The sequence below is a fragment of the Oryzias latipes genome, chromosome 9 (assembly GCF_002234675.1).
Source record: "Oryzias latipes chromosome 9, ASM223467v1".
NCBI classification, from domain to species: Eukaryota; Metazoa; Chordata; class Actinopteri; order Beloniformes; family Adrianichthyidae; genus Oryzias; species Oryzias latipes.
In genome coordinates this window covers 19,125,373-19,269,551 of record NC_019867.2, presented here as the reverse complement: position 1 = coordinate 19,269,551, position 144,179 = coordinate 19,125,373, and the positions used below count along the sequence as shown (strand labels likewise).

At 39.9% G+C, this 144,179-nt stretch overlaps 1 protein-coding gene and 1 long non-coding RNA gene across 11 annotated transcripts; both read right to left on the bottom strand.

Annotated features, from left to right (window-relative positions):
• Window positions 1-43,918: 43,918 nt before the first annotated feature.
• On the bottom strand, window positions 43,919-44,239 carry LOC110015632. The gene is made up of 2 exons (XR_002290875.1): window positions 44,195-44,239; window positions 43,919-44,110 (listed from the first exon to the last, which is right to left on the bottom strand). It is a non-coding gene; the product is annotated as an uncharacterized LOC110015632 (long non-coding RNA).
• A 35,994-nt stretch (window positions 44,240-80,233) lies between these two features.
• Window positions 80,234-139,083, bottom strand: pbx3 (PBX homeobox 3). 10 transcript variants are annotated; one of them, XM_023958622.1, is made up of 11 exons: window positions 137,605-139,083; window positions 137,126-137,205; window positions 93,247-93,488; window positions 92,102-92,292; window positions 90,980-91,115; window positions 90,127-90,156; window positions 85,947-86,112; window positions 85,290-85,367; window positions 84,777-84,889; window positions 83,906-83,995; window positions 80,234-81,689 (listed from the first exon to the last, which is right to left on the bottom strand). In XM_023958622.1, the coding sequence occupies exons 1-11, from the start codon at window positions 137,850-137,852 to the stop codon at window positions 81,597-81,599; spliced, it is 1,467 nt and encodes a 488-aa protein (XP_023814390.1). In that variant the 5' UTR covers window positions 137,853-139,083; the 3' UTR covers window positions 80,234-81,596. The 10 variants fall into 10 exon arrangements, with proteins under 10 accessions (XP_023814390.1, XP_011477714.3, XP_020561766.1 ...); XM_011479412.3 differs by having other exon boundaries at window positions 137,126-137,199; XM_020706107.2 differs by lacking the exon at window positions 84,777-84,889.
• Window positions 139,084-144,179: the final 5,096 nt, after the last annotated feature.

Sequence of the window (144,179 nt, the reverse complement as noted above, 5' to 3'; positions counted from 1 at the left end):
TATGAATGTCCATAGCAGTTTAATGTATCACGCATTAGTGTGGATCAGGAGCAGACACAAAAATGGCTTCTGAAAAAGATCCCATTTGTCAAATAGAAAAACGCAAGGCGGGCCACAATCCACTCTATTCTGATGAATCCGCAAATAGATCCATGTACGTCTTCGTTTTTCTCGTCTGAGCTGGCATCTGGCTCAAAACTGTACGGCTGGATAGCTCCAATATTGATCACCACTTTTGTTGTACCGGTAATGTTAGATTGGGGGTGTGAGCTAGCGGAAGAGCGTGTAAACAGAGAGCTTGCAGCACCAGGAAGGGGGGGAGGGGTTTTTAACAAAGTGAATTTCTAGTGAACTGGTTCTCCTGCTCTGCAAAAATTATGTCCTAGAAAAAAACACAGGTTTGTGAGTTTGGCTAAAAACTGCACAATCATAATTTAAATACCCTACAAACCCTTTTACAATTGGTCAAAAGATGACCTGAGTAGACCTCTACAGGTTGGTGATTATGCCAGATATATTTCTCATAAGGTAACTCACATAAATGACATGACATGAAGAATTTCCATAGCATAAATAAAAAACAGAATTATGTGTCAAAATTTCTAAACTTAGCCCTTGTTGTGTGTGGATACTTTTCAAACTGTGGTTTGCACTGCACTGTGCTGGACTCACTATTTTGATAGTGTTGCACAAGTAAACTGAGCAGATTGGGTAATAGGGAGGGGGGGCAAGGAAGTAAAGTTAGAGAAAACCAGTTTCTTAGCTTCAATGCAATAGTTATTAAATATATTAATAAATGTAATAAAAACAAAACAAAAAAACAAACAAAAAAACGGTGCACTTCACATAGTTAATAGCAATATAGATGACAAGAACCAAGAAAAGAAAATAGCCATTCTCTCCACTAAACCAATCAAAATAAAAATCACATAATAATAGCTCTGGAATAGGGTTACAGCATTCCAAAGTATGGTAATTGAATGTGCTTGCAAATTGCCTAAAACTCATCAACAAGAGCTTTTAATGAAATAACATCCTTAAATGAACACTGGGACAGACTGAAAAGTGAGCAATGGCTTTTCAGGCTAGTTTGAATTTTTAATTGCCTGTCGGGAGAATTTTAGATGAAGCTTGATTAGAAATAAATTGAAAATGTCTGCTGAATGCATCTACTGATAGACACAGTAAAAGAGATGAGCAAGAAAAGTACATTACCCAAAAAAAGCCCAGGAAGGCTTTGGAAGTTGATTGATTTACAAGCTTTTATTGTTTTTGTCCTGGTTTATATCATTTCTTAAGAACTCGTCTCTTTTTTCTCACATGCACACATTCACACTCAAAAAGTGTGAGCAGAAAATTTTACTCACCACATTGCACAGCCTTACTTGCAAATCAAAACTATCCATGCATCCATTTTCTGAACCTGTTTTATCCCTTAAAGCTTAAGGGGTCATGGGATTGCTGGAACCTAACCCGAACACTGTTGGGCGAAGGCAGGGTACACCCTAGACAGGTCGCCAGTCTGTTGCAGGGCCACAGTCACACCCCCATGCTCATACACATTCACACCTCGGAATAACTTAGAGTCATCAATTCACCTTTGAAGCGTGTTTTTGGACCGTGGGAGGAAGCCGGAGTCCCCGAAGAAAACCAACACATGCGCCGGGAGAACATGAAAAACATAGAACCTTGGATAGGGCAATGATAATGAAAAGAAAGTAGGGAGACTTAGACCTGGATATGCACACCTTTGTTAACCACTGACCATAGACGAGAACTGAACTGAGGACCGGACTGAACTGAGTGATTTCTCCACCTCGCGTTCCAAATAGGTAGTACCCGCTGCATCCGATGAGACAAAATTCCAAAGACTTCTATTGAGAAATAAACAGCAATCACTCAATCATTATATTTGTCAGAATGACTGTTGTTGCTCTGATACCCTTTTTATAACATTATCACACTAACCTTAACTTTTTCATTCTATTTTTCTAAAGTGCAAGTTATTCAAGATATAAACTGACCAATTAGATGCCTTATAAAAGATAATGGTCTCCTGTTTAAACATTTGATCGATAGATTCACCTGAACCCACTCTGGTAGGGGTGTGGCCTTCCAACAAGTTCACTCCTGATTGGCGAGAGTGGTTCCCATTGAAACGTTGTCTCAGACTGACTTGGATCAACCACTGGTTGCTGACATTGAATGATTCCCATATGGCAGTGTCCGTATCTAAAAAAAAAAAGGTAACGTGACACTCACTCAGTCAAGTTCTCATATATGGTCAATGGATTCACCCTCGATTAAACCCTATCTTTTAATTTAAGCGGGTGGAAATAATTAATTTTATCTTTTCAAAGTCTGGTTATTGTTCCTAAAAATCCTGAAGCTCCCCAAAACATAGTCTCATCTTTCAGTCCTAAAAGGTATCAAATAAAGATATACACACCCAACCACACACACAGACACAAATGAGTATGACATTTCTTGTTCGATTTTTAAAGCGTTTCATAGATTCTGAAGAGCAATGTTACTTTTCTAAAGCTTTTAGCCTCAGAAGCAGATTTAAAGCCAGTGTGTGGGTGCTTAAATGTGCAAAGTAGCCCCCTGTGCCTATATGTCTGGTGCTGTTGTTATCTGATGATTTTACGGGACAGTAATGGCAGTTTCTCTTGCCCTCTTCTGTACATATGTCTCGCTCATGCAGGTTTCTGACCTTTGACTCATCATTCTGATTTATCATGCACGTCTTCAGTCCTTGTTACTCCCTGGTCGCCCCTAATACCCAATTAAACTTAAAGGTCTGCAAGATGAGTCAGACTGGGGAAAATGATCTCCAGTCATGTTATATGCTCCTCCATTTCACATTTATTCAGGACTTTTATTTAATCAGGACATATTGTAGGGTATCTGCATGCACTTCATTTGTAATTTGAGTTATTTAAATGCAGTTTTGATTATATGTACAGTTAGTTATACTTGTGGTAAAATATTGTTAAGGAAATCAATAGTTCTTTTAAAGAGATGTTCCTATAACAAAACGAGTAAATAGAATGTCTAACTGACACATAATGTCACTCAAACTTGAGTCAGTAAGAGAGTTTGCAAAATAATGACCCAGTCATGGAAGAACGTTGGCTGTTGAACAGGCAGGTCTAATTTGGAGGACTTCATTGCTGACACAGTGACTGCAAGTTCCAAAGCTTTAATTCCAAAACAAGCTCAAATAATCACCATAACAGCATCAAGTTTGGCAGCCGCTATAAAATGTTTTTGTTGACATGCAGTTTTTTTTTTCTACTAACATAGCACTGTTCATTATGACCAAGTGTGTACACAGCAGCCTCCTTTTGTCTAAGAACATTGTTCTGGATATTTTGTCAACTGTTCAAATGTTCATCTGTAACCCTGTAGGACTCATCAGAGCAGCTTAGATTCCTAGAAAATTTTGAAGAAAATGTATGAAAGTGCAGACTTTTTCTTGGAGACTATCCCAGTATGCCAAGACTAAATGAATTATTGTTTGTATTATCATGAAATCCTACATGCTAGCTAAGATTTATAGCTTTCAAAATAAAGTTTTTGCTTTTAGCACTGAATACAGTTAAGCTTTTACTATTTTTCATTAAAGTCAACTCTTAGTCAATCCCCCTATGGAAATGACAATTTTTTTTCCAAGTTTTGAGTGACAGACTCCATTAACCATGAAGTTTTCAACATGCAACAATTCTTTATTAAAGATTACTGTGAACATTGTACTGTTCAACATTGTTTCTATTGGGGTCTACAAAATGTCAATATATCAGTTAAGTTCTGTGTTTTTGACATTTTTAAATTTAGCTTTCTTGGTTTTCTTGTCTTTATCCACGGCTTGTGCTCCATTGTGTTTATGTCTACAGATTTTGTTTACCTCCCCTTTCACTGTCACAATCGGTTTTAGTTTTCAATTATCACATCTGTCTCCATTTTAGGTAACTAACCCTCAGTAGACTATGTTAAAGTTTTCTGTTGTGCACTGCTCGGTCCTCTTGACCTCCATCCTTTTTACTCAGCATTTTGTTTTTGCTGTTTTGTTTGTTATGTTTTTGGTACAAGATTTGTTTTATTTTCATGTTCTTTGTACACATAATAAGGTTGTACTAATTCAATCATACGTTTCCACCCAGCCTTTCTTGTCCTTGACCTTGATTGATTTTAAAGTTCTTTTTTTGGTTTACAAATGTTTTTATGGTCTCGGGCCTTCATATTTATCTGACATGATTTTAAAGTATGAGCCCTCGCTGACCCTGAGGTCCTCTGATACAAGCCTTTTGGTTATTCCAAAAGTTAGAACAAAAACATATGGCGAGGCCTCATTCAGTTTTTACGGACCCCACCTGTGGAACAGCCTCCCAGAGAGCCTCAGGGCCGCAGAGACTGTTCATGTTTTTAAAGGAAGGCTTAAGACCTACCTTTTTAATTTAGCTTTTAGCAGAATTTTAAGATTTTTTTTTGATATTTTAATTATTATTTATTTATTTATTTATTTATTTATTTATTTATTTATTTATTTACTAATTTTATATGTGTATGTAAATACATTTATTTATTTATTTATTTATTATATTAATTTCTAAGTCGCTCTTACCATATTATATGCCTATTAAGGTTTATGTAATTATTTGTTTTTTGTTTATGTTTTATATATTTTATTTTATTTTATTCCTTTTACATTTTATTACACTCCAGTGTTTTCCTCTGAGGGATCCTCCATATCTGTGACTGACCCTTCTCAGTAAGCGGGGTCGCTGCAGTGGGATCTCCTGGGTCTGACTCTTTTGATCGGATCTGGGGGGTTCTGTTGTAGTGTTCTCCGTGAACTTGGGTTGGGGGGTCGCTGATGTGAACATGTCCCCAAAATATCGTTTCCCTACTTCAGGACAAAGCCAGGTCTCTACATTCTATCATTTTATCACTTTTTTATTTATTTATTTTTGATATGTGTGTGTGTGTATGTGTTTGTGTGTTTGCAGGGGGGGGGGGGGGGGGGTTGTCGCATGGTTTGCCTTGTCATCTTGTTTTTAAATTTTATTGTATTTTATGTACAGCACTTTGAGTGACATATGTTGTTGAAAAAGTGCCATATAAATAAAGGTTGATTTGATTTGATTTGATTTGACTAGCAATCAGTGTTTTTTAAATTTTTTTATCAATAATAGGTTTAAAACTTAAAGGTATTCAGCTAGAGGAACTGTCAGATACTTTAAAATTACATAGGTTTTACACATTATTATTAAGTACGTTTTATACATTAACTAGTTTTGGAATACACAGATGGCACATGAACAATGATTTCTGACTACCGGTATACACATATATATATATATATATATATATATATATATATATATATATATATATATATATATATATATATATATATATATATATATATACATGTAAAATGCACAAAGTTGTCAGTTTGATTTATTTCTAATATTCATAACTGTTTTTAGGCAGTAAAACACTGACTACACACTTTATAGGCTACTGTTTTCTCAAACAGACATTAACATTTTATTGGAGTTTGGCAAGCTAGCCGCAATGCATAGGAGACACGGGAGATTGATAGAAGAGGTCTTCAGCCAATCAGGGCGCAGAACTAAAAGCATGCAAAAACTGCACCAAAACAACTGTTCAACAGCAAGACCACAACAGGTGAACCCTGATGCAATTTGAGAGAAATCCAAAATGTTTAGTGAGTATCAATGAATCACAGCAATACTAACGAAAGGAGAAACTAACAACTAGCTTAGGCTTGGTAAATTCTTAAAATCAAACACATGGCGTTGCTCAACTACAAAAAGATCAATTGACTTCAAAACAGATTTTCATTTAAACTTCACTTCACTAGATGCACTCGCATAAAGTAATCATGAAAATACTACTTTTTAATCTATGATTCAGAATTCACAATTTTTTGCAATGACTGTTTTCTATAACGAATTAACAGTGAGGGACTGGATCTAGATAAAATAACTATCTCCATATAACCAAGGCCGTCAGGAGGTCGGCACACTGAAGAGAAAGCGCAAAGGGCTGTGTGAAATAAAGGACATGGGGGACGAGAGCGCCACTTGTCTGACCAGACGCAAAAATACAGTTACACAGTTAAAATACAAATACACATGAAAGGAAGATACAGAAAAAACTCTCAACAACAGATGTATCAAAAATTATTTGTAACAACCATCTTTTATAAGAGATGCATAGACGGTAAAATAAAAATCTATTTCTTACTCAAACCTTAAAATGACCATTGCATGTACAGAGATTGCGCCAGCTATTCAGGGGGTAAAAAAAAGAAAGAACCAAAGGTCCATTGTTGAATTGTTTCATATATCATTGACTAGACAAAATAAAAAAGCCATAACACTGGGTCAGGAGAACACAGGGTACGGGTACTGACATTCTATCACAGCAGACACATATTGACTGGCGCTCTGAAAGTAGTCACTCACTCATCAGTGTGAGGCAGGCTGATTGAGTTGCCAGCAGCCACTAAATAAGGCCTCCATCCGCTGTGGGTTGAAACGAACCGCAATCTTTTCAGACCTTGTTGCAGCCAAGACACCAAGTGAATGTGTGTGTCTGTGTGGGAGAAAGCAAAACAAGAAAGCAAAAAAAAAATAAAAAGGGAGAGTTTAAAAACCCAGGAGGACTTCAAATAATACTGTTAAAATAAAAAGACAGAACACTGAAAAGAGCCATGAAACCAAAAGAAAAAAGACTCAGGATTTCACACAGTCTTTGTCATCCCCATTGTGTTCTGTGCTCTTTGTTATCTTAAAGATTGGTTTTGAACTGCTCCGCTCCCGCATCAAACCATATAAAGAATCAAGACTACAATCAGTCTTTCTGAAAGCGACGTCTAAGCAGGCTGTCATGTGTCTTCTTTTTGCCCTCATTTTTAACCAGAGCTCTCTTTTAGCATTTCAGAAACAGAAAGCGTGCACTTAATTATCGCTAATGAAAGCCCGTTTGAGCCGAGGAAGAGCAGTGTACATTAGGAGAGGGAGAGAGAGTCAAGCGGCTTGAACCGGAGGGTTCCACGCACAATTTGTCTGAACCTGGGTCCTCCTCACTCTCTGCATGCTAATTTACCTTGGGGCTGCACCGCCTGTTTTTAAATATCGTTAATTGACTTAAGAGCTCATCAGCGTGCTTCGTCTTCATTAGGTTAATGAAAAGGCCCAGTGTTTATTTTTTGTAACAGATTGTGGCAATGACATAATCTAATTGGTTACTTCCACTTCCTGAAGGATTGAGTCCTTCTGATGTGAGCTGCTGGAGTCGTTCAGATGTTCTATGTTTTTGAAAGTCTGTCTCTGACAAAGCAGAGATGGGGGAGGAATTACAATAAACACATTGTGCCCTTGGCATGAGGCTGTGCTGCCCCTCCCTAAACCAGCAGTTGGAACTAATAAGGAGAGGATGGTTTCTTTGGTTTGATGTGTGAAGTAAAAGAAAAAAAAGGAAACTTTTTTAAACCATTTCACATTCCAAGTGATGTAAGAAAATGCACCTGCTATCTGGAAGTGTCCATGTATTTCAACTAGATTCCATGTTAGAATCACTGACTGTACATGAGAACTGGACAGAGTGAGGGACCTCACCCATAGAAAATGGCTTATTTCCAGTGCTGACCAAATAAAATTAATCAAGTCGCCATTTTTTTTCCACATGCAAACGTTACCGTGTTGGGATCACAACTTGTCAGTAAGCATTAATTGGTCTGAGTTGGTCTGAGTCATCATTTCTATGGCAACCACTTTCTCCAATCAAGAGTGAGCGTGTTGGAAGTCCACACCCCTACATTTAAATTTAGAGAATCTGTTGCTTAAATGTTTCAACCGTTCGACATAAGACCACCTACTTTACTTACTTCCGCAGAGCATGTGATCTTAGTTATTCATCTACCTTCTTGGTAAAAAACAAAAAACATAAATAGAGATAAGTAAAAAAATTATTGCAATTTTAATGATTATAATTCTAAATACACCTACAAGATAGATATACACCAACACAGACACAAATCGAGATGATTTCGGTGTTCATGATGGCAAAGCTGCATTGCTCAGCGGCATAAAGGATCTACTTAATTATCAAAGTAGAAGACTGCAAGCAGTTTCTAACTTATATAATGCAATACATCATAATTAGTGGAGGAAGGCTACAGGTGAACCTGTAAGTGGGTTATAGATGAGACTTGGACAGCGAGAGATTAAATCTGGAAATTGAAAACCAGTTCATGGTTAAGTAAAGGAGCACTTTTTTTGTGTTACTGTGCCTGAACGTGCAGATTACAGGATGATACTATGACTTCTAAACTGATCTTATCATTTTTTAGAAAAACTCTTTCACTTCTGTGCCACAGAGAAGGGCTGCGCCCCCCTGCACAATTTCAACAGAAAAACACAGCTGCTCTTGTCAATCAAAGCAGTCCCACTAGAAGTACCACACTGTTTCAAAAAGGCTTGCCGGCAGTGACAGTCTGATAGATGAAGTTCACACACACAAACTGGGCTTAGTAATGTCTCGGGATAATCTGGATTCTGAAAAAAAAAAAGACATTAAATTTAGTAACCCAGCATAATGCATGGACATAGATTTATTTAAATTCTAACCATATGGTGAAGACGTTTTACAGAAAAGAATGAAAGAAAATCCGACCCAGATTACAAATGCCGCTGCACCGTCACCTACCGATTTTGCTAATAAACTTGTATTTAGGTCGCTGTGCTGTGGCATTTTGGGATATGTAACCAAGATTTAAACGCAAGTTCTTGAACGCCCATGGGACGAGCAGGGAGGGGCATCTTCTTCTATTGCTACTCTTTACTAGCGCATGTCCGCAAACCTACACTTCAAAGAGGTTTGGTGCGAAAAGTTGACGCGGTGTAAATCTTGTGAATCTACAAGGGCTGTCACAAAATTTCAAACTTAAGCAATGTTCACGCCACTCTCGGCAAACGCACATTAAGGCGACCACTTCCAATGAAAATGTGTGTACACGCGCCTTTCAGGATTCCACGTTGAATACTCCAGCGTTAACGAGTAGCTATGGAAGTTTTTGTGACATTTTTTGGGCTCTATGTACAAAACGCGTGTCTACTGAACACATGTTGCCACGTAAACCATATAAAACTTTGACCAGTCAGGGTTAGGATTTGGTTTATCTGGTGAACCCAGATACGTGTATGTTTTTCAAATATAGATGTACAAATGTCATTCTGCTGGCATGACTGTAATCCACGTCTGCCATTGTAAGGACGCAAGCAATGAACCAAATTTATTAGCGGCCAAATGTTTAGATGAATTTTGCTCTCTTTTACCCTCTTCTGGTCAAGAAGAGTATAGCATTTTCTAATCTAAACAAATTTTATTTTCTGTTATGTTTTTGTTTTTTTTATCATATGAACTAAAGGGATTTAACCTGTTTATTAAGGCTTCCCAAAAAGATATCCTATACTAAAAGTTTGATCAATTAAAAGGATTGCATTTTTCTGAACTGGACCATTCTAAAAATGTTTTCTGGAAAACATAAAAATAAAATAAGAATATTTCAACTAAACTTTGCTCCATAAAACAAATGTAAAACTCACATACATCTAATTAATTCTAAAAGATGAAATAAAAAAAAAAAGTAAACATGATATTTATGTGAAAGCATAAAAAATTATTTTTCACTTAAAAAATAGTTTTTTTTCTTTTCTTTATGAGACTAGAAGTATGCTTTAACCCACAAAACACTGTGGAATGGCCCTTTTTTTGTTTTACCTAGCAAAGCTAAAATCTAACTCAATCACACAAAAAGTCTTTTTTCTTTTTAACCGTATGCTGTTGTTATAGTTCGCAATAAGAAAAAAATAATAAGAACTGATTTACAACAGCACATAAACGCCACCGAGGCTAATCCAGGAGCTGGAGTGAGGCTGCAAGTACGCACCATGACCACAGTGGCCGCTGTTGTGCAAGAATTTGAATTGTGCCCCTTGTACGTCAAATCAAATCAAATGCAACTTATTTAAAAACAATTTTCATACAAACTGCTTTACAAAATAAAAATAAAATAAAAAATCTTTCTAACATAAAAACCAAAAGCAAAAGAAGTACCTCTATGAAAAAAAATGAAATTCACATTTCTTATAGAAGGGATTATGAATAGAAAAATATTTTAAAAAGTATTTCATGAAATGTTTTTTAATAAAAACATGGCTAGGTTTAACTCCATTTCACGATAGGTAACCTTCATACTCAAAAAAATAACCCTTATTGGTGTCAGACATGCCTTTTATGTTGTCTGTCTATGTGATGGTTATTTAATTCTGCCTATAAAAAATCATATATCTATTTTTATTGGATATGATTTATAAATAATAACTATAACGGCATTTCTTTTTATACTGTGAGGCATTTAAAGCAAGTTAGATAAACTGGTTTCCATGAATATGTTTGTGAAATAAAGCACAAAACTTCCATGTTTTCTGTACAAAATGACAAATAGGCAGTGACGTGAGGTCAGATGAGGCAATTGAGGCTGTGCCTCAACTGTCATTGTGATAAAATAGAAAAAAACGTACATTAAGTAAATATTAGTTTCCACTGATCCGTGTTAAAGATACATTTTCAGTTGACTCGACACGTATTCCACAATTTTTTAGGTTAAAATCGCCAAATATGAGTGTTGCGCGAACACATACGGAGCGGAAATTCTCGGTGAGGCTCTGGAATGCTTCGCCTCATGTCTAACAGCAGGGCTCAATTTTTAACACTGACGTGCCATTACAGCGTTGACTGTAAGTGCCAAGAAAAGGCTGCTGGTGAGGCGAGCCTCGCCAGCAGGGGCAGACATGAGCTGACAGCTGCTTTGCTATGGAAACAGAACAGACCTGACGTCTTCCTAAACTTTTGTTTATCAACATAGAATAATCTTCAAAACTTCAGAATAATCTTTAAAACTTTAGAATAATCTTTTTGGAAGACTATTTACTTTGATGTTTCATGTCAAAGTCAAAGAATTTTCAAAGACACTGCAGGGAGTTGAACCCCGTCTAGCTGAAGCCAGAGTACCATCTACCAGTGCCTTTTGTTTTTTTGACTGAACATGGAAGGCAAAGCAAAACCTGCAGTCCAACCAGTAAGCAACTTTATATGATCGAAAACATTTGCAATAATTGTTAGTCTATTAACTTTAAAAACTATCACACATTACCTGTTTTCGTATCACATGCTTGTTAAAATACTTATAAAACAAATCTACAGTGTTTTTACATCTTACAAAAAAAATCTATTCAAATAGTTCATGGAGTGGATTATGGGACACATACAAATGCATTGTTTTTAAAGTTGGGTTTATTGAAATTATGGGAACTAGTGAAACTGTAAACGGCACTTATCGTGTATAAAGCCAGTAGCAACTTACTTCCAATAAACATACAGCAAATGTTCAGAGACGGAAGTTTTGATCCAAGAAACCAACTGAATTTCAAAAAGCAATGCATTTGTACTAAAAAACAAAATGTGTTTATCAAATTGTGGTGTGGATTTATGGAACGGATTGGATGAAGGTTTAAAACAAAGCAAAAATGTACATATATTAAAAAAACCTAAAAGAATTCACTAATAGAACTTTATAAAGCCAGATATGATTAATAAAACAAAAAAATTTCCCTTTTGCACAGTTGGCATGCAGAAGGTAATGTGAATGTTCTGTACATATCTGTAAATAGAAATACGCGCATCATCAGGTGTGTAAAATAGTGGTAGGATCAAACAAGATTTCTCTTCAACCCACTCCTTTTTAAGCACACTGTATTGCTTTCTATGTCTATTTTAAACTACTGTGTTTACTTTTTCATTTTGAAAAAGTAACCGTTTGAAATAAAGAAACTGAAACTGAAAATACAGTAAAAGAAACCAAAGATTTTGCAAAAAAATGAACATTTAAAAACACAAAAGACAGCTCATAAATTGAGTGTGGGGGGGAACCAGAGTCCCTGGTGAAAACCTCCTTAAGTTTTTTTTTCTTTTTCTTTTTCTCCAAAGTAAAAGTTTTACAGAAAAGAATAAAAGAAAACCTAAAATTTACAAAGCATGGGGGGTAACCAGAGTACCTGGAGAAAACCCCAAAGTCCTTTTTTTTTCTCTCAAAGTAAAGGTTTTACAGAAAAGAATAAAAGAAAGCCCAAGAATTTACCATGCATGGGGGGTAACCAGAGTACCTGGAGAAAATCCCCAAAGTTCTTTTTTTTTCTCAAAGTAAAGGTTTTACTGAAAAGAATAAAAGAAAATCTAAGAATTTACAAAGCATGGGGGTAACCAGAGTCCCTGGAGAAAACCCCCCTATGTTTGTTTTTTTTTCCAAAGTAAAAGTTTTCCAGAAAAGAATAAAAGAAAACCTAACATTTACAAAGCATGGGGGTAACCCTTCTATGTTTTTTTTTTTCAAAGTAAAGGTTTTACAGAAAAGAATAAAAGAAAACCTAAGAATTTACAAAGCATGGGGGGTAACCAGAGTCCCTGGAGAAAACCCCGCTATGTTTTTTTTTTTTCCAAAGTAAAAGTTTTCCAGAAAAGAATAAAAGAAAACCTAAAATTTACAAAGCATAAGGGGGTAACCCCTCTATGTTTTTTCTTCAAAGTAAAGGTTTTAAAGAAAAGAATAAAAGAAAACCTAAGAATTTACAAAGCATGGGGGGTAACCAGAGTACCTGGAGAAAACCCCAAAAGTTGTTTTTTTTTTCTCTCAAAGTAGAGGTTTTACAGAAAAGAATAAAAGAAAGCCTAAGAATTTACCATGCATGGGGGGTAACCAGAGTACCTGGAGAAAACCCCCAAAGTTCTTTTTTTTTTTTAAAGTAAAGGTTTTACAGAAAAGAATAAAAGAAAACCTAAGAATTTACAAAGCATGGGGGTAACCAAAGTCCCTGGAAAAAAAAAAAAAAAACAGTTATTTTTCTTTTCAAAGTAAAGGTTTTACTGAAAAGAATAAAAGAAAATCTAAGAATGTACAAAGCATGGGGGTAACCAGAGTCCCTGTAGAAAACCCCCTAAAGTTCTTTTTTTTTTTCCAAAGTAAAAGTTTTTCCAGAAAAGAATAAAAGAAAACCTAAAATTTACAAAGCATGGGGGGTAACCCCTCTATGTTTTTTTTTTTTTTTTTCAAAGCAAAGGTTTTACAGAAAAGAATAAAAGAAAACCTAAGAATTTACAAAGCATGGGGGGTAACCAGAGTACCTGGAGAAAACCCCCAAAGTTCTTTTTTTTTTTCAAAGTAAAGGTTTTACAGAAAAGAATAAAAGAAAACCTAAGAATTTACAAAGCATGGGGGGTAACCAGAATACCTGGAGAAAACCCCCAAAGTTCTTTTTTTTTTATCAAAGTAAAGGTTTTACTGAAAAGAATAAAAGAAAACCTAAGAATTTACAAAGCATGTGGGGCAACCAGAGTACCTGGATAAAACCCTCAAAGTTTTTTTTTTTTTTTTTTGAAAGTAAAAGTTTTACAGAAAATCAGGATTTACAAATGTACAAAGTGTGTGTCTAGGGGGAGGGCAGAGTTCATGAAGACCCCCCCCCCCCCAAAAAAAAAAAAACGTTTTTTTTTTTTCATTAATAAAATATTTACACAAAACAATATGATAAATTTAAAATTAAAAATTTACAAAGTATGTGTGTAGGGGAAAACTCCCATTTTTTATTTTCACACAAGATAAAAATTTCATAGAAAAGAATAAAAAAAATGTTATGAACCTATAAACTTAAACTAACTATTTCTTTATATATATATATATATATATATATATATATATATATATATATACAAAAAGACACTTAAGTCACTTCCAGAATCTCCATTAAACTAAAGTGCTACAAGAAAACCCAAACATTGTGAACCTAAAGTATAGGTCTTTTATAATCCAAACACACATGTCCTCACGATAAAGAAATAATAACCCACAGGAAAAAAAATCAGATTACATTAGCTCATCATCTAATCTCCTGTGATCATTTGGTTCACCCAATTTAGAAAATTGCTCTCACTAAAATCATCAAGAAAAGAAGTGATCCAGTCTGGTTGTTCTTCTGGGAGTAATGTCTTGATGGCAGTCCAAATGTTATTTAAAAATACCTGACTCCCTCTTTTGGTTAAATTCACTCCATCAGGTAGATAGATGTTCTGTTCAGCTGGAACCAAATTTTCATGTTCAACCACCACATCAAACAGGTCAGTATACCCCTTGATAATTTTGTTGACAGATGTCCGGAGTTTATTCATTCGAGCAGGATTTCCAAATCTCCAATGTCTTCTTGGGATGATGAGGGATAAAGCTACATTCATTTGAGGATACTTTTCTTTTAGAACCCTCAGGTCTTCTGCCATCTGACTTGCAAACACCGTTGGAGGAATTGTTCCTAATTCCTCACCTTCAGTATGAATGACCAAAACTTCAGGGGGAACACTTTCCTTTGAGATTGTTTGATGGACTGCTTTAACAATGTCCTTCCAGCCCGAGTGTTTACTTCCAATCCACTTAACATTGGAGTTGGAATGAAGGCTCTTTCCAAAGGACTCATCAACCGCTGCCTGCTTTGCATTAGAAATGTATTGTGAGCCAACGATCCAGACATCCGGTGCTCCTATTAAATGATGTGTTTTGGTTGTTGGTGAGCTGTCCGGTGTAATGCTACATGTGTCCTCTTCCATCTCCTCAGGTTGGATCACAGTTTCTGGTGAACTGGCAAAAGGTTTTTTAAAACCCAGTTCATCCTCAGAGACATTTTCATAAATTAGCTTTATCTTTTTTACTGGGGAAGGGGGTTCCTCTGAACTTATTTTTCTCTTCAGTAAAGGCTTTATGTTGTTAGGCCAGTGTTCATCCTCGGGTGGTGACTGTGCATTTTCTGTAATGTATTTCAGACAAATCTTTCTTATTATCTTTGGTGCTGGTACGTAGCTTTCTGAGTCTGTTTCTGAAATGTGTTTCCTTTTCAGATTACACTTTTTGTGCTTTGGCAAGGATGTCTCCATTTCCAGCTGTCTCACTGTTGCAGACATTCCATTGACAAACTCTTTTGAAGGGGTTTCTTTCTCAGGTGTTGGTACCTGCACCTTTGGAAGGACGTGTGGGACTGATGTTGACTGAGGTTGGCCTCTTGAAAAGGTCGAGTTGAGAATTTGCTCAAGCGTGTCATAGATAGAGCTAACAAACATTTCAAATCCTTCTATGGTGAAATGTATTCCGTTCGATTCAAACAGATGGCTGAATGGTATCAGTCTTGGATGCTCTATCACAAAGCCGTTGAATAATTTGACGCTGGATTTAATTTTTTTGTTGATCATGATCCTGTCCTTATTTATTTTCTCTGTTCCCCGTGTTGATGTTGGAGTTATGAAGGAATACCCAATTTTCATTGTGGGAAAATTGTCATGCAGCCATTTCAAGTCCTTCACCATTTTACAGAGAAGATCAGACACATTTGTGTTCCCCAAGTCGTTGCTGCCAACATGGAGAATTAAAATGTCTGGTAAACTCCTTTGTTCGGAAACCTCACTTTTGAAATGATTGAAGACATCCCTCCAGTGCATGTTGACTTTTCCAATCCAACTTATTTTTGAATCGAGTCCAAAGTTTTCTCCGTAGCATTCTTTTGCTGTATTTTGTGCTCCCTTGATGTAATATTCTGATCCCATGATCCAGACTATAGGCACTATTCTTTCTTTACCAGAATGGCACGGTGTGTCTTTCTCTTTTATCTTTTCTGATGAAGACAGATTTTGCTGGCCAGTAAAACTGGTAACATTTCCTACAGAGCTTCTTGGGAGATCCATGTTACCTGCTACAAATGGATGTTGAAGCACCTGATCAAGAGGAATACGGTTTGCAGGATCCAATAACTGCATTCTCTTGAACAGATCAATAAATTGTTCCAGCTCCATCTGTTTGGTCTCTGAACAGATTCCCGACTTCTGTTGGTGTTTTCTGAAGTCATCTGCTGAAACAAACCTGGCATCTTTAAGGCTCCTGTTTGTAACTTCTTTTGGTGTCCTCAGAAGCCACTGCTTTTTCAAGGTTTTGAAGTAAAAATCTTTGGTTTTGGATCCAGCATTTAAGAGATGGTCTGGAAAGCGGCCATGAGTTTTTGTTATGTTCCTGATCATCTCAAAATCACTATTGGCAGTGTAGAAAGGAGACCCAAGGAACATCTCAGCAACAATGCAAGCAAGGGACCAGACATGGGATTTTTCAGTGGTCTGTGAACCAAGAAGTGTCTCTGGGGCCATGTACCACCTGGAATGTTGGCATGAATCCAGAGGAAGATTCTCAACTTCACTAAATTTAGTGGAAATGACCTGTTGTCTCTGGTTTCTTTTAACAACCAACTGAATTCGTTCAGGCGTCAGAATTCCATCAGCGTATTGAGGGTTCTGAAAAGCAGTTGCCACTCGACGCAGAATGGATCTGATCCGATTCAGTTTAAAACAAGAAACTTCTTTGGTGTGAAGAAGTTTCCAAAGGGAACATTTTTCTGGTTGGTCTTTTTCAATCCAATCCATTTTAGTTGAAATTTGATGAAAGGTAAAAACTGTCTGCTTGGTAAAAATCCTCTGGATCTTGAATTGAGTTTTTGAAAACGTAAAACTTTCAAAAGTGATCACTCTTTACTAAGAAAGACCAGAATAAACACTAACCTGACTCCTATTTATAGATTTTGGTCTGATGATGTAATCTGTGGTTAGCTCTTGTATGATGACATCAAATGACATCAAATGATGTCATGCTGATATCATATTGATGTAATCAGCATGATATCATATGATATCATCCTGGTATATCAGCATGATATATCAGGATGACATATCATATGATGTCATCATAAAAGAGCTAATCATGTAACCACAGATTACATCATCAAACCAAAATCGTAATTGTGGAAGCCGGAATTCCCCCAACGCCATACGGGAACAGGCAGGGAACAACCGCCCCCCGGGCGACCAAGACCGCCACCCAGGCCAGGGCCAGCAGGACCGCCGCGAGGCCCCCAGAGCCAGAGAGCAGGGAGGCGCGGAGGGAAAGAGAGCGCCGCCCCAGCCCAGCCAGGAAAGCAGCCCCCCCGCCGCGCCGGAAGAGCCCAACGCAGGGCCCCACCGGAGAGGGACGCCCACAGCCCCAGACGAGCACCCCACCACCACCCAGGAGTTCCGGGCATCCCCCCGCCCCGACCCCAGGTACGAGCCAGGACCCCCCAAGGGAGACCCGCTCCGCACTCCAGGCAGCCACCCACCCGGCCCACGGTTGGTCCAGGTAGGAGCAAGGCAGGGGCCCGCCGCCCCCGCCCAGGAGGGGGGAACCCCGGGGAAAAAAGGGCGGCCCACAAGGGGTGTTATAAATATAGCCCGACCAGGCTCGGCCATGTTGGAAATTTGGCGGGGCCCAGCGCCCAGGGGCAAGGACCAGGACCCACCCCCCAGGGACACGAACACCCCCGGCTCAGGTGTAATATGAACCCCCCCACCGTGCGGAGAGAGCACCGCCGAACCCAGGGAGCCGGCACCCAAGGGACACGGCCGCCATCGCCAAGGGGCCCGCACCCCCCACCAGGGAAGGGGTAGGGGACAGATGGACCCAGGTCCCACCTTCCTTGTAAAATGTGTGTGCGTGTATGGGTGTTTGAGAGGGTGTTTGTGTGCATGTGTGTGTTTTTATGTTTGAATGTATATATTGAAGGGGGAGGGGTGTGTGTACTAAGGGGGGTGCAGTTAAAATTGGCGAGTAGGGCACTAAGGGGACATCTCCTGATTACTCACAGTGATGTCCCCTCACCCTCCACACCAAGGGGCCCTAAATGTCTAAGGTGCGGTTGAAATTGGCGGGTAGGGTGCCAGGAGGACATCTGCTGCTTGCTTGCAGTGATGTCCAAGCACCCCCCCTACCAAGGACCCTACATGTCTAAGGTGCAAATAAAACCGAAAGAGGGGGGGCCCACTCCATACGGCAACCATAGGAGGGGGGCCACTGCCAAGTAGCCCCCCCCCAAGGCGCATCGCAGGCTAGACCCCCCACCCCCTCACCCTAATATGAGGTTATATGAGGAAGGGGGTAAGTTGGGGACAGCTGGTAGACTGTCCCCCGGTGGTCAAACAGCCGTCCCCCAGCCCCCCCCCAGCAAAGGGGCCAGGGCCACCCAGCCCAGGGGCCCCACCCCCGGAGGCGCCGACACCCCCAGGTCCGGCTGCCGCTGCTGCTGCGGCGGGGGTCTGGGTGTGGGGGTGGCTGGGCGCTTCTCCTCCTTCTTTTCACATTCCACCATCCATTTTAGAAGAACATAAACACTCACCTGAGCACAGGTGTTAGCTCACCTTTGCACTAATAGTTTGCATGATTGAATGAATGAAAGATTTCACACTAGTTGGTTTAAAGGCATAGGTATGCGTTCGTAAACACTATCTGTTTGGTGTACATGTTGACATGTGGACATTCTTGCAGCTAGCAGGTGTGTTGATAATATTTGAGTGTGTGTGAACAGGCCCCGCCCTTTTTGTACTACATTTGAACCGTACCATAATGATTAACAACCAGGAAACTTGTTGCTTTATGCTGCTTCATGGTCTTACCCCCCTTCCCCTCCTATTATCACCCTCTTACCCCCCCATCTCTCTAACGTCCCTCTCTCTTCTTCCCCTCTTTCCTTTTCCGTCCGGTCCAACACCAAAGATTTTCAAACATGATTGAAATTAATAAAGTTTGGCCTCAATTACAAAAGGGGTTTATTCAGACATACCTTTGGTTTGTCTGAAGATTAATAACCCCTCTTGTTAAAATAAAATATGTCCAACACAAGAGGCCCTCAGCTCTCATCTGTTTGCCTAGCTGTTGGACAGGACAAGTTTAAAAAAAAAAAAATAGAAAAATCGTAATTGTGGTTGGGATGGCCATGTCTTTCAATGCAACTTTTTTTTACTTTGTATTGGTCATGTCTTTTTGGGCTTATACCTTTCATTTGAGGGGTTTTTGAACCTTTTTGTGTATTTTTCATCATTTTTGCTATAACAATGTGGACGCTTTTGTGGTGATGTTGTGTGTGTGTGAGTGTATTTTTTGCTGTGCTACACATTTGTCATGTCGTTTTGGGCTTTTGACAACTTCTAAGATGTTTTTTTGGGTTTTTGAAGCGTTTTGATTGTTTGACTCTCGTGGCGAAAACAATATGGTCCTTGCAGTCAGTGACTGTCGCTGCGGGCCATAAAAATTAGGACATGTTAAAGAAGATTGTTTCTCTGTTTTTCATATGAGATGTGCAGATCAAATGTGTTGTTTTGTTTTGAGCACTTTTGGCTCATTTTGATGCCACCTCAAAAACATTTGCCTTCTTCTAACTTCTCGCCTTAGTTTATAACAGTGACACAAAGAAGATTCCCGTCTGTGCAGTTACAATTAAATCATTTTAAAAAGTGCTCTGCTATATTACATTACAAATTAATTATTAATGTTGTTCAAAAGAAATCCCTTGCCTTTCAATACTAGTCTTGTAAATTGCATTGTGTTACATCAGTAGAGTATTACTTTTGCATTATTGTGTATTATAGCAAAAATAGAAGAACAAAACTTCTGTAACATATGTACTGAAAGGTATTTCTCTTTTATGCAAACGGTGAAATACTTTAAAGAACCCCTATTTACATATTTGTTTTTAACATGTTCTTGTGGTATTTAGCTCTTAGCATTTGCCAATCAACAACAAGCAACAATTTTGTTAACAGCTTTTTTGATCCTTAAACGCCTCACAGTCTTTCCTTAAGACTTAATTTTGGGCAGTAAATCTGCTGCAAAACACAAGTTACTGGACAAGTAATGGGAAAACTCTAACTCAAAATTCATTAGTAATGCCTATTTAGTTACAGCAAAAAGGATCTGCTTTTTACAGTCTGTTCAGTTCATTTTTTTTAAATATATATGTATTCCTGTTTTTTTTTTAATGCATTCCTTTTTTATGTCATTTTTAGGAAAAGAGAAAGTGGCTTACTGGTAAAATGCAATGTTGTAAATATAGTTTGGGATTTTATCGAACAAAGTCAACTCAGGGAATCTTTACCCATAATGCAAAGCCAAAAGCAGCAGAAATAAGTGAATAGGTGTTGCTGCCGAAGCTGCAAAAATGCTTACAAAAATTGTCCTGATCTTCCTCTAGAGGACGGTAACATTTGAGGCCATCTTGTGAGGTTTGGTCCATAAAGTGTGACATGGTGGTAAAATAAATCTCTCCCTTGGCCCTGGAACTCCCCCTAGCTCTTTCCCCCCTCCCAGAGTCTGCGCCCCATGGTCATCAGAGGGCTGCAAAAGCTCATCAGTAAGAACTTGAGAATCCTCCTAGGAGCTGTTCTCAGGTCAGTTCAGCCTCTCCACTTCATAAACAGCTCCCATTGCAGTCAGGTTCATCAGTAACCCCTCTAACACCCCCCCACCTCCCCAACACCCCCAATCCCACTTGCTGTCTATCTGTGCTCTTCTTTTCTCTAACACCTAATAGCAGACGTTTCCAATAAATCATTTGACCCCTCCTCTTGCCTCTTGTCTGGAAACCCCTGTCTGTCCCCGACTTGGCCCAAGATGATGTGTTCTGCTGAAGTCACTTAAATAAAAAGATCGCAGAGGGAGACATAATGTGTTAAAGTAATAAGATGGTCTTGGGCAGGTCATGGCCCCTTTCCCTGCTCCAGTGCTCCTGTGGAGGCTCTTTGAGTTAATGGGCTGTGGTCAGTGCACTGGTGAGTCATAAAGGCTGCCCTCTGAAGCTACAGCCCTATTCAGAACAGAAGATCCTCCTAAAGCCACTAACTGGCCCATCTCGATAACAGCACACCCAGCACTATTTCCGCAGAGATTCTGACAGTCTCAGAACCCGTAAATCTCTTGTATTTATCATCTCGCATCGAAAGGAGGTGTAAGCCCCCGTCGACTGCCATCGTTACACAACTGTCCTTCAGCGTCAGCCCCAAGCAGGATCTCACTAATTGCTTTGAACATTAATTTGCAGCTCTTCTTAAATTTATACATTATGCTAACATGAGCTTCATCCAAGCCATGCATTTCACTTTCACAGATTTCTGCCTAACGATAATTATATTATAAATTCAATATTGCGATCTTGAAGCTGCAACAGATTATTTCATTCCTTTTCAGCAGCAGGTTATTTTTTGTGAAGGGTTATGTGGATTTTCTTGGACGCGTAGGCTTGCTGAATGAACAGAATGACCGTTAATGAATGTAGCTTAGGGGATTAATGAGAAGGAGCAGGGGACATGTCACGGAGAAGTGTGCGGGCATCATGACGACGACACCGCAGCCCCCGTCTTCCTTTCCACTTACAGTGATTACATGTGAGCCCTTGTCATGTGGTATAAGGGGTTTTACAAAATTGTATTAAATGCTTTGTTTGTGCATCACTGTTCCTCCTTCCCTATTAGTCCACCACTGTCTTTTTGGTGCCTGCCTTTAGGACGCTTCATTTGAGTCTCACTTTAAGTTTCATCATCAAGGCGCTAGCTTGCTACAACAAATTAAGCATTTTTTTGCTCATGCCAGATTAGTAAAACCTCTCATTTTTTCAGACTGCTAAATCATTTTGCTTGTGGTTGATTAATTTGGGAGGTTCCCCATCACAGAAAACAGCAATGAGCAAACAGCAGAATCTGACTTGATGCAGCTGCATTGAAACAACATAAAACTTTCAAGCTTGCACAGTGTAGTTTCTAAACTACTGCATCAGTTTGATTTAAAAAACAAGAAAGGTCAATTTATAATGGGATTAAAAGCCTAAATAGCTATGATTTAATGCTTCAATGTCCCTAAATATAATGTCTTGTAGTGTGTATCTAACTTCAATGCTTAAACTTTAAAGCTAAAAGTAAGATTTTTAAATATTTCTAACTTTTTCAGAAACACTCTGATCATTTTTAGACTTTTTTTTTAAAGTGTTCCCTGTCGTCTTTTACAAAATCAAAAAACCTGTGTTGTTTCTCTAGGACATAGTTACTGCAGCGCAGCAGGAGTTAATTAGAAATTTGCCCCAGAGCTGTAAACAGTTGCAACAAAAATGGCGAGCAATTTCAGAGCTATCCAGCCGTACAGTTTTAAGCTCAGACAAGGAAATCAAAGACATACATGGATCTAGTCTCCAGGTGGATTCTGAGCAGGGAGCCTGTAGCCTGAAATCTGATCTTTTTACAATTATATCTTTTCGTCTTCTCCTGATTTAAAATGATTTTAATAAAGACAAAACTCAGATATCCAATTATGAGCTTTATATTTATTATATAATTCCACCCTGCGACAGACTGGGGACCTGCCCAGGGTGTCCCCTTGCCCGCCCATAAGTGGCCGGGATAGGCTCCAGCAGCCCCGTGACCCCGAAAGGGAGAAAACAGAATAGAAAATGAATGAATGAATGTATATATATATATATATATATATATAGAGAGAGAGAGAGAGAGAGAGAGAGAGAGAGAGAGAGAGAGAGAGAGAGAGAGAGAGAGAGTGCACTATGTGGTCAGTAGTGAAGGAATTCGGACATAGCTGTGTCTTAAGAGGTTAAAGGTCAAACTCCATTTAAATCCGTCTGGCCTACAGAAAAAGTAGTCAAACCATATTTACACTAGTTGCTTTCTTTCTTTCTATACCTACAAATTAACTAAGGTACATATATATATATATATTTTTTTTTTCTGTTATAGAAGTGAAAAGGTTTAAGATGTAAATGTCAAAAGTTGGATCTAAAATCAGTGTTTTAAGTATAACTGAAACATAGATGAGTACAAGCTTATCTTTATATTTAAGCTAAATTGGGTATCAGGCTGGGATCCTGCCTGATTCAGAGGGACAAAAATAAAATTACAGCATCCGATTTTTAAGCTATAAAGCAAAATAGCAAATACTCTCTCTCGAAAGACAAAATTCAACTAAATCTACCTTAAATTCTGGACTGTACATGTTTTAATCCCTTCGACACATTACATAAAGTTAGCTTTGTAAAATTATTCATTTCTGACAAAAAAATTGATCGCTGAACCTATTGTCATCTTATTGGGACTAAATCCCATGAAAATCATGTTTAAGTTAAATTACAATCTATTTTTTCTGGTCAACAGCATAATTTCCCATATTTAAAAGCCCTTGTGTTTCCCATTTCTAAGCAAAGAAGAAAGAAGCTCAGAAAATGGAATCCCCCCCCCCCCCCCCCCCCATGTGTGGCTTTAATAACCTCCTGGAGTTGAAACAGACTTTCTGAGAGATATCCTTGAGCCTCACCTCCATCTCTCTAACAGGTCGCTCCGAGATCCCAGAGATAGTGAGCTATAGTTAAGGTTCAGATCCACTATCTGGACTTGAATGATAGAGGAAACCATGTGGAGACATGTTTATTGTCACCTAGATGGTCCACAATGCAGTGCCTCAGCCAGCCACATCAGATTCTAATATAATTCATTGGGTGGCACCTTTGTGGGGTGACTGATAAGGCCTTCACTTTGCTGTGCACTGGTCACTTGTCTCAAGGAGACGCCAAAGAAACTTCACTCTGTACAAATGGTGACCAAAAGATCTAATCCCACTAAGGGCTGCACTTAAGTGCTAAAACTTGTAGAAGGGTAACAGAGCTGGGAAAGGCCATTTATAATATGAGAATTTTCTCTTTAGTGTTTGGCTCCTTTGAAAAAAGCCTTATTTATTGCAAAAGAGTGGCATGGCTTTTGAGAAACAGTGAGGGTATTGTACAGTAGAGAGGCTGGAACAGACAGCACAAGCCCGCTTAGTGGGAGACATGAGGGGCTGTGGTCGTCTACATTCCAAATTAGGCCTCCAGAGGCTTTAGCCTTGGCGTGTCAAAACATTACGTCACCTTCAACCTTTAAGTTTGCCTGTCAACGAAAAAACTGGTAAAATATTGTTCTTTCGAAACGATTAAACGTGTGTGTTTAGTAACATTTTGATAACTAAGGACACCATCAAACCCACCTCCCAGCAAAATGGAACCAAATGTGCAGCTGTTGGACAGTGTGAAGTGCAATCACAGGACATCATGACTTCTCAAGTCTGGTTCCCATTAACCCAAGGATTTTTCACTTTCTCAAAAAATTCTTTGACAACCTAAATTTAAGTAACATCAAAATGGTATTTAGAAATCTGCAAGTTATTAGTGTCAAATTTCTTGAAACAAAGTTCTTTCTCCACATACCCATGGGAATGTTAAAAGCTGGTATGATGGGTCATCAGACTGCAAGTCATCAGCTCTAAGACTTTGTTTTTTTAAGTCCTCCAACAAAAAACTACAATGAGTCTGTGGTGCTCCCCTCCCATCAACCTTAGCATTTCAGCTGCGCTCCGCCCCTAAAGGGGGCAAGGTCTCCACTTAAACTACGTTTACACCGGCCTCGGCAACACATGATAAACCAATCCCTTAAAAACACTATGTAAACGCGTGTTTCAGACTTTCACGTTCAAAACTCTCATGTCTACGCATCGCTACCTAATTTCTAATGCTGTTTTCAGGCTCTACCTACAAAACATCTATGAACATTCATTGAACATCAAACTAGTTGAGCTTTGACCGATCAGAGACTCGGATTTGGTAGTGACATATGGAATAGAGCTGTGAAAGAAAGGGCCTGGAGCAAAATCACAAGATTTGTACTGCTTGGACATTTTGCACCAAGCCTCTCCCAACTGTGAGTGCATGCGCTAGTATTGGGTAGCAACAGTCCCGCACTTACCCGGTGTGTACATAACTGTATTGGTTGGCTTAAAAAAAACCTTTTGCCTTGTGTTGGTGACTTGTCTTACTCTTCAAAAATAGAAACAACTGTCTCTTCAAACAGACAGAAAGGCTGGAGAAAGTGACTACATTTAGAAAAATATGTGAATAAAACACACTCTTACCTATGCTCTCACTTTGTTACAAACACAGATTTCACAAAGACTAACAACATTTCTTCGTTTTATTGCTTTGCAAGCTCCTGACAAGGTAAAACACACCTGGTTATTTTGTGTAAAATAGGTTGAACTTACAAAACCTTTACAGCTAAACCGTATTAAAAGTTTTTTTTTACCGTACATATCTTTTAAGACAAAAAAAATGTAGCTGTCCTTCAGTGGCATGCGGTGAGGTTTTTGCATGGTGAGGCACTAACTCTCAGAGTCAGTTTTACTGACAAAAACGTAAAGTATTTGAGAATTACTGATTTTGTTTTATGACATATTAGTATTTTTTCAATTAACAAACCGGGTCCATATTGTAAAAAATATACAATGTTTAGTGAGTGGATTCATTTGGCTCCCAAAAAGCACCAACACGAATGCTACAGACTCGAACAGAGACACAAATCCACTAAAGATTTACACACACATACTTAAGGTTTTGATGGAAAGTTAAACTTTAAGACATTTTTGATGACATCCATTATATTTGTGCAAAGAGCAAAACACAAAAAGTAGACTGCTACTGAACTTTATTAGCAACCACCGAAGAACAAACGTGAGCTCATGAGTGCCCTCTTCACTGAGGCAGAGCTACTAGCTGCCTCACCTAAATGTCTTTTCAGTCTTGCCTTATGTTAGATTCAGCAATAAATAAACAATAGACAAATGTAAAATAAATGACAAATGAAATAGAAAATAGTAACATCTAATAAAAATGTCAATAATTTAAAAATCTATATTTTTAAGAAGCATTAAGTTATCAGCGCATGATAAATAAGCGATAAGGCACACATCCACCCAAGTTTGAATAGAATTGTGCAATCTGCTGTGAGGCAGAGCTCAGTGCTGCTTCACCTCACACCCTTTGCAATAGCTGAAGATGAATTACACATTATACAGGCATTTTGTGAGTAAAAATGCAGTTATTTTATTATTGCTATACGTGAAAGGTGAGTATGATGAAAGGTCACTCAACTGACCAGAGATCCATGCTATCCTATTTTGGACAAAATACATTTCTGCTGCATCTTAATGAATCTCTAACATACTCAAAGCAGCTATTCTGTGTTCTAAACTAGACCCTAAAGCCTGGTTGGCTCTTTCACTGCAAGAATTTTCATGAAACCATTGTTAAGTTAAGAGGAACGAAAACAAATGGGGTCAAAATTTATCTTCAGAACACATTAAACCTACACCTTGACCTTTAGAGGAAGCACATAGACAAAAAAGTCCATAATATGTTACATAATAACATTTCTGCAGTTTTGCAAGATCAAAGCTATCCGGTGTCCTCTTTGAAGGTGGAATATTTTGTAATAAGCGTAATATCTATGAGTCCTTAAGTCTGTCAATCATTTTAAACAGAATTATTGATTTTGACTAATATTCTGAGAATCTTTAAAAGCACAGCTTTTTAACATTTTTTGTTATGTTGTTTCTGCATTAACAAAATGCACTAAGTTGGAAATGAGAAATATGTATGATACAACGCAACAATCAATTTTTGTCATATCTTCTGTTGTGTTAAAGATGATAAAGATGAATTCATATTAGTACAACCTCATTTTTATTTCATGTTACAGCAAAGTTAATTTTGTTTTCTAAGATGATTCTTAAAATATATTTAATGTTAAACTGCTGCTTTTTAACATGCATCAAATTTGCAATGCAGCTTATTTTCAAAAATAAATAAAGATCTGTGTATGAATTTGTATGTAACTCTTAACTTTTCTGAAAGCAGGCAGTTTGTAATGATTATGCAATCCTGACTTTATTAGTTTGCTTCAGAAAAATATGTACACAAGTCTAGTATCATAAAGCAGGGTCCCTGTTGCTTCCATGTTCATGTGCCTTGTTGTGTATTGGCAGTAAGTGAGCCAAAAGAGCCAGAGCGGTAATAAGATGCCTTTAAACCAACAAAAAGTGTGCTCATGCAATACAAATTCAAAGGCCATTCATAAGTGGACTTCCACTTGGCTCAAGCAGCCGAGGCTTACATTTCAGAAAAGACCAATAGTTGGATTTCTGCCTATCGAAGCAGCATTTTTATTCGGATGGAAAATGAATCCTCAATGAACATGGCCAGATGCTTTATTGTGTATGCAGTGTGTGGCCAGGATCAAATTGGCAATCAATTATCCAATTAAGACTGACAGAAATGCACATCAGGAATTCCAGCCCATCAGTCCACGCTTCTGATTGAAACACGATTAGAGGGACTTAATTAAACCCTAGGTGCTGGGTGTTTAAACATCATTTGTGCAGCATCGGAGGGCTTCGAAAATAAAAATCCGGCCTCTGCTCTCTATGTTCCAGTTTTCGACCATGCTGCAAACCTCTAGAAAAAAACCTTTTATGCTTTATTTTTTTTCTGTGACCATGCTGGGTATTCAAAGAGGTGTACAGACCATGGATTGTTACATAAAAATAAATGCCCTTGGGAAAAAAGAGTGAGAGATAAATATATGTGAAAATTGCACAGTACAATGCAATAACAATAGCAGTCCTGATATTGTGGCACATTAGTATGAAACGCATTCTCACAGTTTAACAGGTTCTGAATAAGTCAGGGACATAGCATGGAGAGCCGTGTAAGTGTGACACGCAGAATGAAATGCAGCCTGCTTTGGAGAGTCTTAGGGGTATTTTCTTACTTGGTCAACCTTTCCTCCTCCTGTGGAGTCGTTCAGCAGCCGTATTGATTTCTGAGCTGTTTCTTCCTGCTATGTCAGGCAGTGTGAGATGGAAGGCCCTGCATTTTAATATTGGGTTGTGAATTAATCATTGTTCCTGATAGCAAAACTCTGCTTTATCCCTGTAGAAGAACACCTTATCACAGCAAATAGGATTCAAAGGGAGAGGAGCTGTATAATCCACAGCTAATTGGATGAAATGGCTGCGCTCTCCCGCTCCGTTCAGGGGCTTGTGTCCATGTAGCCCCCTCCACAGGGATCTCAGAGCCACCGAAGAGGTTATTACAGTTTGTCCTAAGGGAGTATTAATACCTTAGCCCTTGTTCAGACATGCAAATAATCAAAACCAAGGTCTAGCTAATTAACAACTTAGCAACAGTAAAGATAAAGAGGCTCAATAATAAGCGAGGGGAAATGTACCACCTAGCAATTTAAACGACACAAAACTTAACAAAAAGGGGGTTAAACTACTTATATGTTTATGCATAAAGTTTGAAGGGTTCGGTTTGGCTCGGACAACTACAAAGTCATATTCAAAATAAAAACCTTTTAAAGAAACATTTAATGACAAATGCTATTAAAGTCAGCTAAAAAAAAAAGGCAAAGCAAGAATCGGTGAAAACTAGGGTTGTAAAGGTTCATTTTAACAACAATTCAATCTAGGATTGATAATCAAAGTGTTTCCACACATTGGACTGGAATGATGGATTGTTCGTTTTTTGCTGCCATCTTATATGTTGTCCACCTGGTTGTTTTTACCTTATAGTAAAATAAAACTAAAGTGTATTTTCCAAAATCAATTTGACTATTTAAACTATTTAATTTATTTTTTATTTTTAGCCTAATAACTCCATAAAGTAGTGCTGTATATAACATATATATGGTTGTAAAATGCTGTAGCAATTTTCTTCTAAACTAATCAGTGTATTGACTGAAAGTTGGGATAAAAATGTAATTTATTTGTAAAATAAGTTACATAAAATGTGGCATTTCTATGTGTTAGTGCTCATCTATTTGAAAAATAATGTCAGGGCACTTGAGGTGAGGTCCAAACTACATCATCATACTTGTTAAAAGAGACATTTACAGCATTTTTTTTCAAGATATTGTAAAGCATTAAGCTTCAGGTTGGGGTTGGTCTTGAGTTCCAAAGCCATAAAAAAACAAATAAAAAATCTTAAAATATCAAACACACAAATAGAAAATAATTTTAAAGTGTATTAAATAACAACCAGAACACAATGCCTCAAAAGTGGTTGCAAAAAAATTGAGAAATTGGGCTCAACGTGTTTTGAACTCGATAAAATTCATTTTAAGCACTTTTAAAAAATGAAAAAGGCAACAAAGAAAAAAAAAAAAAATATATATATATATATATATATATATGTATGTGTGTGTGTGTGTGTGTGTGTGTGTGTGTGTGTGTGTGTGTGTGTGTGTGTGTGAAAAGGATCTAACTAACCATCACAAGTCTAACAAAAAAGCTTCAGGTGTTTGAAAAATAAATAATAATTCATGACGGGCTCTGAAAAAAAACTTGTTTAAAAAAAGAACCTAAAAGAGGTCACTGACTCTGCTAACCTGATTTCATCAGGCAGCTCCTTCCAGAGTTCAGGGGCTTTGACAGCAAACTCTCTGTTGTTTCTGGTCTTCAGTCGCACCTCTGAAACAAAAATAAAAAATAAAAAAAAAGGTTCTCTGCCTCAGTCACCTATACAGACTCCCACTGAACTAAAATGTTATATAAGGAGAGGTAAGAGACAATGGAAACTTGGAAAAAAAATATTTAAAATTGTGCAAAAAGTATCACAGAAGCTAAGTGATTGATGCTCCTCTCTTGGAATTTTTGTATAACTTATACACTCATTTTTAAATGAGATGTGAAGCTGCTGCAAGGTCTTATGAAAAACAGGTGAAAGTTGGGGGAAAAGTGTCTTACTTTAAAGGAAAATATTTTCAAATATAAATACAGTAAGGAAAATGTATAAAGCAGTAAGGCCACAAAAATAATTTGCAAAATTAAAGTTCATAATCCATTGAATTTGCAAGATAGTATTTAAAATTACATGCGCTTTAATGCTCAGATTCAAGAAGAATCTTTCCTTCAGTGTCTGTGAACGCAGCATCTGTAGGCTGTGGCTTCATAATAAACAACAAAAAAATAGAACATGTTTCGGGGCATCTCAATTCGTAAAATGTTAATCCAGTTTTAGCAAGGTTGCATGGTCAAGGTTGCCAAATTACCAGCAAGCACTAATCACCCTGCCCGGGAGCAACTTTGGCTCAGAAGCAAAGACTGTGGAACATTGCTCCCAGTGTTTGCAGACATGCCTCAACACTCCCATCAGTCGCTTTTGCTCTGTATGAAATGGTGATTTACAACATTCACTTTACATCTGCCAATACTAAACAACTTTTCTTTAAATATACAATCTTACTACTCCAAAGGCTGCGAGTCTCCCTTGTGAGGACGTCTGAAATACCTCAAGCTTATATATCAGACTTAGGCAAACATGGAGGCTGCTGACCTTTAGAAATTACAATGTTCTCATCAAGAGAGCATCAGCATCCATTAATACAGAAACATTTCAGACCGGGAAAATATGCACACATGGGTTACTTTGTTTGGACTCTTTAAATTGACCATAAAAACAAACTTGTAAAAATGAGATCAGCCAGAATAAAACAGAAGAAACAATTGACATTTGAAAACAAAGACAATGACTGAACATTTTTTGGTAAACACATAACCTAATTCGTTGCCATGCAATATAATCTGGCTTTTGTTATCAATAACACCATGCATAAAAAATATTGAAAGTATAGATTGAGATAAATTAAATAGAATGTGTTTGATGCATGTGCTAAGAATAGAAGCAAAGTCCATTCATAATAAATGTAAGATAGCAAAAAAATTTGAAAAAGTCATTAAAGATTATTCAAAACTTTTATGTTAAGTTTTATAATAGGAGTTTCTATTTAAGATGGTCCCACACTTCCCCTCAAGCCCTGCCATAGTTGGTGTAGAATAAGCATAAATGACATTACAAAACAAAAGACCTGTGAATATTGTTGGTTTAAGACCAACGTTTGACCAATTTGCCCAAGCTGCTAGGTCCATATTGTGCTCTTTTGATTTTTTTACTTGGACATATTTTACTGCAACAACAGGGGGTTCTGGATCTTCTGATACACAAGGTGTATATTTGTACAAACCCCTTTTGTAATTTAAGCTAAACTTTATTTATATTGATTACTTTTGTATCTGTTTTTTTTTTCTTCAAGAAGAAGAAAGAAGGGAGGGATATTGGAGACAGGGGGTAAGGGCACAGAAGAATTGGGTAAAAGGGGAGTAAAGGAAGTCTGGAGGATGATTATAGAAGTGGGGTGGTAGAATCATTAAGCAACAAGATGCTGGAGGATCATCATCACTACTGTTTGATGTAAATGTTAGTAAAAAGGGGCGGGGCCTGTCCACACACATACTCAAGTGTTACAAACATAACTGTTGGCCCCAAAAATCTTCACATACAATCCTGTCAACATGTACTCAACACAACTACAGTTCACTCGCACATATGCAAACAAAACAACACTTGTAAAGCATTTCATTCTGTCAAACTTGTGCAAAGGTGAGCTGACACCTGTGCTCAGGTGGCTGTTTATGTTCTGCTGAGGTGGATGATGGAAAAGAATTATGTTCTAACGTGTGTGCTGTAACTGACTAAAAAGCTATTGGATAATTGCAAACAGCTTTAAAGGCAAACACGTGAAAAAAAAAATTATTAATTTTTTAAATGCAAACAACTTAAAAAAATACATATTTACTACCCTTAAAAAGTTCATTCTCAACTCCACTTTTGATGAAACTTACATATTTCCACAAGATTGAGGTTAGTCCAAAGCTGATTTGAGGAGGACACAGGATGGAGAAGTTAACTTTATCTAAAGATTACTTCAATTTAAAGAATGGACTTGTTTCTTTCAACATAGACTTGATATTAAATCCAATGGTCATCTTTTCATCATATTGCTTTTATTGGCTAACATTTGAAGCAGACATAAACAATTAAAATGAAAGCTTAAACTCTATACCCAGTAAAACAAAACTTTCAAGGTTTTTAGTTGTCACTTTATGAGACGTCTCATTTACAGACAAATATTATTCAGATCCTAATGTTGTGCTTAGTGGTGTACCTTTTGATGCTTTATTTCTAGTATAATTATGGAGGGTTAATGAAAGTATAACATAAAATATGGTATATCAAGTATTGGAGTCTAATCATTCTTTTTAATAGCTTTGTAGCGGCCAGAAAATCAAGTATTCATGAAGATTGAGGAAGATGATCCAGTGAACTTCAATTTAATTGGTGCAAATTAAAACAATCCATCTTTTGCAGCTGTCTATCTATCTGCTATCACCACTTCATTGCTCGTCTTGCACCTTGATTACAATTATCTTTTAATAGCAAAACTTGTCAGCAGTTTCTCTACCTTCTGATTTACGTCCCAGCCCAAGACAGCGTTGTTCCACTCGTATAATTCATGTTTGAGTCTAATGCAGAGGATGCCTCTGTTGGGCAGATGCAAGATGTATTGACACCATCACCTCATGTGTGCTGCATGCTATGACATATGGTAAACTGTCTCACTGTTATAAAAGCTGCAATCCTTCCTGCATTCATACAGCAAGGCATGCCCGCATGCCTCCAGTTTGGTCTCGGTAGACTGTCCTTGGAGTGAAGCGCATCAATTGACTGCAAAATAAATGCATATGCTAACACTATTTTTTTGCAGTGTCCGGTAATGGTTCCAGGCAATTAGATGAAAAGATGACAGTCTGACTTTAATTTGGGACAAAGTGATTCCTCCCTTCCCTCGTCTGTCCTCCCCTGCCTCTCGCCTGATCTGCTGACGTAAGGCGTTTCCGGGTGTGCATTCCTCTAGTCTTGTTTTATCATAAAATAGGATCTTGCCATTTCCCTGCAATAACTTAAGGTTGAAATGTTCGTCATAAATGACTTTAGGTTTCTTGGGGAAACGCCAGTAATGATCTTGAATGGATAAAGTCAGTGACTGATGAGGCAAGCAGAATCTTCAGCCAAGTCAACAATGAAGAATATAACCATTTGATGTTTCAGGAACCTCAACATCAAATCCCTCACCAGATGAGGATTAAGGTTAAAGACATGCATGCCAAATGCACCCTTTTTTTTTAAACAAAATCTTCCCTCTTTTTTTTTCTACCTCAGCCGAATACTGCCTTCACACTGGACGCAGTTTTTTGCCTCATTGCTACATTATGGAAGACATGAACAATGGTGAGAGATCAGGTTTGTTTATTTATGTGACCTCGACAAAGTCGCTGGCAAGCACATCTCCATGCCTGGGTTCATGAGATCCTTCAAAGATGCTTCCAGTACGGTTAGCTTCACCATCTACTGCAGGAGAAGCACCTGAATGGCTTTCAGTGCTAGTTCTGTCTCACTGTGGCCCAGTCAACTTGTTTTCCCCTATTGGTCCGTAAAAGGAAAAAAATAAAAACAAGAAATTGACCTTTTTGTTATAGCCTCCATTCAAAAAGGAAAAACGTTACAAAGTTTGGGAGGAGAATGCTCAGATCCTTCTCTATGTTGGTTCACATCAAAAACACATCACTACCAAAACTGACTTCCTGATTGGTTGATGTGATGGAAATTCTTGTCCAAAGTTCTGATGCCAAAAATTTGCTTCTGCTAGAGAGTGGCTCCATGCCCAATGCTCGAAACACACTTTAAGACCTTTCATCACATCTGTACATAAACTCAACATTAAAACTAGGCGCTCCATACCGCGTGAGTTGTGTTCAGTGTCAACGCAGCTTTGGTGCTCAGTTGCAAAATCTCACCGTACATAATAACTTGGGTAACACTAAATGACACTAAATCAGACTTTTAAAAACTCTGTTATAGCTTTTTCGGTTTGATTATGTTAAAAAAAGGTTTTGAAACTGCACACTATATGTCTATGCACCACTCAGTTCCTACCTGTTCTTCTCTGCTGTTTTCAAAGTACTAACAACACTGAAGCGACACAATGCACTATTCTAAGCATTATTTTGCAGGGCTAAACTTTATTTTTTTATTAAACATCAAGAACGAATAATTTAATGTTAAAGTTAATTTTGTTCTTGTAAAACAAATTGCATGAACATATGAGGATGCTGGTCACATATATTTATGGTTCCTGAAATGGCTGGAGATGAAGCCACTTGTGGGATCAAAGCAAATAAAATAATAAAAAAAGCCCAGAAAATGCTGCAGGATGCTCTGAGCATGAGTGTAATTTAAAGTACTCAGATGTTGCTACAATCAAATTGTTTCAACTTCCCAAAAGTTACCCTTAGTCTGTTTTACATAATCTATATCCCATTTCTAAGTGTCAGCAGCAGACTCATTGTTATAACAATAAAATAAATCCAAGCAAAGTTTTCCGCATTTAAATTGGCTGGACATGGCAATAAATGAGGCATTCATGAACAATTACCAAGCAGAGATGGAGAAAAAAACAGAGCAAACACAAAATTTCATATCACAATATGTCATCAATGAGAGAAAACCCTTTCCACTCCAACGTTTTATAGCCAATAATTATTCACTTACGAGGGGTAATAGATGCATTATGCGGGCAGAATTTCCCATAAACAAGACAATTAAAATTGTGCTTTTGGGAACTTAAACTGAATGCTTAAAGGGGTTGTGGGTGGAATACTAAACATCTTCTTTTTTTTTCTAGTTACTCCAAGTTTGCTTGAAAAAAGAAAGAAAATATATCTGTGCTTTAGGGAATTGTTCAGCCATTTCCTCTATGCCCCAAATAAACTTGGATGTTCTTCATCCATCAGGTGACTACATGGAGAGCTGACCTGTCATAAATTCACTCTGTGAGGATGATGACAGGGCCAGAGCCAATCCTCATGAAAGAAAAGTAGGGGGAAAAAAATGGCACCAGGTTCCCATCCCCCACAATGCCTGAGCCCCCTTCCAACCCCAGCTCACCTCTTAACCTCACCGACGAAGCACCTTCGCTCCTTATCTCCCCTCCTATCTCTTCGTCCATGCACCCACCATGCTTTCTCCCTCTCTCTACCCCTTTTCTCTCCATGGGTAAGCAGGTAATCATGAGCTGTCACAGAAAGGTGACCCATTAATGTGATGGATACGGTGTGAAAAACAAATGGTGTGAAACGTGTGCATTGCTGTCCTTACTGCACCTTGGCCTTTTGTTCTGTCATATCAATATCCACACAGGGCCTCATTACACCGCTGCACTACACAATGAGTGGAGCGCCAGGGTCAAGACTGCGCCACGCTCCCTTTGACTGGCTCCGACTGGGCTTTTCAGCTCAACCTCACCCCAGAGGACTCCCAGGTAAACAGGAAGAGGGGCAGAGACAGCACACATCACCCAAGACCAAATAAGCAACCCCCAACAGTTCTGTGTCCATTAGTGGTAAAACCTTTTTTTTTTTTTTTTAGGGGGAAATTTGGGCTAAATTTTTAACCTAAACTTCTTACTTAACAATAGCTCTGAACATTGTTTTGATGGGTCCTAAAAGCTACTAGCTATTCCTAAGTCTGCAAGGTCAAAAACGTATCTTTATTGAACACATGTTGGGGCTGTCAGTGTCTCACTGAGGCTTTTTTTTCTGTCCTGCAAATGTTCAGATTCCCTGGCTATAGATCACATTTTCCCCCAGACATAGCAGCTCACATAGAGATAATTGATACTCTACATTGCCAGACTGTGTGTGAACAGCAGTAAAAGAATCAATAAGAAGGACTTATATGAATGTGTATGGACTTCAAAATGGCTTCGGGCATACTGTAAGATGGGCACTTAGACTTTCAAAGAGCCATACAGTCAGTCAAGGTCAGGAGGGGAAGCAGCCAGATGCTATCAGGGTCCAGTGCTAACCATGCACTGTCCATTACACTTCACTACTGTATGCTGAAGCAATTATCGAAGACAGGGGCTAATTCTTCTGCCAGGACCTGTGATCGACCATGTCACAGCTAATCAACAATTAAGAAATATCATAGATTACTATCAGTTGTGTGCAGATTTCAGGCTTACCGACCCTGAAGAATTGTATTTGAAGCTGAAAGAAAATCAGAACTTTATGATCCTTGCAAATCTTGTCATTAAAGACCAGATTCACTTCATTTATTTAAATGGAAAAAAAAAAAACTTGAATACCTAATTCAGCTGCTCAATATGCGTCTTTCACTGGAGCTTCAGGGTTCACATCCACACTGGATTTCCCATGCAGTCATCATCTTCTGGACACCTCAAATGAAACACTGGAGGCTCTATTAAGGACAGTGGTTATGGGCCACTGACTAATCTACTATGACAAACTGGAGGTGTCCTCTTATTTCCAGACTCAGTGATGAATTGAGGGGCTGTGGTCCCCCATGCTGTCACATCAGAGGAGCCGAAACAGATTGAGAGAGTGAAAAGAACAGATTGATGTTCAGGGCTTTTCCCCTCTGCACTTAAACCTACAAATTCAGCCATCTCGCTCTTCTCATGTTTGTTCAGCATTTTACATAAAAGCTTAGGAAACCATTGTGTATTTACTTTGCTTCAGGAGAAAAAAATTGTTTCAGATCATCTGTTTACAATTTTTTTGAAGCTTTTGAAACATAAAATCCAAACGTATGTTGCACCCCTCACCTCCACCAGGCTAAAGAAACTTTATAGTAACCATTTCTAAGGCAGAAAAAATGAAAATGTATTTTAATCTTAACAAAATTAGTTGTTTTCTCCAACAGCTCCATTAGATTGTGTAATGTCTTTTTATTCATTTTTCAGATTAAAATATTCAGCACAAAAAAATGTTAAGGTGTTCCCCTTAAAAACAAGAAGAATTTATGAACATGGGTGATCTTTGTTAATTGCTATACAAACATGTTTTTTAAAAATGACAGCACTCTATATGTTGCTGCAGTTGTTTATGCACTCCTGTCACCCCAACACTAGCCCACAACACACAGAAGGCTTCAGCCACCCCCCACTCTCATTGCGATGACCGCATCCCCACTCTAATGCACCTGTACGTGTGTGAAGGACATCCCGACCGGCAGGGCTATCACAGACACAATCTCACAGCACTTTAATAACTTTGAGAGCGGTCAGCACCCTGTGCTTTAATAACACTCCCTGTCAGCTCACCCCACACTGCGCAAAATTGTCTCGTTGGAATTCTTTATGTTGGAGGCCAAAGATGCTGGTGATGGGGATGGAATATAGCCACACTCAAGCCACTTCTGGCTCTAAATGGCTTTCCAAGCGTACGTTTTTATCTTGGGTTCAAAGCAAAAACCAGAGAGGACGAGCTTTTCTATTGTGGCGAAGCAACACGCTTCAGAAACTGTTGGTTTTGAATGACAGGCATCTGTTTTTTTTTCTGTGGCATTTAGTTTGGAAAAGTTCATTGACTTACAAGAAACAGTTGACATCTATTCTTGACTCAAGCCTAGCAGTGGCATCTTTGTTAAATTCCCAGAGGTCGCCATGTTGGGCCAGCAAGAATCTGCTGTTGTGTCCTTGGGCAAGACACTTCACCCTCCCCGGCTCTAGTATGGCTCAGCTGGTGTGTGAATACGTATGAATGTCTCAGTGTTGGTCAGAGGGGTCGTAGAAAATGTGAGGGCAATCCAATCCATTATTATTATTATTAATATTAATAATAATAATCTAAGGGCAGCACAAAACAGTCCTTTTGGTCATATTTCCAATCCTCTGGATGCTTGTTCTAATGATGCTGTGTGACTACATTGCTCTGATGGCACTTGGAGCCAGACATAAAGTTCTCACATATGGGAACAATGTAGGTCATGTGATGAAACTTACAAAACTCATCAATTTAAATCACCTTCTGCCGTATTTTCGGAGTATAAGTTACACTTTTTGCATAGTTTGGCCAGGGGTGTAACTTATACTAAGTATCAACTTATGTGTGATTTTTACAAAATAAATATAGGTTCATATATTTATCATTTTTGCACCAACAATCGGTTGCCCTTTAGCTGTTGTTTCCCACTAACAACCGCTAAAGGGCACTGTAGGTGTCAGTCTGATCATTAGGTAGGTTCAAAAACAAACATGGAGGAGAATTTGATCATTCTCCTGAACTTTATAATTTTTTTTCCTATTTTCATCAAGACATTAATATTCTTGTTTTGATTTTTTCCCTTTCTCTGACTGAAGGAGGACAGCAAGTCATTAAACTGGGTCACAGAGAGACGTAAGTACTGCTGAAAGCGCCGTCATTCAAGCACAGCTCCTGCAGTAGATGGTAAACCTCAACAAAGACAAAAAAAACTGAATGAGCTCACAATCCAGGCATGGATTCATGCTTATAAATGTTTTTGTAGAGCTTTTCAAAATAAATACATCACATTTCTCAATGTCATCCGTTATAAATTACATATACAGACAAAGCTTCTATGTAGCGAAGAGGAAAAAAAAAAAATTTAACGGTAGTTTCTCCCACTCACAGCGGAAGCGAATTGAAATCACATTCGATTTGAACACAGCATTATGAGTTGATGGAGTCGTTCAGAAGTGTTGCACTTCTCTCCCAAAAGTGAGTTTTATACTTAAGTGTGACTTATATGTGATTTTATCTTCTTTATTATGCATCTTTCTCTGCTTTTACTTATATTCCACAGCGGCTTACTGTCCAAAAACTAGTGTACACTTCTACACACTTATCTAATGTGTTTTGTCTTGAAATGATAGGTCAATATTGAGGTCAAAACAGCTCTTAGTAGTTTTTTTTTTTTCATGTTAATGTTTTTTATTTGTGCTTTAATATTTGTGAGGAGGTTTCTGTGTCCACACCTGTATTCAACATTTGCCTCATAAAGACATTTATAGCTTCATAAAAATAGGAAAACTGCTTTTACCTTAAGTAGTTACCTTTATGCATTATTTTTGTCCAAAAAAGATGTAGCAACAAAAAAATTGAAGATGCTCCTTGTTTGGAACCAAAATAAGCTTTTTAAAGTGACCAGAGCTGTACTGTTCTGTTTCATCCAAACCTTTTTCTCCACAGCCAACTTGTCTGAGGAGGATCTAACCATTGGCATGGTGTAATTCCCTGATGTAAACATCTAAGTCACAAAAATACAGGCCTCACTTTTAGCTAGTTTTAATCTCTTGAGTGAAACTAGAGATGATCTATCAAATATTTTACTTTATTTTTACTTCAGTCACAGTTTAAGACTTCAAAAAGATTTGGAGCTGCACCAAATGTTCATTCTTTACTTTAACTGTCATGGCGCTCAAGGCGTGAGAACCCAGATGCTGGAACCCAGAGGAAAGACAGGTGAGTATTTGGTGAGAAAGGATTTATTGATTCTCCAAAGCTGGTAGTAGTTGTGGATGAATGAAGTCCGGTCTTGACGGCGGCTGATGGCGTGGCTGGAGGGCTTAAAGCGGTGAGTGTGATCCGGGAGGTCTTCAGATGATCCCAAGAGCCACAGAGTGGAAGGCAGTGCTGACGTCACTCGTGAGATGTGGGTATCCTGAGACAAAGGAGCAAGAGTTAGTGCAAGGCTGGGAGCAAGGCATGAGCATGAGCGCTTAGACTGTGAACCAGGCTTAGTCACCATAATGGGCAACGAACTGGCGTCGAACTGATGAGTGAGGTCTCCTTTTAAGCAGCATGGCAGATGAGGTGAGTGAAGTCAGCTGGTGGCAATCAGGGAGCAGAGCAGGCAGGGCTGGAGGGGGAGGAGTCTGCCAGGCACCATGACAGTACCCCCCCCTCAACGACCGCCTCCAGGCGGTCCGGGGCGCCGATCCGGGTGCGAACGGAAAAAGTCAGAGATGAGGGTAGGGTCCAGAATCAAAGAACGGGAGACCCATGAGCGTTCTTCCGGACCATAACCCTCCCAGTCCACGAGGTATTGATGGCCACGACCCCGGCGACGGATGTCCAAAATCCGGCTGACGGTATAAGCCGGGGCGCCGTCGATGAGCCGGGCGGGCGGAGGGGAAGCGGACGGCGGGCACAGAGCGCTGTCCATCACAGGCTTTATTTGCGAGACATGGAACGAAGGATGAATTTTGAGGGCAGCTGGGAGTCGGAGGCGAACACAGGCGGGATTGATGATTTTGTCGATGGTGTATGGACCTATGAAACGGGGGGCAAGCTTGCGAGAAGTGGCATGAATGGGAATATTGCGAGAGGAGAGCCAGACCTTTTGCCCAGGATGATAGGTGGGTCCCTCCACCCGGTGACGGTTAGCTGAACGACAGTTGTTCTCCCTGGTACGTTGCAGTGCTGCCCTGGTACGATGCCATGTGTCCTGTCAGCGGCTGAGGTGTTCTTGCACCGAGGGAACAGCGAGATCCAGCTCGTGTGAAGGGAACAGAGGTGGTGCGTAGCCTAGAGCAGCCTCGAACGGGGACAATCCTGTAGCAGAGGATGGGTGAGTGTTGTGGGCGTATTCTGCCCAAACGAGGTACCTGGACCAGTCGGATGAGTTCTGGTCGGCGACACAACGGAGCATGGTTTCAAGTTCTTGATTTGCCCTCTCTGCTTGGCCATTCGATTGAGGATGGTACCCAGATGTGAGGCTTATGGTGGCTCCCAGAGCACCACAGAAGGTCTTCCACACCTGGGAGATAAACTGAGGGCCCCGGTCAGAGATGATATCAGCCGGGATCCCGTGGTGACGGAACACGTGCTGGGTGAGGATCTCTGTGGTTTCTGTGGCTTAGGGTAACTGTGGGAGCGGAATGAAGTGGACAAATTTAGAGAATCGATCGATGACTGTGAGAATGACAGTGTTACCCAGTGAAGGTGGGAGACCAGTGACAAAGTCCAGAGCAATGTGGGACCAAGGGCGGCAGGGAATGGACGGAGGATGCAGAAGGCCAGAAGGAGGTGAGTTCGAGGACTTTGAGCGTGCGCAGGTGGTGCAGGCGGCAACGTACTCCTTCACGTCCTTCCTCATAGTAGGCCAAAAGAACCGCCGACGGAGGAGGTTGATGGTCCTGGTGACTCCTCCGTGGCAGGCAATGCGTGAGGCATGGGCCCATGTGATAGCGTCGGACCTGAGAGACCGGGGAACATAAAGAGTGCCGTCAGGGGGAACCGGGTGACCAGGATCCTCACCTTGTGCCTGGAGGACTTTATTTTCGATATCCCAGGTGAGGCTTCCAATGATGCAGGTGGGAGGTATGATGGTGGCCATAGTGTTATCCTGGTCGTCAGAAGAGCTGTATTTCCGGGAAAGGGCGTCCGGCTTGATATTGCGGCTTCCAGGTCTGTATGTTATAGTGAAGTTGAACCGGTCAAAAAATAGACACCAGCGGGCCTGACGAGAATTTAAACGCTTGGCGGAACGGAGGTATGAGAGGTTCTTGTGATCAGTCCAGACAATGAATGGGTGGACCGCACCCTCCAGCCAATGACGCCACTCTTCGAGTGCTAACTTAATAGCCAGGAGTTCACGGTTGCCCACGTCGTAGTTGCGCTCCGTGGGAGTAAGTTTCTTGGAGTAGTAGGCGCAGGGCTTGAGCTTGCCAGATGTCTCCTCACGTTGGGACAGGACGGCCCCTACGCCAGAGTCGGAGGCGTCAACTTCGACTACAAATTGTCTGGTGGGATCGGGCTGAATCAGGATGGGAGCGGAGACAAAGAGACTTTTGAGGGTGTCGAAGGCTTTTTGAGCAGAGGAATCCCAATGATAAGCCCGAGCAATGGAGGTGAGTTTAGTCAGGGGGGCGGCAATGGCACTGTAATTACGGATGAACCGCCTGTAAAAATTGGCGAACCCCAAAAACTGTTGGAGTTTCTTTCGGGAGTTAGGGGGTTCCCATTTGGAGACAGCTTCGATCTTTACCGGGTCAGGACGGATGCTGCCTGCCTCAAATATATAACCCAAGAAGGGGATTACTGTGGCATGGAATTGACATTTCTCTGCTTTGACGAAGAGATGATTCTCAGATAAACGTTGTAGAACCTGCCGAACATGTTCAGGATGTTGCTCAGGGTTTTTGGAGTAGATAAGGATATCGTCGAGGTATACAAAAACAAACCGGTTGATGAAGTCCCGAAGAACGTCATTAACGAGACGTTGAAAGACGGCAGGAGCGTTGGTCAACCCAAATGGCATAACCAGATATTCATAGTGGCCAAGAGGGGTATTGAAGGCAGTTTTCCACTCGTCACCTTCCTTAACTCGAACGAGGTGGTAAGCGTTGCGCAGATCAAGTTTAGAGAAGATGCGAGCTTCCTGAATGGAATCAAAAACAGAACTAATCAGAGGGAGAGAGTATTTATCCTTAACAGTGATCTGATTAAGTTCTCTATAGTCAATGCAGGGTCTGAGGGTTTTATCCTTCTTCTCGACGAAGAAAAACCCCGCCCCGACTGGTGAGGACGAGGGACGGATGTGTCCAGAAGAAAGCGCCTCCTGGATGTAACTCTCCATAGCTACTTTCTCAGGACCGGAAAGATTAAACAGTCTGCCTTTAGGGAGAGGTGCACCATCGAGTAGCGTGATGGAACAATCGTAAGGCCGGTGCGGGGGTAAGGTGCCGGCCTTAGTTTTGCTAAAGACAGCGCGGAGGTCGTGATAACAACTAGGTACTTTAGAGAGATCAATTTCTTCCGGGGAGCTAGACGGGGAAGAGCTGACAGGCGGAATAGCAGATTGCAGGCAGTTAGCGAGACAAAACTCGCTCCAACCAGTGATACGACGACGCACCCAATCAAACTGTGGGTTGTGACGTTGGAGCCAGGAAAACCCCAGCACCACAGGATTTTGGGGGGTACGAGTAACGAAGAACCGGGTGAATTCCCTATGATTTCCGGAAGAAACCAGTAGAATAGGTTTGGTGCTATGCGTAATGATAGAAAGCTGCTGACCTCCCAACCCAGCCGCTTTAACCGGCGAAGGAAGAAGTTCAGTGGGCAAAAACAGACGAGAAACAATACTATGGTCAATAAGGTTTTGTTCTGCACCAGAGTCAATTAAGGCGTGGAGGTCCAAAGTTTCAGAGGCATGACATAGCTTGACAGGGATTTGAAGAAAGTCTTTAGGGCATGACCTGAAGGTACCTGCCCGTGGCCTGTCTTCTAGCGGGGGGGTTTGTGAGTTTAAACGTAAACTGCACTGCTGTACCTGGTGTCCTGACTGTCCACAGTAAAAACACGCCCCCTCGGCCCGTCGGCGCCGTCTTTCCTCTGCAGAGAGCTTAGAATGGCCGATTTGCATTGGTTCGTCCAATTGGCTGTGGGGGGGTTCAGCTGGAATCACTGGTGGAACGTGTGATGTAGTACCTTGAACAGGAGTAGATGAGTTCTTGCGAGTAGGCGGAGGTCTCTCGTGTTGTCGCTCACGTAAACGTGTGTCTGAGCGAAGGGCAGCAGTGACGAGTTCCTCAAATGAATGGGTTTCCGGTTGTGAGCACAGGTGGTCTTTTATGGCTTCATTCAAAGATTGGTAGAAGACCCCTCGTAATGCTGGGTCTGTCCAGCCTGCCTCCACCGCCAGTATCCTAAAATCAATGACATGATCGCTGACTGATCGGTTATGCTGTTTGAGGGCGAGGAGCTTACGTGCGGCTTCCTCCTGTTTGCGAGGTTGGTCAAACACCAGCTTGAATTCCTCCAGGAAACGATCATAGGTTAGATGTGCGACAGGATGTATGGCCAGAAACGCCTGGGCCCACTGCAGAGCTTTGTTACGGAGAGCATTAATGATCAAGGTGATTTTGCCAAGATCGGAGTTATAATACCTTGGGGCTTGCTGAAACAGCAGGCGACACTGGAGAAGGAAACCCCCACAGGCTTCGACGTCACCGTAATATGGTTCGGGCTGTGGGCGGAAGTTTTCAGGCGAGGGAGCGGAGGCGGAATCAGCGACGACACCGGAAGCAGAGGGAGCTGCTGCGGGGGGAGCCATCTGACCTGAGAGATCCATTAGTGATTGCGTTAAGCCATCCAAACGCCGAAAAAGTTCCTGCTGGGCAGAAGCAACTTGCGACAAGGCATCGGTTTGGCAGCCCAGGGCGATACCCTGCTGATTGATGGCGTAGCGAAGTTCTTCTGGGTCAGCTGGGTCCGGAGTTTGGCCAGTTCGTTCTGTCATGGCGCTCAAGGCGTGAGAACCCAGATGCTGGAACCCAGAGGAAAGACAGGTGAGTATTTGGTGAGAAAGGATTTATTGATTCTCCAAAGCTGGTAGTAGTTGTGGATGAATGAGGTCCGGTCTTGACGGCGGCTGATGGCGTGGCTGGAGGGCTTAAAGCGGTGAGTGTGATCCGGGAGGTCTTCAGATGATCCCAAGAGCCACAGAGTGGAAGGCAGTGCTGACGTCACTCGTGAGATGTGGGTATCCTGAGACAAAGGAGCAAGAGTTAGTGCAAGGCTGGGAGCAAGGCATGAGCATGAGCGCTTAGACTGTGAACCAGGCTTAGTCACCATAATGGGCAACGAACTGGCGTCGAACTGATGAGTGAGGTCTCCTTTTAAGCAGCATGGCAGATGAGGTGAGTGAAGTCAGCTGGTGGCAATCAGGGAGCAGAGCAGGCAGGGCTGGAGGGGGAGGAGTTTGCCAGGCACCATGACATTAACTTTTTAATGTTTGGATTTTTGCTTGTTCAAGGGAAATTCTGTGCAATAAACACTGCAACACTGAAGATGGTGTATTACGGTCTCTTGTTTCGTACATTATCAAGCACATGAAGGGTAACTAAAGGAGCATTTATTAAACCTCTTTGTGTCTGCATCAAGAAAGTCAAACATTTCTCTTTCTTTTTGTGGATTCTAGATAAGCAATTGTCAGTACAGAGATTTAATCACATTATGTGCTCTATCTTCAGTTGATCTCTCACCCACTCGGTATGAAATCTTTTTTTTTTCTTCAGTAAGTTCTGGTAGCTGTGGTTCTTAGGCACTATTTTTAAACCCTTGTGCTATCCTAAGCACTTTAACATTGGTAGTGGGGTCATCTGGACCCCACAAGACAGTGTGGTATACCTTTTTTTTTCAATAATTTGTGACCTTCACTTGTGTCCATGGATTATATGAAATCCTCTTCACCTTTATCCACCTGTGTCATGGTAAGAATAACACGTCAATGTAAGGATCGGGTCATCTGGACCCCAGAGGACAGTCCAAGGGTTCAGAAAACAGTTCAGTCATGCTTTCGAATGAAAATATCATAGGAATTTTAAGTCAAAAGGTAAAGCCTTAAGCTATATCACACTGCCCTTGGTAACGCGCATTCAAGCATTTCCAACTAAAGGTATATGTAAATGCATGTAAACGTGTGTGAACGCGAGTTTTGAATGTGAAATCTCAAAATGTGGGTTAACACATAGCTACAAAGGTTTTAATTTGGCAATTGAACGTTTGCTGCCAGCAAAACTAGGTTGAACTTTTACCAAACAGGAACACGATGCTGCTGATGTTACTGACTTGATATGGCTCTTAAAGTTCAGATCAGAGTCCATGATTACCCTTAGCTTTCTGACTTGATTTGGAGACAGAGAGTGAAGAGGGTGCGGACCAAAGATGGACCAAAGGACAAGAAGGGAGGGGCTTCTTTTTCTTTGGTCCATCTTTAGTCCACACTCTCTTCACTCTCTAGCGTGTGACACCATGTTTTTACGTGTACGTCGCTTTAATCTTTATCCAGTGATAATAAATGTGGCTTCTTTTCATCTTACCAAAACTATCAAAACATGTAAAATGTGCTATTTATTTTATGTTTTCCATTCTCTTGGTTTATTTGCTTTGGCTGCTATTTGGCAGACTGCACTCAATTTTAGCTAATTACTACCTCCACAGGCGGCAGCTAAAATTGTAGTTTCTTTTGATTAAGTGCCATAATTTGATTAAATTGGGGGATATTTTTTTGTCTGTTTACTCTTGTCTTTGTTGAAGATGGCTACATGGTTTGCTGAAATGGAAATCAGCCAACAGTTGTTAAACTTTTTTACTCTAAAGCTGGAATGAGTCAGTGTAGCTTTCACACATTTTGATAACCTGAAGATAAAAATGGAATAAACATGGTTAATTTACTTTCTTAGTGATTGGTATCACTTCCCCTACGAGTGGATAAAGGCTGCATGCCCGCACAAAAAAGCAAGAGTGTAGATCCCTCTGTGAGCCACTGCAGCGGGGAAAAGTTCATTAGTCTTTTATGTACGGGCATGCTGCAGGAAACAGATCACAGCAAACACTACATAACACGTAAGGTAAAGTAAGGGGGAAGTAGATGAGATGCAGGCGTGTCATATGTATGGATGTACTGTATGTATTTTTTCTTTTTTTCAATCTTCCTAAATCCCACAGATTAAGTTCTGTTCACATAAGTGTGAGCCACCTGCATTCCCTGTACAAGTTTATTTATTTTTCGCCTGCAGGCTGCCTGTTTTACACTGTAATGACAGTTGAGGCTAAGGTTTTACGATCAGATAGTGTGCTGTAAGGGCATTGTCACTCGTACGTCATAAATGTTTGAAACTTACATTAGCCTCACAAATTCTTCACGATACCCTTACCACAATTATCCGTTTTCAATGAGCCTCGAGAGAACTGCAAGACACACCTGTGCTCCCTTCAAGATGCCACTGCTCTCTACGATCGTCCGCAGGCCCGGACAACCCAAAACGTGCAGCACATGCTTGTGACTATACCTTAAGTCGTGGCATCCAAAGCAGTCCAGGCTGTTAATATTTTTTTTCCTTAATTTGGCACTTTGCTGATATAACCAGAGTCAACCAATCACTGAATTTCAAGGTTTAATTCAGCTTCTCCTCACTGTCACTTGAGCTGTGTGAACTTGCACGGTGTAGCATCAGCATCATCTTATCATTAAGAAAATATTTGATTATCACTAGTGCAGGATCTCAGCTGGTTGCTTTGTAAATGCAAAATGTTTGTCTCCAGACTAATAAAGACCAAAATTCAAGCAGAGCATGTGCAGTGTGACGGTCCAGAGCTGCACACAGTGTACAGTGTTTCGGAGCTAAATGATGTGCTTGGGCTGTGCTTTTTTTGCGATGCGCCTCAGATTAGAGGTCTCTCCTGCAGCTGTGGTGCTGCGTTCCCGGTCATCACAGCCTAGCATCACTGATTAACATAATCAGCCGGCATTAGTTATTCATGTGATGTGCAAAAGTGCTTGGGGGTCAAATCTTTGCCCCGTCTAATAACCTATGTTAAATATTAAAGAAGTACATGGACTGCCTGATTTACATGCCTCTCATCCTTTCCTTTAGATGCACAAGTACTGAGAAAAAAAAGTCATTCTAGGCCTGTGGTCTATTATTTGTCAGTTGAATAAATGAACGTATGCTGAGACTGTAGTGCTTTGAACTTCAGAGTTCTACCATTACAATGTGGATCTAAAAGGAGTTCATATTTTAAGCATTCCTGTTTATGTAATCTGCATGTGATCAGCTCTTGTACAAACCAGCCAGTGGTAGCCACTGAATCACCCTTCCTGTGCCCAAAAGTGTGTGTGCGTAAACAGTATTAGAGACCACTTTTTTCCACTCGACTTCATCCGACTGCCAGACGAGAAAGACCCCACTGGGCATGCATGAACTGCTTTGCTGCATCTTTATGCCTCACATTTCTTGATTAGGAACAATGAGAGGAGCTAGCCAAGCGTTGAGCTGCAGGAGCCAAGCTTCGGTTGGAGAGGGAGACCCTATGGGCTGCAGAGATGGGGGCCAACTGTGAACCCCGAGGAAGTCATTAGGAGACTAGTGACCTCACTGGTGCAGAGCACCAAAAAAACCTGCCCCTTGGCATAAAGTCATACTTTGTATGTCAGCCCTCATCATAGTGACACAATGTAGACTCCAATAGTGTGAAAACTGTGTCGTACCTGGCAGCTGTACAGTAGTGCTCCCACATTTTTCTAAAACTTGCTGTGGCACTGTTGGCACAATTCTTTTTTTTTAGCAGACATAAAAAAAACTCTCCAAACTACTATAGCACCTTTATAACAACAATTTTCCATTTGAAATATATGTGTTTTTTATCACATTATTGACTGTTTATATAAATGAACGCCCATGCCTCTTTTACAAACATATAGCTTACTAAGTAAACTGCCAAATTATTTTGAACTATTTTTAACCTGGTAGACAGTTCTAGGCCTTCTAGCATGCACATTCTATTAACCCTTTAACACACACTCACACATATTACTCAAGTGTTACAGAGCAGTGGTTCTTGAATAGGGATATATGTACCTCGGGGTGTATTTTTTTGGAAAAAGAAAATGAGAAAAACCGTTGAAAAAGATTCATACACATTGGTATTAAACTAAATTTCAGAAGATTTTGCATTTAATTATGCATTACAGTAGGTATAAATCAGAATAGTCTGTTTTTTAATAGATAAAAACATGTTTGTCTTTTTCAAATTTATTTTCCGCATTAGAAGGTAGACGTTCTTTTTTTTTTTTAGCAATGTTGTTTTGAGTGTGTTTGGTATTTAACATAATATTTAACATATAACATATAACATATGTATATATATATATATATTGAAAGGGATAACCCAAATAAAGCTGTCCTTGTGCTAGTTAACATGGTTTTAGCTAATAAAATTGTCATGAAGGTACAATGTTTAAAAAAAAAGGTTAAGCACTTTCCTAGAGCACTATGGGAAGTACAGTTTGGCTAATCTTAGTAGTTAATGTTGCACTGGACCACACCTGATCGTAGAATAAGGCAATTAGAGTGGTCAAAAAAGTCACATGTTGATCACATTTAAACAGTTTTGTGAGTATTTCAATACAAAAGTAATGCATTACAGTAGTATACTGCTTTTTTTGTGGTAACACAGTGGTGTGAGGCATTGCTAAGGAATTTTGAGTAATATATTTTTGGTAACATTTGAATTACAACATATCAGGGATGTGCAGATGCCAGTTTGTGTGTGATTGTGTGGCCTTGCCACAGACTGGCGATCCATCCAGGGTGTACCTCGCCTTCGTTTAACCATAGCTAGGATAGGCTCCAGCAACCCTGTGACCACGAGATGGATTAAACAGGCTTGGAAGTCTTAAAACTTTTAGTTTAAATGAATAGCATATCGTCAAAATGTGTTGTTGAACTACTTTAAAAGTCTCCCAGTGACATGTTTTTCTAAAATAAATAACTTTCCGATGGTGTTTAAATAAAATCCCACAATCTAAATGTCTTGAAAAGCCATATTTCCTGTCCATCTGAAGTCTCTGTTTCCAGAATCTCCTCTACATGGGCATACATTACTTAAATCAAGTGTCCGCTCACACCGAAAGGAAATTTGCGCGTCAGATTTTGCTTACACCATCTTTATTATGAGTAAAAGTTTCTCCTTGACGCTTGTCCACAAGTGTGTTAACCCCACCACATGTGGGAGGAGCGTCTGTTGAAAATGTCAAATGTTTGAACATATAAACAGAAATAAATACATTTTTCATGTTTATACATTTTTTCTTGCGTTGTGTAAATCATTGATTTGAATTTTGGAAAATAATCAACAATAAATAAACAATCGTGTCATTACATGAAATTGTTTTCTACCAAAATTTATGGTTGTTTAAGAATTACGCAGTTCATACATAGTTTACGTAGTTCATACAGTTATTACATGCAATACACACACAATTGCACGAGCACTTGAACTGTTCGCGTCAGATCGATAAACACATGATTTGTACGTAGATCTAGGATTTGGGGTGCTGCAACCTGGCTACCAGTTATGTCACTTTGCAAACTAATAGAGGACACATTATTGTAGAATATTTTACTGTTTAATAGTTGCAATACATTAAAACCAATGTTCATAAAAATATTATTTGCTTACTATTTTTACTGGATGTTTAGACAATGATTAAATGCAGGGATCAGGAACCCCATAGCTTGCAAGCCTATTATAGTTTTTTTTGTGCTAGCATATAGCTTACCTAAAACCCTAAACTTTTTTATCTGTTATATGTTTCCAGGTATGGCGCCACTCCAGTTCAGAGAAATCTCTGAACTGGAGTGGCGCCATCACTATTGCATGTGATCCATGCAATAACTGTGTATAAACTATTTAAACTATGCATGTACTGCATAGTTCTCAACCGACCAAACATTTTGGTCAAATCCAATTTCACGTAAGTCGTGCATGTATCACCAAAGACGTGACACAGCCTTGACTGGTGCGGATTGGGGGAATCCGACTGTTTAATTCAAACAAAGCATTGCGAGGTTCCGCGGCGGGCGCTGATCATGGTGCTAAAGCAATGTGATTTCTGCTCATTGGTGATACATCTGTCAAAAAGAACCAAAATTGTTCTCACTTTTTCCACGGAAATACACGTTTGACTAGTTTTCATCTGTGGATAATACAGAAATTGTATATGCAGATTGTATGCACAGTGTGACACTGCCTTTAGTTTGGTAGGAATTGTCAAATTTACACTAATTTGTTTTAAGTCAAGTGCTAAGTTTTTGAGTATCTGTGACAAGCCACACATTTGGGTCTTCCATCATCTCCATCACCATTTAACACCGGAGCTTTAACTCCAGTGTTAACATTTTTTAAACTACCGAAACTCTTCAACGGTTGACGCAATTAATGTAATTCCTGTGGATTCCGAAGCGGAGAAAAGCAAGCTAGCGTTGATATGCAACACTTACAGTAGCGAAGTGATTATGCAATCAACGAAAATCAGCGGATTCTTTCAGATAGAAAAGCTGCTTTTCTTCGCTTAGGGATGTCGCCAGCGACATCCTAGTAGTGTAGTTAGTATCAGGTTGATACTAACTACAAGTACTTTACTTACACTGTTAAAGAAACAAATTCAAGCAATTGAGGAAAAATTATCATTTGAGGCAGTCTGTGAGCGATTTGAGTAACTAATGCTGCACTGAGCTGGCATTGCTATTCACCACAGTCTGTTAAATCTGGTGTAACACAGGAACAAGTGGAAATTTTGCATTTAAGAAAATGTTTTAACCAGAATAGTTCAATAAACTCAATGCAGAAACTTTTACATACCTTGGTGTTAAAGAAAGTCTTTGTCCCCAAGAGTTACATATTTTTCCAGCTACAGAAAGAAAATTCTAAACAAACAGCCATAAGACTGTGTGGTTCCTAACAGTGGCACACTGTTCCAAATTCAGGTTGGGCTTGGAATAACAATTTGCGCAGTAGAACCCAATGGAAGTACAATTTATCACCCATATTCCCTCACCCTGTAGAAAAAGAGAATGAAGCATGTAGACGAATGAACTGTTAGCTCTCCTTCAGGCTTCATTTTGTAATGATGGAAACACTCTAGATAGTTTTTTTTTTACTTTTTCTCTTTTTAATTTGATCCTTAAGAAAATAACAAACCTTCTCAGCCCTGCTCATTACTTGCATGGCTTTGGTGACCATTAAGAAATTAATATAACTTTGCTCATTTTGTGCAACTCAACGGCCTAGAGGCTGAAGGTCTGAGAAAAGGATTGCATTTCTAAATATAACAGTTCTCTCTCACCTGCATGCCTTCACATAAAAGAAATCATGGGATGGGTTAGTTTACAAGGCCATTCGATTGTAAATAGACTTTTCTGAAGAGCAATTGTTAAAACGTAAAGCCTAAATAAACCTAAATGAAATACCTTTTTCCATTTTCATATTACTTTTTCTTGCACAGATAATGTTGCTGTGGAAGACATTAAATGTATGTTAAACAGACTGAGCAGGGTTAATTAAGCTCTTATGTCAACACTCATCTAAACACAAGTAATCAAGATATGGCCATTAATGAACCTTCCACGTGTCAAGTTGCAAGTATACATGTGCGTAAAGGTGTATTTAGACTGGACACATTTGGTCTACTTAAAGTGAACCAGAGTTTGTTTCCCTTCCTTTACTATTACAAAAAGGGGTTATGAATCTTCAGATAGCCAGGGTGTAAATTTGTGTAACCCCATTTTTGTTTTTAACATTATTTTTTATTTATTTAGTACATTTTGTGTTTTAAGTATGAGCCCCGACCCCGGGGCCGGACCCAAGCAGCCCAAAGATCACGGTGCAACCACAGCTCCACCCCTACCTCCCTCTACACTGCACTACCCTCTACAGACCCCCCCCCCCCCCCCCTCCCCCAACACGTCCATCAACCCCCCCCGCTGCCCTTTCCAAACTGAAGAAGGGAGGGTGAGCCCCAGTGGGTACTGGCGAGGTGGCCCCCAGGTCTATCCCCGCCCCATGCACACTCACACACATTCTTCTGGTTGCCCCCCGCCCCCCATCGCTACACAGTACCCACTCCAGCCCACCGACCCCCTAGCATCGCAGGCCCCGGCCACCACCTCGGCTTGCAGGGTCCCCACACGCCAGGCCGCCCTGAGAGGACCAGGTGGGTGAAGACCGGCCGCCCGTCCCCAATCCCATCTGTGTATTGTGGTGTGAGTGTGCGGTGGGTGTGCTGCAGGTAAAATGGGAGGTCTCCAGTGGGGTGGCGGGCCCCACTGCAGTAAAACAGCAGAGCCCCCCCCCTACCCCAGGGTCTCTCTGTGTAAGGGGTGTGTTTGCTGCGACGTGTGGTGCCAACATGCAGTATGTGGTGTCTAAAGTGAGAGTTAAAATTGAGAGGTGGACCGGTGAGAGATAAGCCTGTATGTTTCACCGTGCCCCCCTCCACTAGACTATCCCCACAAGACCCTAGATGAATCAAGGTGTCTAATATGCAAGTAAAAGTGGAATGGAGGGCGGGTGCCGACGAGGCCCTATAGAGAGTCACCCCCGGTCAGCCCCCCAGCAAATCTCACCCTGCCAAGCCCTATGTGCATGTGTGCAGATTTTGTTTGGGTGGGATCGGGAAGGAGCATGCGGATGGGCACAACCAGGGGAAGAAGGCTCCCCCTGAGCGACCGGCCCCCCCAGCCAGCCGCATTAGGCGCCTCACCTCCCAGGGCGACCGGGAAACCAGAGGCCGGCCAGCAAGCTGCAGACAGAGACCAGGACAGCATAAATAAATAATAATAATGGTAAAATAAAATAAAAAAATAAATAAAAAGATTTAGAAAAATAAAGGTAAAGTAATTCAATAAAATGAAAATAATTTAAGCCTTTTGCCCAGAGAATCCCAAAAATAAGTGCAGGGGCGCCCGGCCCCCAGGCCCCAGAAGCCAAGCCGGCAAGCACCGCACGCCCTGCACCCAGAAGGCACCGACCTTGGAACCCCCGCCTCAATGCTAGCCCCCTGCAGAGTAGTAATCCTGGAAGTTAGGTAGGCCTAGACCTCCTCTGTCTTTAGAATTTTGAATAGTTTTCAGACTGATACTTGGTGGTTTACCTCTGCATAGGAGATGGGATATGAATGAGTCTAATGATTTAAATCACGTAATTGGAGGTTTGGAAAAGAAAACAGATAGTTAACTTTGGGAAGAATCATAATTTTTATGGTTGCAACTCGCCCTTTTAGGGAAACGAGTTTTCCAACTAGTGAGATCAGCCTCAATTGTTTTAAGGAGTTGGGTGTGGTTTAACTTGTATAGATCAGAAAGCCTAGAGGAAACATTTATACCTAAGTATTTTATGTTGCCTGTTTGTAATTTAATGGATGATGGGTTTAGAGAGTTATGATCAATTGGCAGAATTGTATTTTTAGACCAATTTATGGAGACCAATATTATATATGTTTTCCCAACATATATAATATTTTCTTAGTCTGAAGTACAACTAATGACTTGCTAAAAAAAACAAGCTGATTTGTTCTCTGATATTATAATTCTTATAGTTCATTGAGCTTATTGAGAAATATTTTTTCCAATGGTGCTTTAATTTTGACAAACTAAAACCATATGTTGTTTTTGCTGGATAAATGCACTTGAGGGCAAAGCAGTAAAGCTGAAAGGGGTTTGTCATAGTCTTCATCATTCACAGAAAAAGAAAAAAAAAAGGGAAAATATTTGAGTAAAGCCTCCTGAAATATCAATAGTCAGCATTTCTTGCAATCTGAATCCACAGATTGAAGCTAAAAGCCTGTCAATTCAAAAAACCCGGCAGTAAATGCACATTTGTTTGCCTGCTTCTTAATGTAACTATATATGGATGACGTAGAAGACTCAGATTTCATTCTCTCATACCAGCATATTTCTCAGAAGCTCTCTAAAGTGATTTTGCTGCATTAAATATGGTGAGATAAGAATCGTGCATTCAATAAACTTTCCCTCTACCTGGGTTTACAAGTGTGATTCTGCACACTCCATGCTTTTGTCAGCACCGGTGAAGAAATCTGTTTTGTGCAGTAATAGAAGACACAAGCGGCGAGTCTCACGGAGCATGTACAGCATCAATTCCCTCACTCCAAACACAAATGTGGTGGCAAGCTCCATGTATTTGGCAGAGACCAATGTCCAGTGGTTACTGGATGAATGGCCCTCAATATTACACTGAGTGAGTGCGCTCCCACATGGAGGCTGCACTGCTGTTTAAATCAAACGGGCGGTCACACTCGATGTGTACATCACCACTGAGGCATGGTGAGCAATGAGACGCCTGTACAAGGCCCCTGCCGGCCCATTGCAGGGCTGGACCGCTGAGGCCCCTGGGCTGCCTAATCAAATCTGAAACCATCACATTCACTAGACTCTCAAGCAGGGAAGCATGCATGCATGCATGCATGCAAAAAAGAAAAAAAAAGACATGAAAAAAGTCAATTTTATAATCCATCCCCTCCCCCACTGCTCTTAAGTACAAACATATAGCAAAGTAATGTAGTGTGTAAGTAATAGGAGTATATAATTGATTTTAATGATGAAAAGTAAGCAATCAAAAGTGACTTTTCATGAGTTTTTAAGAGATACAGAAGTTAACACAGTCTTTGCAAAGAAAAATAAAGGTTCTCTGTATCTATATCATCTGCCGTACACACCGCAATCTCCCCTCCAAGTCCCTAACTTTCCAGACCTATGAAATTGATGTGTTTATTTAGCGTGTCCAAGCTAAGGCAGAGCAGTAATGGCCTTGTCTAGGGGCTGAAGATGGAATCCCGTCGCTGCGCCATCGATGTAGGATAATGGTTTCCTTTGATGGAGATTTGGGCCATCTAAACATAATTAGGCAAGCGTGAACAATGATCTCCATGAAGTGCAGAGTACTAATTAAAACAGTTTGGCATAACAGCATTTCAAACATGACAATAAAAATAAAAAAAGAGGGCCCAAATAGATTGCACACTGCGGCAGCGGATCAAAGAAAAAAAGAAAAACAGCGTCAAAGTTTAAAGGAACTTGAAGAGAAGATAAAATGCTGCAACAAAATATACATAATGCCATTTTCTGGCACTTTGTCTCTGAGTTCTTTTTTTTAAATAAAGAATGAAAATAATTTAAATCAATGATACTAATGTTTAGAATTACTCAGAAAGATCATCTACAGGCACTTAGCAATTATGTTGGTGAGATGAAACCATTAGGTAGACAAGAATATATTTTTTTTTAAATCTCAGTTTTGCTGAGAAAATATCTTACATTTTTTTAAAAGTGAGCCAAAGTGAAAGTAGTCTACTAGTATGGCTTCCCCCACTGCATCCAGCCTCCTAATCCCCATGCGTTAGTGTTTACTTACCTGCAGTACATTAATATTTGCTGTCTAAAAGCGTGCAACACTCCGATGATGGGAGCAATAATAAAAAGATGTCTAACTGCTTCGGCCTGTGTGTGATTCACAGTGCCTGTTTGAGCGGCGGCTTGATTCCTAAATAAACTCAAGGCTGAAGAAGAATTGATTTGACTTAAGATGTGGCTCTATATCTCTTCTTTAAGTCCCTACAGCACTGTTTGCATTTTATTATACTCTGGCAGGGAAGAAATCTTTGCATCATTATAAAATATTCATACAGAGTCAAGGCTGTGTAAACGTTGGAAAACAGATTTTTTCTTTTTGTTTTTTATTACATTTTAAAAGTTTGCAATCTTATTACAAATATAGCTTACATTATTTAATGAAGTGTTCTTTTTTTTAAAGTCTTGAATAAATGGTGTGTATCTCGCTAATGGGCTGAAAGTGATTTAGTGTTCTGAGACGGCTTTTGTTACAACATCTTTCATTTGTTTTGCACATACAAAAGATTGATTTAAGATATGATCATGTTTCAATTACAGCCAGATCTTTTATTACTTGGCTGACAGTCTGGTCTGTGGTTCTGGTGCTAACTGGAACCTGACATGGATTGTTTATGTTTCCAAATTTCACACTATGCTTCCACCATGACTACTTTATGTTCCAAAATGTAGCTTTTTGCTTTTTATGCATTTTCTTTTACCTTGACATCCATTTTAAAAATGTAGAAGTAAAGTTAGCTAACTTCAAATATATACTTATTTGAATTAAAGTAAGTATTTAAAGATTTTTTTTGCATTGGTATGTAACTTCAAAACAGCTCATATGAAGTCATGTGCCAAAGTAGGAATCAATTTATACATTTTTAGTTCAATTGTGAACCATTGATACTATATTGTTTTAGTTTTTTGTTTTTTTTAAATTATTACTATACATATTTTACTTAGAATTTTAGTTTCAATAAACTATCATTTTACAGCAAAAAAAAAAAAGGAGCAATCAATCAACATTTTCCAATTGCATTTACATTCAACAGTGCCCCAAAACTGAAAAGAACCAAAACCATAAACATCAGTCTTTGATTAACCATTTGCAATTAGAATAACTTGTAAATCCTAATACATTGGTGGAAAAAACAAGGTATTTTCAAAGCTCCAGATTTTCAGTGAGTGACATTTTGCACTGAGCCAATCTTGGCCTTTTTAGAATGCCAGAAGGTGTCACTGTTCATGCAATGCTTTCACATGAAACGCTGGGGAAAAAAGAGCACATTCTTACTTTGAGAGAGCTGCATGCATCACTGCACAATAAGGCACCATTTGCATTTAAACTTATGAAACAAAATGTAAAAAAATATTACAGCTGAAAAATTGGTAATTTACTAAGCATCAAAAAGCAAACTTACAAAATCAAAATGTTCTTTTTCTCATTTTTAAATATGAATGTTAAGTGGAAAACCTCTGGCCATACACACAAAACAAAGACCCAAAGCAGAAAAAGCAAACACAGTGCAGTGACTGGAGGAGCTTGTCATAAGAGTAATACCCCTTGTTTGGTATCTTCCAAACTGACTCGATGACGAACATGTCTGTCAGCGCTGTGCCAATATGGTTTAGGGCCTCTCGTGATGGGGCACACACCCAATGACAGAAGCAGGTCATTTCCGCTCCCTGGCATCATAAATCCACCGTCTGGCCCCTGTCCGGCTGCTGATTCTGCAGAACGCCACCCACAGTGGACCTGTCGGAGCACCATGAGCTACAGTGCTGTCCCCATGGAGCACAAACACACACATAGACAGCAAACCTCACCTTCTGGGGAGGCGGCTGAGTTGCCACATCTCCTGATGGCTGACACACAAAAAAGAAATCTTGAAAATTGATCTTTATTATAAAAATATATAAATGTAATTTTATTACAAAAGCTTTTATTAAGATCACTTTTCCGTGGTGCTGAACTGGACAGCTCCTGTTCAGGTGTGCAGCAGAGACAGCCTCTAAAAATACAGTGTTTGTAAGGATGCAGCACTCGCATGTCAGCTTGGGGATGAGGGATACCGTGTGTAATATATTCATGTTTACTTAAATCAGGCTCAAGGTTAAAACAACACCTATTTCTCTTGGCATCACATCTTTTTGGCAGAACACAGAGTTTAGATGAGCCAAATATGACACCTCGACTCACTTTTGCACGAGAAATAAAGGATGAATGATAAATAAGTCTGCTATTTTGTAACCGTTCCTTACACCCCACCCTTGTGTTCTCCTCTTCTCCTAGACAGAAATGCAAATAGGTCATTGAGCTTCACCCCCTCTTCATCCTAACACGCAATGACAGTTTTCAAATTTGAAGCAGAAAGAAGGAAAAAAAAATAATAATAACAAACTTTCCCATTTAGCATGAAGCGGTGGTAATGTTTTCTTAGGTTAAGCTAGGAAATCAAAATTTATGCTTTAGGGAAGCCATGACCGCTTTCAGGAAGCCATGACCGGGGTTGAGCAGAATGCTTAATGCCATACATCTTCAAGGTTATCTTGGAAAACAGAGGCCTTTTGGAATCTGCTTCTGCTTTATTTTCTTGTATTCATGCATCAAGTCAGCTAAACGGATGAAGGTGACTCCCAACGTTTTCCCGTTCCTGCACCCTGACTGGTAGGTTGAACACCTTGCTACGTCTGCTTTGAATCCTTATTTCTCTTCTTTTTTTTCCCGTATGTGTGTGGTGGTGGTGGTGGGGGGGGGACTCCACGCTAAATCTCTTGCACTTTTTGTGTGTGGATTGGAACCAGACAGAGTTGCAGTGAGCCAGAGGCTAAAACAAAGCACTTAAATGTGGAAAGTGTCATTTTTATCCCCAAAGTCTCTGAATATTGAAATTAGGTCATCAGTGCAACAGAGGCCAATTTTCGCCCTCATATATCATGGCTGCCCTGCACCCGGGGTCTCATTACACCCTACGTGGTCAATAAGCCATTAACATGCAGACAATGCGTAATGTTTCCTCACACAGACGATGTATCTACTGTACAATAGAGGTCCGTCTTTGTGATTATTCATAAAGCTAAAAGTGGACAGACAGCAGCATCAGCGGAGGTGATGGGGGGAGGGGGTGCTGCTGGTGGTCAGATGGCATAAAAAAAAATAAAAAAATAAGGCTTTTGTTTGTGGACTCCTTTTCTTTTTCCGAAATATCACACTTTGCTAGTGTGATATTCATTTGTTGGAAGCTGTACTGCATAAACAAACAACGCCCAAGGCTACAACTGGCTGGTTAAACAACCACAGGCTGTTTTCTCTTTTCTCCACAACAGCACATTGTAAATCCCCTTATTTTTATTTTTATTTATTTTTTATTTTTTATTTTGGACCGCAACATCCTCGACTGTGTTTATTTAACAAACACCTTGACAATTTCCCACTAAAAAATTTACACCGTACTTGCATCTTACATGAGTTTCATGCTTATTTTATGACCAGCCTTTTATTAATTAAAACTCGCTAAAATAAAAAAAAAAGAGTAAAAAATAAAGCAGCTGAAGTAATAAGAATTGAACGCTTCACACCACACATGTTCGACAAGCCGCAGTGCTATAAACTCTCCTTTGTTTGCCATTTCTACATACCCAGCAATAAACAGAAGGCATCAACATTTCTCTAAACAGACCGTAGGCAGACTGAGGCTGCTGGCTGCCACCGCTCTAACAAATGTGGCAAATCATTGTCACGAGGCATGTTTCTTTCTTCTTTAACATGGTTACACGACTGTGCTGGGGCATTTATGGACCGCCTGATCTAGGGCTGGCAGATTAAAGCAAAATCAAACCAAACCTGTTTAAGTCTCCCCCCCATGATAAGTCTCTCAGTTTATTATACCTCAAAGGAAACCTCAAATATTTCATTAACAATAAAAAATCGCTCTATTTGATTTGCTCAGTCTATTTCCCTTTTTTTTTTTTTTTTTTACCATTTTTGTTTGTTTGTTTTCCTTCGAAGGAACCTTCTTCCTGCCTGTGAAAATGGGGTTTGTATTGATGAGCTGGACCCAATATTGATTTCCCATCATTCCTGGTGTGGACATTTTCTGGTCTATTATACTACAGTCGCAGCATATTCCCCCAGCAGCCGTAAAGTGGATATATGGACAACCTGACCTTGGCAATATGGAGATAATGAAATATCCTTAATGACCCTTCCTGAAAGATTTTACAGGCCGGACTATAGACTGCCAACCCATGTACAATAATAGTTTGCAGAGGAGTATTTTAGAGGCCCGACTAAATCTAGAGCTCTCTACACATATTGGGAGGACTGTTAACTTGTCTGTTTTACTAGGTTAATGTAACCATTAAGGCCACAGTTATATGAGAATAGCTAATACATGTGAGTGGTTTATACTTTAGGGCTTTGTCCACCATTGCTCTCTGACTCCTAGCCTTTATGAAGAGAAACTTGAGGGTTTTTTTCTGCAAATCACATCAAGCCATATTTACATGACAGAATTTAAACTGATATAGATATACCATGTTTTAGAGTATATGTCAAGATTTTTTGTATAGTTTGGCCACGGTGGGACTTATATGTGTTTTATTTTATTTTATTATTTTTTAATAAATAGCAACAACCACTAAATGGCACTTTACGTTTATGTATCAGTATTTGCTACTGACAGCAATGCAGATGAAGAAGCACCACTCAGTCTTATGCTACGTACAGACCGGGCATGTGATATGTGTTCAAGGATGGAGTATACGGGCATTCTTGAACTGGCTTGTCGCATACAGACTGTACCGGATACCAGCCCATGTACTTGCAGTTGGAAGAAGCTTGATGCAAAAAGGTCAAAGCTGTGCAAATCTCACAAATCTATTTTTCTTTCATAGCCTCATTTCGATATATCAAAGACTCCGTGTCATACAATTCCAGCCGGGCACAAACCGCAAATATTAATTTCTCCTTCATTATCAATTTTGAAATGGCTGGTACTACCATGTTTTGAAACGTTACACATTGTTCATTGAAAGTGGTCACTTAAATGCACGAGAATCCACGCCCAGTGTAAAGCTACGTTTTCACTGGGCTAGGCGGAATTGTTCCAAAGTGACACAGAGGATGAAGAATTCAACAGAGTTAGTGACTTGACTGATATAAAGAGTTTAGTTGACTTGTTAGTGTGTTATTTATGGCTAACAGAATAACTGTTCATGTGTTGTGCTAATACACTAGATTTCTCCTGTTTTATTGAGCTTAGATGGCATCAATGTGATACGGTAGTGAAGCGTGCATATATTCACTCCATTAATGTTATCTATTCTATTATGATTTGCCTTTCAAGATGAAATACTTTCCTTTTTTGTTAAATACATTTCTCCCAAAAGTGTAAATTACAAAGGATTTTTTTCTTTTTGATTGAGAATTTTTTGGCTGCAATCACTTGTACTTCTAAGTGACTTATAGTCTAAAAATTAAGGTTTAAAACTTGGACAAAGTTTGTTTTAGCTTTTTTAGAAATAAAAAAAAGAATTTTAAAACTCACATATTTAATTATTTGTTATCGTAGCTTTCGTGAAACGTTTCTATTTAACTAGATTTGAAAAATGTGATTTTACTTCTGATTGATAACTCAATTAAAAGTGCTTTATGAGTTGATAAACACAAAGAAATTGGCTTACGTCATGTGGTAATGAGATTAGTAATATGTCAACTCTTTATGAAGGATAACACAGTAAAGGTAGAGAAGGACGACAAACATTTCCCAAATTTCCATGAACGGTCCCAAACAACCAAGGCAGGCAGGAGGAAATGAAAGTCTGAACTCTTGCGCTACTGCAGATTATTCAGGTGTCAGAGTTGGTTTGGCAGCGGCAGGTGAAAAAGGGAGATCATTATTCACACGTCTCACTGACAGTTGTTTCAGAGATTCACGCCGATAGCAGCTGATAATCATCCCCAGAGCGAAGCAACAATGAACTTGCCCTACCACTCCACTGTCTTCAGAACACTTCAAACACACTGCACTTCAAACACAAAAGCAGCCATCTCCTTTGATGTCATTGTCAAAAAATGAGTTTTGTTCCATCGCATTTAAACTCCACCCACACCCCCCTTCCGTGGAAACCTAGACGGAGACGTGCGAGAAACAGATTTTGAACATGAAAAGAGCAGCTGTGTTGTCAGATACAGCCCTCCATCCTCAGGCTGCCACGCTTTTTGCCTCCCTCTTGCAGAATGGGAAGCTGAGCATTACCCCCCCTTTGTGGGTTCAGCCCCATGTTTCATAGCTGAAGCTAATGGAACCGGTAAAGAATTATCTTTTTTTTTTTTTTTGCCCTCTTCATATACAGTCATTTCAAAATACGATGGCGGGTCAAAAGTGTCACAAGTCTTTCCATGTCCAAACTCTTTGCACACTTCCTTTTACCAAGCAGGGCCTGCAGGTTGCAGTTATCCTGGCAGAGCATGTCTGCTCGTGATGAAATCACACTGCAGACACCACTGCTTCATAATGACTATAATTAAAGCAGATAAGCAACTAGTGCATGCAAAGGCTCAAAGGAGGGAAGGAATGGAGGGAGAGGAGAAGTAATTGAATCTTTTGGAGGCACATTCAGCTGAAAGGCATTGGCTGTGTGGGAGATGCTTTTCAGTGAATGGCATTTAGATTACAGAGGTGCCCTATTCACCATCACGGTCAATACCTCCTTCTTCACAATAGCACTCCGAGTCTCAGGAACACTGCTCTTAGAGGGAAATAGGTATCACGGCAGTCGTGTGGGGATTTTGAGAGCATCAAAGCTTCACTATGGATATTTTTTATGATTTAAAACAAGAAAAGGGATTATAGTGCACAGTCATCATTATTAAAGCTATGTTGATGCAAAACTAACAGAAAAAGTCTGCATACTGTTTGACTTGCTCACCTTAAAAATTAATTTAAGCAGCGCTCTTATCTGTTTTCCATCCAGCATCGACACATAGCAACACATTCCTGATATTATAGGGATCTCATATTGCCCCAGTGACACACCTCAAATGTATCTCAGATTAATGATATATCACGGCAAGGGATCTACAAAAACCATTAGTAAACCTGACACTTTGACGTCAGATTTTTAAAAATTTCCAAGTAATCTTTTTGATTTATGAAAGTGTGTCCAGGTTCATCGGGAGTGATTCCAGATTTATCACATCCTGGTTAGAATTATTAATGATTTTCAATTTGTAAATCTGATGCTGCCATGTTCGGAGCTGCTCCACAGAATCACCAAAGGCTGATATTGGAGTCCAGGGTTTGCTCCTGAAGCATGATTACTTTATCAAAATATTGCTACCTGTGACTTGCATTTCACTTATTTTCCACTCTTGCTGCACCTCTCCCATGGCTTTCATTTCTCTCCCCTCACGTATGAGTACCACACACATTTTTCAGAGCACGGCTCCGAAACGCCACGGCAGCCACGGCTTATGTCATTGCTTGGCTAATCTTCTGGAGTTAGACATTGCACTATTAGTTCCGAATTCCTGACACAGGAACTTTTAAAGGCCCACTGTGTCACCTTGTCAGATGGGATGTTCGGCACAGACGGCTGTACATTGCAATCTTTCTCTCTGTTGATGAGAAGCACAGTTCGTGATCATCATCACTTTCCAAAGATAGCAGGCTGTGTGTTGATGTCAAGGTTTGCTTTGCTGTCGCGTCGGCGAGCCCGTGTAACTCTTTTACTCCTACTTAGCGCTGGTAAACTCACAATGACTGGAATCCCCTCCTGGATGAGGGGCCCTTTGTGTGGCATATGCCCACTTAGACATGACTTAGACTGTCAGTTTGCAAGTAAGCACTAAGAGCCTGTAACAAGATGTCACCTTTTGCTGAAAGGTGCTCTTCAGCTGAAGTTGCTCGTCAGTTGAAGAAGTCTAGAGGACCTCACAGATTGCATTTCTTTGTAATGACCCTATTTAGGTCTCAACTCACACATTTTTACCAGCATTACTTGACTTTTGCTGCATTTACATGGGCGTGCTGATTATCAAGGGAATTAAGGTCCTCCTTTTGGAGAAATCCAGTCTTTTGTGACATCCACTGCTCTTTGCTGATCAAGCCAGCAGGAATGTGACAGTTTGTCTCCTTCACACTGGACAGAACAAAAAAACCGCTAACACCTACTGTCATTAGACTTTAGTCTTTTCTAGCAGGAGTGAGTCAAAGGTAATATTTTTTTGTTTACTTCAAAGCTGTTTTTTTTCAACAACACTACTTATAAGCATTTAGTCTTTTAACTTTCAGTTCAAAGAAATCTGTGAAGAACATAGATAAAGGAGCAGCCAAAAAAGCCCTTAGAAATGCTCATCATGGACAAAGTACATGCTATGTTCTTTTTAGTCCAAGCGTTATGTTTTACAATTTAATCCAGGATCCCAATTAATTCAGCATTACCTCGAAAGGAAAAAACATTGAAGAATATTCTTTTAGAGAATTGGAAATAAATGAAACTCGTGCTTGATAAATGTATTTTGCAGTTAAATGACTGCAATGACTTAATTGTTTGAAGTTTGATTAGTTTGAATAGAAAATTAGGCCTTTTGGGTTTATTTTTATCGTTCGAACCTGTAACCCTTGTGCTATCCTAGGCACTTTAACGTTGGGTGTTGGGTCATTTAGACCCACTAGACAGTGCACTGAACCTTTTTTCTTCAATGATTTGTGATCTTCACTGGTGTCCATGGATTACATGAAATCTTTCCACCTTTGTCCACCTTTGTCATGGTAAGGAGAACACGTGATTGTAAGGGTGGGGTCATCTAAGATAGCACAAGGGTTAAGTATACATGACTTGTGTTGGGGTAACATAAATTAAGGTAAAAGCTAACATGCCAACTCTTTATTGAAATTTCTTTAAAAATTTTTAAACAGATCTAACCTGACTCTGAACTAATAAAGTCCCACTCTGAGAATCCTTTGATTTAGTCAAATAGCAGTCCCAGTGGTCTTGAGCAAAAAAAATAAATAAATAAAACTGTGTTGTTTTTCTAGGACATAGTTTCTCCAAAGCGGCAGGAGTTAATTAGAAATTCATCTCTGAGTTGTGGACGGAACTGTTAGTGCGGTGTAAGCCCATCCCCACATCCCGTCACCTATCTGTTTAGACTCTCCTACTAGCTTACAGCCCCTCACATGCCCAACCTAACTCTGCAATATTGAAGCTATCTATACATGTGTACAGTTTGAGCCAGATGGAACTGTATTTTTTTTTTTGTTTCTTCCTGGTTTACTAGGGTTTTAATAAAGAAATATTCAGAAATGCAATTTTAAGCTTAATTTTCTTCATATATATCCTCCATTGTGAGAAGAATGCTACAAGAACATGTTAAAAACTCCAAAAACAACGTTTTTTTTTTTTCATTGGAGTGGGTGTTTTTATAGACAAGATGATGCCGGATGTGATGGACTTGTTTCCTCATTTTGCACAGCATCACCAAGCTTTTATTTTTAGACCAGCTGTGCAGTCCTGATTCTTAGAGGGGAGTCAAGAAATAGTAAACAAGTTCCACAGGCAGTCATGCCCATCAAAAAATTGAGTTAGTTCCTGGATGGAATCACAGTAATAAATACAGCCAGAAGTACTCCAAGGACGTTAACCCAATAGCAAAAAGCTCAAATATTTATTGATATTTAAAGGACTAGTTATGATTTCGGCTGGGAGTTGTATACTACCTGGTATACTGAATGAAAAAGAACAGTTCTTATCAAATGTTCTGGTTTTGTCTAAAACAGCACTTCCCTACTTACAGTAGTGACATGGGAAAACATCTCTGTAACTCGTTTCCGTGGCAATGCTAAATATAAACTCATGCCCAGCTGTTTAAGATCACCTTAAAGACTGGAAGCAGGAAGGAACAGCTGGCTAGGCTCTGAGGTAACAGAGAACAAGCCGATATAAGCACTTTCTTTGAAGCTCAACCTTTTTGTTACTTTTTTTTCATATTTAGAGCAGTGACTTTCTGAATCATAATGAGATGGTCCAGCAACCAGTGGCTGCTTCACGAATAGTCTGACATAATTTAAATTTTAATTCCTGAAAAGATAATAAAATCACAACTTTTTCAATTTAATTTTGTTTAATCAAAGTGGTATTGAGTTAACGTTCATGTCTCGCATAAAAGTGGGCATGATTACATTGTATAATGTAAAAGACTTCTGCTAACACTTTTCAAAAACTCTTTAATATTGCAATCTTCACATTATTCTCAACCTTTTACTAAACCTTAAATCACAATAGATGTTAGAAAGAGTGGAGACAAATCTAAGCTGTGCGAGGAAATAAAGTGTAGCTTTTGGAAAGAAAAAGTTGTAAAAATAAAATTTGTAATAGTCTGAAATTGTTGTTAGATTTGTATGTTTGTAGACATTTTTTATTCTTTAATTTATTCTGCTGACTGCCAAACCAACAATGAAAAGACAAATTTGAGATGATACCAGTTAGAAAAAGACACACACAAAACAATCAATGTAAACATTTGCTTTTAATTGACAAGAAAACAGATTTAAAGGATTATTATCTTAGAATGTTGTTATTAAAAGAAAGAAGCAAAACACAGACATTTGTATACTACAATATTAGTCATCTTATTACCTTGACTGTTCTGCTGCAGCCACAACATCTGCATGGAGACAGCTACATAAACACCTTTATGTACGGAATGTAAAAAGGTTTTTGCTCATTTTAGAGAACCATAGAGAAACTAAAATGAATGAATTGAGTTTCCCAAAGACTAAATCAATCATAAAGCTTTCATTGCTTTAGCTTGAATAATGTTTTTTGTGGACTGCACATACTAGGTGTAGTGGCTAGCACCCTCACCTCACAGCAAGAAGGCTCTGGTTCAAATCCTGATACTGGCATTCTTTAGAAGGTGGGTAAGGACAGATGGATGGATGGATGGATGGATGGATGGATGGATGGATGGATGGATGGATGGATGGATGGATGGATGGATGGATGGATGGATGGATGGATGGATGGATGGATGGATGGATGGATGGATGGATGGATGGATGGATGGATGGATGGATGGATGGATGGATGGATGGATACTAGACACTAGACAGTGCTCTGAACCTTTTTTCTTCAGTGATTTGTGATCTTCACTGGTGTCCATAGATTACAAGAAATCTTTCCACCTTTATCCACCTTTGTCATGGTAGGAATAACACGTCAATGTAAGGGTGGGGTCATCTAAGATAGCACAAGGGTTAATCCGTATGCAAGGCCAAGCTGAGCATCTCCAAAACACAAGAAACCAAAAACACAACAGTGACAAAATGCTTACATATTTACATCAGAATATGAAACATCTGTTTATTCATCATTGGCTATCTCCTATGAAACCAAAACTGATGTGATATAGGCTTCAGAAAGCACAAAATACCAGGCCTTTGCAAAACCTACCAGATGTCAGTTTATTTACTGGATAAAAAGGATATTTTACCCTCAGAAATAAATGACAGTGGGCTGTATTTGAGAGTGGCTCACTCATGCTGAGAAGATTTCAAAAAGTGAAAATAAATAAAGCATTACTTATTGAGGTAAGTGGGTTTTATGTTTGATTTCTTACTTTGCCTTTTAGTTTCTTTTGCAGCTGTTTGCCAGGTGGTGAGCCAGTTTGATACAGTGTTTATTGATTTTTGGTAAAGAGCCCAGGGGACTTTGTACATTGCTGTGGAAGTAATTAACAGAGATGGAGGGGTGGCAGCAAGAAGAATTTCAAGGAAAGTAACCATTGACTTTTCCTATCATCAATTCAAATGTTCATCGTGGCTGTTTACTTTTCTGACTTCTAAATGTCATTCAGAGTCCAGGCCAGAGTTTTTTGCACATTATGTGGGACGGTTGTTTGTGGTGAAATGCAGCAGGTTGTTTGTCTTTAAGAAAGATGAAATATCTGATTTTTTTTAAATACATTTTAACTAATTGTGCAACAATCAAACCCAAAAGGTTTGATTGGTGGAAAAACAGGGTTTGTTGATTCCATTTCCTATCATTAGATAATAGTCTTAATCAATGATATAAGGGTTTGATGTCCCCTCCTTTCTACTATAACTGCATTTTAGGGAGCAATTCTGTGATGCAAAAAAGTCAAGACATCCACAGGAGAGGAGTGAGAATGAGGGAAAAGGTGCAATATGAGTCTACTCTCTTAGAAAACAAAGCAACGCAATTATTTAGTTTTAAGATTTTCCCAGGAGAATCAACTTTTTATTCTGACAGCATTTTTAAAGTTATGTCACCCAATCGTTTATCCAAAACTTGGATTATGTTCGATGACAAAAGGTTAGGTAGGGCTTGCTTAGTCCTTAAATTGGAGACTCCCAGGTGCTGTAAGTTACTGTATCCACACGGGGGCACTTTCCAGTGTTTCATAGTGTGTGTAAATACAGAGGGTTGGGTCAGAAAGGGCATTTGCCCTAACACTGAAGTTAAGTCACATGTGTGGATGTCAGGGTGACTCCTGAAGGGAGCGCCAAAAAGGAAAAACAAGCAAGTAATCTATTTCAGAATAAAATCCTTACAACTCAAACCCATTATTTTTTTTGCATCTATTTGTATCTTTTGAAAATGTCAATGAATACAGGTTCAAGTAAAATGAAATGAGGCCCCAACATAAAAACAAAAAAAACTGTCATTTTGTAACACGTTTTTATTCCAAAACGATGTTGCTCTGTTAGACTGTGTGGAACAGAAACCATTTTTTGATAAATGTGTGTGGAAGGAGACAGCAAAACAAGAAATGTCAAGGACTTTATTTTATATTTTGGCTCAAAGGCAAGTGGGGAGTTTTGCAGACGTTGTAGGTGGGATCAGACTGTGAAAGTCGCTCTCCCTGTCTGTCAGCTTGTACAGTCCTGGAAAGCTTTGACAAAGGGAGCAGCAAGCTAACAGACTTGACAACAAGTGCCTGTGACAGCCATACAAATTAAGGATGACTTATGATGAAGCTTTGTGGTCTGAGAGGCACACCAGTAAGTAGCGGGACTTTGTTTGTGTCAGACTAGCAATGATGGTAATGAATTCCTGCGGTCGGCTTGGACTCTGTGCCAAGGTTTTGAAATTCGTGCACTGAGTTTCTTGCATGTAGATTCCAAACACACGGTGCATTCAATTATTGTTAAATCCCCCTTAAATGTATTTCTCTTGCTCCTTCATGTGCATCATTTCTTCGATTTTGTGTCCCTGTTGATTTTGCAAATAACTCACTATTTTTGGTTTTGCAGCCCTGACCACAATTTTCAAATCCATTTTCTGCTATAAGGTTCTCAGGCAACGGAGTCTGATCATTTTATCCATACAGTAAATGACCTTTTATTGAGAATGTCAATAGAAAGATCTGGTTACCTATGTTGAGGGAGAGGAAAGAACTTAATTGCTCCCAGTGAGTGCAGTCTGAGGACTTGATTAGACCTTGAACCACTTCTCATGTTTTTCATTTGTGTGGTGACGACCTTCCTGCTGCCTGAAATCAGCCCGGCTCATTCCATGTCCAGTGCTCTCTGGAGATTCATGCCCCGGTGGCTCCAACTGACTGCTGACTTCATTCTAGCAACTGAGGAAAATATATTAACTCTTTAAAAAGCATGGAGCTCATTATGCTCATTCTGAAAAATGTCTTATATTATCTCTTTCCTGACCTGCAGTTAGTACTCTACAATGCTGATGCAGAACATTGTCTCTTTATGGCTTAAACTATGAAAAAACCCTTTTTCTCAAATGTGGTTGTAATTTAAAACATCCATTTCGTGCGCTAATAAAAATCATATGTATTTCAGTTTTTTTTATTAAAATAAGTAGCATTTTTTTAGGCTCATAAGTGAATTTGAGTTGATGACAAGCAGAGGTTCTCTTATTCCTTTGAACCTCTTTCCCAACTAAAAGAAGGAAATTATGAATTGAGTATTCAACTGACCCACCTGCCATTAGCAAGATGAATTATTGTGGTTCAGGCTAGTGACAACAGTTACAGAGGGAAAATGATCCTGGTGCCTCGCAGACCTGGACTTCCAGACACCACCAGGAAGCAGACAGGGGCCGTTCGGACCCCAGGGACACAGACCGAGAGAGGGAGGCAGAAATAAACAAGATAAACACATTTTTCCAAAGCTGTGATTGTGTGGAAGAGTGATTGGGGTTTACTTTGTGTGCTATAAAATAAATTATGCAGCATGCTGCTGCACAGTGGCCACAGTTGTTCCATCGTTTCCTCTGCTCTCTGAGGTGGCCCTTAAAGCTTAATGTGAAGAAATGTGAAGAAGAAGAAAAAAAACTGAAGGGGTTTGTAACTGCCTGGGCACCTTTGCACTCAAGTTGTGCTTGAAAATAAGATCACAGCGATTCCTCCTGTTGCTTGATCTCAATCAGCCGTAATGGACAAAACATAAATAATATGCACATAAAGTCTTCTCTCCCTTCTACAAGGAAACCTGTTGGCGTTACAAACATGCTATTTCTCAAGGAAAACATTATGAAACACAGAGTCACATCATCGAAGTGATTCAGAAGTAGCCAAAATCACAAAACATGTGTCGCTTTTTTTGGCAGTTTCTGCAGAGCAGCAATAGATTGTTAAAAATTTGCCTTTGAGTCCAATGGCATGGAGCAACCCCGCCCCCCTTCCCCCCGCAGTTGCTGAGGGGGGAAGGGGGGACCCTGACACTGCCATTGTATTTTTTACATAACAAATGCAAACCGCAGTTTTTCCATCTGCTCCTGATTCAAAACAATTTAAAGACAAATATTCAGAAATGTAATTTTAAGCCTCATTTTCTTTATATATGTCCTCCATCATCGTCAGAAAAATGCTACAAGAACATGTTAAAAACACCAAAAACACAATTTTCATCAGAGTGGGTCTTAGAGACGTTGCAATTAAGAAAAGCAGACAGTAGGTGGAAGGGGGAAACAAAAAAAATATGATAAAAAGAAAAGATATCAGAACCCCTGGCCAAGCCTGTTTTGATGGAAAAGTTCAGTTGTAGTTTTGGTAAAATAGATGCTTCAGTGTATGAAAAAACTAACTGCTTTAATCAAATCTCAGAGAAAATGTGTGGGTTTATCCGGAAATTTCATTGTAGGTTCTGATTTGATGTGTATCTAGAGTAAAAAGCTGGGAAATTTATTTAGACAGAAAATAAGCTTTTATTAATTGTTAGTTATTTTACTGCAAGAACTGTTTTTGACAAATAAATAGGCTTTCTAATCCTAGAGTTCAATGTTTTTATAAAAAAACTGTTTTCAGTGTGGCTTTTTATAAATAAAGATAAACAAATCTTTTCCTTTCTTTTTAAATTAAAACCTAAAAATACAAACAAACAAAATGACTCAAGCATAAAAACTTGCTCTGAATACCTTAGAGGGAGGCAATTGATTCACACCTTCTTTTGTCACCTGCTTGATTAAAATAGTTCTGTTTTGTTTTATTTATCATCGCTGCTGATTTATGTTTGCCATGCAAGCAGTCACGAAAAAAATAGTGAGTTTTAACATTTAAATAAAAAGACAGCGAAATTAAAAAAAGAATGAAATGGAGTTTGTCTTTTCACTTACTGGAATTTTAATTTAGGTGTGTTTTATTTTATATGTTTCATAGTTAGAGAGATCCAAATGATATGACTCCCAGAAAAAAGAATCTACATTTCCTTCTGACAACAACACATAAATAGTTACTGGTTTCTCATATTTAAGGGCCAGAGATCTAGAATGACTAATAGGATATAAAACAATGACTTCATCCCAGTGGGCAGATTCTCTGAGACATGCACCAGTGAGGTCACTGGTTCAACATCCTCCGGGTTCAAAGCCAGCCTTCTTCTCTGCAGCTCCGGGTCTGTTACTGTATAAAACACTCAGTCAAAGCTTTCACTTTCATGTTGCTGAGTCAGCAGTTCTATGAAGTTGGAAAAACACAGCGGCATTTGTGCATTTGTGTGTGTTGCTCTGTATATTGAGCTCTAAATTGTGAGAGCAGACGATACAGAGCTGCCAAAGCACTCAGAGCTCCCCAAAACCATTTTTGCAGGATTGTGCATGTATGTTTACATCTGCATTGATTTTGCACCACATAGCAACTGCAATATTTCTATTATAATCTGTGATGCTGTCTATAGAACACATCAAAGCCGGTGATCCAAAAGATTTTTTATGGACATTTTAACACAAATGTTCTGGCAATTTACAAATATTTAGAAGTAACATATAATTATATATATTATATAATTATATATATTATATAATTGATCTATATTTGGGTATTAAAGGAAGTACTTATGAAAGAAGGTGTGAACTTTTACTGCTCTAAAGAAATGTTTGGATCGTTCAACCCATTTTGTAACATGTGGTGCATTTTAAAGGCCAAAAGAAATGTTGCCTTAAAATCCCGCTCTGATCATCTTTTTGTCTATTTTAAAAGGGTCCCAGTGTTTCTTTTTTGTTTTTCCATCTTTGTTAATTGAACATTTTCAATTAATAGACATTCCTTTACAAAGCATTTACAAATATGGATGAAGAAAACAATCAAAGAATGCCACCACCACCCCAAACCCCTTCAACCCTTTACCCCTCCCATTCTCCCAGTCTTTTTATTTTTATTTTTTATTTTGATCAGCCTAAACTGTTTTTAGCCAAAATCAAAAAACCTGTGTGCTTTTCTAGGTCATAGTTTTGGCAGAACACCAGGGCAGTTAGTGCAGAGTAAGCCCGTCCCCACTTCCCATTATCCATCTGTTTACGTGCTCTCCCAATAGCTTACAGCACCTCACAACCCCAACCTAACATTACTGGTGCAACTAAAATTGCGAGCAGCGTTGGAGCTATCCAGCTGAACAGTTTGGAGCCAGATGCCAGCTCAGAGGAGGAAAATGCAGACATACATGGATCTATTTGTCTGCAGGTGGATGAATCAGAATGGAGTGGAGCAGGCAGCTTGTGGCTTGCCAATTGTAGCATCTATGTCTCAACTATAAGTCTTTTAAATGATGTGAAGAAAGAAAAACTCAGAAAGGCAATGTTAAGTTGATTTTTTTTTATATATGTCCTCCACTATCAGAACATTCCTCCTCTGTGTTAAAAACATGACTTTCATCAGACTGGGTTTTTACCAAACCATTTGAATTGTGTTTGCTCTTTATCAGAGCATCAACAGATATCTCCATCAACACTTGACAGCTTGTCCAAGGTGAAGCCATCTTGAAATTTTCCTACATTTTGAAATAATTTTATAGCAAGCAAGTACAGATTTTGTAAACTTTATCATCAAAGTGACAATAGGATTTTGTATTTTTGGTCAAGCCAATAATGAGACTCACCATTGACTCTTCTTGGGATTAGTAATCATATCTCTGCCTGATGGTGTTTGCCAACTAAAGCTGCTGCTGTTGGACAAATATGTCCTCAGTAGAACCGCCTCACATCTGTATTGTTCTGCTCTGAATCATCGGTGGCCCAACGCTGTCTTGATAAATAGCTACTCCAGGCAAGTATGTTGTATGCTCTCTGACACTATAGGTCACATAACCTTGTTGTCGGGGCTAAGACTAATGCAATGTGAAGTGTCAAGTTATTATACTGAAACTAGACTGTGGAGCAAACCTGAGCCACTGAGGTGATAGCAAGTAGGTGAAACAAGGCAAGGTGAGTGTAAAAAGGTCATAAAAAGGAGGCAATACGGAGCAAATGAGAGGGTATGGATGTGAAAATATTCAACACTAAGTGGGTCTTGTTGGAAGTGAAGTGGGGCACTGAGGTTATTGCTAGTCAACGCAAATCATAATTGGCTGCACCTAGCTGAAGCGATGCAAAACACAATGCTGACTTGCCAGACGCACAACATGCGAGGGAGAGGATGTGTTTGTTTATTTCAGAAGAACTAAATAATGCAGTAATAATCCTCCTCACTATGTCTCCGGAGCAAATGCCTCAGCACCTGTCAAGAATTTGCAGCGCATTGTCTGTTGAGAGAGTTGCACGTAGAAAACATGGTATTATTACAAAGCCAAGTAAACTAAAGTAAGCATCTGCAGATGGCAAAAACAAGCCACAGCTGGTAATACAGTGTGAAACATAAGATATGAAATATAAATGTTGCAGCTAGGGACTGGGAACAAACTGCATCAGACCAAAAGCTAATGACTTCCCATTACAGTGTAGCCTATAGCCATGCTGCAACAGAGGATGGAATATATGCTGTTAAATTAGTTGTTATTTCTAGTAACCACCAGCATCAAAGTGGCTGGGTGTGCATTAAAGCTCTGAATTAATTTATGAAGTATGTAGTTCTAAGAATATGTCATTTTGTGTCCGTTAAGTAATTGCAATCTGCACAACCGCATTTTCGAAAGCTTTAAAAAAAAAACTAATAATTTTCAAAGGTGAATACAAGAATTATTAATTTCTAATGAAGTCTTGCAGCCTGTAGATGGTAGGTTGAAAGAGTAAAGGTGTTCCAATCCTTTTGTTAAAGGGCAGTCATTTTGGTTTTCTATGCTAAACCTCCTGCTGTTGCATATTTATTGTAGTTTTGTTTGTGTTGTTTGGATCCATATTTGTTGTGTTTCTGAGTAAGACTTTGGAACAGCTGATTTCACCCCCCTCTGGCATGACCCTCTATGACTTCACATCAAAAAAATCATATACATTGAAAATAATAAAATCAAGCAGACCACAAGGGGGCAGTACAGTGGGGGCAGTACAACATTGTTTATAGAAAGTTGCTCCTAGAATTTCTGGATTTATTGTGTAAGTGGTTATGAATTTTTAGCAGACAGCAATGGATGCAGTTTGTTTTTGACTGATGAAATGTGCTATGTATGTTTGTGTTTTGATTTTTTTGTGATGGTAAAATAGAAAACCAAATTGTATTAAGCCTGGACAAAATTCCGTCTGTGGTTTGCATGTGTTTTACAAACAATGTGTTTTTCAGACGTGAAACCTAATACTTAACCCTTGTGCTATCTGAGATGACCCCACCCTTACATTGACATTTTCTCCCTACCATGACAAAGGTGGATAAAGGTGGAAAGATTTCATGTAATCCATGGACACAAGTGAAGATCACAAATCATTGAAGAAAAAAGGTTCAGCGCACTGTCTAGTGGGTCTAGATCAGTGTTTTTCAACCAGTGTGCCGTGGGAGATGGTCAAGTGTGCCGTGAGAAATTGTCCTCATTAACTGATCTAAAAGCAATTACCATCTCCAGGAAATCAGTCTTTGTTCATCCAAACAGGCCCTGATAAAACACTGAGAAGTTAAGAATATGAAATATCATAAAATTATTTTTTCTTTGTGTTTATATGATTCTATTAAAGACATTTTGATAAGAATAACGGGATACCGCGATTTAGCTGCAGCTGTGTAAGGAAAAGTCCCGCCCCTTTAACTGTCTCCACCAATCATTCTTGAAGGCTTAATCACATGTCATCAGTCTGACCAATCAGAAGTGGTTAAAGTATTCACTTCCTTGTTTCGATTTAGCGCAAAAAAGTCTCTCTGTTCTAACAAAAATACCAGCTAAAGCTCGTCTATAGCGGTGTAGCTTTCCACAGAATCTGGTATCAGACTGGAACAAGTGAACAAAACCATGAAGCTCAAAGACGCTGGTCTTTCTGCGGTCGGCGGATTACGGGCACTACATCTCCCATGATGCAGTAAAGTGACTGTCTTAGCGCACAATGAGTCTCTCCTCTTAACGTCTTAAAACAACGAACACACATCAAACAGTTTTTGAATCTTTTGACTGAATTTTTAATACATCTTTTAGAAAAAACAGCTGCAGCTTCCAGCGTTTTCTGCAACTATTATCACAAAAATGCATGTGAGATTGCAGAGCGGCTGTAGATCAATACAGACTGAGCTTTTTCTTTTTTTTTTTAATTATCTATTTCTTTGGATGCTGGTGTGCCGCGGGATTTTTGTCAAGGTTAAAGTGTGCCGTGGCTCAAAAAAGGTTGAAAAACACTGGTCTAGATGACCCAACTCCCAATGTTAAAGTGCCTAGGACAGCACAAAGGTTAAGTACTTTTTTTTGTCTTTATGTCATTTAAACATTTAGTTGCATTAGTTTCATAGTGGAGGGCACTTTGGTTAAAGTGGAAAGACAAAAAACCCTAAAGTTTTTCATTCTAGTTGTAATCATGCTTTTAGTAAAAACGCCACCAAACACTTTTATGTGCCAGTTCCAGGTAATTGCATAGAGTTGTGTCAGAAATAGCATATGATGTAAAACCAAAGCTAAATGAATCATGCCATTCACAAAGAGAACTTTCAGACTGGATCAGTCGTAGCCCAGGTTAACCACCATCACCACCGGTACTGTTGACCTACAGTACCGGTGGTGATGGTGGTTTACAGCACCGGTACTGTTGACCTACAGGTTGGTGGAAGTTGGACCACCATTGGTGGAAGAAAGCGAGGAGAAGGGTATTTTTGTGGGCAGAGAGAGACAAGGAAAGGCAGGACCACAGGACTTAAAATAAAAAGTAGGCATAGACCATATATGGAGAATTGGACACAGCTGGGTGTGTCCTCACCCATGGAAAATGCCTTACCTGCTGCTCCAGCACGATGTAGCCAATTCAATTGTCAGTTTTTGAGCAAACCGGGTGCTGCCATCACATATTGGTCTGAGTCACGTTTTTAGGGCAGCAACTGTAACCAATCATAAGTAAGCTTGTTGGAAGTCCACACCCCTTCCTCTGAAAGCAGCTTAAGAGAGTCTGTCAATCAAACATTCCAGGTAGGAGTTAGCATTTTTGGTTAAATCTATTATGGCCTTGTATTTTTGTTGCGAAAAAGTATCAGTATGGATTATTGGTGTTGTCTTTATCACATGCAGTGCTTTGCAGATTTTTTGCTAAAACACACGTGCTATTTCAATAAAGAGAATTACACTAAATGTGGTATCTTTAAGTAATTGTGTTGATTATTGCTCCAACTTCAGGTTTTTTATTCAGCATTGTGTTTTTTACACAAATAGAGGTTTATTCGGATCCAACATTAAACATAGAACTATTGGTTTTTAAATGACTGTATTTTCCCTGCTCCACACTGTCTGCATATGAGAAAAAAGGCCTTTGATAATCTTTCTCAGCATGTTGCCATCATCTGTTTGAATCAAGTCATCTTCAGAAAAATAAAAACCTTGCAAAGGATATGTAGTAGACCTTTAATGTTTTGTAAAAGAGGACAACACAACACATCAGAGGCAACTTGTGACAAACAAGCTGTCACTTTACTTATCATTTTATACTATTTCTTTGTAAAGCTCACAAAAAATCTAAGCTTTTTATTTATTCAGTGACCCATTTATTCATAAAAAAAACAAATAGTTTTTGGTAGTTTTTTTGTTTTTGGATGTTTGGGATATATGTTTTGTCCAAGAAATGGAACACGCAAAACCCAAACCTGGAGGATATTTGGAAAGAATAGATAAATATTAAAATGAAGATCATAAAACACTTGAATGACAGGATTTGAAAAGATGATAAATTCTCATAGCATTCTTTTTTTCTTTTTTTTTTTACCAAACTTTGGTTCCACCATCCATGACTAACCTTTATTACTTCGTAATTTGTTTTAAATGGAGCTTTAAAACCTTTTCTTTTAATAGATTTTTTGGACAGGAATAAACTTTGTGAAAAGATTTTGGGTCCATCTTCTCCCTTTTGCTGCAGCATCAGTGTTTTCTCAAATGACAAAATAAAAAAAAAACTTGAAATCACATGACCTTTTTGAATGTTTTTTCCTTAAAATAAACTTAGTTTAGATTATTTCCAATGTATACACAATTAAATCCTTATTCCATGTTAATTCATAGCAATTTATTGAACATCTTGCTTTGAGCTGCATGAGAAGCGCTTTTTATAAATAAAGTTTAATGTGATCTCATTGTCATCCTATTTGTTTTTTTCAATTATTGAACTAAAAAACAAAAAATCATTTATCATCACATTTTTAATTGATATGTGGACTTTCGCTTCCAGCACAGATATATTTTTTCATTCCATAAACTTCATTGCATGCACAGGATGCATTAATGATGCAAAGATAACTGTCTCAGAGTCTCAGGAGACAGTTTTCATGGTAAAATAAAAAATAAAATCCAATTTCAGCACTTTTGCATCAAAATGCAATTCTTACATCCATGAAAGTGTCCCTATGAAAACTAAAAGCACTTTTCCTCCCATATGATTTCTCCAGATAACTGCCAGTCAACTGCCCTTAGCCCCCATTACCTCAGAAATAAGGCTGTTTGATTTTTTGAAGTCATCTTCCAGTACAAACCTCAATGATTGGTTTCACTGAAATTGAAAATGAGCTGATGAAGATGTAAAGAGAGTTAGGATCAAAAGTTAATTAACTCCAGTGTTTTAAACTTAAAGGGCACTCAGGCCTAATCTCTTAGGCAGTGCGGCTGAAGAGATCAGCGCAAAGTCTATGGTCCTTTATACCTCCACTCAGTAAATCACACAGCTCTACACGACTCTTATGTCTATGAGTGCACTTACCAAAGCATACTCCAACGGAGAGAAGTCATTATCCTAACGCCATGCTCAACGAGTGAACACACCTGTATTTATATGTAAATCCAAGAAAATTTTGTTCTATTTATCCTCTATTTTTAAAGACAGAAAAAAAGGATTTTAAATGTAACGATGAGATTAACAAGTAATGTAATCTTCATCTGCATCACTTTTTAACCCCTGTGCTATCTTAGATGACCCCACCCTTACATTGACATGTTCTCCCTACCATGAGAAAGGTGGATAATGCTGGAAAGATTTCATGTAATCCATGGACACTAGTGAGGTTCACAAATCATTGAAGAAAAAAGGTTCAGGGCACTGTCTAGTGGGTCTAGATGACCCAACTCCCAATGTTAAAGTGCCTATAGCACAAGGGTTACGAGAGTCAGTGTTATACACAACAAAAAAACGTTGATGCTTTCAAAAAGATCTGTTTTTTTTCCTTAAAGTACAAAAGATAATGTGTTGGCTAACTTTATTGATCCTACATTTGAATAAAATTGCTATATTTATTGCCAAAATGCACTTTAGGTGAACTCTAATGTAGATTTATGGATCAACTGTTTGGAAAAAAGTAACAAAATGATAAAGAAAAACTTTAAAAAATGAAAATGTGTTTGTTAAAGTCTTTCTTTTAATCTTCCCTTTTGCTGTATAATTTAATTAAGCATCAAAGGTTCATACTGTAGTAAAACGTGGACTTTCTCTGCCCTTCCCCTCCAAAATCCTGTTTGTTTTGTCTTATCGATTCATTTGCTCCATCCAAAAAGGAAAAAAAAAAACAGAGAAACTCACTGAAAATAAGCACAAGTAGTGTTTGTGTCATTTACAGTCCCGTTTACGCTTGAGAAACATAATTATGAAATATAGTTTGAACTTTATACCAATTCAATTTAAAAGCAGTGGGATGCAATAACAGCATTTTACAGTTTAATGTAAACAATCACTCCACTGAGATGCAGTATAACATGGGTGCATGAACAATGCACTAAGAGCAATAAATCAAACTCTGACAAAATTACATTTATTTTTAATCTAATATGAACTCTACCTTAATAATATAAATGATATCTTTCTCTAATTTAATTGGCACCAGCTTTGTGCACACTGCTAATATAATTCTGAATTTCCATATTTAATGATGCATGCTTTTCATGGTGAATTTTACTTAGAAAGTGTCGTCCCTAATGAACCATAGAAAAAGCTTTAATAGGTGTAATCTGGGAAAATATAACTTCTTTATTTTAAAGGTTTTGAAACCAATATTGCTGAGTGCTGTATTTAAAGTCTGCTAGTTTAAGTCTTGGGGAAGCAAATGTATTTATTAGCCAAGGTGGAATGAGCAAATAGATTGAAAACGGTAGAAGCAATGTGGTTTCTGTACTTTATTTCATAAGATTTATAAAGACAGTATTGTTTTATAGCTGTTAGAAAATTACCTGTGTGTTTAAAAAAGCAGCTAATTTGATTGAATTTGTTAAAAAATATAATCTCCTGTTAAGGTAACTCAAATGCTTAAAATTGCACACATTTTACAGATAAATGCTAAAATTTGTTTAATCTAAAGCGTTTAATTGATGAAAAAAAAGAAACCTCTTGGATATGCATTATGGAAGACAAGAGTTACCTGTTTTTATTCATTAATAATAATGAAAAAAACAAAATAAGAAATAAAGCGATTCAGCAAATTTGGATGTGTGTGTGTGTGTGTGTGTGTCAGGGTTCTGAAATTGGGATAAAGATATGATGTGTTCAATGAAGTTCTGCACTGGTTGAGTGGACAAATGTGCTCTCTGGGGAAACCTTCTGTGGATTACGCTTGAATTGAACCCTTTACTTCTGTCTTCTGTCGAAGCCCAACCACACGTGCGCGCATTCGTGCACGCGCACACTAGGCCCCTTTAAACCTGCTGATGGATGGCTGATTCACAAACACTGCATTTCATTGGAGTTTTACATTATTGAAAGTACAGGTTTACGACTGTGGGAGACGAACACTAGGCGGAAACTGAAGAGGAACATCAGGAATAAGGGAACTCTGCTGAGACAATGAGAATAAATGGATGTCAATTTCCATGTGGAATTGGTAACCAATGATCCATTAAGCCAGCCTTTCCACAACAGACAGATAAAATCGCTTGAATTAGAAGCGGCTGACATTTCATTTAATTGCACTAAGCATGTCAGCTTACAGCAGCAAACAAGATCCTCACTTTTCACCAAACCTTATAAAAAGCCACAGTAAATACATGATGAGTAAACAAGCCGGAAATTATTTCTGTTTACACAGACAAAGTTTTGTTGAGAGTGGAAAAAAAAGGGCAAAAGCACAAACTTCTATGTCATGAAAGCAAAAAGTTTATTCATGTTTGAAATTACACAACTACCACAAGGAAGACTTTTCTGTCCAGGGTGTAGTCTGGTTAGAAAGTAACACTAAACATCTTTAGTACATTAGAATCACTGCCACAAATCATTGGTCATGACGTTTCAGTTTCAGAATCACATACATTAGAAAAAAGAGAAAAGAAGTCTGGAACCCTGAAGACCAGAGCTGGAAATGTACAGTTGTGAATACTGAAACCTCTATGCATTATTTTTAGAATGATTTTTTTTTAATCCTTTTTGAAATGATTTAGTAACAAGATGAGCAACATTCAAAATGTTTTTTTTCCCTCTGTATTTACAACAGTTTTACTGTTTGGCATTTATCAACAATATTCATCACCAACCCCTCCCCCCCTTCAGTAAAAGCCACAGACCAACACCTTTAAACAACACCTTTAAAGCCCGATCCCCCCTGTCAATTTACCAAGGTACTGATATTGTGATCACTTTGCTATTTTTTTTTCATTTTTTTTTCATTTTTTTAATTTGAAGTTGCATCGTTGCAACTTAATTTTATTAAAAGATTAAAATATACATTAGATTACATAGAATGAATGAAGAATTTACAGTGTTTTTTGAGATGTGGCCAAAAAATAAGAAGAGAAAAACACCAAATCGGGGCCAACGAAACAGTGGCGGTGGTATAGTTTAGAGGTAGAAAGTGAGCACTCTAAGCTACAGAAATGTTGGAAATGACTGTTTTCTATAAATGAGGTAATGAAGCTGTTTATCGATTGGTAGGATGCATAATTACTCTTAAACTATATTATGTACAACTCCTCCTGTGTGCCATGACACAGTGATCAACTGTGGGGGGATTTCATTTCTGAACTTTAGGAGCAGAACAAAAAGTAAAACTAAAAAATTAGGGTGTAAACGCCAGAAAACTGCTGTCAAGAAAACAGAATTATTAAACTGGAGTCCTAATCAATATAATAAGAAAGTGACTTTTTAAAAGTCTCATAATGTCGTCTGTTCTTTTACATTAATTAAATCATCCTGAAAGTTTGAAGGCGTTTATATTTATACATGTCTATTTGTTCACCCCCCCACACAATAAACAAAGAAAAGCAAGGTGATTACACTTGATTTATGAAGACGGAAAGAAAACACTGAGCGATCAGAAAACACTTGGTGCTCTTAATGGAGGATGCCATTTGCGTGTGCGCCGAAGAGTCCCGGAAAAATTTCGGAGTACTTGAAAACCAATCCGTTTGGGGAAACCGGGTGTGTGTTTTGTATCCTCTGCCGTTGGTCAAGCCTGTTTGAAAAAGTCCATGGCCAGCTTGGGGCGAAGATGCTTTTATAGCGGATCAATTTGAGGTATCGGAATGCACACTTCCAGGTCCTTCTGTGGGAGATATTACAGAAGACGGAGTTGTTGCATCTTGCCATCCTCCATTAGCCTAGGACACAAATAGGAAAGGCTGAAATTACAGTCAGGTACTCTGAAATACTAGCTTGGCAAGTTCTAGGTTCTTCAAAAAAAATTAAAAATAAAACAAACGCAAATCTAAAGTCATTTATGCAGCACTAATTATGTCAAGTCCCATGTAACCACAGCAAACACAGTTGTCTAATGTGATTAGTTTGCATTGCAGCAACATCAGCAAAGAAACTAAAAAAAAAAAAGTTCCTGGACCAATGAGAGCAGTGTCCAAGCAGATTTCAGCAATGACCGACAGCTTGTCGCTACATATTCTCCTGTCAGTCAAGAAGTGGGAGGGCTCGGTGGGGAGAGCTGAGTGAAAGTGACAAGGCAGGGCCTCTCTGCGAGAGCCAGTCTTCGCCAGCCCGACTTCCTCTCTGCTCCAGGCGTGACCTAGCCTTTACTGGATCGCTCTACGTCACCAACAACAAAGCTAAAGGTTACTCTGAGTGAACAGCTGCATTGGGCAGTGCCTGCTGAAGAAATAAGAAAGCCTTGGTAACAATCATCATGCCTGCATCCCAACCATTTCAGTTATGGGGAATTTTCCTTTCGTGTGTTGCAGCTTTTCTGAGCTGCCTTACAGAGCTGATATGGAGGGCTGCACATGGAAGTTGAAAGCCCTGTGAAAGTGTCCAAGAGCTTAGAGCAGTAAAACTGCAACCAAACCCAAATCAATCCATAAGCATGAAGCATTGAAATATACCATTTACATAAAACAGCCTCATTCTGGTCCATAAAACAATATGTGGATGTTTCATCATTTTAAACAATGACTATGCTTGGATTTTACACAAAAAAGAAATATAGCTACAATACACAGGCAGCAGCTGGGATGGAGCAGAGACTGCTGTCGAATAGCATTTCGCTCTCATCCTCTGCCTCAGTCTTCATCCTCCCTCATCAACCAAATTAATCTTTACTGTGATAGCTTCAGATTATGTGCTGCTTTACAAAAAAAAGGCGCCGTATCAAACCTCATCAAGGAAGATGGAATTCATGTCTGGGAACGGCTGCAGGCAACCACGTGTTCACATTTTATCAAGGAGATAAGTCTGTGGAAAATTCTGTGAAGCATTTCAAAACAGCTGAAATGCAACAGATTCAGAAAAGGATGGGATCATTTTTTAATCTTATTTTTGGCTTCAGTCAATGAAACCTGGAGGTCTAACTCATTATTTTAACACCAGGTGATAAAGCAGTAACACATCAGCTGGTTTAGAAAAAAAAGAGGTTTTCTATTTAAATAAATTTTTGTTTACAAGATTAAAATTTAAGAATCAGCGTTTCTTCTTTGCTACTTTCTTGTCCCTTTGTGGCAGGAAAGAACTGTTGCTTTAGTTTAAAATGTAAAAATTAAAAATTTCCTTTACCACTTTTCATAATTCAAACACGATTGATGTGAAAGTATTCTTTTATGTTCAAGCACATTTAGTTTTCATATGGAAATCTGATCAAATAAACTACTATTGAATTACCTTATTTTCCACACGTTATGGCATACTTAAGTAGGGACCACTTTATAAAGATTCATTCTGTTTGTGTTTACTGATGTCAAACCATTTTGAAAGATACTCTGGTAAAATTTCTGTCTGTATTTCATTTGAGTTGCAACAAGGTTTTTAGTGTCATTGTGAATATGCAAATGTGGCTAACATGTAGCGGTGTACGTGTTAGCATAGTCACAGTCACATTAGTTTTAGCAGTATTAGTCTGTTTTTTTTACGTATGTTACTAATGAGGTTGGGAGTTTGTGTAATCACAGTCACGTTTGCTTTAGCGGTATCAATCTGTTTTTTTTTTATGGGTTGGAAACAAAATTGGGAGTTACAGGTATTTTGAATATGCTAACACTTCTAATTTAGCTATGTGTGGCATGTTTCAAACAAGTTCTTGAGTTACCGTAATAAAGCCTGACTGACTGACAGACTTATCGACGACTCTTTAGTCCTGCACAATGTGCGTTATATGTGACATAAGTTTGAAAATAGACCATTTTCAAATGTGTCAAATTGTTATACTAACAATAGAGTTTTGTGAGTCTAATTATCACCAAGTTATATATTTTGTAGTGACAACAACAAAAGGGTCTTTACATAATAAAGTGGGATTGTGTAGACCAGGCAAGCCAGTTCTCTGTCTACAGAACTGCAAACAGTATAAAAACGAAGAACTAGCAACAGCGGCACTCACGTTTAAGTTGTGTTGACTGTACATGGGGTTCCCACCCAGGGCATCATTGTATCCTGCCGTCTGACTGATAACATGGCGCAGGGTATCCACCTGAAGAAACAGACAAGGTAGATAAGCTGGTCAGCTGGGCGTCTCCTCCCAGTGGGCCAACACTAACTGCAAACATGCTCAAAGAAGCAGAATGTGGCAACTGGTTTGAAATCAAGAGACTCCTCAGACAACACAAAACTAGTTGATTGTATAACTAAAAAAAAAGCTCACTAGCGCCACAAGCATGCTAAAATATTATATATATTTAAAACAGGTATGGACTAATTAAGGAAAATGAAAAGAAACTGGACAGAAAAGATGGATGTACCAAGGATTCTACCTTCCTTTAAACAAGCAGAGATTTTTGGTAGCAATTTGCACAGATAGTGTTGATTGTGTAGCAGCGTTGAACTGAAAATGGGTAGACATTGACGACAATAACAGGATGAGACAATAATATTGAGTACAGAAAAGAGAGGGAACGAAAAAAACCAATACAAACCCAAGAGCCCAAGTCAAAGCCAAATGCATTCACAAGACGTTTAGAGCCAGGAAATTGCTTCGTGGCATGACACCAGTGGGGTGGGATCATATTTTGGATGCCAAAATATTCCATCCAGAGCGAAATAGTCAGCAAACACTTGAGTCAGTCGGATGTTATTGGAGGCCCTCGCTTGGTAATTTGAACTGCCCTTACAAGAGCAGCGTATCGTTCTTATTTTTTCTCTTTTTTTTGGCTTAATGTGCTTCAGACTGCACTGTGGATGGCTCAGTACACAGGCAAGACGAGGACAGCTCTCTTCACTGGTTGTCGGGAACTGTCCTCGTTTGTTGGTCCTACCTGTGACTGTACATTGGCTCCGACTTGTGCCCCTTGGTAAGAATCCCCATTCAGACTCTGCATGCTCAAGAACATGTCCCCCGAGTTTGGGAGGCTAAAAGAACCTGAAGAACCTGGAAAGGGAAGATGTAAGTAGCTAAATACATGAGAGGGCTATAAAGGGAAAGCACAGACATACACACCCACGCACAAGTAACGGTGACACACAGCACGCCAGAATCTGCCAAAACAGACCCATCTCAAGCAGACGAGTGCACATAAAAAAGGACTCCCATTGAGCAAGCAACTACAAGGATGAGGGAAAAGAAGCGAGGAGCCAAAACAGAGGAGGATGATGTGCGGATGAACGCAAATCAAATGAGAATCACATGACACAGGAGGACCAGTTCTACATGTGGTTGGTCGCCTGAGCTACCAAGAGTTCCACATCGCCTACTTCCAGTCTACAACTGGTGGGGAGGTATCACATGGCATATGACAAGGACAATAAGAAGCTTATGAAAAGACCAGTACCAGTAAACATGTTGCTTAAAAGAGTGTTTTTGCTCTCTGCAGAATCCAGCTGAAACTCTTCATCTTTCATCTGGAATCCTGGGTGCAAGAAAAAGGGACCACTTTGTAAGCTTACCACATCCCTATGCAGGTTAATCGAGTCCAATCCCTGCAACACATCACTTAAACCGGAAATAACATACCCTGTTAGGCTCTGTCTTTTCATGTCAGTTAAAATGAACTGCATATGTTTCCAAATACTGACATTACTCGAAGTAAAAAATGCTCCCAGCAATTACGTTTGACTTTATGAGAAAAAACACTGCATTACATTGGCACTGTGTCCCATTATATTACAGATGACAGGAAGTTGACACAAAGTCAGAGGAAAACAAATCCCATGGCATCATCCTGAACTCCTCTGCTTTTTTTTAACCCCCAAAATACATGTATTTTCAGTTCACAAGTCAGGAACGTCCTCTTTATGCATGATTTTGCTTAGCCTCAACTGTCTTATAAACAGGAGACACTGTGATCCCCAAGCTGGGAGAAGAGCCTGTCAGTCTTGCCAGTGTGAATGGTGCATGAGAGAGTGCGGCAGGCAGGCAGCAACGCTAAAAGTTGAAGTCGAGGGCAGATCTTTTATATATAGTTTTGTCTTTATGCAGGAGTGCCTACCAGAGTTAGGAGTGGTAGGTGAGTTGGCCTGGCTGTTCTGCACTGCAGCAGCTGCAGCGTGCGCTGCATTTACGGCAGTCTTGGCGGCATACAGGTTGGCTTCTTCTTGAAACTTGCCAATGTTTTTCTTGTATCGGATCCTTTTGTTGCCAAACCAGTTGGATACCTGGAAGGGAGAGCAGAGGGAGGAGGAGCAGAGGAGTCAGACGTCAAGCAGTCACTGCACCGTGCACTGAGAAGTTGGATTGTTTCAAGATGTCATGTTTGGGTCCATCAAGTACCAAATTCCCAGACCCTGCAGTAATGTCCGCCGGGTACACGAGCTAATTAAGCTGTAATCAGAAGCCACTTGTGTCTTCTCATGGATGGGAGCATGACATGCTCTCAGATCTGTCTCCTGACAAAACTAAAACACAAGAGGCTCCCACTGCAGAGACATTAAAGTCACTCGAAATATATTTCCCCCTCATATGGTTGGGTGTCAAAATTACAAATTTTGGCATTTCCCCTCAGTGAAAAACCTGAACATTTACAATATATTCCCTAAAGAATACTGACTGATTCCAGATCACTGACTCACAGAGATTGACACCTCATGCAAATACAGTTGCTTTAATAATAAATCTAGAAAAAAATGACTGGGAGCATGAGGAAAATATATCAAAATGTGACCGTTGGTAAAAAAATTGGTTACATTTTGCATTCAAATTCATGAAAAACCACTGTGCAGATTTGATAAACAGTCATGTCTGACTTGTTATTATTCAAGCATGCAGAAAAAGCTTATGATCAAACATACGGTCGCTCTCAGTTAATGGCAGTTTAATTCTGAAAATAATAAAAGATTAATAGAATTAAGAAACATTTGCGCGCATGCTTGACTGGTATCCCAGAACTCAGCTTCTGTTTACAATATTTAGAAGCAATTGTTAAAGATAAAGACCTGCAGCTGTGTTAGGCAGTTAGCAGATCACCCAACCTGTCAGCATTAACTGATACATCAAGAAAATCAACTTAGAGTCCATTTAAGTCTCTTTTTTATCAAACATTTCAAACAAAGAATGTAGAAATGCTTATTTTCTAAAATGATGAAACCTCTTTTTGCAACACCAAGATGTTGCATGAGCAGGGAATTGCATGTGTGAACGCTAGCTATGCAATAACACTGGAATAATAATGAGATAATGCCTGTTTTTAATGGTCCTATAAATTAGAATGTCTTGTCGCCATGCTGCAGCGACCCCCACCCCCACTCCCTCTTCCCCTCTCAGGCCCTGCAGCCCCCGGCTGGACCAGCCAAAGAGCAGCTGCCCCCTAATGACGCTTTATTTAATTTCCACCCGTGTGCTTAAATTTTAATATCCCCAGCAGCCCGCCAATGCTGCGGTGTAAAAACTGACTGGATTTGCAGGACATCAGATCATTTCTATCCTGCACGTCTCTAAGCTCTAAATCTTTAATATCTAGGCAATTAAAATTAATGACCATTCAGGCGAGGCCCACTGTTGGCAGGGTTTCCTTGACATCAATTGTTTGATGGGTTTACCTAGAGGTTAAACTAACAAGCAAGGTTTAATTGGAAGCAATGAAAGCCCTGGCCATCATCCTTTTTACTTAACCTGCTTATAGTGGATTGTAGGGCCAAACGCGGCGCAAATTCTCGCTCGTTTAGAAAGCTCACAATGTGCCCACAAACAAACCCCTGAAAATCAAATGTTTTCTACTGCTCATCAGTCAAGCTTAATTTGGCAAAATGTGTATACAGTGTACTAAACAGATCTACATTTGGGGAAATGAAGACTTTCTTATTGTTACAGAGTTTACTCCAGTTTACCACATACTGTTACTTTCAGCAGCAGCAGCTGAACGAAATTCCATAGTGCTGTAAAGAATGACCATTGATGTTGCCTGTTAGTATCTGTTTTAAAAAGTCAGAATTTTTCAAAAAAATGTCAGCAATTTTACAATGACAACATACCTAAAGTGCACTGTGTTACTTTAGGTATGTAATAGGAAGTAGAGTTGGCTTCAACTCTTGTTCGTGTTCTGTCTGTATTCCTTCCTCACACATTATTCTCACACCCACTGAGCTCTGGACTTGGAGATTCTAAGGTTCAGCTAAGTATTAAACAAATGCAAGGCACAGCATGGTGGGGAGCACAACCCAATCTACAGAATAATCCCCTTCCAACTCAGAGAGGCTCATGGATTCAATTGACTCCTATGTTTGGTGGGAGTGAGGATCTGAGACTGCGTTGGCTGACATCTGCTGTTTATAGCAGAATACTCATGCAGACTTGAAACTATCAATGTTGGTGATGTGAGAGGGGCAAGAAGGCCCCACTCAAAATATTATACTACAAGATCTGTCAGCCTATTTGGGCCAATGCAACTTTTAAGACCCACTCACATGTTCTTGTGGCATTTTTCTAATGATGGAGGATATATATAAAAGAAAATTGAGCTCAGAAATTCATTTCTGAGTATTTCATTATTCAATTTGTTCCAAATCAGGAGCAGATGAAAAATGCTGCTTGAAATAGAGCTTATTTGTAAAGTAGAAAACACACGCTGGACTGAGCCACTAGATCCCTGTTACCCTCTTCATAGGGGAGGGGAAGTGGGGGCGGCGGTGCTCTGCAGAAACTATTACGTAAACCTAGAGAATGACAAAAAAAAATTTTGTTTAGGCTAAAAACTATAATTAAAATGAAAAGACCACTGAGAACGCTTTTACAGGAGATCAAAAGATTAATGGACGGGACTTTAAAAAATGCATGGAACTGCTCCAGCTATTCTTGATTACTTACTAGGCTCAAATGTAAGTTTATATGTAAGTTTCTGTTTTCACTGAAACCCACTACAGTCATCTATTGTTATAGATGTGTTACAGTCATCATGGAACTAAAGAAGTACGACTGCTTCCTACACATAAAGCGAAATTCCGTTCATTCAAGATCAGGAAAGTATTAAAACATAATTTTAACAGATTTTGAAAGAATTCAAAAGAAATTGCTTACTAATAAAGTCTGAACCGCCGGAATCTGGATTAAGTTCCAAAAACGTGTGCATGACATGCCTTTCTAATGACTTCTGTAGAAAATGACGAATCATCAGCGGCGATGCACCGAGCACAGCTGCAGAGTGATATTAGCATACCATTCACAATGGATGGCATTCTTAATGAACTATGCATGCAATAAAGAAAGTGCAGCACCAGCATTTTAGGGAGGTTTGAACGATAACTTAGCCGGGCCCTCAGTGTGGCCACAGAGCTGAGAGGGTTAAAGTTGCACCTAGTGTTGTGTCAAACCTCTGACTCTGTTCATTAAAAACAAGCAAGTCAGTAGTAACGGCTTTGTCATCTAGACTTACGAAGAACCTCACTACTCAAAAGGGGAGGGGTTATGGTGCAAAGTGGGGGGGCAGCGGCCCCCAAAGCAAAAACTTTGGCCCCCCACTTGCCCTCTGATTTTTAAGCCAATATTAGTCTAATCACTGAGAAAGATTAAGAAATCATATTTACAAGCTTCTTTGAGGGTTGCAAAAGTAACAATTAAAATGAAAATAAAATCAAATTGACATTACATGTCCCCCCTTCCCACCCCTTTTTAAAATGTTCTAGCTCCGCCACAGCCACTAAAAACTATTTTCATATTTCATCTAACAGTTCTTTTTAAGGGAAAGTGTTTTTAAATTCTTGAGATGTGGGGATTTCCTAATAAAAAAACGTTGAAAATTCAGAAGGAAATTTTACATCATGAACCTGGTGCAAAGCAAAAATTGATCAAGAGAGGGGGGTAAATCACTCCGACTGAAGATTTGAATGACCACACAACAAAGTCAGAACAAAAGTAATAATGCAGTGGTCCAAAGTTCATATTACATGTAAGACATTTGTACATACATATGGTGATAACAAAAATATGAATCGATTGAAAATAGTCTGTGGTCTGATGTGACTTACAGGTGGGGATGTAAATGCAGAATATCATCATCCACACTTGTTTGTTTTAACAGTTAGTCCAAACTTTCAGTAGTGTACTATAACATTAGCATTGTTCCAGCAGTGTGAGGGAAGGAGGTTCTGTGCAGTGGAACACTGGAAGCCTAATACATACATGAACAAAGGAGGTACAAAGAAAATGAAAACAGTGGATCAGGAGAAGTTATGACATACCTGTGATACTGTGATGGTGCTTCCCACCCCCTGAAGGCAAAAAAGAATGGGCTTTTACAGTATCTGACTCTTCATGACTACACTCAATATACCCCCTCAAGACCCCCTCCCCACACAGACAAAACACTGCAGATTATTGTATAGACTCATGTTTCTTTGATATTGTGTCTCATGGGGACAACAGGGAAACAATAGAGTATAAAAATCTAGATAGTAGTCACAATCTTAGCAGAAAAGAGCACAGGATAATAACAGTTTGGATGTGGGGGTTAGGTGTGAGAGATATTGCCTTCAGGTTTACTCGAGAAGGAGGCTGTGATATTCGAAGTGGGAAAAATCTCATCTTTTACGTGTAAAATATCTCTGTGAATTAGCCAAGTCCTGCAAGGCCATTCGAAGAGCAGACATACAGATAAATACCCGGCATCATCGGGCGTTCTGAGGCACCGGCTCTTAAATTTCTTCCTAAAATAATGGATGATGCCATTTTTTTTTTCTTTCTTTTTTTCCTCCCCAGCTTATGACCTGAGTGACTGACCGGGCAACAGAGAAAGCACGAATGGTGGATGGGAATGAGAGGGGGAAAATGTCAGGGGACCAAGCGTAAGGGCGGCTAAGGAAGGACAGCATAGTGCTTTGATTGAGGCTAAGATGATATGGGCCTCCCTTCCCTGCAGCGCTGCTCTGACTGACTGGGACCAGCCTTGACTGAAGCATCATTAGGGAGTCACAATGTCAAGGTTAGCAGAGGACATTGTGTCTTGTCGGTGTGACCCACTATAAGTATCCCTCTAGACTTGAGCCATCCCCACCTTGATTACCCACCAGCTACTGTTATTTGAGCTCTACCCACCTGGGAAACAGTGATGCTGCATTTCTTGGCCAGCTCCTCTTTAGCTTCCTCGCTCGGATATGGGTTACTAAGGTGGGAGTAGAAATATTCGTTCAAAATTTCCGTCGCCTGCTTGCTGAAGTTTCTCCTTTTCCGCCTGAGTGAGGAGGGGGGCAAAACAAAAGAAAGGCCGAGCAAGCCCATTAGTGTGACCGGCATTAAGTCATCCATTTGGATTGAGCAAATTGCACAATCAATCTCACACATAAATGGTGAAAATAACAGGGAATGGGCTCTAAGGGCCTCCAGGAGCAGAATATCACGTCCTGTTCCAAGTGAAGTCAACACACAAACAAAGAAAAACCACTAAAACCAATAAACTAACAAGAACACACAAACTCACACACACTCTCAAAAACACATACAATGTTTAATTTGGTCTGTTGCTCTCCAATCTCCAGTCCAAGCGTGTAATGTGTAGAGTTTAGTGCAGCGGATGGGTGGGCTTCATGATGGAGCGCAAAGCCCAGTCGGAGTGCATCTTGGTACATTATAGAAATCATGGCATGCACAGTTGAGCATTGTTCCTGAAGTGCCGCCGCCCCGGGCATCTCCAGCAGAAACAAGGAAACTCTAACTAGATCTGGGTCCCCTTTTCCTCCCAAGGGCAGTACTTATCGTGTTGCTGAGCATTTGCCTATTTTGCTTTGTTTACTGCACTTTTGCAGGCAGTGGACGGTAAATGTGCTTCCACTCGGCTTGCCCGGCCAGAACTAGTGGCGCTCTCAGCGAAGCTCCACAAAGCATCCTACTGCAGGTGATTAGAGTAATTCATAACACCTGCTGATGACCTTCCCTCCATCCATTACACATGACTCGGCCCCCATTTCATTTGGTCTTAACTGCTCTCAGGTGTGAGGGTATGATTGTCTAGAAAATGGATAATACATGGAACATGGACATAATTAAAATCACGCATCCCTGCAGCGCTCGTCCTGCAGGTTGTGCCAGAAAAAGGAAGAGCAACTTCCGACCTGCGCTAAAACATTATGTGGGTCATGCAAATTCAACAGAACTTCCCCCCCCCCACACCAAACGCACACACATGCACACATTCATGCTAAACACACACCATCCACTGACCTGGCATCAAGGAATCTGGAGCGCAGGATCATGACAGCCTCGCAGGTGCTTTGCTTTAGCTGCATCTGGATGGAGCTGAATTTACGGTGGATTATTCCCACCATGCGCTCAATCTCTTTGGGCGAGATGGGTCGCGTGCGAGATTGTTCCCTCAGTAGATTCATCACATGGGTGGTGAACTCGTTACATGCCTGCAAAGAAAGAAAGTAAAAAAAAAACAAAAAAAAAAGGTAAGTTGAGGCAAATAACAGCAATTTACTTCCAAACTACAAAAAAAACAAAAACATTGATATTTTCAGTTTAAACTAATTTGTCACTAATTGCTGTTATTTATATTCATCCACATTCAAAGCTTTGACTGCTCAGCTGTGATGACAGAAAAAAGGTGAAGGCCCTTTTTGCATAAATGAAGAACTGCAATTATGCTCGGCCATAACGAAGACTGAATTCAAAGAGCTTTTCAGTAAACCAGTAGTTCATGCATGATTAATTAGAATAACTCATTTACGTAGTGCACACTTTAGCTCATTACTCTGAGTAAAATTCGTTAAGTATTTACATTTAGATAATTAAAACCTGGAACCACTCTTAAGAAAGATGCATTTACTCCAGGCAGAGTGTTGTGTGCCTCTGCACCTCCTCTCAGAGAGCACAAAGTAAATTAGTCTAATTTAGCCCACTGGCTGGCTAAGGCGTCACTGTTACACCTTCCATTTTCGCCCAAAATACCCATGTGTCTCCTGGCGGGCAGTGAAGTGTTATGTGAAGGAGCGTTCGTTTTTCACACAAGACAAGGACTATCTTTGGATTTTTATAGTCCGACACATAAGTAATCCTGCAATCGATTCTTTAAAGTCATAATAATGCTTGTTTTCAAAATTGAAAGTAATATATATCTTTTAAAGTGGTACTCTTCTGTTTTTGTGATATGTCAAGCATGTGTGGTTCTCTCATGCAACGGAGCCGGAGATTTTTCCAGGAGAAATATAGCTATCATTACACCTGAGCATGTACTGCTATAACATGCGTGCTGAAAGAAAGGTTGTTGTGATGCAAATATTCTTGATGAGTGTTTGCTTTTTAAAGCAGAGCCTTTGAAAAACGAAATCTCAAAAGATCTTTCGCATCTCCAAATAAGTCTGTACCTGTTCGTATTTCTCGAGCTCCGTGTGGTAAATCTGTCTGATCTGGGTGAGTTTGGCTCTGTAGTCGGAGTGTTCGATGGAGTTGTCGGCTGCCCCGCCAGAGGCGGCAGCGGCCGCCGCCGCAGCGGCTGATCCGCCACCTTTCTCTGGTCCCGCCACTCCCTCAGCCAGCAGCATGTTGTCTAAACGCATAAGCTGGGGGTCTGGAGGGTCCTCCTCCTGGGCGCCACGAATGCTTAGACCTGCAGCGGCACACAGATGGGGACAGAATCATTATGCCATTCAGGAATATTGAGGGGAAAAAAAGCCACAAATGTGTCAAAGCTGGGTGGTTAGGTACAATGAATGCCACATGCCTGCACAATACTGTAATTTTTTTTTTCCTCCCAGGTATAAACTGAGTGCCTCTCATGTATGTGCGGTGTTCCTGCCATCCATGTCTAAGCCTGCTCTCTTTTATTTACACACCACACTGCACCTTCTGTGCACGGGAAAGCTGACATGACAGCAACATCCATAAAGTGACAAATGCTCAATGGTGAAGTGGCACTTCTGCTCTGTGAAAGGATGCTAAACAGAAAACTGTACCTCTCCAGTAGGTGTTACTGTCTTTCACACAGTGAATCTGGGGAAGTCCACAAAGTTCCTGCTACTTTTCTCTTTTCGATTTGCATAAACTTTTATTTTTAAGTCCAAGCTGAATGTTTTTTTTTAATTTAGTTTACGGTGAGTGTAGCGTCAATCCTACTTTGAGTAACTTTTCTATTCAAAATCTTTCTTGTTCTTTTTGTTTATTTGGTCTTCCTTTTCACCCCCCCCCTCCTGCTCTCTGTCTCACCACCCTGTCGCAATCACGCAGCAGAAAGCATGCGTGCACACCTGGATGCACAGGGAATGCCGCCACAATGGCAGGCTTTCCAGAGAGTAAACAAACATAAAAACACTGCAGGTCAAAATTACAGCAAAAACAAGCGGCAGCAATCCAACCAAGTAAATGGATAAAAACGCGGCTCAATGGGCAGTAAATACAGAGTGGCCACTTCAACGTTCCGGGTGCTGCTGTTTCAATTCAACAATCCCTCTCGCAAATCAGGGATTTTTAACAGCTCATTATGGGCTTCATTAAGGCATAGCCAACCCTTGTTTTGTTATTCTTTTAAAATAAGCAGCTTGATTGTGTTAGCCGGTTGGCCTGCATTCAGAGAAGCCCTTTTACCGCGTCTGACCCTGCACACCAGCACAACACAGACTGTTCGGGTCACATAGGAAACATGACGTTAAAATAACGTTATTCCATTCATGGATAGACTGACTTCAGCTCCTTCAGCTGTGATGTTGTGAAGGGAAGACTGGGTCCTTTTTGTGTGGGAAGCATTAGGATGCTGGACGGAGTCCCATCAGGCTTTCAGAGCCAAACTATCCAAGTGGACAACATGTAAGTGCTCCACTAACCCCCATCCGCATCCCACTGCATCTCTCCAAAGCTCCACACAGACTCCATCGTTTCCATTTCAGCTTGAACGGAACACAACGGCACATGACTCACATGTTGATTGACCAGATGCCTGGCTTCATATCTCAACATGCTCTAATAGCTGGTGGTTTATCTGCCACAACAGTTCATATTTTCCTAATTTGCTATTTACTCCCACTCTGATTCAGCACAGGCTCAGCGGGCCATGCTTTCCTTTGTGCTGCGGGTGGTGGTAAGTAGGTAGGCACGTTTTTCATGTCAGGTATATTAAATATAACTCTGGGACGCAGCGTACATTTCCACACCAAACCCAGTTGTCACTTTCACTCCACTCACTCTACATCCAGGGGAAGTGCAGCTGAGGGAATTTACAGGGCTTTTCAGCTAAATGGGCATAAATCACTGGTTTCATTCAAACTAAATAATCACAGCCTTTAAAGAGCTACTTGTCTCTTACCATATATTACCACAAAGTTCCTGTGTGCAATACTGCGGCCATTCGCAGGCAAAGGAAAACAGAGCGAGACATTAGAAAGTGACACGTAATCCTGTTAGTTCAGTGACATGCGGAGTGGCCGCGACATTTTTATCATACGTGTCCATTTCTATTTGGTAAATCAGTGGGATAAAAATGATTACTCTGCTGCTCTGAGAGGCAGACGGCCCTGCAGGAGTGCACCAGGGTGCATTTGTGCCACAGCAGCTCAAGCTGGTCATTCATAACAGGCTTTGGGAGGAATTGGAGTGTCTTTTTTTACACACATAAGCACAAAAAAATGTAAAAACAAAACAAAAGGAAAAACGTAAATATGTGATATTACTCAGTCATGAATCACATTTCTTTTTCTCTGTGCACGTTTGTTGTTTGGAATTCACAGCTTAACCCCAGCATCACAACTTCCGCAATTTAACCTATAAGATAAAATCTTTAATTTGCTATGTGGCTGACAAATCTGAATGGTAACCTGCAACCCTACAGTCACATACTAGCACTGCAATACTGCTTAAATCTTTATCCTGTTTTTGTCTGATGATATGGGTATTAAAACAAGTTTGGGCACCCGACTTTAGCTCTAATCCACCTCCGCATTCAAAGTGGGATTAATCTCAGTGCAACAGGAAAGTGAGAGAGTCGTGTCACCTTGGTAAAACCTGTGAGCGCGGGGAGTATAGGATTGAAAAATCTATATAACTTCCACTTACTTAAACAGGTCTGATTATGACGCCGGCCCACTTAATTACCACACTTGGTGTGAAAGAGAAAAAGCAAAATGAGAAACTGTATTAACAGTAATGTCGCATGTCCTTAATCAGCCTCATCTGTCATTCAAAACTACAGGTGAGGCAGCTGGGGAAAATCACTGGCATCTCTGATCGTTCCTCTGCTGAGGCTGAGGCAAAAAGGGACAAAGTGATTAATCCACCCATCAGTCAGTCATGGTTTCTCTTTTCACTCCAGGTTTTACTATCTGATCCAAGGAATGAGCCAGATAAAGACAATGCAACCCTTTCCTCAAATACCCCCCACCCTTGTTCTCTGTTTATAATAATTTCCGGTTCGTGGCTGTCATCTCATACATCATCCCCTGCTTGAAGCCCCGACAGTGATCTGAACACTGCCCCGGGGGCCGCTATCCTTTCCTCCCACCTCTTTTTCCCCTTGTTCCCTCTTTTATTCTGTGGGCTCAGCTGACCTTTGGCCCGCTGCTTGTTTACTCTCATCACTGAAGTGTGAGCAGGAGAGCCATAAAGCCTGAGCCCTGCTGGGTTAATGTGGCCTGCTGAAGAGCGAGAGGGGTGGCTCCAGCTCATTCTGCTGCCCAGACTGCTCTGTCAAGACCTATCTGATGCACCAAACGAGAGCCAAATTCTCCCCCAAACAAGGAAAAAATGTTTCAAATGGAGTTTCATTTCAATTATTTATTTCTTCTACCTATGCTTCCAGGGAGTGGGGCCTCCAGCAAACACCTCCAACCACCTATCGACACTCTGTTCATCTAATTGCATCGATCTTCAAAGGTCTCCAAAAGCTAACTAATCGAAACAGGATTTATTTTCTGTCAATATTAGCAAAGGTCATCTCTTTTGAAGCTGTGAAATACGCTGTGAGCGGAGAAGCGTATGGCAGAAGGAGAAGGAGTGCTGTGGCGTCCCAACTGTAGCAGAAGCTCAAGGTGAGCTTCCACTCCAGCCTGGCACTCTGGATGCACGGCTCTCCAATCCAGCGTGTTATTAAAACCCACTGCAGAGGCAACACACTGGAGACCACAGAGGGCTTAGAGTATCCGTTTCACAAAGAGCCTAGTGTCACTACAGCCGTGTTCCACGTCTCCTTTGACTTCATATCATCTCTTTTGTCGTGGCGCCTGGATCAGTAACCTTCAGCTGCAGAAGCTGGGAGCCGGATTAAATTACCATTGAAAATCTTTTCTTCTGACAAATGAAACATAAGGATCCTCTTTCATCAATGTTCTTAAAGGCTTTTTTTAAAGGTTGGCCTACATCCACATGGCACAAAGAATCTAAGAGAATGCCTGCGGGCGCTTTCTAGCATGTACAGTAATTAACATGCCATTAACACATTAATACACATTAACTATTCCCAATGTTAATGGCAAAGTAATTACCATACCTGATACCGCGCTGTGGGGACGCCAAAGCACATTTGCCACTTTGTGTTTCACTTTCTTTGTTGATTGAAGTGAAAGGAATAATGTGGTGTGATGCCTCAGTCTGCTTTCCTGCACAGAGGGAATACTGGTGTTCTTGTGTGAATCTGGAATTACTTACCTAGGTCTGGAACCTAGGTCTAGGTCTAAAACCTAGAACTAAAAAAAAAATAACAGAAACACACTTTATTTTGTCACCGGATTGGTTGTGGGACAGAAGCCTTGCAGGGATTAAATGCCACGCTTAAAAAGGTGAGGAAAGAGGCCTAAACTAGGGAATCCCTGTCCGGAATGATGATGTACTTCCTCTCGGTGCAGTGAGTGATAAGCTAATCAGCTGCGCTGACAGTGAAGCGTTACAGCCCCCCAGTGCTGGGTCAAGACTTCTCCCATCATACACCAGCAGCGCACACTAAACAGACAGCGCATGGCGGCAGCAGTGGTGGTGGGGAGTGACAAAAAGTGGCTCTGGTCAGTAAAGAAGATCTCTGTCAGTTTAGGTAGCCTTTGTCCCTCGATGAAGATGATGAGGCGCCCCCCCTCCTCCCCCACTCTCTCTCTCTCTCTCCAAAGAACAGGCCTTGACAGCGGCAGGGAGGTGAGGTGGGGTGGGGTGGGTTGGGGGGGGGGGGGGTGCTTGCCACTTTCAACCTAAGACATGTAAGGAGCGGGGGTGGGCACGGGGGTGGGAAAAGACAACCCAAACAAACATCTTGAAGACATTTTGCCAGGCACACCAAAATTAATCACTGTCCCACGGTGGCACTGACATTTGTGGGAAGTGACACACAACATGACAGACTAGAAGTGGAGGATGAAAAGAGACCACGGGAGGGTGGGAGGGCTGAGTAAACAAGGGCCACTGTCACTTGCCGTGATCATGTGTGCGTGATGTGCGCATATTTGTGTGTCAATACGGAGACGTGCAAGTGCCCACTTTGTTTCCTGCTCCCAGAGTCTCACTGTGGGCAAATGGCCAAGTGGCGCGATGATGGCTGTCTGTGGGCTTGTCTGTGGCGGCCGCACGCAGCGGCTGGGGAGACTGGCCAAATGGGTGGACAGGACCTCCGCTACAGATCAGCACACTGACTGACCCTACAGGACACATGCAGCATGGGGGCTCCATCATAAAGCTCACATGGTCTGATAGTCACAGAACAGTGAGTCACAAAGACAATTGCGTTTGTCAAGCAATTGCCCCAAATCTTGGAAAAAAAAGCAGACTTTTTTCAGCATAACCTCATAGACTCAGGCTGAGTTTGTAAAAATATTTCACAACCTCTCCTTCCCACTGAATTAGAATGTCTTGTTTATACTGTCTCCTCTGCTTCACTTTATGTTTCATGTATTGATGGTCTTTAGCTGCTAGCCTCAATTTGCTGCAAAGGTAGGCTGATTTGTTATTCAGACCCCAAGCAAATAATGCAAATGTGGCACTGAAAGCCACTTATGAAATACCCAAAGGCAACTAATCACTCCTCCTCTCGTCCCAGCCTTTCTGCAGCCTCCTAATTAGAAGCCATAGATTGCATGAAACCAGGTCACACAGCAGGTCTCGCGTACACTGATAAGCAAGAAAACACAAGGCTAAAACTTCATCCAGAGACAAAGCCAAACCTGCATTATTCTTAAGGCTAGAGGGTAAAAAATAGAATGCTATTGGATTTATTAATCTAGTATATTTTCACAGAGAGGATTGGGTGTGTTTCTGGGACTCTCTGTGTGTGTCCCCCTGCACGTGCACATGTTCGTCTAAAGGCAGCATCCTCGCATAAGCAAAGAAACAGCATTGCTATCATACACCAAACCATGATCCACTGCCAGAGAGATTATACTTCGCACTGCCATTTCTGCAAGAGAGTTGACAGTCCATCATTTGGATTTGCAGTGTATCCACGAAAAGGCTACATCGCCTGAAGCAGAAGGAGCTGTTCTTTCCTTCGGTGTCTTTCATAAAAGAGAATTCAGCTCCAAATTGCAAAGCAGGAATCCTCTGCTAACTCTGGTAGCGTGAAAGGACTCTGCTATGAGGCGACTGCGGTTAAGACATTGGGAGAACACTCTTCTTGACATGATGAGCATTTCTTAGGAAGTACTTATAAAGCTCACGAAAACACACATCCGTCTACGGTACATCCTAAGTCAGATGTTCCTGAGCAAGAGTGCTGTTTTTCATGTTGCAAGTTAGTGCTGGGTCTGCAGAGTGCAGAGGAAAGGAGTAGCTGGGCAGATCAGGTCCAGGCCAAACAACAGCTTGTGACAGAAGCAGGCCAAAGAGGATGCTGAGACACGCAGAGACTTAACAGGCAGCCGGCCTGCCATCCACTCTTTTCCTGCTCTCCCTATACTCAACACATCACTTCAGATCCATCGCAAGTGCCTCTCAAAGAACACAGCAAGAAAAGTGTCAAAGTAAATGAGAGAGTGATGAGGGAGATGGTCCTCCTTGCTTGATTTAGACTGCTGATGTTTTTTTCCCCTTGTTTTTATGCACCTGTAAAACAGTGCGCTGACAGAAAAAAAAAGAAGAAAATTTGCTACTAATTATTCCCAGCACAGCCTTTACATCATTTAATGAGGTCGACTGTAGGCGTGGCCGTCGGTTGTTACTTGCTCTCCCAGTTATCTAAGATGAACAGTGCAGTCTCCCTCGCATCAACCCTGTCATGTGTCCCGAGTCCCCCTTCGCATCCACTTCCCTGCCAGGGCTTCAGTGGAGCAGAGACAAGGCGCAACTGAAGCAACACAATGGCTCCCGTAGCGTCTCCACACACCGTAGTGGGAGGGGTTGGCTGAGGGTGTGTGTGTGTGGGGGGGTGTAGGGCTGAGAGCTCCCTCTCATAATTACAATAATTAACAGTTGCCAATTTAATTGGAAGGGAAGGCATTAACAGGAGGAACATTGTGGCGGCGCGTGTGGAGGGAACCTATTGCTGCGAGAAGCTTTTGTCTTCTCTGCACCTCATGGCGCCTTGGCTTGGGTTTGCGCGTGCTGACACAACACAACCGAGCTGAAGGGGGTTCAGACACCGGGGCTTGTCAGAACCCAGACTGGCGGCAGATAATTAGGTGGCAGGTTAATGAGAGCACGGGCTCTCGATGGCATCTGGTTGCTGTATGTGGGCAATTAATGACTTTGTTTTTGTGTTTTCATTGCCCACTTGTGTGGAAAACATCACACATTATTCACCCCAGGCCTGTGTGCGATGCTTGATGGAGTGGCAGCGACTTTGGCAAAAAAAAATCAGTTTCGGTCGGCGTAGCGAGCAGTTAATTCAAAACAATACGTTCTGTAGGGAGCGGCGGGAATGTAATCTCGGTTCACTGGTGGCTACAGTGCCTCTTGACCTTTTCAGAGTGTATTGCTTCATGTCATCAGCAAAGATGTAAAAAACCAGAAAACATTTCACGCCAACATCAAAGCTGCAGGTCAGGTGCCGTGCAATGCAATCACATGGAAAAGTGTCTAAAAGTGCGTCAGTAAATGCATCACAATTTCACAATGTGAACGCATCTTTTGGAGAAGCCCTGCTTTTATTCTAGAGGGTTTGTTGACAGTGAATCCACTGAGAGGTCTTTAGACATCCCCTTCTTTAGTTTAAGCTCCCTACGCCTCTTTCTTTCTTTCTTTTTTTTTTTTTAAAGTTGGTGGTTCTCCAGCCTGTGGTGGCCAATTAGAGCGCTATAAGATAAATAGGCGCGCACAACTTTGATGTCCATCTTTTTAATAAGCTTTGGTTAAGATGACATCTGTGTGGAAGAGTTCAATATTTGCACAGCGGGAGAGAAAAGAGGTTTATTCTAAAAGGAAATATCATGTAAATGCTGGTGGAGGTTTCGGCTGGGTGGGGTGGATAACAGTGTTGACTGTGGGCTCTAGTGTTGGCATTGATTATCCTCTGCTGCAGCTGTGCAGATTAGTCCCTGATTTTTTAATATCCTATTTTATTTTATTTTTATTTGCTTTTTGAAACAAATCGGCTTTAGAATTTACAATAAATAAATGCATTTTTATTTGAGACGTAGAACTTTGGGGTTTAGCGTTTTTTTTTCACTGTGTTAAAAATTGTATTTTTAACATGTTTTCGTGGGATTTTTTCTCATCACGTAGGACACATTTTAAGAAAATTAAGCTCAAAATTGCATTTGGTATTGAAATTGTTACGAATCGGTAGCAGAAGAAAAGAAAAACTTTGGAAAAAGTTTTTTAATTATGATGTAGGTGCTACAAGCTCCCTGCTTCGCTCCATTCTGATGCATCCACTTGCAGATACATAGATCCATGCATGTCTTTGTTTTCCTCGTCCAAGCTGGCATCTGCCTCAAAACTGTCCAATGTTGCTCACCATTTCTGTTGCACCCGTAATGTTAGGGTGGGGGTGTGATGGGCTGTAAGCTAGTGGGAGAGAGTGTAAACAGAGAGCTCTCATCAATGGAGAAACTATGTCCCAAAAACGACACAAGTTTTGGGGATTTTGGTCAAAAACTACACAATCATAATCAAAACATCACTGGGAACATTTTTAAAATAGCAACACAGGTCATCAGAGTGAGTCTTCACATTCAATGCAAATAAAGTTAATTAAGTAATGCAAGTATGAACCAAGACTGGAAAAGAGTGGAGCCTAACAATATCTAAAATGTGAGGTGATAAAACATTTTATGAGTTTCCGCGAAGAAAAGTGAAAGAGAGCATATATTTAACCTCGCCCGCAGATGTGCTTCTTTATATATGTGTGTAACTCAGCCAGGAATAATGTAGATGTCTGGAGAGTCTTCAGACTGAGCAGGCCGGTGTAAAAGCCCCCTGTTTCAGGCTAGTAAAGCAAGTCAATAAATACAGCACAGAAGCAAGTGCTGTCTGCTGCACTCCCTGAATGAAAACAGAGGTGAACTCCTTATTCTCAGTCTGGCACCACTGCTTGACAGCAGCATTATGGGCACTCATACATTCTGACTATCACTTGTCAGAAGCCATATCTGTCAGCATCACACTCAAGTGCATTTTAGATGTAAAACAATACTCTGGGAAGAGTGTTTATGACCTAATGTGGCAAGCTGCTAAATAAACTAAACTGTTGAGTGGGTGAGCTTGGTCACCCTGAAATAGTTTTTTTTTTCCTCGTCTACCTCCCTGCTTCGTCTTTTATTCCTCACGGACAGAGAAAAAAAACAACTGTTAAGCCTCCCCAAGTTAGCATTTGCTCTGTTAGGACCGAGACCCAAATGGGAAGGCAATGACACACTCTCACAAGATGGAAACACCATTAGGAAGGCAAACACTTCAGTGCGATAGCAGTTACCTGATCACAGGAGGAAGGCACAGCCTCCATCCTCCGTTTTTTCATACTGTGTCAACACTTTGGGGAAGCAAATATTTCAGTGACTAGCCTCCCAGCACTTTAATCCATATGGTGCATTTAGTTTGTCACCACGGATGTTCCACTCCCAGGATGGCTTTTCAGTTTAGGAAGAGCCGCTCTCTCCAAGCAGTGCTCACCTGCTCCGAGGCGGCACAATGAACGAGCAGAGGTCACACGCCGTATCACAGCAGGGCCAGCGTCAATCCTTTATTAAATTACCTCGCTATCTTATTTTCTGTCACCGCGCTGATATGAGGGTTATCTTTTTCATTTATGTAGCGGATTTTCAGGGGATTAATGCATTAAAGATTACGGGTGTGCGCACCTAACACCTCAGCAAAACAAAATGCAATACCTCAGACAGTGCATGGCGGATGCGAGGAAAGGAAAATGAGGTGCTGTGAAACAAATCTTCAGCAGCCTCTACAGGACAGGGTTTATTCTCCTCAGACAATACAAGCAGTGACTCTCCAGAACGTTTCAACCCTAAAATACTGTGGTAAGCAATACAAATCCCTTGGACGAAATGAAATGTATTAAACATGTGGATTTCATAAATCTCCCTTTCCTCAGTCTGGGTCAGATGTATATTCACTGTTGAGCTCAGCAGGCATTTTCCCCCTGTGTTGCTGCTCTGAGTGGCCGCTGCTCCGAGTTCTTTCAAAATGAATGTCAGCAAAAGCTGTGTGTGTGTGTGTTTGTGCGTGTGTGTGTGTGTGTGTGTGTGCAGCAAACAGCAGATCCTCGCAGTAAAATGGTTCGGATCACTTACAACTGCTACTTCAGAGTATTACAGCGTGGTGGTGGTGGTGAAGGGGGGTGGTTGAGTAGAAATGTTACAAATGGGAAACAAGATCCAGGAAGAGCTTGGGATAAATCTCCAGCTCTAAAACACATACAAACCATTCAGATTCTGGCGTAGCGTTAAACACGAAACTGGGATCCCTTTGACCTTGAACAGCATACCAAAGGTAAAGGTGGCCCAGGGCTACAAGGCAGACCGGCTACCACAACTCCCAGTTGCTCCGCAGTTGGGGGACCTGACATGTCCAGATTGCCAAAATAAAAGACAGAGGTGGTGGGACAGAGTCAGCAGGGGCTGATCACTCATCTGCTCCAACAATGATTCACTTTAAGCTGCTAACGTTACTGTTTGTTCCTTTTGTAACGACTGATTTGGATGCACCAAAAAGAATTCTTGTAGGAGTCTTGCTCTCACTGATTAAGGATTTCAAACAATTATTTATCTGTATAGACGTGTAAAAATTACTCAACGTCATCGATACTCATCGATACAATCCAACCAGATAGATCTGTCTGAGGCAAGTTATTAATTAAATCGACCTTTCCCATTATAAAATCGTTTAAAAATTAAATAAATAGGTTATATCGATAATTGAAAATATAATTTGGATTGAGGCATAGTAGATTTATTTCACTATATCGTAAAAACGCCCAAGTGCATCACAATGTAATGACAGCAAAAGATCATTAAACTATCATTACAGTCCAGTGTGTGGAAACACAAAGACATGTGACCATACAGTGTGCTAGAATGTTCCAAATATGTTCCATTTGTATTATTTTGATGTGGAAAAACAACAGTGGGCATAACTTTAGGAAACTAATATGTGAATGGATTTGCCATTAATTCTTGTTGATTTTTTTTTTTTTTGGACACATATTTAATTTACACTTTATTATCTTGCAAGAAATACGAGAAATCTGGAAAACTTCAACAGCACTGTTCAGTACCCAGGTGTTTACTTCTGAGTCCCCCTGGTTGAATGTCCTCAATCAATTTTAGGTCAGTCAATGGGATTGAATTGGATTGTTCAAAATGATCCGATGTCAACTATAAATTGTCAACTATAATTGATGAATCGAATCAAATCATCGGTAAAATTAATCGTTACATCTCTATTATCGATTATAGATGAGAGGACGCGTACAAGGACGCCTCGGGACAGCGAGTCGACGCAGTGAAATTGTCAGGCTAAAGCTAAGCGCTCGTAAACAAAGAAGGAATGATGCACAAATGCCATGCGCTGCTGTTTTGTGTGCGTGTGGGGTGCGGCGGGGGGGGGGGGGGGGGGGCAGCCAGAAAAGATGAATAAAAAAAAAACAAGATGAATTAGTGTAAGGAAAGGATATGCTTTCCCTCCAGCTCAAAGCACAGATGAAGCAAAAACAAATAACGGCGCCTACAACCACTTCAGCCCTATTGTATAATTCAATCATTTTAGTGACAGCTGACGATTACTTCGTCACCACACAAAGACAGATTTAAAAGTTGTCAAATGAAATATTAAAGAGGACTCCGGGCACTTGTAAATTTTTAAAGGAATAACACAGATTGGAGATGAAATGAGGCACCTATATGCATATTTTATGCCATAAGGACTGTTTGCATACATTTTCCCTTCAGGCCACCTACTTTGTAATAAAGAGCAGCGAGTGTATAGATGTAGTAATGCAGCAGAAATGATATGAAAGAGAAATTGGTTTTACATAATGATGTCAAAGGGAATATGGCTCTGCGTGGTCATGGAAGATAAGATTCTATTTCTCTGCGTGAGAATATTTTACTAATGTTTTTTTTTGTCATTCCCTTAAAGAATATTAAAAAAAAGGCTTTGTAGAAAATGTGGCTTCTACTAAATAATAACATCTTATCTATTAGAAGCAGATCTGTCGGAAATACCCACGTGTGGCGCAGAATGCTCAGTGTAGGAGCTTTGTCATGGCCTGAAATGAAGAGAAAGTGACAAGTGACAGTAAACGCTATCGCATTTTCAGCAGGAGGAAGGCTTGAAGAGGAGAACAAAGCCATAAAGTGCCGCGGAGAGAGGGTTAAATATCTACACAGAACAGAGAGAGGGGCTGCTTTTCACATAGTCAGCATCGATTGGAGCGAACGACGACTGATCAATAGGAAAGGCTCCTTCCAACGAGGAGCTTGATGTAAATTTCAAATATCGCATATCACAGAGGATGCTCTTTGGAGGCGTGTTGATTTAGCCGCATTCCACTGTTTTTTGTTTTTTTTCTTTTTCTTTTTTTCCAATCACGTAACTTAATATTTGGCTCCACAGCACGGATCCACTCCGGTGTCCACACACTTACTCATGCAATAAGCATCATTGTCACCGAGCCTTCTATTCCAAATGGTTCAGCCTCCACCATCTGCAGGCGTTCCCAGACACACCGCTTTGAGTCTGCCATAATGATGCATGACTAAGTACAGTTAAAGTGTTGCAGTCTGTTGGCAAAAAGCAGTCAAGCACTTTGCTATAGTGTCACTACGGATAAACCATACAGCTGAAGGTTGACGATGGATAAAAGGCAGTGACAGGCCTGGTGATGCGCCTCTGCGTGTGCTTTTGTGCGCGTTCACACCCGAATGAGAGGTTAGAAACCATGGCACAGCAGATTCCTGCTACTGAGAATAAGGGGCGGAAAGAGAAATAACAGTATATTGCTGGAAACTAGAGAAAATTTATTCCTCCAACTAATAAATTTGAATTTTCTAGTGCAGAGGGGCAGTGCCGCCTCGTGGGTTTGTTGCTGTTCTAAACACAAAATTGTTGAATGCAATTTAAAATAGTTGAGCCATGGCACAGCTTTGTTTACTTGGCTTATTTGGCCCTTTACATCCTTCTCCTTTATTAAATTGGGCAACAAAAGAGCCAACCGCTCTCCCGTTTCCAGTGTCTCCTCCAACACCCTTCAGGGAAAAAAATCAGAATACAGTGAATGCAAAGTACACAAAGAGCTCCCCATTATCCTGAATTCTGTTTGCAGAAGTCTTTAGTGTCAAAAAGCTGTGCAGACTTTGTTGCGGCTTTGTCGGCTTCCCCACTGCAGACGCTTTCATGCAAATGGTCCTGAATGTTATATTCTAAAGAATGGGTTTTAAAGAGAAACTCCCCATTTTCGCCTCTGCATCTTGTCACAAGCCCTTTTCTCTTCTATCTCCTCTGCCTCCTGCTGCAGCCATAGACTGCATAATTGATGCAAATACTGTCACATATGTCAGAAGTGGAGGCTCCTCTAGTTTACTCCTGTGCTGCACTTTATCAAGGAACATTAAGTGGAGAAAGCAGCCTCATGCCAGCGGTGGAAAATCAGCATGTCAGTAGTTTCATTCACGTTGCCATTCCTTCTGGATTATTTCATCAAGGTGATCGAGAACAAAAAGTATGGAAGCAAAAATTCCGGCTCACGTTTGGGAGCTCTGCAACATCCATTATTTATATTTGTCGCCCACTCTAGTCCTCTCTTCTTCTTTGAGCCGTCTTGTTACATCATTTCCTAATTCACAATCTTTCTTCAGATTTCCTCCTATTTGCAGAATATTCCTTCCGATCAGCTACGCCTAACCATTAGGCTTGTAAAGCATGCTTTCTGTGTGTGACACAGACCTGAAATTACAGATAGCTGCTTTCAAACTGCGCTACGGCATGATGGGAAAAGGCTGTAATGGAGTGACTGGAGAGCAGCCGAAGACACAGAAACAGGATTTCATTTACAACAACGATACAGGAGGACTTATGTAAAATGGTAACATTCCATGCCATTTAATGAGCCATATTCACTAATGTCTGAGTCTATGGTCTAGCTGTAATAAAATGCGCCGCCTGCCACAGCTCTGCTGCTACACTGTTTCTGTCTATTTCCAGCTCAGTATGAAACAATGGTGCATAACAGAACAGGCAGGCATTTGCAGTTCTTTACCCCGAGCACTGAATGCTCTGCCGTCACACTGAGTGAGGCTCTTGTCTGCTACCCTCTTTCTCCTGTTCTACCCTCCTCCTCATCCTGCTGGTTTTCTTTCTGGGCTCAGTCTTTGCTACAGATTAGGTGACTTGATCCTTTAGACATCTGAAAAATTTGGCTCCACAAAGAGGTCAGACAAAGGCCGGGGGGATAGTCTTACAGGTCTTCCTCCATTAGCAGAGCTACAGGGATGTCGTCAAAGGGGCTCTGCAGGTGATGAAGAGGCTTCAAAAGCACACAGCCCACTGATGTTGATTTCTTCATTTCTAATGAACACCTCTGACCCAATCTGCATGCTTACATTGTGACTTTTGAAATTAAAGTTAAACCATAAAATAGTGCATATTTAAGGCAAACCTGGATTTAGCCAGCATCACTATGGGGTTTGGGGTGTGATATCCCTCCAAAATCCTGAAATGCTTAGAAAACCATAAAATATCAGATCATCTTTCCATATATCTTATCCTTTGATGGGGTAATGCTCTTACTGACACAACCCTCTGCAATTACCGGGCTTGGGACAAGCACATTTTTTTGTTTTGTTTCTCTTGTGGTGTTTTTTTGTTGTTGTTGTTCTGCATTTTTTTTTTTTTTTATTATTTCTTTAGTCAATTGTGGATTTTTGCAGACCATCACGTTTGGGGCGTCAGTCAAGGCATTATATGGCCCCCTCCTTACCCAAGCCTATATCCGGCCTTGATTTAAGGGCCGATAATTGGATTCTACATCTTTGCTGACTGTCAAATCCTGAAAGTTCTTGAGCTAAACAAGTTCTTCCTCGTCAACTGAAATACCGATGCGAGGAAAACTCCAAATGCTGACTGTCTCTTTGTTTGCATTTCTTTGAATATAAACAAACAAAAAATACCCCATATTTTTTTCAGGCAACAGCATTCATGAAAAACATTTTAGGGCCCCCGGAAAAAAAAACATTTTTGTAATAAGCTTTCTGCAGTCTGAAACATTTCAGAAAGCTGCCTTGAAGCTCCCGCTGTGTTGACTGTTCACATGCAGACAGTGCTTGGAAAGCCTGAGCGCCATATCGCTGTAACCTCTCAGCGCTTCAGCATTAATAATTAATTGGCTATGTGAGTAAACACCACCCCAGACACAAGAATGCCCCTGACAACACGAGCCACGCAGCTCCCACTTAAAGCAGTGCGCTCCACAAATTTAGTCCGTAGACTCATGCTAATAAAGCTCTGTCTGCTCACATCACGGGGAATATTCTGGAAGGAGCGTTTGGTGTGGGGCTCCATTTTTCAAGCCACAGCCTTCCGTATGTCATCGGGTCTGCTCAGGATGAAATTTGGAGAGGTTACACTTTATCTGCCAGGTAACACGCTGAGAGTTTACCGCAAACACAGCCTCATTTATATTACTTATAGTGTGGAATATTTGCCTGTCGAACATGCTGACCTTGTTACTGTTAGCAGCTACTCAGGTACAATAATCCAACAGCTCAGAAGCTGGTTGCTCCTGTAGCCGAAACTACGGTGGCCCTGAAGTGCTAGTCACAAAAAACTCAAAGCGCAAAAACATGTTAAAGATCACAATGACAACTTGAAAAACAAACAAATAATAAAAAAACTACGTTACATTACATTAAAAAAAAAAAAAACTAAATTTCAAAACCAAAAAGATGAAACATTTCTATTATTTTTTTCCAGAATTCAAAATAAAGTGGTAAAAAACCAAACACAATAAGAAACTGAAAAAAGTAGATACTATTGAACATCTCTGATTGGATTATGATGTTTGTCTACCATTTCAACTGAAAGTTATTTGACATAAGGCAATACTGGATCTGCTCCGTACTAATCAGGAAACTGAAAACACATTTGTAAAAACTCCAAATTTTAGTAAATATTATCATCCAGTCAATGATGTCCCATAGCGCCTACCTTTTCTGGTTTCTCATTGTGTTTTCTTTTTTAACATTTTTGTTTTATCAGAAATTAATTTGGTTTTTCAAATATTTCATTTCTATTCCGTTTCATTTTTTTTCTTTTTTCTTTTTTGAAATTGTGTTTAGTTTCTGGAATTTTAGTTGCAGTTGTAGTTTTTATTATTTCTTTTGCTTTTTTAGTTGTTGTGGTCTTGTGTCAACCATATTTTATCTAGATTCATAATTATTTATACGAACCAACACACACACACACACACACAAAATTAAAATAAATAAATAAATAAATAAATAAATAAATAAATAAATAAATAAATAAATAAATAGTGATCTTTAGAATGTTTTTTGCGTTGAGTGACTTGTTGATGTGATTTGAACTTCAGGGCCACCCTACGAAACACAGTCAGAGCTCAGCAGAAGAACGGTTTCATTCAATGGTGGGATCAAATATAAAGCACCAACTCAAACCACAGACTAATATCCATCTTTTAACGTGCAGCTTGTTTCCAAATAAAAGCATAATGATAGCCCCGTAATCTCAAATGTATGCTAATTATGCCCGTGAATGCATCAGCAACGAGTCTAATTCAGCTTTCAGTGGTGGAATATGACTAGCCATTCAAAATTTAGAAGCAGGGAAAGCGTCTTTTATCTTCCTATAAATTCTCATTATTTCTAATCGCACTTCTGAAGGCTAAAGAGTAGACCAGAGCATGTTCTCTTTATTCTTCAGTCGCTGACAGACATGGCCAAGCTCTATGGGTTAATGTAATATCACAGTTGGATGCCTCCTCTACTCACTTGCATTCCCTGTTAGCTTAGAAGTCCTTCAGTGGGGGGAAAAAAAGAAAGAAAAGTATGCAATGCATGAAAGTAGGTGAATATTGTACAAGCCATGATGGCGGAGAGCCTGAAAATTACACCAAAAAGTAGTCTTTGGAGGGCCGCTTAGAAAGCCTGTGTTTGATCGATTAAAAGCACATTAAGTTTAAATTTAAATAAAGGAATATATCACCATAATACCATCTGAAGAAAACAAAAGAGTACCGAATCTGGACCCATTTTGGTTTGGGGGAACGTTGGTCTAAGAATAGAAAAATGGACTGTAAAAAGTCCATGGTTCATCTGCTGAGACTGGCATATCAATTAGGATGGTGAATAAGAGTGTAATTGAAAGCAACAGGAGCAGAAAGAAGCGGAAATTCATCAAGGCAAGCATGGAAAAGCACAAATGAGTTCCGAGCGAGACACAGAGAGGCTCGTCCCCTGTCCTCCTCCTCTGCCCAGAACAGATCTGCCTAATCTCTCCCACCGCTGCCAAAAAATGTAATCAGCCACCAAACAACTCCGCCCGCAGTAGTTTCCTTTAATAATTCTAAGCAGGCTAATTGTTTTATTAGGAGCAACAAATAAACATTTTCTGAGACTGGCTGGCTTTGTGGGGACAGTAGATTCATAAAGGTTGCCTTAATGGCATGTTGGCCGCTCATGTGTGTAGCCCTAAGGTCCTCAGTGAGTGGTAAATCTGGTTTTAGAAAGAAAGAAAGAAAGAAAAAAAAGGAGGCGACTGTGTTGGACTCATTGCTTCCTGCTGGCTCATCGCTTACAACCTGTTGAAGGCGTTCAACGCCTCCTCTGCGTCTTGTTTTCTTCAAACGAAGACGTGTGAACCCTCTTGAGGTCAAAGGTCACACTGCTGGGAGTTTATTAGGGAGGTTTTATTGGGTGAGCTCTGCTCGTGATTGCATCCTCCTGTGCTCTTATCTCCGCTGGCATGCAAGCACAGCGGTGCAGACCTGCCACAGGAGCAGTGTACCATGGCTCCACTGTCACTAAATGGCACGTTCTCTCAGCCCCATTCCTCCCTTTCCTCGGCACGGGCTTCTCCAGCTGCAGCCTAATTTCCTGTGACTTGCCTAATTACTGTAATTAAGGATTAATTGCCATTAATTATTCACACATAAGCTCATCGCAAATCATGAGGTAAATGTCTTATGAAAGCTGCCATACAAGCCATGTATAAACACACTGGGATGCTCCAGGCAGGCTGAATCGATCACTAAGCCCTTCAGCAAATCTTCACGCCACACTTAGGAAAACAGTGATAACTCTCCCCAAAATCAACAGTCCATCCAGGTGAAGGAAGAATCAATTCGGATGCTTTATTCATCTGTGCAGCACTCGGTCATGGAGGTGAGCCTGCGGGGTCTACAAGCCACCGAGCAAACAGGGAAGTGTCAGAGAGACATGCGGGAAACAGTATAAAAAGACTGCAACGTCACGAAAGATGAAACAGTGGGAAAGCAGGAAGAGTCTCATAGCTACATGAACGGTTTTCACACCCACAAACCAAAAAATAAGCTACAAACTCAAAATGTAAAGACATCTTCTAACTACTAACAGACTTAATTCAAATCAAAGTGAGAACTAAAAGCAATATTTCTATGTTAGGTGACATCAGGGACGAATACAAGCAAATATTTACCCTTGCCAGTCCACGGACAATTCCCAAGCATTTTTAGGGAAATACTTTTTAAGACTTCCACATCATAAAATCATTATAATGGCTATAATGTAAATCTGCAGAGCATGAAATGTCTTCTATGGACCAGCATGCAAACTGTTTTTAAAACGAGACATTTTAACAAGGCTTTAAATCAGGAGTGGAGCCATGTGCTGATAGGGAAAGAGAGACAGAAGGGAAAAAAAGGAGAAGTAAACTGTCTGGCGGGTACCTTCAGGTCCACGAGATCTTACAGTAAAAGTTTATAGTAATATTTAAGGCTGAAAAATGTTTCACCCGGTCCGGCTGGGCTGCTGTCTCAGCGGTGATGCAGCACTCCATATATCTGCTGCTTTGTTTTCCTCTTTCTATAAACACTGGTCACTCTGTGGTTGTTGGATGGAATCAAGGGAGACTAATTGCTGGACCAAAGGCACATGTGGCAGATTAATGCGGGAAACAGCTTCATTTTGGGAGCACGAGTTTGTGCGCTTGATTTAAACATCTATGTTAATGGACCTTCTGGCATCTCTTTAATGCTGTACACTCTCTTCTAAACAGCCCCTCTGCAAATCCATCACCAGGCCATCCTGCAAAAATACCAGAGCTGCGCACAGAAAGGGGGAAATGCATAATACCACTGCAGATTGGGGGGGGGGGACACGACCTCAAACGTACAGAAGCTTGATCCAGTGCTGGTAAAATTTCTCCAGATCAGCATTATTGCAGCCAGAGTTTAATTTATAGAGCTGAGCTGGTTCTGTTTTATGCATTTGTTAGATTAGTGTGCAGAGCCATGCTTTTTTTTTTTTTTTTACTGCTATATTCTTTGATCAATCTCAATTTATTGGGATTAACTTGCAGTACAAGCACAAAGTGGGATCCATTTTACCCTCTCCGGCTGAGATCTTATAATTATGCACAAGTTTAAGCTGTCAAATCTCTCCTCCAGTTAAGAAGATCCTTTAATGACCCTTTGATATAACATATTAATTTCCTCTTATTTTGAGCCAACTTTTATACCTTTTGACATTGCGGTGGGCCTCTCAAATTAGTATGCATTAATTGTTACCCAGGAAGAAGTGCAGTGCTGAGATAAATGCTACTTTTCACCGAGACACAGAAGAAGTGCCTGACTGGGGTCTGGTGTTCATATGGAAACCTGTTTTATAGTCAACGTGCCATTGAGCCTTGTGTCAGCGCGTGAGTTACGAGACCCCACAGCTTGCGTAACTTTCAGCAGACCCTGCTGTCCCCCGCGCATTTCACACTCCCACTTCCCTCCGTGTGACACCTCCCAGCACATGCGTGAATCGTGGCATCACCGATGCCTAATTGATACTTTCCAATTTTGTCACCTTTCCTCTCTGTCAGCGTCTCCTGTCGCTTTGCATTTATGGACTCCAGGTTGCTGTGATCTCAGTAATTAGAGTTTATGCGCTAATTGGTGTAAATACAAAGCTGGGAGTTTCAGGCAAACACTTTGCAGCCATAAATTGTGGCTCGGATAAGTGTGGGTTGTTGCACCGAAGGGAATCGTTGCGGTGTTTCTAGGAAACTGATGTTTTTGTCACCGACCCTTCATCCTTTTTACACATTCAGATTACTGCACGGCTTGAATAATGTTCAGGCAGCTTAGGACAACTTAGCATCTTTGATTTTTGAACATTTCATTCATCGTTGGTTGGCACGTGTCACATTTATTATTTTAAGGCCAACTTCATCAATCCCTGACCGTGTTTTCCGGTTGGAATTGCACACATACATTTTTGCTTCATCTCTCAAGCTGCTGTGCGAGATCCTCATTCAAACTGAGGCATGTTTAATCAAATGTTTAATCAAATGGCATATTCTGAACATTTAGAAGCGCTATGGCATGCAGTCACTCAACCGACTCAGCCACACCTTGGGTTAAAAATCTGTTGACTTGAGTAAATTATGTATTTTTGTTTTCAGCAAACTTGAAACTTGTCATTTCAACCATGTCCAAGTTTAAATGGTAAACGACGACACTAGAAAGGAGGATAGGACCAACAGAAGCAATAGTTTAAAGTCGGCGTCATTTCAAGCTGCTTTAGTTTTAAAAAGATCTTTATTTGCACAAAATCTGCCACAAGAAAGAACCAAGTTATTCTTTGCATTGTTGCTTACTTCTCTTTTATAATGATGACGTCAGCTTAATAAATCAATAAGATGCACAAGAAGAAGAGAATCCAAATGGAATGCCAATGTGAGCCACTGTCCTGTGGTAATTTTTCTGTCTTTACTTTTTATTTTGAGGACAAAATAATTAATAAAAAGTTTGTTTAGATGTGCAGCAGTCATCTTTTTTTTTAAATTCTATTTGCAATGTTTCCTGGCCAACTAGTAGAAAACACTGCAGAGCTACACAGATGTTTCAGCTCTAAAACAGGATCTGCGGGTCTCCAATGATGAAAATGCTTTCAACCTTTAAGGATTTAATTAAGGGTGGCAATAACTGATTATTATTGTGGCAATAACTGAGTTTAAAAAGACCCACTTTTGGTGTTTTTAAAACATTAAAGCTGCATTTCTGAGTATTTCTTTATTCAAATCATTGCAGATGCAAAAAGCCTGGGAAAAATGCTTGCAGGTGTGACATCGAAGCTACTACTGCAAGCCACAAGCTCCCTGCTCCGCTCCATTTCGATGCAACCAACTGAAGACAAATAGATCCATTAATGTCTTCATTTTCCTCGTCTGAGCTGGCATCTGGCTCAAAACTGTACGGCTGGATAGCTCCAGTATTGCTCATTATTTCTGTTGAACTGCTAATGTTAGGTTGGGGTTTTGAGGATCTGTAAGCTAGCGGAAGGGTGTGTAAACAAAGGGATTATAGAAAATGAGCGGAGACTTACTTCCACACCAACGCCCACGCCCACATCTAAGAGGCAAATTTCTAATCAACTCCTGCCACTCTGCAGAAACAATTTCCTAGAAAACAAAAGTGTTTCTGATTTTGCCTAAAAACAGCATAATTATGTTCAAAAGACTGGTATTTGAGTTGATATTGACTCAAATACCACATTTGAAGCCAACAGACATTTTTGAGCTTATAAAGTGAAAAATGGTGCAGCTTTGACAGCAATAAAAAACACAAGATATTCAGATGGTGGTAATGTTATCTGAAAATGTCAAATGAACCGGTAGCTTTCATTGCAAACACCCATTTCAGTCTTTCAAAATCTACATTTTTGAAAGATTGATGACATTGATCTAAAGCTGCAAACTTTAACGCTGATCAAAGATCCACCTTTACTGTTGAGTCTTGATGGAACCGCGTAGATGAATGGGTCTTTACCCCCCTTTTCATTTCCAACCTGCTTCTTTTCAAACTCTGTGTTGTAAGCAGATGTCTTTCTAAAGGAGACAAAGAAAATGAGAGGGGGCTGGATATCATCAGCATAGAAATGAGCCTCGGCGATGCCCCTTCTCAGACACAGCTACAGCGCCGCTTCAGCCCCTGCACTGCCTTTTCAACTTGCAAATGACAGTGTCACCAAATGCTATCCTTCCATCAATCAAGTCAGGAGGTCATGAATATACAAAAGGAGAAACAGGGACTGGCTGCCTCCTGCAGCTCTACTTGGCCCAATTATACAGACTCAGCTTTCTCCTGTGAGCCTCCACTTTTTGTTTCAATGTAAAGGGTACAGTCCAAGGCAGCCCCAGGCTTAATCAAGGTAGGTCATGCATACTGGACCTCTCAAGTGGACTGCAAATGCAAGTTAAATGTGGACACCAAATGTCATCTTTCTTTTACATCACTGCTGCTAGGGGGCAAAGACAGCAGGGGTCAGTTCCGCAACCCTTTTCCTGTGCACACTCTGCCACATCGCATGAACTGAAATCCTCCTCTTTACCCAAACAACGCCGCCACACTGGGCTGCTGCGGCTCCCTCATCTTTTCTCTCTGTAGCAGCCTGCCTGCCCCTTTCTTTACCCCAGCTGTCAGATCATAGCAGTGAATTAGCATTCTAACGGATACGCCTACACCCAGGGATGAATTAGCACACAGAGCTAACTAATGGCCTCCATGCTGAAAATGGACCTTATAGTCAATAACACATCTGATCAATACCACAGCTTCAGCTCAGCTTACCCTCACTTCTCTCTTTTTAGTGTTCACAGACAGCGGCGCCCTGCTTCAGAAAAAAAAAAAAAAACTTTCAGCAGAAATAAAAAAAAATTTTAAAAAATCACAATACTTAATTCTTTTTTTTTGGCTTAAACTCATCAATTTTTCAATTTTTCTGAGACTTTGTAATATAAGTGTGTCAAATCCATATGCAGAGGTAATGCATTAAATTAAGATTGTTTAAATGCAGTCAGTGACAAAGCAGTTTCAAAGTTTATTGGTAAAATCTGCCATTTTTTATCATTTAGACAAAAGGTTAGGAATTTGGTTTAAACAAAATGTGTTTTTCTGTAGCGGAACCTGTTTTTTATAACCAAACCAATCCATTAAAAAAAGAAATAAAGAGAAACACTGAAAATTATAGTCGTAATATTTAAGACTATAGTCATCATAAATAAAATATCAAAACTGCAATAACCAGCTTAGAGTGAGCTTTCATCAGCTGTTTGGAAAATGTGTTAAGGTGACAGCAGAAGAACAGCAATCAAGACACAATAAGTCTCAGAGGGCTTTGAGAAAGCAAAGGGTTAATGTGGGCCTACAGCTGTGAAAATAAATTACTCTAAATATGTAAGTGGGCGTTGGAATGGGCCCTGTAAGAGCAGAGTGAGTTTGGGTAAACCAACAGTCTGTCTGCAGTAATTCATAGACAGCTATGATAAATACTATTTGTCCATGACAGTCACATGAAATAATAAACCGTGGCTGGCTATAAACATTACTAAATCCTGACACTTTTGATTTATAATGTCTAACAGTGACATCAAACCAAACAACTGACAGAAACAATGCCAGGGCTTTAGGAGCAGTTTGTCAACTATTAATTCTGTCAAAAGGGGTTTTGCTCTAAGCTGAGGGAGCTTGTCTTGCAGTTGTCAATCCCTTTGCTGGAAATGACTGCAGCACATCCACGGGTAAAAGCCCTGGGCACAGCTCCGTTAGCCCTAATTACCCCCATCCCAGCTTTGGCAACGACAAGACCAGCCTCTATTTAAAATGCATGTTAATTATGCAAATTATTAATTGGGCTGGTGCTTGAGGATTTGCATTTATGCCTGGATTAGAGTTAATAACTGTATCAAGCTACGTTTTAAGCCTGACCTATGACAAGTTCTGCTGAGGTGCTGAAAGGGATATTTTCCAATACATTACCCTTTCCTCTCTTCCAAGTCTAGTATTCCCATTACAAGAGGCTGAATAAATGACACATGGATTCTCCTGCAACACCTAGTTTGGATCCACACACTGCTGTTTAACAACATCCAACAACGCTGGAACATGCTACGTTTTTTTTAAGGCTCTAGTGGTGGAGCAACACTATTTCTGCTGGTAACTACAATGCGCACAAAAGCAGACGCACACATGCCGGCCTATAAACACTAGAGTCTTATTTCATGGAAATCCACAACTTGCTGTCAGACTAATTGCACACACCTGTGATGGGGGTCACAGATGCTCTGTCACCACCTGCCATGGGTAACAGTCGAACTAAAGCCGGAACTTTGGTCACCAGGTCTCTTTAAGATCAAGCAGTGATCACTGAGTAAAACAAAGAGGTCTCACTCTTTGTTCCAGTCAAAACATCTTTTCAGCACCATTAAAGGTGGCTGTAGATGTGTGTTGCAGCTTCACACATGAATAAAAATGTTCTTTTAGGAATGACTGCTTAAAGTCTCACTTTCAATTTGTCCTTTCATGTAAACACTTATGCGTGTTGCACTAAACCGTCTGCATGCTCAATAGGAATTTTCTGTCAACGCACAAGTACCCAACTGAATTTGTCCAAACCTCTGGGGGCACTTTGAGCAATATCTATTTAGGGTTTAATGGATGTGTGTCTAACTGGGCTGCAGCCTGAACAAGTTCAAAATGGTCTGTAAATTGTCTTGTAGTGTTTGCAGGGGGTTTACATTTCCATGTGTGAGTCACGCCTTGCAATTGACTCGCTGGGATTTTTTTCCATGCTTTGAAAAGTCCCAAAACAAAACATCTAAAAAATATCACAAAACTTCATTTGATTTAGTTTTTGCCAAAATTAGAGAAGGTCTGCAACGGTCTGGCAGCCACAGCAGGTCGATAAGTCAAAAACAAACAAACAATGCATTTCCATAAGAGCACAACTTTTGAACTTTTATTGAGTGGTTTTTAAGTACTCCAGTGTCAAGTAACTTGGATGTAAACAGCAGATGAATTTGAATCTTAATTTTTGTAGCTGAAGAACTTTCGTGTTCAGTAACACAAATTTAGAATGATTTCATGTGGGGGGAAAAGTAAAAATCTGGTCTCCTTCTTATTTATTTATGTATTTTACATTATAGTCATGACCTTACACAGCCTAATGAGATCAGTATTAAGTACCAGCTTTTGCATTCTGTAGAACATGTCACGCAAAAAGTAGATATACCAAATAAAAGCTAAAAAGAGAGGAAACTGCAGTAAGTTTAGCACAATCAGGTTTGTTTGTTTGTTTTTTTAATTAACAACTATTGGTCCATGTAAAAATGTGTAGACTATTCACTAATCCACTGCGAAACAAACTTATTGATCCAATGAGACAAAGTTTTAAACATGTAAACATTGAAATGCTTAAACATGCTTAGTATACATGTTTGTATTATAATAAACAGAAATGTGAGATGGCTTGCCTTCTAATTAACTAACAAGGTAGTTTTCTGGTTGTGTCTTAATTCTCTCACTACTCATTATCTAGTGGACTATATTGCCCGGTTGCCATTTTGTCGGGATGTCCGAATCTGCAATTTTAAAATACCAGTGCCTTGGAACTTTCCCAGCAGTCTCTGCGACAAACCAATGGGCATCGATGCTCACTAGATTGGCTAATTTAAGCCATAATTTGTTGCTTTTCAACAATTTGTCATTTGGAAAAAAATAATGTACATTAATTTTTATAAATCATCCACTTTTTCATTATCATAACGTGTGAAGTCATAGATAGGCTTCATAAAATGTTCAATCTTGCACTATTCCAATGTATGAAAGTCTTGGTGTCATATAGTTCCGGCCCGGCTCAAACCACAATAAATGATTTCTCCTCCATTATCACTTTTCAAACAGATGACACTATCGTAAATTAAAAAAGGATGCTACACATACATCACTACCAAATCCAAGCTCTTGATTGGTCAAAGTTCAGCTATTTTAACTTTTTACGCATTACACGAGTTTGCATAGGCTTTTCATTGGAAGTGGTCGCCTGAACCAACCTTGTTAAGGCAGGTGTGAGCGTAGCATTCGGGAATAGTGAGGGAATTCCACAGCCCAAATATAAACTGTGCTGGCCAACTAACTTAATGAGATGTATTTTTGCATCAAAAAAAAGCAATCATATTGTATTTACTTAAACCACACATAACAGTTATGAAAAACTTATTTTGGGTATGAAGTGTTCTCAAATCCCATGCTGCCTTCAAATAGCAAATTACTTCAGATCTAAATTGAGCTGTAGCTTTTGCTCAGCTTGCTTTCATTTTGAAACTCATCAATAATGGTCGTTCTGCGCATTTTCTGGAGAATCTGACACACTTTATGATTAAACATCAAACTGAGTGCAGAGGGTGTCAGTCTCTGTGTCAGCCAGTAAAGCCTTCCCACTTCCTGCCACCACTGAAATGGTTAAGGGCACGTTAAGCTGTTTTGCTCAATGGTCCTTATCCAATATAAAGAAGCACTGAGGTAGCATGTTCTGATTTATGTCCTGTGAAAACATTTTTAATGCATGTAAGCACACGCATTAACAAAACCGTTTTGAAAAAGTTGAAGGACATTTGAAAACAACGAAAATGTAGAGAAACTACAGAAAGACAAATAAACGAGGAGAGAGAATAAGTTTAAAACCGAAAATGGGGTTACTTTCTAAAGAACCTTTTGTTTGTTGGATCTAAATTATGACTTGATTAAAGTCTAACAGAGAGCTACAGTAAATCCTGTCTGAAGGTTTGCTGCAGTTCCTCTAAAATGGGAAATATTGATCAGCATGATTTCCCTGGGTACTGGGGAGCAGTAGAAGAAGAGTGAGAGACATTATTTAAGGGACATGAAGTTGGAAGAGGAAGGGAAAAAAAAGCACTATTTTTGTGTATGCCTTGAAACATCACATAGTCCTACTAGCTTTTGATGTTAGGAATAAAAGGCCGTTCATCACTGTCTGCATAGGAACTGCCAGTGATTGTATTCTGTTGATTTTACATTATTAATTTGAGGCACACAAGGTCAATGGGGCCAGTATAGTCATGAGAACCAGTGGTTATCTTAACACAGCTGTCGGGCAGAAGCTGCTTTGACTGATTATGCCATTGATTGGTAACACGGTGAGGGGGGAGCCTTCAGGATATTGCTCTAAAATGTGTTTCCAAAAAAATTCCCCTGAAAGCAAGTCTCTTTGCAGTTCAAATTCTCCGCTGAGCATTTCACCATTATGCCTCGAACACCTCCAATGTGCTGCAAGCAAATCAAATGCAAATGTCAATTTACTGCAAACAAATGCAAATACAGGGGGGAAAAAAACTTTGTGTGTGAGGCAGGGAGTGAGGGACTACATGGAGAATAAACATTACAAAAACTGTGAAATCTTAAACAAAAGGGGTTTGAATCCTGAGCAGCTGGCATGGAACAAACTCTTCTGGAGAGGGAATGCCAGTTTCAGAGCGCCCCGAGCATCGATTTGGAGCCAAGGCAGTAAACAGCTTTTATCAGCAATAATGATGGCATAATCCCAACTAAAGAGCAAAGTAGCATATGGCGCAAAGCTTACAACTGCAATCCCGACAAAGTAGGGGGGATTTTCTTTATTGTGTTCACTGGAAAGACACTCTGCCAATTCTTTCGGTGCTTTTCTTTCAGTCCTCTTCCTTTAGATATGAATCCACAACACAATAAACAAAATGTCATTAAAAGATATCCCGATCTGCTGCCTTCAGGCTAGCATTCGACAGAGGCAAAGCCGTCAAAAATATCCCCATGTAGAAATACAAGAAAGCAGTGGAGCAACTGTTGCTTTGCAACTCTTATTTCACACACTGGAGATCACAGTGATTTTGCTTAATTCTTAAAAGAAATATATATGGTTCACAAAGATTCTGTGGTAAAGTCCCACTCTAATCATCTTTTGATCTATATTCCAAAGCATTCCCAGTGGTCTTTTAATTATGATTGTGTTTTTTTTAAAGCAAAAATCTTAAAAACCTGTAGTTTTCTAGGACATAGTTTCTGCAGAGTTCATTAGAAATGTGCCTCTGAGTTGTGGGTGGGACTGTTGCCTTCATTTCCCATTATTTCAATGTTTACACTTTCTCCTGCTAGTTTACAGCCCCTCACAACCCCAACCCAACATTAGTAGTGCAACAAAAATGGCAAGCAATATTGGAACAATCCGGACGTGCAGCTTTGAGTCAGATGCTAACATGAATGAGGAAAACAAAGATAAACGCAGATCCAGTCGCCTGCAAATGCATGCATCAGAACGGAGCAGAGCAGGGAGCTTATGGCCAGCCGTGTGTAGATCTTATGTAACTACTATAGCTTGTTGTCAACTGCTCCTGATTCATATTTGGATACATTAATACCCAGAAATGCTGTTTTAACCTTTTTATTTTATTTTTATTTTTTTATAAAGTATCCATTATGAGAAAAATGCTATGAGAGCATGTTAAAACCATCAAAAATGCAGCTTTCATGAATTCAGTGTCTGCTTTAGTGTGTCTGTGTTTCACCTGTCACTTTTATTGTATCCCTCCATCATTAAAAAAATTAAAGCCTTTCTTTAAAACTCACAACCAAGGCCAGAAGACAGTTTGCTTTTTTGTTTTTTTTCCAACAACAGCATAATGCTGCCAAGTTGCACTCTCTAAGACAGGCTTCAACCTCAGCCATTGATTTTCCTCCAAGCTGTGACCATTCATTGTTTGTGACATTCTCCTGTCGGCTCTTTAACACCCTTCAACCAAATCAATTTCATATTTTTGTCAACGTCTCGCAACTGCACGAGCCAGATGGGAGAGGACGTCATTTGATTTAAGATGTCGATTTTCTGGCAACAGTTTTATCTACAGTTTTTACACGACGTTGCCAGCACGATGTGTTTATTTACAGATAATACGATACATAGGAAGCAACAATAAGCTGCTGTGTTTCGTTAAAGCCAGAAAGGTTATTTATAAAGAAGTTAGCAATAGTTGATGGATTAAAAAAAAAGATTTTTGGCAAAAAAATAAAAAATGCGGGACAATTTCAAAATGTAAAAACTGTTTTTCTAACTTTAACACTGCATCCAGCAACTCAGCATTAATTTTTTAAGCAACTACTCAAATCAAAAAGCATCTTAGATTAAAGTCCCACTCCCATCATCTTTTGATCTATTGTAAAAGCATTCCCAGTGGTGTTTTAATAATGATTATGCCATTTTAGCCAAAATCAAAAGGTCATATTCCTGCAGAGCAGCAGTAGTTCATTAGAAATTTGCCTCAGACTTGTGGGTGGGCCTGTTGGCACAGAGAAAGTCCTGGCCTCATTTCCCATCTCCCACTAGCTTACAGCCCCTCACAACCCCATCCCAACATTAGCTGTGCAGCAAAAATGGCAAGCACAATTTGAGCCATCCAGTCATACACCTTTGAGCCAGATGTGAGCTCAACTGAGGAAAACAGAGACGCACATGGATGTTTCTGTCTGCAAGTGGATGAATCAGAATGGAGCGGACCAGGAAGCTTTTGGCCCACCGACTGCAGCACCCACGGCGCAGCTACAAACGCTGTCTAACTTGCTCCTGATTCATAATTATTTAAATAAAGACATGCTCAGAAATGCAATTTTAAACTTAATTTTCCTTATATTTGTCCTCTGTGATGAGAAGAATGACACATGAACACCATTTTCATTGGAGTGGGTCTTTAAACTAAAATCAGACCAAAAAAATCTATTTTTTGAAATTTTTATTGCAGACTAGAACTCATTGTCCTTCATTATCCTTCCAATATTCCACACTAACATTGACAACAATGATAGAAAGAGTGACCTTGACTCTAAGAATAACATTTGATAGCAATATTAGTGCATTAATAATGAGATGAATATTCCCCATTTGTTGTAGACAGCTTTAGAACAAATTCCTAAGAGAGAGCCGCTTGCTGCAGCTACATGCTGGTCACTCTTAGTTGTCAAAGCTGATTTATTGCCTCCTAGCTGTTCAATTTCACATTTTGTCCTCGTCATATCCCCGACTCATGATCATTCTGCACTGACCCTTGTAGGGCAGCCAGGGAATATTGATAAAACAATTATCTGCTTGCCGTTCATTTGATTTTCCATTTCAATTACGGATTGGAGGAGGCAAAAAGAAAAGATTGCAGCATTGATTTTTTTCCCCTCTACCTTGCAACAGGAAGAAGGCAGGCTTTGATGGGATGCTTTGGTGACATGGAATAGGGGAAGGAGACGTGCACTAAGTTTGAGCACTGTGCTTGTCCTCTGCAAAGGCGTTTCATGGATCATTCGTCATTTTGTACCAACTAAAGTTAGCTTCAAGTCTACAAAGATGTAGGGATTCCACATTTCACTTTGCGTGATTGTGCCATCGCTGACTTGAGTTAAAAGCTGAATGTGCCTCCTGCTCTGGAGGCCAAAGAACCCATAGGTCATTGCAGTTTGTCAGCGACACCATTCCACCCTCGTCCCCTTTCTGATGGTCTGCCACTGTCTATTTGTCACTCTAAAATGACAACACGGTTGCATCATTCTTGTTTTCCCGCAGCACTGACACAATGCTCCACCACCTCAAAAATTTGCGATGTTGTGGTGTGACGAGAAGGATTTGAGGCATATAGGAGATAATAACTACAGCAAGAGTTGGAAATAAAGCAGATACGGAAAAATGTCTTAAATGGATCAATAGGGGTTAAAAACGTGGTAGAAAACAGTTTCCTTTTCACAGAGCTGTGTCAAATCAATTCATCACCACAAAGAATAAATAGATTCTTCTGTAAATGATTTGGAACATTGGTAATGGATAAAGACCTAATGGGAATCCTGGTAAAATAGCCTTTAGGGAGCCTGGGAAAATCTGCTTCAGTGAAGTGGCCGGCTCTTGGCCAAAAACCCTGTGAAGATGGAGGAAAAGAGGAGGGGAGGCGCAGACTTCACAGAGATGACAGAAAGTGAGCGGGAGAGACTGGCAGAGAGAAAAGGAGTACAGAAAGGGATGGAGGAATTTGCAGCCGCGGAGGATGTTAAGTTTCACTGTTGAGCATTATCGTGCAAAACCGCAGAGGACTTGAAAGGGCTGATCATAATACTGTTGCTGGCCGGTGATCCAGCACGGTCACAGGCAGCAGCAGCAAGGCACCACTTCCTTCCTATATCGCAGTCCGCTTCAGTGCACACTGCAGCTCCCAGGGGATTTCACATGGCCGCCCTTAAATAAGTTTGGCTTTGATCAAAGTTTAGCTTTGGGATGATCAGTCTGCTTACTGGAGATCAGGGGATCAGGGGGATGAGACCTGGCCTATGAGATCCTGGCAGAGACTCCTCTCCAAAGCTCCAGTGCACTCTTCCAACACCAGATTATGTTGGATAATTAAGGTAATGAACTGGCTAACGTAACAACGCATAATGATCCTTTTTATCCCTGCTCTCTAAAGTGGCCCTTGCAGTTCATTTGGTATATCTCTGTCGGTATCACATGAAAAAAAAACATTTACTATCGATTTTCTGTCTAACCTTTGATGCTTTTGATTGGTGTTAGAGTTCATTTTGAAAAAAAAAAGAACCTCCACATAACCTGTCTTTGTGCAGCAGTACAGAGTTCAAAATTTACAGTATATTTCAGTTGAGAAAGAAAGGCTAAGAAGAGGGTTAAGCCTGTGCATTCGCCTGCACTGGCATGCACCTGAGTGAGCAGCCCGGCCTAGCGTCTCTCAGCAAAGCAGCGCGCTGCTGCAGGCCGGCTTCTCCCGTCAGCCTCCCACCCTATCACTGCACAACTTGTCTGCATGCTCGCTTTTCATTTGAACACATTTTCTAGCCAAAAATTTCACTTCAATCTCACCTCATCTCTCCATACTACATTAACCCCTGGCAATTGCCTTCCAAATGACCCCATTAAGCTGTAATTGCCTCAGCAGGCCTGCTCCCTCGCTTGTAATTCTGTGCAGCGAACCCACCAGACATTCCCCCGGCATTGTTTCATGTTCTGGCTCCCATCAACCAGTTCAGATGCTGAAGACCCCTCCACCCTGCATTTTACCTCCCATCTCCACTCTGTTGTGGCTGGAGATGCGGGTGCTCACCAGCAGCAGTGCCGCTGGCAGCTTCTCCTTCCCTCCACATGTGGGTCCAGACAGGAGACACTGTCGCTTCCTGCTCCAGCAGCAAAATCAGTATCACATTGCACGAGCACTCACTTTCACTGCTAAGCAGCCGATAAAAAAAACACTGTCGTTTTTTGTTACATCAGTCTCTTTCCTTTAACAAAAAAAAAGCCCCCTCAGCGCTCTGTTTGAAACAACGTCATAAAGAGCAGCTTTATGTTTAACCTGAAACGTCTTCCAGCACATCAACTGCTAAATCAGTTGCGGTATAATTTGTAACTTAAAGCTAGTGGGGGGGGTTTCTTCCCTTGTCATTTTAGTTCCTTAAGGTGCAGGGAGTACATCTAGCGGTGTCACCTGCTATGGCTTTCCCAAGCACAACTTCACCTTTGCTGCTCCCAAGAGGGAGCACTTGTCAGGACTGTTCAACTTTTTGACGAAGGCCTCCTCGGATAACTAACGCGCAAATGTGGAAAGGTGGAGAAAGCGTTCCTGACAGTGATGTATTGCAACTAGTTGCAGGTGTCAAAAAGAAGAGCCTCTGCCAGCCATTGGTGTGCATGGACTGTATGCATGCATGCACACATCTGGGCTTCCGTATGTTTTTTTTCTGAACGCGTGTCCCTCTGCACATCAGCAATGTATATATTCGCAGGCGTAAAGCCAGATTTTTGATGTGTGCACATGTGACTTTTTGTGGAGCCAGTAAGCATTTTAGTGCAACCTGGAAAAAAAAAGAGGGGGGGGGGGATTCAAACTAATTATCCGATCACTTCCCAATTTTCCAGCAGGGCTTTTTCTACCAACACTCTTACTGGGTGTTTGCTAGTAAAATCTCAGATCCTGTGTTTGCATTCAAACCCTGCAATGAGGCTTTTGGGTTGACGTATTCAAAAACTGGCTTCCTGCACAAATTCTGTTTATAATAAATATTAAGAGAAAAAAATTTTGGAAAAGTGGGAAGGCATAAACAGAGTGCAGTGATAGTTTTTTTTTTTTTTTTTTTTTTTTTTCCAAACAGAGTCTATATGAATTGAGAATCAGACGCTCACAAGCTTTCTCTATCTGCACAAACCTTCAAAAACGCTTTAGATCATTTCATCCTCTCATTCCCTGTTTATTTAAATTCCCTTTTTTTTTTCTTAAGCAAATGTTCCCAGGAATATCAAGGTGTTTTTGTTGCAAAGCTCTAACTGATCCAGTGGGATTTGCTTCAACAGCCTGTCTCTCCCTCGCCTTTCAACACAAAACTCTGCGCTCCAATCAAAATGAACCACCAGGGACCCCCAATCCCTCCCTCCCCTCTGAGCTATGCCTGCTCCGAGTGCTGTGATAGCAGCCCCTCCGCCATTGATCGCGGAGTTTAGCACAGAGCATGCATGCCACCGTGAGCAGAAAACAAAGACCTCTCTGCCTTTAATAGTGGCGCACACGATTAATGCAGCTAACATCTTCTGTTTCTCTGTGCCCCGAAGAATGAATGAAAAAAAAAGCAATTAAAGAGGTTAACCAGAGACTGCATCGGTTCTCAACTCATCTTTTTCACACAAATCTCTTTTCTTTTTTTATTATTTTTTTATTTCATATATGGATTGATATCTGGCGGGGCGTTCGTGTACTTGCCACAAGAGATAAAGAAACGCATTCATGTCTTACTCATAATTTTGTTCCACGTTGCAAATCTAATTGCACACACTGAATTCAAAAAGGAAACACAGCTTCATTGATCCACCTAACACAGACCAGGAGGATATCATGAATTAGGAATGAGATAAATCACCATTAACCCAAGAATACCCAGCTTGTGGTCGACCACTGGCACTGATCTTTTTTTATTTATTTATTGAAATACTGAGGATAATCCAACCTGGCAAAGCATTTATAAATAAGACTCCTCAATGAATGCAGCATGTGTCTGTTTATTTAATCAGGGGCTGATTTACTTGTGACAGAGAATAAATTCCTCTATTTTCTGTGAGCCTCTATAAAATTGCCATCATTTTTAATTAATTCTTAATTAAAATATATTACACCACAGCTTCTACCCATCTCTCTTGATATTCTAACATAATCAATTCAGAACCATTTACATATCATTAATTAAAAGCTTTCCTCTCTCATCCTTAAAATCATAATGAGGGCCGATTCCTCATTAGTAACCTATAAGGGAGAAAATAACAATACAGGAGAGAATGGATGGCACATTCTACAGTCAGCTCTTTGTCTCAGAGTTTTTCTGTTTTTTCGCCTCTTTTTAACACTTCCAAATTAGTTTTCAGAATTACCCAGTCAATTCTGTGGAGTCAATGAAAACAAGTGGAGCAATACCATCTCATCATAGATTTTTGCTTTTCCCCCTGCTTGGAAAAGTAACACAAAACCAATTAGTGTCATGAAACAGGTTGATTTTGCACAAAATTCTCTTTCAACTTGAGATAACTACGCAGCTCTCAGCAGGAATTACACTAATTAAAACGCCTAGCACCAATAGATATATTTAAAAATATGCTTACTGGTGACTCTTTAGAACAAAAGTTAGAACCAAAAACAGACTTTTCTTTGAAAAAAGAAAAAACTTTCACTGCTTTAATATGAAAAGAAATTACATATTTTTTTATGTATTAGGTCTGCATAATTCAATTTAATTGTAATTCTGTGTGCATCCACAAAAACAAAAGCCATAGTATAATTTATTATCTAAATGCATATATATATCTATCTGTCTTTGTAAGGCAGCTCTTTAAAAAAAAACAAGTCTAATATCGAGTAATGATAGGTATTGTTATGCCGAGGATCAGGCATGTTCTGATTTTTATCACTCGTCTCTCACAGGTGCTCCTGCGTTACTTGTCAGGACTGCATGTCTGGGTTTTCCACATGTCAGATAAAAATCGCTGCACTTGGTGTTTCAGCTGCCTGACAGCAATTTATTTGAATGTTTTGTCACACTGGTGTTGGTGCATTTTGTGTGGGCTGCTCACCGGAATGGCAACAGCTCACAGCCTTCTGACACTCTCCAACACACACACACACCTGCACGCTCTGCTATGAAATCCCACATGCATAATGCACTGCTATTATAGTGTATAATTAAAGGTTTAGTATGTAAAAACCTATATATTGTATTGATAAAAATAGCTGTTCATTTAAATAGCATTCAGTTACAACTCGTAACGCAGGTGACATTATATCATTAACACCCTGTATTCTTTCAGAAAATGTAATTTACACTTCAATGACCACAAATATCACCCCATATGAACCTAAAAATATTTCAGCTGGTTAACAGATCACAAAAAAAGATACTTTTTTAGTTTAACACAAACCGTCCTGTGATTCTGTGAGCTGACATGGAATGTGGAGTAAGTTAATGAAATCCTATCAAAGACAGGAACTCTATTTTTACACCATGATAATTAAAGTACGGCACAGTTATAATTTACAGCCCTCACTTAATTGCATTGGAAAAGTAAAATGGGAGAGGTCCACAGTATGAGAGGAGATTAAATGTGCCTTTGTGCGTGTGTGTGTGTGCGTGTGTGTGTGTCCTCAGTCAGCAAGAGTGAATGCAGAGGAGCTTGGCGTGCATCTAAACAGCAGGATTGTATCTTTCAACATCGCAGAACAAATCAAAGATAAGGTAATGCAATATACACTCTTCTATTTCTCTACCACTGGGCCCTTTGACAAATCGAGTACAATCCAAAATCTCCATAAATCACTATTAAAGACAAGTATATCATCACCGGCGCATATATCTTCCCCAGCCTGACCTGTAGACTAATGAGAAAAGGCCCAGACTATCTTGTCTGATTAATTAATTCAAAATGTCGGCTGTTATTCAAATGTGCGGCTGATGTTATTTGAATAACACTTGACAGCGACGCCTGAAGAAATAATTTCTGGTTTGTGAGGCTGCAGCGGCATTACTGATGATGGCTCATGGAAATGTTAGAAGACAAGGAGTGGTTTTCCCTTCTCCTCCCGCTTGCTCTGCCTCACCTGCTCAGTAACGAGAAGTATTTTGAAATTACTCCAACCCTACACAAACACACACACACACACACACACCAGTGCCTGCACAATTATGACTCTTGTAGTTTTTCCTCTAGTATTTTTTTTTTTTCGCTGTCTTTCCTTTCTCTCTGTGTTTGTATTCCCTCCCCCCGCCAGCCCAGATCTACAGGGCAGCGCTTTGGCTCTGCAAGAGACATGCTGGCAAAGAGGAAGGTCATGGTTTTTACAACTGCTGCTCCCCAACGCTGACAGCCCGCGCTGCCAAAGTGACACACTCTGTTTGGCTTTCCCACGTTCATACAGATCCCCAGCACTCCGTCTCTATCAAAGAGCACACCACACACACACAAATGCGCACACTTCATCAACCTCAGATCTGCTGCTGCTGTCTGCAGCACAACGGTCACGCGTTCGGACGCAATCGCACCACAGATATTCTGTCTTCCTTTTTTTTTGTATTCCCAAAAACTAGAATTTGGTGGTTTTAGAGAAATAGAGGCATCAGTGCACAAACTCGGGAGGCCTTAGGGCAGCACACACCCTTCTATCGCTTCCCTCATCTAGCATGGATTCTAATCAGGGCTGGGGAGATAGAAGACGCTAAGTCATTAAATAAATTAACTCCGTGCTCTCCCTCAGCACCCCTGTGAGGCCTGCTGCGCCCTGCACACTTACAGGGGCTCACCCCCAAGCCGTTCTCCAGTGAGCGTCAACACAAGTTCAAAATAAAACTTCAATATTTGTCACCTTCTCCCAATTTAAACTGAAGGTTTTGACACAAATATGCCAAAAGGTTGGTCATTTTCAGGCAGGGATCAAATAAAAGTTTATATTAGTAAAATATATATATATATATATATATATATATCCCAAGTGTGAAGTTTCGTGGGGACACAACTAACAAAAGGTTTTTTTTGGGGGGTGGGAGTCTGAGCAGCCTGCTGCCATTCATCAAGAGGAAGCAACCGCGGTGACGAGCGGTAAGAGAGCTCAGTGTCGGCTCGGATCACTGACACAAACAATCAAAGCTGACACAGTCTCCGCATAGCACCTGCCACTCCGGCAACACAAATAGATCAATATGAGGAGAGCTCATTCGCTGTTTAAAACTCATATCCTTGCACCCACATCATCTTCCAGAGCACTGTGATGTAAAAAGTGCACGCTGAATACATATCAATCACCCTGACAGAGGAAATGCTTATCTGAGGAGCCAACGTGAGGCAAATACACCGTGTCAGCAAAATGTTCGTTGTCAAAACTTGCCATTTGAATTTTCGAGCGCATTGTGCGGAGACAAATGCCCTTACAAATCCCTTACATTGCAATTCATATCACTTTAATGCACACTTTAATTCTCCATTACTTAGAGGGGAAGTACCTGGAAGAGTGGAAACGCATTAGAGAAAGTAAGAAATGAACAGAAGGGTCTGGGGATCTCACTAGCACACCAAATTAAATATTCATGCGTCTCCTCCTAGGACACAACAGATACAGATCATTATGGCAACACCACCATTTTGTTCACACGTTCCAATCGATGCAAGTGCATGAAAATCCTGCAGGAAAACAAGGCGCCACCTGAAAGCGACACGTTGCAGACATTAGAGGTGCTCCTTTTGAGTTCAGACAATCCCTATGAATATTCATTATTAGGGTTATATTCAGCCTTCTAATTATTGCTGTTGAAATTGCAATCAGTCGGGGGAATCTTTTGGCAAGGACGTGTGTGTTTGCGTCCCGTCTTGAGGCGCATGCCGCTGGACACACAAGCTCACGACTTCTGTGGATCATTCCAAAATTCATTACAGGCAATCAACCCTTTTCTGCCGCCTGCTTGAGGAGAAATGTGGAGAAGAATAGCAGAAATGCAGTTCTGTACTCTGTATGACCTCTAATTTCAGAAGAGAGAGAAACCAGCCTGTTTTTTTTTTGTTTTTTTGTTTTTTTATGGGTTTCAATCAACATCAAAGAGGAGCAAAAAGGAGGGACAGCGTTCCCCTGCTCGCCGTCATTAATCATAGCTTTTCTGGGAGCAAGTGCATATTAATTTCTGTCATCCCAAACATCATTTGGTATTGTTATGCCACGGCTTAGTCCTCATTCACCAGCAGCCGTCAAGCGTTCCTCCTGGTTTGAGGGAAGACAGGGCCTGTGTGGCTGTGTTTCAGAGCAAGAGGCCTTTATCCCTGGGGCTCTGACACCAATTAAGCCATTTCACCGAGACACGAAAACAGGCCCCGCCGTTTCACTGTAACATGAGCCAGCACCTAGCTGCTGGCCCCTCGCCACCATTCCATTACTTGAGACACAAAGATGAACTTCGGCGACTTAAGAAAACAAAAAGACGCTCTGCACTGCAAATGGTTGTGCTTAGCTAACCCCTGGCTAAATTACAGAGGGGGGGGTTTAAGTGTTCGCCCCTGGAACCCCAGCAGCAGCAAACTGCTTTCCCAGTTTGATAAATAAAATCTTAAATCGGCTCATAGAGAATATTTTTGGAAATCAAACGCACTTCCAAAAAAAGATGATATTCGTGCCACAATGGATGAGAGAGGCGCTCGGATTGCACTTCCTTTAAGATCTTCTTTTTCTCAGCGTTGCCTCTTAGCAGGCAGCAGAGTGTAGCTTGTCTTTAGGCTACAGCAGACTAATGTGAGGTTTGTTATGAATTAAATATTAGAAATCTTAACACAGCAGCCAATAAGAATTATTTGCCTTATTAAAGCAGCAGAAGACGCTGATTAAAATTTCATTGCATTGCAGTCTTTTTCCCATTTCTGCCGTCAATATATCATTGTAATGTATGAAACATGGAACAATAGCATCTGGAACAATGGGAAGAGCAGCTCAGATTTCAAGCTTACCAGTGAAGGCAAAGACAGCACAGATTTACTTTTAAAGTCACGGGCAAATAATCGCACCTGTGTCATTTACGTTTTAAGAGGAATTTTTCAGGTTACGAGCTACAGGCTGAAGCTGACGACAAAAGTCAGAGCTGGATTTGTTCTCCAAAAAGTACAGTTCCAACCCCTGTTAAGGGTAAAATATATTTGATTTAAGTAAATCTGTGATAAAGAAATGGTCCAAAAGCAGCAAATGTGAAAAACATGTTTGCAGAGTTATTGCACTTAGAAATGATGAGTTTTGTACATGAAGAAATATTTTCCATAGTGTATATTAAGAAAAACTTGTTGTTGAATACTAATAGACCTAAAATAGTCATTAATAGGGAAATACGTTGACACAATAATAAATATTATTTAAAATAAAGGAAAGTTTATGCTAAAAAGGTCTAAAATTTTGATTTCAGCGAAAATTTAAAGCTGAGTAACTGAAAATCAGAACAAACATGTAATCAGTTTACACTAAAGGAAAGTAATTCAAATTTTATACATCCATTCAGATTCCCTAGTAAGTAAATTAAAACAAAAAATTCATTAAAAATGTGAAAATTTTCACTTGAATTTCACAAACTTTCTAGAAAAACAAGATGTTTTATTGATAAAGTACATCCTATGAGATAGAAGAAAAAGAAATTTCTTGCTAACTAGGCGACATGACAGGCTCCAACACTTCTTTTCCATGTGCACTATTTATATCTAGCGTTTCTCTAAACTGACACAAAAGGGCAAACGCTTTCCACAGATAATCAGAATTTGATCCACCTTTCTTCCGTCTCCATCTGGTTTGTATTTTTACATCCAGCCCCGAACGAACAGACGCCTCAAACAGTGTGAGGGGCATGCGAGGAGTCTCCAGCAGACGCACTTCTGCCTGTAAACTAATTTCAATCAATCCTTCCTTTTTGCATCCAAAGCAGCCTCTGCTGGCTGCCACCGCCTGAAGATAACTATTTCACCACCTCTGTCATGCCTAATTAACAACTCAGATGTACAATTCAGAAATTTCGCAATTAACCTACTAAAATATTGTTGGAGGATGCTAATTGTTATGCCAGTTGCCATAAAGACTCATTTGCATAACGTATGTGCAAAAAACAATTATGAGCTGTTGATCGCACAGGAGCCTGCAGAAAATGCTTGGAGCGATGGAGGGGGAGAGCGGGGGGACGTGCGCTCGCAGATGGAGGGACAGCGCCGGATCATTGTGCAAAAAAAAAAAAAAAAAAAGTGATTTGAGGAGCGGTGCGTGCAGATACAAGCCCAGCGCTGCAGAGACATCTATCCCCACAGCGCTAAAGCGTTTACCCTCACAAATGAAACTGATATGTATACGCTTGTTATTTTCCCTCTGTCCTCTTTGTCCTGCTTTTCCTTCTTTTCATCCCGGCTGATAGGGAAATGGTGGGTATTTGGTAGCTACTTAGATAATAGCCACATCTTCCCCGGTTCCCCTTGTGCTTTGAGGGAAGAAGCAGCGGCCCTGCCATTGAGCCAGTCAGGAACCCAGCTGTGCACGACCCACTCGGCACAACGCTATCTAGTCACTGCAGCCGCATCGCTGAGGCTGCCTGAGACAAAAAGCAGCCAAAGTCAATTGTCTCTGCTGCTGAATAGCTTTCTGTTCTCTGTCATGCATTTACTGGGGCTTTTTCAGGATAAAAGAAAAAAAAGCCCCTATTAAGGTGGGAAAAAAAGAAAATGTGTTTTTTTTTCTAAACTGCCTTCAATAGCAGGCATTTTAGTTTTACTCCAATGATAATACAATTAATAAATACTAATCAGAAAGCGAAGGCTCATTAGCTTTGTCAGGGATTATTTAAATCAATGTTCCCCTTAGATTTAGAAATTGCTTACGTTCTCAGTTCTAACTCTATTTAAGCCAGGTAATGCTTTTAGTCTGCCTTGCATGTGGTTAATTGCTGGCTCATCCTGGACTGTATTTAGAAAGCCCGTCTTCTTAGAGCTGAACATAACACATTACAAAGGCAAACAAACAAAAACACAAACAAGTATGAGTGGCTTGTTTTTAAGCCAAGTGTTAAGAGACACCGGTTTGAGATGAGTCTAGTCCCTCCCTAATCCACTGCTTCAAACACTGCATTTATCAGCCTAAATCTGCCACGTTCCCTCCCTCCTCTACCTCTCCAGACCACCCGTTTCTGAATCTGATGAGTCAAAGGTCAGGAAAACAACAAGTCAATAGCAGAAGAAGCGCCTTGCAGCTGAGAGAGCTGTGGAGAGGGGTAAGCCTCTCTGTAGCACTCCAAGATTTAGCCTGTAATAGTTTTCTGTAATCTCTTTCTATTGATTAAACCTCACATCAAAGAAGAGTCTTGCTACAGAATCTCTCTGTTCCTGGTCAGAAATACCATATGGAGGTAATCTTTCACCTTTGTTATTCTTGCCGCTGCTGCTGCTGCTGCTGCTGCTGTGAACCTCCTTCTGTAGAAGAATACACGGGAGAAGCCAGCAGGGGTGAAGCAAAAGCGCCACCGAGGAGAAGTGACTCAATCGCAACCAGTCCTCTCTTTTTACTTGCATCCTTACAATATCTGCACATATGTTTTTGCTGACATTTAGGAAAATTATATTCCAATAAATGTATCTTATTTATCTCACAGTGGAGGACAAAGAACGACAGGTTTGGCTTTTCTGAATGTAAAAATGAGAACGTTTCAGAGGATGCTGGGGGTGATGGGGATGCTCCTGCTAAAAACACTCAATTTAGTGACAAGCAAATGACTTTATGCTGCCACTTAATCTCATTTTTTGCATAATGCTTTCTAATTAGCATATCAAAGTGAATTAATACTTTTAAAGGCATTAGTGATGCAGAAATCTGCTGCAGCTCTACAACAACAGTCAGACTCCCATAAAGTTCTGAACACCCCCACAAATCGTCAAAAAGTCTTTTTTTTTATCTAGCTAAAACCTTACCAAAAGAGTCAATAATTACAATTTAGATTAAAACTCTCTTCGCTATGAATTAGTTAGGCTTTATTTTTATCTGACAATATTTCCCGATCAGATGATGCATGCGCGCCGTGACAACACTGACGGCTCCTGGACCACTTTCAGATTAAAAGTCTCTTTTCAGCCAGAGCCGAAAAAGACGCTGCAGTCCAGAGTGTCATGTGAGCAGAAAATGAAAGGGCCAGAGAAGCGCTGTGAACGCTGCCACAGGACTCAATGAAAGAGTCAGTGTGCTGCTGCAAAAGCAGGCTGGTCAACAAGGCCAGCAGACCAGCTGAGCTCTGTCAGTGGCTAAGAGGGGGAGGCTGTGACTCCACACCCCAGGTTAACCATGCACACACATACACACACACACACACACACATGCATGCACAAACCTGTTCTCCTTTCTTGTCCATCTTTTAATCTTTTTTGCACAATGTAAACATTAAATCTAAAATTTGATATATTTTTTTCTATTGTTTCTCACAAAAAATAAATTATATAGACATAAATGATTCCCTTCCATTTTTACATTAAATTTATTTTATAAGATTAGACTCACTACAGTATGAAATTATGACATAACTTTTTTTTTTTTTTTAATGAGGTTGACAATCGAGATGCAGCAATGTTTTGCTGCAGAAAGAACTTTTTTTTGTTTTGTAACTGTACATATGGGATTTATATTTTGGGGTTTTCAACCTCTACATCCTCCATTGTTTAAGCGCAACAGGAACACAATCCCTCCACAGCAGTGTGCTACAGTGAGAACGCAGAGCCTGTCCCTGTGGACGCCACCTGTGTTGAGGAAGTTCATAAAGTTTTATGATCTCTCACAAGCTAATTTGCTCATAAACTCCTCAAAGGGTGAGAAAGAAAAAAAACACTGTGCACATTTTTTTTTAAATTTCTAGTTTTTCCTTGACAGAAGACTAGTAAAATACACACTTGTTAAAGAATATTTATGGTTAGAAATTATTTAAATGTGCTTATAGGTTTTCTTGTTTCACATAAATATCAGGTATTTGATGAAGTCTGTGCAAATTTGTATGATCATTTTATTGTAGCTTTATTCATAACTGTCTACAGTTTTTCTACATCATTAACACTTTAATATTGTAAATACAGTGGTATTCATTTAAATAAAGGACCGTTTTTTTCTTAAAATAAGTCAGTAAAATGTGAACTGTAATTTACTTGCCATTCATAAAGCAAATACGCCAGCAGCAATTTTTTTCCATAATTTTTAAAAACTCAAATTTCCATCAATCAATATTTGTTTCTGTTCTTTAATTTGCATTTATCCACACTGTTGTTCATGTCCCCGTTTCCATAACAGATTATGTGCCTATATAGTCTCCTTAAAATGCATAGCAATTGTCATGTTAGAAAGCATGAATTCTGTGTGATCTTTAGTTGTGTAGAGCATATGCTGCGGGATTTCCCCATCCTATTCTGTGCCAGCGTGATGAGGCTGAATGAAGGAGCGTGCTTTCTGTTTAAATCCAAGCAACCAGTGCTGGATAACAAGACTTTAGCAGGAACAAAAGCGTCTTCAGGGGAAACACAATCTACCTGCTGTACTGTGCAAGCAGTGGCCTTTCCTCACGGCACAATGGCATGTTTTTGTTTTTTGCTAGTTTGGTTTGCTTTGTTTTGGTTTTGGGTTTTTTTTAAACCAGAAGATGATGGATTCATTTGGGCGGAAATTCTGTGTAACTTGGATGAAGGATGTCATTAGATTACTGGGAGATGCAATAAAATGCATGTTCTACTAGTTGTTGGTTTTTTTTTTTCTTTTAACTTCTGCATGTGTTTTTGGTCTTACCTGTCTTTTCTTTGATTTCACAGAGAACGCTGAAGAGTGCTGGTTTCATTCTGTGACAGTTCAGTCCATGTTTCCTGTTTCAGTATAAGACAAAAAATAAAATACTGAAATAAGTTCACTGATAAGCGACATGTAAGAAAGAAAACAAGCACTGATGACTTCAAAAATGATTTTTTTTAACTTCAGATGATCTTTTCTGTCAAAAAAATATAGGGGGTTTGAAACTATTTGCAGATGTAAATGCATTTTTAAAACAAGTGAACTCAAAGTTTCTGCAACTTAAAACGCAGCCACTTTGGATTTTATTTTTCTGTGCCAATTTTGCCATCAACAAGCTACACCTCCACATCTTTCCAGCCACTTCAGCCTATTGTTACGCACATTGCAGTCAAAGTAAACCGGGCCACATGATTACATTGTTGCAGCTGGGGACTATTTTTGTGGACAGTCAATGGAATAAATCATAGAAATCAACCAACTTTGCTTGCGCCTCGTCCAGACTTTGATCAGTTATGGTCATTATTTGATGCAGAATGTCACCGATGTCCTGCTTCCGTCCGTCTCCGTCTGTCCCATCGTGTCCATGTGGAGGCGGCAGTGCCATGCCTCCTTGCACCGAGTGGCCGGCCAGACTAACACCGCCGATCGACTGCATGATCCGGGCTTGATCGTCCATAGTAGCCGCTAAAGAGTCTGTGCACTGAGCCACACAAATTGAAAAACTCATATACGAAATCGGCTATAGCATATGCCGCAAGCAGAAAGGATGGACGACTGATTGTCCGGCCAAAATAAAAGCACAGATGTCCCCCTTTTTGGCTTATTTGTCGGTCTCACTACTAAATGGGGGATGTTTTTGTTTTTGTTTGTTTTTCTGAGGCGTAAAAATGTGTCCAAGTTGTCGGCGTCGTCTCGCTGCTTTACGCGCGGTCCAAAGTGCCAAAACGCGCAGCTCTATTTGGGAGAAAACACATGAATCTTTCTTCTTCCGAAAACTTCTTTGTCAAAATTGACGGTCCATCATATCCAGTCCTCGCAGCAGTCTTTTTCTTTTTCCACCTCTTGCTCTGATTTGACCGGCGGTGTTGACAGAAACGCTCCTTAGTGACCTCTCATTTATTTAGCGCTCTTCACCAGATTCCCGGCACATTTCCTCTTGAAGATGCCAAAAAAAAATTAAAATAAAAATTTAAAAATATCCTCCTGCTGAACAACAACAAAAAAATATCCAAATGTGGAAACAGACCAAAGAAATCTCGGCAGGTGTTGCCAGCAAAATGCGCGGAATGTTTCCAGCGACAATTGTCAAATGTAAAAAAAAATAAAAATAAAAAATAAAAAAAACAATCTGTAGCACAAAGGTGTCCAAATGTTCCTATAAAAATATGAAATCTTAACCAAAAAAAGTTGGAAGATTTCTGGTTAAGGAAATAAAGCAGCAACAACGACAAGAAATTAATTAGGATTGTGTATTAAGACGATGCGCAAAAAATATCTTGCCCTGCTGAAATTTATGAGCTGCAGCCTCTGCCTGTGTGTTTTATGTGTTTGATGGCAGCGGTAGTGAGCGATTGACAGTGTGCCAATGCCACTCACTCAGTGCAGACGTGTCAGAGCAGGCTACAATGGTAGGGGAAAAAAAAGACAAAATACGAAATGAAAATGCACGCTCCGCCCTGCAGAGGAGGGGTCTATGTTGTTGTCACTTCTCGCCTGAGCCCCAAAACACAAAATGTTAGGAGCTAGTACTTAGGATGGTGATTAGAATGATAGAAGAACGGCAGAGTCCCCTCTGTCTTTCTTGCAGCGGCGGCGGGGTGTCCTCGTTTCCGTGACGCGTGCACGTGCAGCTATGTGCATTATCTCCAACAATAATAAAGATTTAGCCCCCACACCGCAGGCAAATTCATGGGAGTTTTATACAGTTTGATGTGGCATAGTCGCTCTTCAAGCCTCGGTTCAAGCCATGCGAGCGGCAGACATGTTTATATTATTGGAAGTAAAGCTCACTGGCCAATCAAAGGCGAGAACAGCAGAGAGTGACGGGCCCTCTGTCCAATTGGCGGAGGATACAAGCTGCCAAACGCCCTCCCACTTCGTGTGTCAGTCTTGCTAAAACATGGGAACTTGTGATTGGCCGTTGCTACGCGTGACGTCGACTGAACGAAGCGGGCGGCGCTCGCGCTGGGTGCTCCTCCGCAGTTGCTATGGCAGCAGACAAGTTGTTGAGCTGGATACAAGGCAACAAAAATGCTCCTCTACAGTGAGAGTTTAGCACGGATTCACGAAAAGAATTAAGTAGTAAGATGGAAAAAATGAGGTGTGGACTTTTTTAGGGTTATTTGATAGTACTCTGAGGCTTTTTACAGCTCTAAATTATAATTTACTGGTTTGGTCCTTACAGAAACTAATACTATTTTAGTTAATGTTTAATTTAGACAGGAATCTTCGAAATAAAAATACAAATAAAACAAACAAATAAATAAATAAAGTAAAAGTAAAAGCCTTCTAAATAACAATTCTGCATTGGTCCTTAAACAAGTGAATACTATTTTAATTTATGTTTAATTCAGACAAAAATATATCTTAAAAAAACAAACAAAAAAAAACACAAAAAATAATTAAAAAAAACATTAAAACACCCTTTTAATTCCAATTCTTCTTTGGTCCTTACATAGACTAATTCTATTTTACTTTTATTTTTAATTTAGATGGGAATATAACAAAAAAGAAAAGAAAAGAAAAACACTACTACATATGTCTCGCCAGTGAAAGTGTTGTGGAGTGATTCCTCTTTAAATGAAGCATCACAGTAAACTTCGTGGTTTTCTATTCCTAGACTTATTTTCATATTAATATCTTTGCAAACAGAAACAGAAGAAAAACACCTACAATCATGCATTATTTCTCGCAAAGAAAAGTGCATTTTATAAAAGTCAAACTGGACTGTCTACACCTCACCCAGTTTTAAAATGTGAATTCTGATCATTTGTGACTTTTTGAAGTTACTCAGCGATGAACAGAGGTAATTAGAGTTCAGAGAGAATTTGTTCTTTATTTGTGGAAATGTGAAAAAAGTAAAATACCTACACTCAAGCTCAAAACTGCAGGAAAAAAAAAACAAAAAAATGAATGGGATTTTAACACCTCACTGCACAACCTTTATCTCCCAAAACTTAGTTTATTCAAATTTTAACATTTTTATATATATTTTTTACTTTAAATGTTCAGAGAGATAAATAAAAATATTTCAATGTCTGAGTATGCAACAATTTATTTAATTTTTACAAAAATATTAGGTTAAATATACCAGGAAAATCATTGAATATAGCATCAGTTTACTCCAGATTGTATTCATTAAAAATATTTTTTTAACAACAATCCTACATCTCTGTTTATACCCAAATCAAACTCCAATTCAAATTAATATAACTAGCATCTGCTTGCTTCTTCTCAAACATGATCTACATTATTTTTTGTGTTATATTGAAGTTATTTTTGTCGTTAAGTGTTGATCCTTAATGATTATTATTTATACGTTCAGCATATTGTTTGTAAATTTAATTTAAAAAAAACCTTCACTATATGCTTTTTATGTTGTTTCATCAATACTCCAATGAGCTTCATAATTTCTTTGAGAATTTTTTTTTTTTGTGTGTGTGTTCTTCCCCCTAGTTTATATTTATGAATCTGATTTCAATGACTAAAACAGTACTTTGAATCTGATTAGGAATATAACATTTTCTGTCAGTTGAGGAAACCAAAAAAAGACATCTTGAAGATATCTAAAACTATTGCAGAGTACTGTTGGAGGAATTTTACAGTGAATTCAAAAACCAGATCTTAGCAGCAGAATGACAGCATTATGTGTGAGGATGTAACTTCTGCTAGAAAACCGTAGAACTTTGACTAAATCCAAAGCTAAAAACCAGGATGTCACTGTCGGCTTCCGAAAAAAGGGAAAAAATTCTCACTACATTTTTTCGTATGTTTCTACTCATTTGTTTGACCTTGAAATACAGGAGCAACACACTCTTGAGTTTAGTGAATGGGAGTCCCAGGACTACTGCATTTATCATTGAAATACTGAGCTGTCAAGTCACACTACATACCTGTCAAGAAGGGCTCAAAGGTACAGCTCCGGTTCCTCTCCTCTCTTGCAGTGCATGATTCTTCATTGCATTGCATAGCAGGCCCATTCACCGTTGTTTTCAGCCATATGTCAACATAATTCATTTCCGTATGTGACAGTTCCTTACAGTAAGACGCTGTCAGAGAGCTGGTTCACAAAACCGTTTAAACAGCCAAGAGTTTCTTTAAGCTGGTGCTTTAGAATCACACTAGTGTTTAGAAAAAGTTAGACTAATGATAAAAGCCATCTTATTTAACTCTATTGGATCACAATTTAATATGTTGTTCCCCTAATGTGAAGTATGTTGCATAAAATGACCTCATATTTTTACAAATGAGCCGGCTGAGGCAAAGGAACGAGCACCTATGAGTGTAGAGACAACACTTTGTCAACATGCTTCTCATTGTGACATCTGAAAAGACCCACAGGTGCTGTAGAAAGTGACTGTGTTGTCATATTTCATTTAGGCATCCTTCTGCAAAGCTGTAATTGCCTAATTAGCTTGTTAATTAGGAGATTAGCATTTACTGATAGAGTGGCTTGCTCTGTTGTGATGAGAGTAATACAGATTAAGTGAGAAGTTATGGGTGCATGAGTTCACAATTTTTGTCGTCCAAAAAGGGTCACAAATCATTAGAATATGGGTGAAATTCCAGCGTGTCTCATGTGTGAGGATGGGGTTTTCCTTGCCTTTAAACTTATTTGTCGGGGGGAATGGTGCTGAGCACGGTGACAGAATGTAGAGGGCAGCCTGTCACGCTGCTGCAACAACACGCATCCTGGTCTGAGCTTCACCTATATGATCCTGTTGTATAGGAAGGGTGGAGGAACTGAGTGGATATGAGTCAGAAGATTTACTTTATTTACGTTTTAATATTTGTTGCTATCATGTGTGTATCGTTGTCTCAAAAAGGCAAACAAAATTGCAGGGAAATCATGTGACTTGTATTAAATCATTTCCTTGGTTTCCAGCTTTAAAATAATAAAGCAAAATGAAGATTAAAGATCACAAGAGCTGATTATAGGCATTCATTTTTATAGAAAAGCATTTTATTATAATATTTTATTGTGTACCGAAGAACTCCCAGTGTTGGGAGGTGTTTATTTTATATACTTAATCATGCAAACCTTTTCTTTGCCTGAAAAAGCAAACTTGGAGTAAGATGAACTAAAAAAAGAAAAAAAAGGAAATGTTTTTTTGACACATCACAAATTATTAAAACTTGTAAAGACAAAACCCCTTATGTGGTCAGGAGTTAAAGTTGTTCTCATGACATTAAATGTTGCAAGTATTTGCATAAAGGATTTGTTCAGTTATTTTTTCGTACTTTCACGTTTGTGCACTTTCTTATGAAACAGTCTTAAGCAATTCCATTAGTGTGAAGTTTGCTTTTTAAAACCAAATGATTCTGTTTTAATGTGGTATTGGTTAATACAGTAAAAGAAAAAAGTATGATGGTAAATTTTGTCTTTTTTTTGCAAAGGAATTGAGGGTTTTTTCTCACCCAGGCAAAAGAAAATCAAATTTTAACTAGTAATACTTCTCTAAATGTATAGCCAAACTCAGATATTGTTTTAGACACTATTGTTGTTTTATGGTAACACAGTCTTAAGAATAATAGAATTCTTGAATTTTTTTCTGACATGGATTTTCCTTCCACTTCTCTAGGTCATTGCACCAAAAATGTCAACCTTGTCTTTTCTTTTCAGGCTAAACCCTACAGACTTTAGAGATAACTGATCCTTCTCAAACAATATTCTATTTATCAATGATCCAAATGTCTTCTCTGCAGATTTAATGGGGCTTGGTAAAACAGATGCAATGTCCACATGTAGGAGTTGCAGTATACAAAGAGCATATTTTATGGGAAATTACAGAAGGGTTTTCCAAACTGTGCTTCAAACATGACCAAAAAAGGTGTGCCATCATATAGGGTCACCTGACCTTCTCAGGGAGCTCTGCTTCAGATGGAAAATGTTTCTTTGTCAGTTTTGTTTAAAACATTTTCTTATGTAGATATCAACACTGTGAGAAAGAAAAAATGATTTCATACCCCAAAGTTTCAACCCTGTCCCCCTGTACTCCATGTTGAAACTGGACCGCATGGTTGATAAATCTCATATATAAATCCTAAGGAGCCACTCAGTCTCCCGCCATCTGACCATGACCCCTACAGGCACCTTCTTCCTGTGTATAACGACAAAAAGAAATGCAAAGACCCGTAAAAAGTCAACCTTTTGATAAAGTTTTAAACTCAAGAGAACTATATTTAAGGAATCCGCTTCTTTAGTAAGTCAAGACAGATGTGAGAGATCAGGAGCAGGCACTAAGCAGGAGGGGAAGGTGAGAGGTACATAGCTATACAGCTCACAGCGATCAATCATACTACTTGTCCTCCCTCGACTCTGGCTGTTACTGTCTCTAGTGAATGCTCCTCTCTCTTTGCTTAAAATTATTACACAGGCCATAAACCCGGAGAGGTGAGTGTCCTGCTAATGTGGGTACATGTAGTGGCTGCGGTAACCTTTAAGATTGGCCAGCATGTTGCAGTGACTGGGACATGGGCCATATATTCCTGTCAATAGCATAACCAGGGATTGACTTGAGGAGACACTTTATGGGCCTACATTTTAATTGACATTAAAGCTGCAGGTCTAATTGATTCCAAGCATCTGGACACAAGCATTTCTGAGGTGAGATCATTTTGTTTAACAAAAACTGTAAGAGGACACCAATGAAGAGGGTCCTCTGCTGTACCTCTGACACTGGTGTGGATTTCTTGCTAGAAAATTGGTAAACAAACGTAGCATTTGTCCATAAATATCAAATGATGCGCACTAAAATTGTTTAGTATCGATTTCCCACAGCGCGGAATCTCTCGTGTCATGTTTTCCAGCTCATCTGAAGGCAGCAGGTATCAT

Coding starts and splice junctions, on each gene's coding strand:
- pbx3 (XM_023958622.1), bottom strand. CDS start 137,852: ATGAGTTTTTCAATTTGTGTGGCTCAGTGCACAGACTCTTTAGCGGCT. Junction 85,368..85,946: donor ACCTACCACTCCTAACTCTG/GTAGGCACTCCT, acceptor TCTTGCACCCAG/GATTCCAGATGAAAGATGAA. Junction 83,996..84,776: donor GAGCCAATGTACAGTCACAG/GTAGGACCAACA, acceptor CTGTTTCTTCAG/GTGGATACCCTGCGCCATGT.